Genomic DNA, 144179 nt, shown 5'->3' with positions numbered 1-144179 from the left:
ATATATATATATATATATATATATATATATATATATATATATATATATATATATATATATATATATATATATATATATATATCAATATTCAATATATTAATATATTGTCTCAAGGCTCCAAAGGCGCTAAACTTGGACATTCAAAAAAAACTCATTGAAACCCTTTAGGGACTTATTGATTGGGTGCCTTTGGGGAGTACATAAAAAGAGTCAAAGAAAAATTGACTCCTTTAAAGGAATCATTTTGAATATGTCGAAATGAGTAACAAGAAGGAGTCATTAATCATGACAACTTAAAAGGAGTCATTTGAGCACTTATTTTGTTTTTTTTTGTTTTATTTTGTTTTTTTTTTATCAGTGTAGCTAACAACAATGAAAAAGAATTGTGAAAATAAAAGTTCTAAATGATTCAAGAAATTTTTTTGCGGGAAGGAAAGAGTACGATATCCATATATATTTTTTGTTGTAAAGTAAAACATAATTCTATAAACAAATATTTAAAATCAAAACTCGTAATATGGCTAGCTAGCTATAAACATAACGAAATGAAAAGCTGTTTTTCATTTCTGAATAATATAATTTGCTACTAAATCTTCAAGTTGGGCAAAAGTTGTCCATAATTACCAATTTCGACAGCTGTCACTTAAGAAAATGAGAAAGAGTTAAAACGATTATATGGTACAACACATAGGCATAGTAAAATTCTTGTTTGCTTGCATAGCTAACTAATAAATTTTATTCACCGGGCGGATATTCGTGCCTTTTTTAAAAGAACAATTTTATACGAAGCCTCAGATTTTGCCAAAACATAAGAACAAAGTAAGAACGGCCTCAGCTTAAAACTGAGAATCAGAGAAAATCAGAGTACCAATTTTGCCCCAAAATAAGAAACATCTAGGATGCAATTTATCTTGCCATTATCTTTCACAATACGAAATAGTACATTTTCTTATTTGCTTATTAACAACAAAAACATCTATTTTCAACTAAACAAAAATTTAAGAGAAATTCGTTGAAAGAATTCTTAAATTGGAATAAAAAAGCTCGTTAAAGACGTAGAAATCACGCATTTCGGACGTAGCTAGTTAGATAGTTAGTTGGGAGTTGGAAAGCAATATATCCTCGCAAGCGAGATAGTAATTAGATTAGTAATTAGTATTTTCCTATTACTAAAAACAAAATAAGAATAAACAACACTGAAAGAAGCTTTTAAATGTAAGAACAACCAGCTTTAAGTCAGATTTTACTGGTTTTTACAAAGAATCATGCATAGCATAATGATATCATAATGGTAAAATATATAGCTATGCCTTAGTGACACCTTAAATTGAAAAGGATATGCTAAATGCTATCTTGACTTCCTAACCTATTTTAGACATGTCAAGTTTATGATACACACATTTTTTTCACCCAGAGTCTGAAGCTGCTAAAATGTAAAAAACTTTTAGCACTGGATTTTCAAGGCTTCATAAGATTAAGAATTTGATAAAAGAAATTTTCCATGAAACATCCTCTTCATAAACTCTTGATACATATGTTTGCGTGATTGAATAATGTACAGGCATCCTTCACCACACCTCCTAGGCAGAGTATCGAGTCGTTGAAACAACAAGCACCAAGTCATGAAACGGGAGAGGGTGCCACTCTCCCCCGATCAGAGTCGCACACTGCGCCAGGAGTTGATGCAACTCGGCACGATGACACCAAGGCTACCATTATCAAATACTCGTTATCATCTGGATGAATAAATAGATCTAATGTGTTGAACAACATACTAGACTCTCAGTGCGATTTACCCTTATTCCTCCTGTTACCTATATACGCAACAACAATATCCACGGCGGCAGCCATGACCATGTATAAATGCTTTCCCGCGAACTCGACGACTCTCGCTGCAACTCTGTAAAAGAACGATACAATACTACCAATTATCCCAGGCAAGGCTGAGCCAGCCATACCTGCTAGGTACTTCAAAAATCTCCCCAGTCTTTCAAGCTGTTTCCGTACAAAACCCTTGCCCCAGCACTTCCTCCAGCAGCTCCTCCGGCAGTGCTTCCAACTCTCGTAACTGGCAGGACGATGGTAGAGACCAGCAAGTCAACAGCGGAGACGATACTGGCTATAGTAATACCCTGCTCTTTGAACAGGATCCTCAGTTTTTCAGCCAAAGTTTTATCATCCTCTGCGATCTTGATCAGGGTGTCTTTGATTCTCCTGAGCTGAGTATGGATGCTGAATGATAGTATGCCATGTGCTTCTACTGTGGCATCTTTTTGACCTTGGAGTTCTAGCTCTTTCTTAGCCTCGGCTATATCCCTGTCCCAGATAGCTAGCTGTTCGTTAGATACTCCGGGTGTGTTAGCCTTCTTCCCCTCAAGCTCTTTGATATTCCTTTCTATTATCGTGATCTCATTCTCGTATGAAATCATCTTGCTTGTCAGGATTTTCAGGTTACCCCGGATCGTCTGAAGCTCAATGTCAAGCCCCCTTCTCTCGCGATCGCTGAAGCCATCAAACTCATGCATAAGGCTCTCCGTGGCATCGACGACGTTCCTGATCTCACCCAATGGTTGCATCGAAATATTTTCAGTTTTCTCAACCTTCTCGTACCTGTTAATGAGCCTCTTCATCCAGCCCTTTTTTGGCTTGGTATAATCTGTAAAGCCCAGGTTTTGTAGGCGGTGCACACCTAGATCCTTCTCTATCGCGGAAGCTTTCCTCAGTTCACCTTCCTTCGTCGTGACCAGCTCCACCCCAAGAGCTTCGTAAAGGCTATTAACTTTGATTTCAGTAGCTCTCCCCGTGACGTTAGCGTAGTGTCTAGTTCCGAGCCTACTAGCGTGGAGCTAGCGATGCCCGCGGAGCTGGGCCCTGAAATATCCTCGGGTCGAAGGATCTCACTCTGGATACTGAACTCCTCAGGCTCGTCTGGAATGCCTTCCTCTGGCGTGAAATCATCTCCTTCATATATCGGATTAATCGGCATTTATTCAACCGCAATTGCCTACTAATAAATGTACGGAACGAAGATAAATCCCAATAAGGAATTAAAAACAATGCTTGCCATGAAAGGCAAGAAACAGCGTGTCAAGGTGAGCCATGTCCCCTCAACAATCAACCAGAACGAAGATCTATACGTTGATGTACCAAACATGGGTCAGAATGATGTGTTTTCCCAGGTTCTCTCAAACTCCTCTTAGACTTGGAGCTTACTGGTACCAACACCAAACGCACCATCGTCAGCAACATTGGCAAGGCCCTGGTTCAAAACTTTTGCATAAGCCTGAATGGTAATAAAGTGCAGAACAACAGCGATTTCAATGTCCTCGCAGTGTATCAGGATCTGTGGATCCCAAAGTTTGATCGAGTGAACAACCTAATCTTGGAGGCATAAATCCCAACGATGGTACCATCAGGGCTCTGCAAGTAAAAGCTAGTGACCATGTAGGAAATGATGAAGAAAAAGCGATCGTGGCAGCTTACGACAATACATTTTGCATCTCAATCGGCAAAATGTTCGAACTTACGAGGGATCTGCCATTCTATCATGCAGGTTGCAGTTTGTAATACTTTGCACCTCACGACCAAGTCATCACATATGCTGGTACGGCGTCTGCTGGAAGCACGGCAGCTAAGCCCGCTGATAGTGGGTATAAGATCACCAACATCTGCTTCGAGTTTGACAAGGTTACCAATGAGGGTCTCGCGAGCGCTATGATGTCTCGATACAGCCGTCTTGCCCTACCCTATGAGTGTGAACTCCGCAGCAAGGTTATAACGATAAAAAAGGCTGATACCAGCTATAATGTCCAGATCGACACTCCTGCCAAGAGTTTGAAGTCTTACTACTATTCGTAGACCCCGGGAAAGTGAAATCTTTTTCTGGCGCTAACGAGGTCTTCTACAACCCCAAGATTGAGAAAATCGCAATCACAGTAGAAGGTGAGCATAACGAATTCTACTCGCATGCTATGCTCCCGAAAGATCATCTCGAGCAAATTGTTGAACTATTTGGTAGCCACGACTCGGAGGTGACCATCGGTCAGTTAATGACTGAGCGTTACGCGTTGTTCATAGATTTTCGAGCAATGGTTCTGGAAGGCCCCTGCAAAGGCTTAGCGATGGGATCACCTTGCATATGACCAAGAAGGCAGATGGGACCGGGGAGATCAAGTGCTACGTGTACTTGCTCCGAGATGCGCAGCTGAATGTTCTGGATGGGCGCTTCCACTCTGTGGAATATTAAGACGTGACCAAGGGTTGTGTCTGCTGAATGTAGACACAACAACAAAAAAAATGGAGGAGGTCAAATGTTGTTTAAACTGTAATCACTCTTTATCTTTAAACAATTTTAGGATCAACAAACGTAATGGTCAACTGACAAAAATGTGCATCAAATGCCTCGATAGTGCAAAGACGTAAAGGGAAAGAAACAAATGCCCCCATCAAAAACAGAAGAGTCAATGTAAGGACTGTAGTGGTTGCCCGCATGATTGTGGAGGTGGAAGTATATGCATCGAGCATGGTAGGCGAAAATCCGAGTGCAAAAACTGCAACCCTGCCGGCCATCTTGCTCATAATGTACGATGTCAGGTCCACACAGCCCTCAAGGGTAACAAGGAGCTTAGCTCCCGAGGGTATCTCGGTTGCGATATCGCGACGCTGCGTGCCCATATCGAGGACCAGTTTCAGAGGGTATGGCCTGGGACAATTACGGGGAGTGGCATGTTGATCACAAAATCCCACTTAAATATCGAGAAGACGGCGATGCTTCATCGCTTGCCGAGGTTGGTAGGAGATTTCACTACACCAATACGCAACCCATGTGGGCAAGCGAGAACTTTGCAAAAGGCAACCGCTTCGTCTCAAGATAAACATGGCGACCATGGCATTCATGGCAGCAGGGGCGTTGATTAACGCTCTAGCATTCTCGGGGAGTAACTATCTGTTCAGCAAGCTTGGTGGGCACGGGGAAGAAGAATGGAAGCGGCATGACAAAGCTATTGAACAATTACAAGAAGCTCAAGCAGCTTGGGTACGTGACAGACAGAGCAAAATCGATTGGTACAATCAGCAACGACAGCTTAAGCGTCAAGCTGGCGAAAGCTTGAAAGATCTTGATGAAGGCATAAGAGGGTACTATGCCGCGACGATCGAGAAGGCCCTAAGTTATCCGACTTCTACACACCCAGCAAACATCAACAAGACGGTGAGCTGACGTTCATTGTAGGGTCCCTAGCTCTGCTGGGTTTCGCGGTGTACAAATATATGTAAGGAACGTTTCTTGACATCTAATAAATGTCAAAAGCACATATAGTTACGGCTGAAGAAGCCAAGAAGCTAAGCCAAATCTATTACCAACCCGAACATCTCTTGACTGGACGCAAAGCCATTAAACTACTATCTGAGTAGAGTGGTCTCTCTAAGAAGCGTGTTACTCACTGGTTGACTCGGCGACTCCTGTGGCTCAGACATATCAAACGCCCCAAGCGCATCAATTATCCGCATTTCACAATCACAAAGCCTAATGAAATGCACCAATTCGACTTACTCTACATGCCACACGATAAAGTGTATGGAAACACGTACAAGTATATACTCACAGGCATCCACGTAGCTTCAAAGTATAAGATAGCGAGACCCTTGAGAACGAAAAAAGCTAGGGAAGTAGCTGACATGCTCAAGGACATACACAAAGCCGGACCCCTCAAATATTCGAGTATATTCCAGTGTAAAAACGACAGTGAGTTTAAGTTGGACGCGAGTAAGCTGCTAGAGACCAAGGGTGTTGAGATAAAACGTGCAACTACCAAGTACCACCATATTTTCACGGCGTTCGTGGAGTCCTATAACAAGGCGCTCGCGGAGAGACTGTTCAAACCCCAAGATGCGCAAGACCTTGCCTCTAACGAAACTAGTACCACATGGGTTAAACACGTGTACACTATCGTGAAAAGCATGAACAATAGTAAACCGGCTATCATCGACATGAAACCTTCAAAAGCCATCAAGCTGGATGAAGTCCCGCTTATGAAAAGTGAGAAGCGCTCTGATAAAAAGCCTCTACCCGATGACGGTCTATACTTGTACTTGCAGGAGAAGAGCATGGTGATGCTAAAAGACGCGCGACAGACGCACGGTGGAGCAAAAAAACGTATAGACTCGATCGTATCGTGACTGGTAACCGTCTCCTGTACTATTTAGCTGATAGACCTGATCGAAGCTTTGTGTCAGAGGAGTTGATGCTAATACCAGAGGATGTTAAAGTACCTCCAGAGCATGTAAAACAATGGTAATTTTCACGAGTCAGATGGTTATTTCACCGGTTCACCCGCAGCGGGCGAACCGCTCAGTTGATAAGTGTCGGTGCCACCGACACTTATCAATTTTGACCTTCCTTTGCCCGGCATATTATGCCGCCCTGACCACGTAACTCGTGGTTCCGTTAGTAAAACCGTGTCTTGATGAAGCAGGTCAATATTGACCTGCTTATGCAGAGCATTTGTAACGTCCTTATATCGTATTATATACCTGCTGGTGACATGCTTGAGAATGGTAAATCTCTCGAGTCCAAGGGCCATTTCATCAAGTTCCCCGCTACCGGGGATTTGCTCACTTGATACTTATAGACGTAGTTTTTGTGACTCATAATAGTCTACCGTATACCCAACGGCTCTAACAACATCGCATTTCCCTAGGCATAACCTCCTCTACTACCCACCCGCGGAATGGGTCTGCCTCAGGTCTGCCACACCTCAGGAGGAAGCAATAAAGGCCCGCTTCCGTTATTAACACCGTGTTTGGTTGGGTGTGGACTCTGGAGTCCACACCTTGAGGAGCAGTAATAGCGTCATCTATCCGCATTTTATACTTCCCGATATCATGGGGATTTCTAGTTTTGCCAAGGGATCGTTACTAACGTCCCCTATTTCATGACGTGAAATAGTCTTAATATATCACCATATGCTGGATGATGATAAGAGCCAGCGACGAGACGATTAAAGCGATCTGGTTGTTGTATTTACCTCTCAGATTCATCCTATACAGCTCCCAATTTCTTTCTTTGAGATCTGCTTCCAAGTCCTCAATTGTTTCCTCCAATTTCCGGATCTCTTCCGCTCGTAATGTTTCAATACAAGACATATTTATTTAGTTGAAAGTCAAGGCAAAAATGCTCCAAACTTCAGTTGTATCCGCTGAGTACAACTGACGTCCGCGTCACTCCAAAATGTTCCAGGTCCGAGGGTGCTCCAATCTCACATACAAGAACGCATACTTGGACGTTTTGAGTTGAGTCTTGATAGTCTCCCAGTCGTTGATCATGCTTGTCTCTTCATCCACCAGCTTTATATCGCTCCTCTCGTGGGGAGACCATGCAAAAATTTGTTTTTTCTGCCGACGGAGATTTTTAGGCAAAGCCGTGTATGACTGGGTTAACAACCATAAGCTATGATTTCGATGTCTCCCACTAATAGCCAGCTCGAGCAGAGGTTGACGCTTCTTGTCGAGAGTCTCGTCAGCGATCATATCGTGAACGATAAACAGAGTCTCCTCCCCTGCGAGGAGCTTTGATAGTTGCTGATCCAATCGAACAGTTGGTCTCGTGACTCGATTAGGAACACATAGTCCTCCTTCCACCGCGATGCTCTATCGAGGTAGGTCCTATTCCAGCAGATGGTGGGACAGAGGATGACAACGTTGAAGAAATGGTGCTTGTACTCGTTCTCCAGGAGATCGAGTACACGCTGTGTTTTCCCGCACGAGGTAGGTCCGGTAAAAATCGCTGTATGAAGTTGTAAGACAATATCCAGAGTCATGTTTATTCTGTCTGCCATAGGCAGATAGAACCTTGGATGTACTTACCGGGAGATATATCGATGGCCTTTTGCCATGTTTTCACCCGCCCACATAGGTTGCATGTTAGTGCAGTGGAGCCTCGCTAATTGTTCTTCATCGCTGGGATATTCTCCATTCTCCCTATATTTGAGTGGTACCTTGTGGTCAAATTGCCACTGCGCCCTGTTGTTCCAGGTCATCCCGTCTCTGAATTGATCTTGGTTGTGAACAATGAATGTGCAGATACCGCACCCCAGGTACTCGGTGGAAGCTATCTCCGTGTCATACCTTAGAGCATCGTGAATCCTAGTTAGAATAAGCTTATGCTGATAACCAGGGAAATCACATTCCTTGCAGTGTGATCTACGTTTTTGATGAGGGCACCTTGCATGCTCTGCCCACGCATTGTTAATATCGAGACATTTAATGCCCTTTTTCGTTTGTTCCCCGTTCTTCTGGATTCTAAAATTGTCTAGTGTAAAAGAGTGATTACATTTTGAACATTTCTTAACTTCTTCCATGTTAACCCGTGTTTGCCCCAGGAGGAGAAAACACGAGCGTGGTCAACTATTTATAGTTTGAGCATCATGGAACGCTTATACCAACCTTGTTTTGTCGCGTAATCATCGAATAATATCGCTCCGGTCATATAGCCGGCCAGCTTTAGGCCGTCCTCCAGATCCATCTTGGCCCCTGGTCTAGAAACCCCTAGCGCCTTTTTCGCACCCAGTGCCAAGACAATAGTATAGGATACTAGTCTGACAGATCACCACAAGGAATTGACGACTTTTTTCTGATACTCTTTGCTGCTCATTAATATTATGATTATCTCATCTTGAAAAAGTCGATATCGGGCTGGGCTGTGGGCTTTAAAGGCTGACGCTGCTCTGGTGCACGTGTTTCGGCAGGCTGTTGATCCGCTGCGGGCTGCTTACGCGTAAGGTAGTAGACACCTGCTGCCATGCAAGAAAATACGACAAGGCCTCCAACAATGTACACACTGCCTGACTGTATAGAAGTGCCTCCAGAAGAGGTTTTGACTGTAGATTCTACAGCACCCTCTTGTTGCTTCAGATCTTTCTTCCTCTTCTTCATCAGTGCCGCCAACTTGTGACCTTGCGGGACTCTCCCTGGGTGCTTTACTGACGTTGTTGTAACTCTCTCTCTTTTTGTGGTTGAACTTCGCTCATTTCTTATACGTTTAAAACGTATAGAATTATTTCTTTTTTACATCAAGATGGAGAGATAGACCCTGTTCCTCAAGGATCTCCATGGTCTCTTTTATCCCCTTGAGTATGGCCTCGGGAGTGTTCACATGTCTCTCGAAGTATCTCATTGAACTTCCTAAACGTTATGCGTTTTTTCTTTCGTGGAGCTATTCCAAGCTTCCCTTGTTGGTGGTTCCATTCGACAAGTCTCTTACCTGCCGCAACCCTTCCCGGGTGCTTTTTGTGTACTTCAACAATGTTTTCGACGGTCTCTGGTTGCTGTTGGTTGATAATAATACTACACGCGCTGCTCATCTTTTTGTTGCTTTTCATCAACCTTTTTTTCAACCACCTTGGACGTTGAGAGGTGGGTGTGATTAGTCGTGTACGCAGCAATTAGCAGAGGTGTTAAAAGCTTACCGAAAGCTGAGTACATGAGAATCCCCAAATCAGCCATACTATCCCTGATGATGGGGTCCTCATCGATATCTTGCCTCAAGCCTTCGGGGCTATCGAGGGTCACTACGTTACTTATAGCCATCGTGTACATGCTTATCGCATGGGTTGACAGTGCCTTGGCAGTCTTTGTATCCTTTTCCTGGATCTCACGCTGAATATATTCAGAGTACACTTTGTCGATAACTTTGTCTGATGCTTTGTCAATATAGGCTTCTGTACACATCTTTGGCAGAAGGTGTTGTTTACCTTGACGTATTGCATCCTTCAAAGCCTGACGCTTGTTTTCACGTTGCTCAAGCGCTTCTGCTGGGGTATCTACAACATCGAAAATTTTAACCAATTCAGACATATTTATTAATAGTCGTCTGTATCTTAAATAACCCAAGATGATCAAGACGTATGGGAGGAGTATAGCTATCAGTAACAGAGCTTCCATCATTTATTTGCCGCTAAACGATAATAACCCCTGGCGAGTGTTGTGATCTGGTCCGCTTGTACGATCCGCTTATCATCTGCCCTATTGAGTGCCAGCTTGTTCACATCCTGCGTGTAGATTTGATGCCCCTTATTCTGGATACAGACCCAGGTTTTGTATATGTCAACACTATCCTCTAAGCAGCGCTGGTAGTCCTCGAAGGTGATGGATTTCTTTGTGAAACACTTCTTCACACCCTTGGCCTTGCGATCACCACCCTCTTTAGTTAAGGCTTTGTATGCATAGGCCTTCGCTCTCAATGTTATAAATTCGGTCATGACCTTTCCGCTTAATTCATCCTTCATTAGACCTACCACCTTTTTGTTCTTGCCGATGGGGAGAGGTCTGATGTCATCTTTGCTATAGGCCCTCGTGTCAAAACGTGTTTCTACATCATCGGCAATATGACGGTAAAAATCTTCCGTTTTGATATGATAGACGAAGGAATCCGTGTCCATATAGCAGATCCGTAGCTTGCTGCCGTACTTGGTCTGCATGTAGTCGTAGTGGAACTTGTACATGACGGTTTTTGACTGATCTAAAATAGCTTGACCAATATACACGGGCTTGTTCATCTTGATTCCCGTCCTACCCATTTCAACACCCATGAGGTTTTTGCTAATGTAGTTCCCACCCCTGAAGTTTGGTTGCATGACGAGCTTCGTATAGGCAGCTTCATTCGTGACTAGCTTGATGTTCCGATGATTACGGATATTCTCTATGGTTTTATCAAACTCCGAAAGGTTCATTAGCTTATAGAAGTCCTTCTCAAAGTCGTTCTTGGCGGCAGTTCTCAGCCTTGTGTTATGGTCTATATAGTCCCGGAGCCAAGGCGTTTGGTTAAACTGGATAACTCTGTGCACTTTTTTTAGCTCGAGCCCGTGTTTCGGAGCTTGATGAAGAGCCCCGATGTGTACCATGTATTTCGCTTATGTTCGAGATTTGGAATTAGTTTTTCGACCCTGTGAACCACCTTGCGCTCCGGCAGGAATGGCAGCTCGTTGTGCTTGTCATGTAGGCTCTTTGGATAATCAATGTCAACCTCCAAGATGTATCCATGCTTGTTGTCAGCGACCAATTTCTCAATCCTCTTCTCTGTAAAGATCTCAACGCTCGACACCCATTTGAATCCGTGCGTTGGCAGATCTTGACGCATGACCCAGTCATACAAATTGTTGGCATCGAGATACTGCAAATATGATGACTCAATCTCTGGATCGCATTGGTCCCCCATATACTTGTTATTGCCTTTGGAATATCCGTGCACTGCTTGAGTTATACCTCCACGGATACCTCTTTCAAACATCAGGAGCATGTCAGGATCCGTAAGAAGCTCCAGCTTGATCTCGGTATACTTCAACGCTGATTTCCATGCCAGGCCTGGTGCGCTGTAGAAATGGGCAGTATCGAGCTTGTATTGATCTAAGCACACGTTTCGAAAGCTCTGGAAGATGTCAGTCAATAACAGGACGTCCGCGACGAGGTATATATCATGGTAGTCACCCATGTTGACCTCAGCACCCTTTGGATTGATGACATTCCAGACTTTTTGAGCGTGTTCGTAGTCTTCATCGCTAATCCCCTTCATGTTTAACTTGCTATAGAAGGTCTCTTTGGGAGGTAGCTCCGTCTTCTTGAATCGTTGCCAGCTATTATTATTATTTTCTGCGCATGAGTTTAAAGGTGTCATCCTCAGCGAAATACCAACGGAGATTTTTGCACTGTTCCTCATCGAGGTTGCTTGCCAATCTCTCCAAGCTTGATGTCATGAATCGACAGCTGTTGATGAAACTGATCTCGATCTATTTATATGTTTCACCATCACCATACCCCATGCCTGCAATGGGTACCTTGATTTTTACGTTGAAGGAGATATACTTTTCAGTGTTTTCAGCGATGCAACCAATGTCCTGGGTATCATACTTCTCCTCCAATTCTCGAATGAACAAGTGGGCGTCGTACCCCGAAAAATTGTGAAAGATCACGGGTACATGGCTGGGTATCTTGTAGTTGAAATTGCAGGCGTTGTGCGCGGCACCTCTGTATAGACCTGTGTAGTGACAGTGGTCTCGAACTTTGCGGTTCTTCAGGTCGTCGTCGAAGGGTTTCATGCAGATGTGACATGTCTTTGCCGCTTCATGCTCTCTTTGTAACACCTCCGTTAGAGGCAGCATGTCATGCTGTAGGAAGGTAGCGTAGAGCCGCTTTACCTCATCCTCCAGGTGTTGAACGAACATCTTCACACAGTCCTTACCACGGTATCTCTGCAAGGGATATAATATATCACCATAGGCGAAGTTACTATACGTGCACCAGCCACATGGCACGTACTTGTTCAGCTTTTTCATCTTGGTCTCCTTCGCATTCTCTTTCATTGGGATCAACAGGCTCTCGAAGTCTGGATAGATGGCGAAGGGTACCTTAAACTGCTGCTGACCATCAGTGTAGTATAGCCACTTTTCCTTTTCGCTTGGCATCGTGATCTTGACCGCTTCGTTGTCCCTGCAGTAGGTATAATGCTTGTCTCGTGATTCGATTGTTGGAAAGGTTTGCAGACAGTTCATACAGAAGTGCATCTTTCAATGATTCTTCGATGTCTCGCTACCTAGGAGCCGTAAGAGATTTTTGATGGCTATATAATGACTGTTTTTATCGTCCGTAAGAAGTAGCAGATTAACCTGTTTCACGCGTCCATTGTGTGTAGATCGACGCAGGATATTAATCGCCTTCCCCGTCACGTACAAGACGTTCACCGCAATGTCTGGGTTGTTCTTCCCGAATTTAGAGCTGTCCTTAATGCTTGTGGGAAACTCGATGCTCTGCCAGTTATAGACCTTTGCTTAGGGTCTCAGCTTGGTCACGCGTTCCGGATGATCACCGATATCATCATGATGTAGAGCGGCTATGATACTCCACCTGAAACACTCTTCATCGTTGTTCTGTGGATTAATGGTGGCTCTTTTGGTGGATAGCCACTTGGGTGCTTCGATATACGAGGAATCCCTCGTTAGCTTGAGCTTGTGAAAGTCCACGTCAAGATGTAGGATGCGGCCAATGCTAAAACCGCTATTGGGAAGTACTGGGTTCTCCACATGTGTTTTGACTTTGGCAAACATCGTATCCAGCACCTCGTCCACGACGCTACCCTGAAAGACTGGTGTCATGTTGCTGTGAAAAACCTTATTGATTTCGATAATCTTGCTGGTACCCTCCAATTCATTGGCTTCGATGAACTAGCTGGTATCATCCACTGGCTTCTTCCATAAAATCCAGAGGGAACACTGTCCCTTCGCAGATCCCATGACTTTTACCTGGTTCTTAATCAGTGTTTTCACATGTGATCGCACTATTCCCAGGTATCCATCGACGTCCGTACCGTCTATGCCAGGGATGCGGAAACTTCGGAAGGTCCTATGGTGAGCATGTTTGTGTTCCTGGGGCAAGACTTCTCGCTTCGGTTGCTGCTTATCTTCAGCATGATCCTCCTTTGCCTCTTCTTCAACTTCACCCATCAGAGTCTTTCTTGCCCCATCATAAAGAGCAAGAATGCGATTTTTTGCTGATGCATATATACCTTGCACCGACTTTCTAATACCCTCTGGTACATAGTTCACAAGCCAGTCAGACCACTCTCGTAGTTTACTCTTTACTACTGGACGTGTCTTTGTCATCTCTTGACGCTCGAAGACATTCTTGGCTTCGAGTGTGGGAAGTCAAGGTTCAATCTTGCTCTCAATTGGACGGGTTATATCCAAGTCATCTGGTGAAAATGCTCCTGGAGCAGGAACGGATTGTGGTGGTGCCTCCAAGAGTGCAACAAAGTCGGCTTTGCTTGGTTTGGAATAGCCCGTAATTCCACGGGTTCTCGCAATAGCGTGTAACTCTTTCACGGTGTGTATTGATTTATTATATATAGCCCTCAACTAAAAGATTCTAGGACAGTGGGAATTCCCCCTACTCAATTGCGCAATCTCTATTTTTGTTGATGTCAGCAATATTCCCGTTAGTGGCAATTACGCATGCGTTGGATTTTATCGGTATTTCCCGGAATTGTCGGATTTATCGGATTCGGGGTGATTTCGGATTTCGGGAATTTGGGGAATTTCCCTTGTCGTCGTCGTCGACTGTTCCAGAACGCACATTTTCCTATCTCTATATCTGCATTGCAACAAATTCTCTTTTTTTAAGTAAATATCTTTCTATCTGCGTTAGCTAGTGTCAGTCTTGAAAAAATAACCATGCTCTTAAATCTAAAAATAAGATCACAATCTTGTATGATCAGAATTTTAAAGAAATTTTGGAATTCGCTGATTTAAATCCTATAATACGTAAAAGCAACGCTGGTCCAATCAAATCCGTCCATCCAATCCAAATAAAATACAATTAAAGAAAATAAAAACAGTAAAGGCAAAAAATACATGGATGAAGTTTTTTTTGCAATTAAGTTGAACTTTTTGTTTTACGGAGCAGGCAACAGTGCAGCTAATTTTTGTGTGCTTTTATGTGCTTATACCTATCGGATGCATTCTTAAAAAAAATTTTAGTTTTGGTCACATGATAAATTGCTGACGTTTTTGAAAAAAATTGATTTTTAATGTTTTAGTATATAATATACAAATAACATTTATCTTTTGCTAATTTTCTTCATTATTATCGTTTTCCTAAACTTCCCCCTGGACACTGGAATTGTCACTTTCAGCATCACTTTTAGTAAGGGAAACTGATCATCATCAGTGACATTTTCCACAGGCTAATATATCACGTTCTGTTAGAGATTTTATTACTTGTTTACTTGCTGTCACCATAGCGGTAAAAGAAGAATGCTACTACTTTCATAGTTCGCAAATAACATATACAAAACACCTTTCCTTGTTCTATATTCCCATTAAATCATCAACATGTTACAGGTGTTTGAGATATAAAGTTGGAAGTGCCGATAACCAGGCAATTATCTCCATAATTACTTGTACTAGTCGTTAGCCCGTGGAACAATCCACGGGTTCGCCTGTCCTTTTTATACCGCATTGCGTGCGTCTCGCTACCAGCGCAGCTAAGCTACCATTTTGGGTGATAGACAGACAGATGGACAGACGTATACGGGTATTATAATATAGATTATAAGATAATTCCACTCTGATTACTTTCTCAATAAATATATTTCACATCAATTATCTCATGTAAGAAACAAGATCAAGAAGAAAAAGTAATAGATTGAATAAAAAGTTGATGACAATAACATTTGTAAAATATAAGAAAACAGTTTAGAGATTTTTACGCCCCATAAACGCCCACATTTAGAGAAATTACAACATGAATAAATACTAAGAAACACTACAAGTTATAGAATAAGAAAAAGTGGGAGAAATATAAAAAAGTGATTTACCACAAAATATTGGCATAAATTACGCTCACATGGCGCATAATAATATTTGAGGTCGTAATAAGGGCCTAAACACTACACAATAAAAAATAAATATAATATATTAATCACATATCGTAAAATGCGCTTAATATTCTAAAAAAAAAAATGTTTAATTTTTGCATAAGGATATGGGCGTAGCTTGCCATCTGCCCTCGCCCCCTCAACCTGAATAGGGTTAAAAATCTCTGTCCTATTTTCCTTTTCCTATTGTTTGAATGCAATGATACTGCTATGATGAACAGTTTAAGAATTACGACATTACTTTCGGTAATAATAGCTGTTGTCCGTTTATGTACCGCGAATTTTATAATAAATAAAATCAAAAAATGGTTTTTCATCGATAACCCGGTTCGTACCAAACCTTTTTTATGCAATCCAGTTTTAAAACAGAAATGGCGTCTTGTGACGATTTTTACCCCTAAGTCTTGCAACACTTTACCGGCTGGGATATGTGTTTCATTCAATCAACAGCTCGGAAACCGTGTCCTGCGTGTCGTTGTTGTTTCACAAATGAATTGTCGCAAGTACGTTTAAATGGTAATGGCGCCGAAGCTATTGTAAAACAGTGCAGTTGGATGTTGGATTTCTTACTTGTGTTCGCAATATTTGTTTTATTCTTTGTACTTTGCAGTATAAGAATAGTTGTATTCTAAAGTTTAAAATAAATATTTCGTCACATTTTATGTACTAATAAATTCGTATGTCAATGTTATAAAAAAAAACTAAATATCTTGATAAAAAAAAGTTTGTAATCATAATATATACTATTATAGTTTATAAAACAAAACTATATAGATCACAAAACAAACACTGTTAACAAAATAATGCCAGCTATAAAAATAAAGCCAAATACTACAGCAGAAAGAGAATATTGTAAAGCATCTTGGGACGCTCTATGGGCACGTGGAATATCATTTACTGCAAGAGCATTATTCACCTAAAGAAAACATTAAAGCATATAGAAAGTAAAAATATATTAAGTAATATTAATATTCTCCAGGGATTGGCATGATGCTCACCTTGATAGATTTAAAGACAGCTACAATACCAATTGGCCAACAACAAAGCAAACAAGCTAACCAAGAAAAGACAGCATGGTCTGCTATATAAACCGGTTGAACATAAGGTTGCTGGACTGTAAAAACTGTGAAAGGTTGCTAAATAAAAATAAGGCGAATAAGCATTTTTAATCTTTAATCTTTGATTACAGTTACGTTCCTACGGTATTCATTCAACTTGCCTTGTTACGTGGGATCTGCAATCTGTTTCCGTTATCCACATAATTTTATTATTGAGAAGAGTTAACAAGTTCATAATATTTTCGTTTACTGTTAGTGGTATAAAAAGTTAATATGTTTGTCTTTTATAGTGCTCAGGTTGAGGTAAGATTAGACAAGATCTTCAGTTTGTGCATAAACATGTCATATTCTATTTCCATCAAACACGTTAATAAAAATATGATATCCAATTATATTGTCTAAAACAGCTTTCCCAATGTATTTTCAGAAAACACTTTATTTAAAAATAAAAATGCACAAAGCTTTTCGTAACAGTGCTACATTATCAAGTGATCATTATCAAGCACTTGATAATGTAACACTGTTACGAAAAGCTTCGCACATTTTTATTTTTATATATAATGTTTCTTGAAAATACATATGGACTTTTGGCCGATTTTCTAATAAATAAAATTTTCCTAACACAATGGATTTTTCTATCTACACTTTCGTTTTCACTTCCTATTATAATTTGCTAACATTCAATTCCATAGAGGCATTAATGTAGAAAGAATAATAACGATACTAGTATGACGTTTTGAAGTCATATGAAAAAGGCATATAAAAAGGTTTTAATAATATCAATGAATCTAATTTAATTATACCTGTATTTGCACTTGCTGTGCTAGAAATGTTGGTTGATGTTGTTGTTGATTTTGTTGTTGTAGTTGCTGTTGTTGTCTTTGTTGTTGTAGTTGTACTTGTTGTTGTTGTTTTTGTTGTTGTTGTTGTTGTTGTTGTTGTTGTTGTTGTTGTTGTTGTTGTTGTTGTTGTTGTGGTTGTTGTTGTTGTTGTTGTTGTTGTCTTTGTTGTTGTAGTTGTTGTTGTTGTTGTTGTTGTTGTTGTAGTTGTTGTGGTTGTTGTTCATGTTGTGGTTGTTGTTCATGTTGTTGTTGTTGTTGTTGTTGTTGTTGTTGTGGTTGTTGTTGTTGTTGTTGTGGTTGTTGTTCATGTTGTTGTTGTTGTTGTTGTGGTTGTTGTTGTTGTTGAGAGTAAGAAGCGCCTGCGTAACTAGTTTGAATTTCAGCTTTTCCCTCCATTTTCTAAAAATCACGGTTTTACCACAAATAACATAATCTTTTTTGACGCACAACCGGATGGACTGTTGTTGTTGTATTATTCGCATATAAACACATTATTTTGGGCTTTTAAAAAATATTAATTATATACCGTACCACAGCCTAAAAAAGTTATGCTTTTTAAACCGTATGCATGTTTTTTATTGTTGCTTTTAATTCTATTTTTTAGATCAACTGAAATAAGACATAAAAATGCTTAATTGCTTCCAAATACAAACTGGTTGTTGTCACGTCAAACAATTTTCGTAGGAATTTAAAAACAACTGTATTGACATTACCAGGGTTATGCAATCAATCCATCAATTAGAGATGACAAAATATTAAGTCAATAAAAATTATACAGGCAGTACTGAAACAAAGTAGAAAGGAAAAAATTATTTGATTATATTTCATTATTAATAGCCGTATTCTGTCTGTGTGTTCACAAAAAAAGTGTCGTGCAACGGAAACTCGAAATGCGACATCTTAAGGACGGGCGAACTCGTGGATTTGTCCACGGGCTACTGGGTAACTTTTATACTGATGTCCGTTGTCTGTCTTGCTGAGAGCCAACTTAAAAACCGATTGTTTTGTAATCGAAAAGGCCATTATAATAGAAACTTTCTTCATAGTAAAACCCCCGTCCAAATTTGTCTTATAACTTCATGTTATCACGCAGGAATGGATGCACAAAATAGTACTTTGAGAAATGTTTCGCGTTATACCACTATTTGATGTAAGATAAATATACTACTTCAAAGAAGTCTTGATTTTAGATAAAATTTGTCCGGGGAAAACAACAAACAAAAGAAAGTTAATAAAATCGTTTTTGTTCTACTTAGAAAACTTTGAACTGTTTACATAATTGAAATTCAGATGAAGTTTGTGCCACTCCGCATGTGCATGTTTCCGATTCCCGCCAGTCGGGACAGAATCTTTAAAATGGCCTGAGAAACCAGAGATAACCATCCGAAGCGTAGATGCGCTGATGAATAGCGTATTCAGACTAGCGCAACAAAGGCTGATTTACACGGAAGTTGATCGGAAATTTCTCGCGACATCTGAAAGCAAAGAGGATAAATAAATCCGATAATTGATAATAACATTTTATCTAGCTCTTTGATGGAAGTATATCATCAAAATTTTAGTGCACAATATATTTCAAAATGAAACATTAAAATCTGCCGTGTAAACCAGATTTACAGTGTAACAGATCGCTTTCTATCAAGAAATTGGAATACGGAATTTCTGATTTTAAAATCATCTAACATGAGCAAAAACCCTCAGATAACTACGTACCTTTGCATTGGATCTGAAGTTGTAGCTGTGTCACTGATATATTGAAAATATAAACCGATAAACTGCTTTTGCGATTCTTTGCTTGTCGACGACATCAGGTATGTTGGTTTTAATAAGTGCTTATAGCGGGATCTCTGATGACAGCCTGAGTGTACTTTTGAGCGCCATATTATGCCACTTGAACTTAGGAGAGATTAATTAATTGTATGTTTATACTAGCTACATGGTACAGTTAGGGACAATAGCCTGTAATAAGAGCTAGACGGAACAGTTAAATTAGGCAGTACGTTTGTTGAAATAGAATGACCTGTTAATCTGGCTCATCCTAGTATTTTCTAGAATACATTAAGCTAGCATAGAAATGTGTGTTCGCATCCTGACACCCTGCAGTAAGATTTCTGCTGGAGATTTTATAAAAAAAGATGTCGGCCACATTATACAAGCACAGGGCTATATCATTTTACTATGTTAAATGTGATTCGACAGATGTAAAGATTATCACTGCATCTAAAATGTGTGAGAAAATTGCATTTGGATTGGAATTTCTTTCTGGGGTTTTTCTGACATGTGGATTTACTAACCCTAACCCTAACTCACTTATGAAACCTTGGGGTTGGAAGGTATGCCTAACTTGTGCTTTTAAAGTTTGTGATTTTGATCTTTTCCCTACACTTTGCAGCGTAAATTATTGTGACTACTCTCTTTTTTGTGCAGAACATATTTGATGTGTGCACCACAAACTGCAGCTTTACAGCTCAACATCTCCTTATGTATAGTTTTTTTGTTAGTGAAAATATTGATGTGATTATGGCTCTGGTCAGAGCCGAAAGCTTGTTTAAAAAAACTTGTTTTTACTTCTTTTTTTATGCGATTGATCCCTTAATATTTTACATGTCTAATCTTGGTTAGAGGAGACATCCTTACAAAACTTGCCATGGTTATTGGCTATATGCCTGAAGTATGCATTTTTGTATGTTAACCTTTCAGACGATAAGACGTAGCAGTTTTACATGAATAAAATTTAAATGTTGAAAGTACAATATGATGTTCCACATTTTCTTTTAAAACATCATTGTTAAGGTATTATGTATAGTGTGGTAAGTTTGGTAAGGACATCAATCACTGAACATTGTTTCCGTTTGGTAAACAGCATTGCCTTTTAAAGAGACAGTATTCGAATAACAACCTCTTTCATTTTTTAATAAAATTGTATTCTCATTTTCCAAATGTTCCCTTTTTCAGATTAACTGTTATCCGAACATCGACCATCGACATTTTCAAAATTTATTGAGCAAGTATATGTTTTGAACAAAATTGCTGAACTAATGAAGTATTTAAATATTCTACACCTTGTTCAGAAGTTTTTATATTCAATTCATCAATTTTATACATCTTTTTTATCATGGAATTTCCAGTATTTTCTAGAATAATATTTCTTAAAAGATTTTACTTTTTTAAGATATATTGTATGTACTATGTTTGAAATATGTAATTTTATTGCTTCATTTATGCAGTTGTATTGTCCATACACTTTTTTATAAGACCAGAAAATCTAGCTAAATGCAGCATGGAATTATACAGCATGTTACAAATTTTTGAGACTTGAAATCTCGAAGTATATATACCAGTTTCACAAAATCTTTATTGATTCTGTGAAAATTGTTACGTGAAAAGATATTTTCCAAGTTGTTTTTTAAAGAAAAAGAGAAAATCGATAAATTTTCATCCTTGCCGTTGTTCTTATTTTGTTTTTATTGTTCATCAATTATAAGGTTATTATTGTTCTTTTAAAATTGTTCTTATAGAGAAAAGAAGTTTAGGTAATTGAAGTAAGTTATGATTTACAGTTACAATAATTATCAAGAATTGAATATTAAAATTTTAGAATATTCGTTTGTTATTACTCAGATCACTTCAAAGTTCACTATTTTTTTAAATTATTGCTAATAGCGGAAATCTTTATACGGAAAATGGAATGAAAGAAAGAAAAAATGAAAAAATAACAGTAACCTAGCATACATAAATTCGCAATTTCTTTTTCTCCGTCAACTTGTTCAAGGTTTCTAGCAGTGATCAATATTCTTTTATATTATTGCTTCGAAAGTTTTCAGATTAAGTATTTTAATTGCGCACATACTGACGTTAAAATGGTATAATTAGCGTTCCTTATAATTAGTGCAACTTCATTTGAATAGACATGAAATTCCCTGTAATGACAAATGAATTGAGACGTGTTTTCTTATATGAAAAGATTCAATTTTTGAATAAGTAATTTTTTCAATAAACAATTTTTCAATATATAAGTAAAACTTTTGCCTTAAAATGTTACGCTGTGTTTCTACCTGACAAACCTACTTATAGGAATATGCATACAGAAAAAAGTTTTGTTTCTAACAGAAAAATGCATGTATATGATATGACCACCATATTTTCTACTTGAAAGGATTCTATTTCAATCTAATATCTTAACCAAAGTAATTACATAACAAAAAGTGCGAAATTATTTTTTACTGAGAAGTATTCAACTGCTATCATCTATCTGTCATCTAGGTGCAATTAGGTGTTATCTAACCACTATGTTAATTTCAGTAATTTCTTTGTTATCGCATCCTGCGCAAACAGGTTTGTTGATGGCGGAAACAAAGAAAAAAGAAATTTCCTGTAAATTGCTATTGACGCCAAAGAAAAGGTAATCTATCCTATGTTGTAATACGCTTGTGTGAGTGAATATGTAAGTTAACGGCACTAAAACGGTTCACTTTCTTGTGACTCATGCATTGTTTCCCCAAACCGTAGCGTTAGGCTAAAATTTACTAAGTTAAAAAAATTGCTACACGGGGGTTTATTTGTTGTTCATTTTAAAAGCTCTACGTGGTCGTTATGGTTAGAATAATTTAATTTAATCTATCGCATTGTAATATGAATGTAATTCGAAACTAAGATGTAAAAAACAAAACTGCTGTTGTCGAGACACAAGACAATTTTTTCAGGCGATTGTAACAAATTAATTTTGTTACCATTGGTAGAAAATTTTATTGTGTCGCCACATCCGTGCAAATGCAGCATTAATCAGCAAAAAACATTCTGCAAAATTGCTGCATTGTGATTGGTCGTACGTAAAAGTGTTGCATCAAAATTGTAGCGGCAACTGGCAAGACGGTGAATGTTCATACGCGTAACCTATCTTTTGTTGTTGGTAACGCTTTTTGTTACATACAACATATTTGTTGTTGCCAGTAACAAGATATATTTGCTGCAAATGCTGCTTGCTACTAACAGGTGAAAAACAGTGCTACGTTTGTTATCTCTCACTATCTGTATCTGTATATTAATACGCGAGTTCCGTCTGTCTGTCTGTGACTTTTGCAAAGTGGATTATTATCTTTGCTATTTTCTTTGTCTGTGAAACATCGCCCATAAAATTGTTCTGTAATTTACCAAGCTTTTAACGTCAAAATAATACTAGTCGATAAAGCCCGTGGAGAAATCCACTTAGGCAGAAGGACAATGGAAAAATAGGTTGTTTTAGATTTTTTGCTGACGTCAATAGTGCAGGTACAAAAAAAAATGGCCAAGTTTAGTTTATTCGTTGCCTATAACGTGTAAAGGTTAAAACGCTGATCACAATAATGTATAGGATCATATGTATTCGACAAAAGCCTAAGGAGATATAAGGTGTTAAAAATTTTGTTGACGTCAGCAATGGCCTGTCAAACCCAAAAATTTATTTTAAAGAAATTTGTGTACCTATTGCCTTCATCGTATAGGTCTTGAAACGCTGATCAAGAAAATGTATAGGATCGTGTACTTGAGACAAACGGATGCAGAGATATTAGGGTTTAAAGGTTTTTTTATGACGTCATTTACCCGTCCATTCCGAAACGGATTTGGTGACCCAGGTTTGGAAAACTTACCCAAATTGGTCCCAGGTAGTACTTAGAACTTATAAATTGGAAACTATCGATGAATTTTAAATGTTTACCCAACATGAATGCCATATATTTTTCCATGTTATTTGGTATAACATTAATATCCATTTCTTTCAATTCTCCATATTTGGTTTTATATGATTGTTTTTTCACAATTTCACCAATTTGCTGCATTATGAAATGGCTATCATATCCTCTCAAACTATGGAATATAACTGGAACTTTATCGGTTAATCTATAATTTAAATTACAATCAGTATGTGCTGATCCTCTATATTTTCCTGTTATATGGCAATGATCACGTACAATATTATTATCCGCATAATCTGTATCAATATATTCCTTATTACAGATGTGACATTTCTTGGCTTTTTTGTGGTCCACTTTATCCTGCTTAGTCATAATCATATCCTGTTTAAAATGTTTGTTCTGAATTCTTGTGCAATATCTAACTTCCTTCAACATCTCTTCCATACATTTGTAAATAGCATTTTTACCTCTATACATTTTTATTGGTTTGTTATATTTATTGTCATATCTACACACAACCTTATAACCATAACCACATTCAACATGCCTTTATAATTTGAAACGCTGATCAAAAGAACGTATAGGATTATATGTTTTCGACAAACGACTAAGGTGATATGAAGGTTTTAAAATTTTCGCTGACGTCAGCAAAGACCCGCCAAAACACAAGAAAATTATTTTTAGAAATGTGTATACCAGTTGCCTTCATCGTATAGATCTTGAAATGCTGATCAAGAAAATGTATAGGATCGTGTACTTGTGACAAACGGATGCAGAGATATTAGGGTTTAAAGATTTTTTATGACGTCATTAATCTGTCCATTCCAAAACGGATTCGGTGACCCAGGTTTGGAAAACTTACCCAAATTGGTCCCAGGTAGTCCCTAGTTACCCACGCAAGAGATGACGTCATTTATTTCCACCCGTTTCCAAGTTATTTAGCCTTATATTTAAAAGTGCAATGCAATGGCTTCACTAATCTTAATATACTTTCCTTTGACGTCAATATCGTTCTAACGTCAAAGTTTGCTAATTTACAGAACAAACTTATAGGCGATTTTTATAGACTTTATCAAAGAACGTTTGTCCACTTTGCAAAAGTCACAGACAGAACTGGCGTATTATTATATAGACTAGTCGATAAAGCCCGTGGAGAAATCCACTTAGGCAGAAGGACAATGGAAAAATAGGTTGTTTTAGATTCTTTGCTGACGTCAACAGTGTAGGTACAAAAAAATTGGCCAAGTTTAGTTTATTCGTTGCTTATAACGCGTAAAGGTTAAAACGCTGATCACAATAATGTATAGGATCATATGTATTCGACAAAAGCCTAAGAAGATATAAGGTGTTAAAAATTTTGTTGACGTCAGCAAGGGCCTGTAAAACCCAAAAATTTATTTTCAAGAAATTTGTGTACCTATTGCCTTCATCGTATAGATCTTGAAACGCTGATCAAGAAAATGTATAGGATCGTGTACTTGAGACAAACGGATGCAGAGATATTAGGGTTTAAAGGTTTTTTTATGACATCATTTACCCGTCCATTCCGAAACGGATTTGGTGACCCAGGTTTGGAAAACTTACCCAACTTGGTCCCAGGTAGTCCCTAGTTACCCACGCAGTTATTTCCACCCGTTTCCAAGTTATTAAGCCTTAATTTTAAAAGTGCAATGCATTGGCTTCACTAATCTTAATATACTTTCCTTTGACGTCAATATTGCTTTAACGTCAAAGTTTGCTAATTTACAGAACAAATTTATGGGCGATGTTTTATAGACTTTATCAAAGAAATTTTATCTACTTAGCAAAAGTCACAGACAGAAGCTCCGTATTATTATATAGACTAGTCGATAAAGCCCGTGGAAAAATCCACTGAGGCAGGATAAAATTGAAAAATAAGCGTCATATGAATTTTGATGACGTCAGAAACCCATCTGCAAAAAAATTAGAACCTTGTTTTTACGTTGCCTCTATGGTGCAGAGTTTAAAGCGCTGATCAAGAAAATGTATGTAATCACGTGCTTTTGATAAATGATTAATGAGATATAAAGGTTAAAAAAATTTGCTGACGTCAGCACTGACCCGTCTAGACCCCCCAATTTTTTTTTAAAAAATTTGCATACCTGTTGCCTTCATCGTATAGATCTTTAAAGGCTGATCAAGAAAATGTATAGGATCATGTACTTTTGACAAACGGTTGCGCAGAGATATTAGGGTTTGAAGGTTGTTTGATGACGTCATCAACCCGTGCATTCCGAAACGGATTCTGGGACATAGGTTTGGAAAAATCACCCAAATTTGTCCTAGGTGGTCCCTAGTTACCCACGCGGTGAAAAATTATTGACGTCACCACCTCGTTTCCAAGTTATTTGCCCTCAAAGTTTTAGGTGCACTGTAATGGCTTCATTAATTTAATATAGGATATTGACGTTAAAGTAGTGTTATTGACGTCGCGCCGTAATGTCAGAAAATTTAGCATAATAGACATGCATTTTTGGGCAACATCAATGAACACATCCACTTTGCCTGTCACAGACACACAGACAGACACACTTAGCGTATTATTATATAGACTAGTCGATAAGGCCCGTGGAAAAATCCACTTAGGCAGAAGGACAATGGAAAAGTAGGTTGTTTTAGATTTTTTGCTGACGTCAGCAGTGCAATTACAAAAATATTTGGCGAAATTTAGTTTATTCGTTGCCTGTACTATGCAGATGTTAAAACGCTGACCAAGAAAATGTATATGATCATATCTTTTTGATAAGCAGTTAATGAGACATAAGGGTTTTAACATTTTGCTGATGTCAGCAATGGCCAGTCAAACCCCCCCCCAATTTTTTTTTAGAAATTTGTATACCTGCTGCTTTCATTGTATAGGTCTTGAAACGCTTATCAAGAAAATGTATAGGATCGCGTATTTTTGACAAACGGTTGCAGAGATATTAGGATTTGAAGGTTTTTCGATGACGTCATCAACCCGTCCATTCCGAAACGGATTCGGGGACCCAGGTTTGGGAAAATTACGCAAATTGGTCCTAGTTGGTCCCTAGTTACCCACGCGGTGAAAAAATCATTGACGTCACCACCTCGTTTCCAAGTTATTTGGCCTCAAAGTTTTAGGTGCACTGTAATGGCTTCATTAATTTAATATAGGATATTGACGTTAAGTAGTGTTATTTTCGTCGCGTCGTAACGTCAGAAAATTTAACATATTAGACATGCATTTTTCGGCAACATCAAAGGAAAATGAAGACATCCACTTTGCCTGTCACAGACACACAGACAGACACACCTAGCATATCAAAGGAAAGTATATTAAGTTAATGAACCCATCACAGTGCACTTAAGGTGGTAGGGCTATAAAAAGCACTTTTTTTGGAAAGACCTATAAAAACATCATTTTGGTGTTTCGAAATGGTGGGGTAAATAATGCAGACAAATTTTCAGGAAAATTTTTTTTTATTATTTTAAAGGTATTCCATAATGGCGGAAAAAATGACCTAAATATGACAAAATAAATGAAATGTTTGTGACAACATAACTAAAGTTACCAACAATATTAATAAAAAACCTTTGGCAGTCTTACAAAACATTATATTATACTTCATTTAACAGATGGAATTTTTATATATTCAAATATTTAAAAAAATATTGTGATTTGTCCTGATTAAGTCAAATTACCAACTTTCAAGCACTAAACAACTTCACTCCTACAAATTTAATTTCAGTTAAAAAAAGTTGTACAAAAGATCTATCTGTCAAATGAAGTACATAAGCATTGCAGACACACCCTGAAAATTTGAAGTCAAAAGCTTAATGCAATCTCAATTAATCATGTTTTGAATTTTCGGATTTAGTTGAAAAACGCAATTGTTAGAATATCACAAAACAAAAATAAGTTTTATAAATATTACATGAAAAGTATATATTATGTTAATATGCACCAGCTTGATAAGAATCTATAGGCTCTTTTTCTTTCATATCATCTGTGTAACCTTTCTTCCTGGCTCTTAACCTCTTTCTTTGCTTTTTATCTTGGTCGATTGATCTCCTATTCATACGAGCTATGCGTGAATCATCTAACTTTTCTGCCATAATTTGGGAAATTGCGCCTTTTAAACCAAAATGACTCAAAACGTTCAGCAATCCTTTTTTACCATCATTGTAATGAATGACAGCAGAGTGAACACCCATTTCAATGGTTTCCCTGCCAACGAAAGTGGCTTTTGGTACACGAGACCATATAATACTGTTCAACGCCTCATTAGCATTTTGCGTTTTTCCATGCATGCATTTCTCTAATAATTCTTCGGACATAAGGGCTTTGAATATTGGTTGGAGCAAGTTTTTAATAAATACAGGTATAGTGTTGGAAGGTTTGTACCTTCTATCACCTTTTGACCAGTACTTACACCAGCTGCTATTATCACGGGGACAGAACTGGTGACATGTCGCAAAATCATCAAAATCTGTAAAATGAAAAAGTATGGCATAAACTGCTTTTTTCATTGCATACAAGTTTCCAATGTTATTTCTTATGGCCATGCCATAATAATTCTGCATTGAATCAATGCATTTATTTGTTAACTTTCCTTTACCAGATAAAGGAGTTTTGGTACCCTTGTAAGATTTCACAAGGTTACGTAAACGTGTTCCAAGGCGTTTCTGAACATGTCCAACACATTCCAGTTTAATTGGTGTAATGCCATGATTCTCATAGGGATTTGACTTAACCACATCATTAAATGATGAAGTATCTCCATCCCCTAAATATTCCTTGTAAATTAGATTACGTGTGGCAATCGAACGATTAAATATGTCAATAGCACCCGCAGACTCCATTGCGCCTGATGATTTATCATGGTTTATCTGACAATTATGTTCAAGCTTCCAAATTTCATACTCAGGGGTGTCTTTTTTATTCTCCCACATTTTACATCCAAAGCAATGTCTTGATTTCACTTCAATGTCTATACATTTGTCTCCAGAGATAGATGTTACAACCCCATGTAATGAGGAATGTCCTCTTTTTTGCCATGAGCCATCTATTGAAACGCGCGTACAAGATATGTCATTGACAAAATCAATTTTTGGATCTTCTTTTGCTGCAGCTTCCATACTGCTTTCTGCTGCACTTTTATATGCAATCATTGCTTTTTTATTCAGCTGTTTAAACAGAAATGATGACAAGCATTTGACTTCATGACTGATGAAAATGTCTTCATGGCTGAAAATCCACATCCTATTTCCCGAAATGCAATAACCGCTCTAGTGTTCACATCAAATGCTCTACGACCTTGAGTGTTTTTGTTTGTAGTGGTTTCAGGAGATGTATAAAATGACTTAATCCAGCCACACTGCAAGCAACTGATATTTAAGGAATGAGCAAAACCTCGTCGTTTTAATTTGTCATCAGAAATACTCACTTCACCAGCACAATTCGGACAGGCAAGTTCTCCACATATATTTTTGAGCACATTAAGATGAATGATAATAAATAAGTCATTATCAATATCTTCCAAAGACATATCAAAAGTTATTTTGTTACCATTATCACGTCTAGATGCTGAAGATAACTTTCTTTCACTGGAACTGGAGTTAGAAGTTGAGCTTGAAGGTGTATAAACAACACCAGCAACGATCACATTTGACACTTCAGAAGATGAAGTTTTTGGGACAAAACCGTTCCATTTTCTTTTTCTTTTTCGACTATAGTTCTGTTTATTGCTACTTTTTGCGAAGCAATTGAGCTTTGCGAGCGAAGCGAGCGAAGCGAAATTGTGGAGCACGTTTGCTACACGCGAGGTATACCAAGAGAATTATTGAGATTCTCAAAATTTCGATAGAAAAAAAATCATATAAAATCAGCGTAAAGAAATAGGACTGATATTTTTGCACATAAAGCTAGGGTATTTTTTTTTCTAATAAAACAAATAAGTTTGGACCGAGGGGTTAAAGTATAAGTTTAGTAAAAAATGCAATAAGTACGGCTCGTACCCCCCCACCCCCGGATTGTGACCACCCCCCCGTCTTTTGGTCCGGATTATACGTCCGCCGAACTTAAACACACAAAGAGGAATATGCCGTGAAGAAGAAACGGTAGTCGGCATTTTAGACACGTATATTTTACAGACCCAAAATATGCCTTATTTCTTTGTATTATAGCTAATTATGGTATAAATAATTAATTAATTACTTTACAATTTTGCTTCTAATACTATTATAGTTGTATTTTAATGGAATATAATAGTATTAAAACGGTTTTCTTCTTTTGAAGAAATTTATTGCTAGTCCTGTTTCTAATCGACTTTACTTGTGTATTTTAAGCTTTTTTGTTGCTGTGCTTTTTCTGGAGATTTTAGTTGGATTGGAAAGCTCCTGTGTGAGGTACCCTTTCCTAAAGAAAAATTGAAGTAATTTGTACAATTATAACGCGCCGAGCTGTGTTTTATTTTATTGTTTCTAAGAAGATGTAAGAATACAATATTATCAATTTTAATTGGTTTTATCCAAATCAAGGTAAGGCTTAATCACACGAAAGGTAGCTAGCTAGCTAGAGCTCAGTTTTGTATAAAAGAATTGAAAGTAATTTGTAGAATACATATGGAGAAGCTGTATTACTACCTAACTGATAGCCAGATATAGGAAAACCTGTAGCTAGGGCGCAGACAAAACAAATAGCTCTGGGCGCTAGAGTGAGCTGACCAACCGTTTTTTATCATTTTTTATTTATTATATAAGTAACCTGTTACAGTAATTAAAAAAATATCCACTTTTGCTATCAAACCAACAGCAATGTAATTGTCAATAGGAATTAGTTTTCCGTACACCCTCCCTGAGAACAAGGTTTAAAACGACATTAAAACATTAAAACTGTCATTAAACAGAACTTCAAGGATGCCCAAGCATCGGTCCTATTCTCGGTCCTATTCTTCCATGCAAATCTTTACTTTCCATATACTATAGTTTAGTTCAATCACATATCCAATATGGTGTTATCAACTGGGGATCACCAAACACTAAAAATATAAACACCATCAATAGATTAGTAAATAATTGTCACCAAATTCTAACAACCAATAATAATCAAACTATAAACGATATGAAACTTTTAACATTCAATCAGATATACATGGTTAATGCCTGCAGGTTGTTATTTCAGTTTCATAAAAATAACCTACCTCCTAATGTTTACAACATATTTAAAAAATCTGATAGTGTACATAATCATAACACCAGACAGTCTCAAAACATGGGTCTTCATATTCCTCACAGAAATAGATATCTTCCTTTACTATATCTTGGTCCTACTTACTGGAATCAATATTGTGTAAACTTGAAAAAAGATACTCTCATATCAACATTTATACATCACTTAAAAGAGAAATTATTAGTTCTATAGTATATCAAACATATTTTTTATGCGATACTATATAATATATTATTAGTATTTATAAACAACATCATTTGCTCAAAGTATTACCAATACTACTCAATAGTTTTTGTAATCTTTCAATACCTATTCCTTTAATTTTATAACTTATTTAAGTTCATTGTCAAAGAAAAACACTCCCCTTTTTGCTCTTTTCTCGGTTCCCCCACCCCCATAACATTTTTTTTTAAATGTATATAGTTTTTAAAAAAGAAAGTTTATATATTTATATGGTGTACACGGCTTAGAAAACCCTTGTGGTTGTATTTGTGTATACTTAGTTGTAACTTTATTCTTCAAACAGAATACATATTTACTTACTTTAAGCCGCACCACGTCCTCTAAACGGCGTGGGCATCTTCGAAACTGCTTGTAATTTTAGAACAAGGGTGCTGATAAGCTGCATACGCCGTATAACGTGCAGGCGTTTTTGGGCAAGTTTAGCGTTTTGCAAAAAAATTGAAGTATTCACCCGAAAAAACCTGCAAAGACCATAAAGTAAACTATGTGGTAGTAAAGTTCTTAAAAGAACTGTTTTTGATGGTTTTTGATAAAATTTACTTGATAAATAACTTTTAATTTTTATTAACTTCTTTCTCTTAAAGCATCTTTTTCCAACTATCGTCCACAAGGTATGTTACAAGGAATTGAATTTTGAAAATGCTCCAGGCAAGTTCGGGAAAGTGGGGGCGGTTTTGGAAGACAATCACTAATTTAATTGGAAAAGTTGCCCGAACTTGCCCTTATATATGTGGCTGTTTGCAGCTTATTGACACCCTCTTATTTTAGAATATTCTCAGGAATAATAGACCAAGAGAAATTACATCACAGCTTTTTTTCCACCGCCCATGTGTGTTTGAGAACAACCCACATAACAAAGTTCATTATTTTTTAAATTATTTGTGTAAAAATTACTATTTCATTCACGATAAACCATTTGTCAGTCATTTTATTCGCCCAACAAAGAATCCTATCCAAGGTGCTTTTCTATTAGTGCTGAATTTAATAATTGACATGGTTCAGCATAGTTTTTAAAAGGGTCTGATTGCAAAATATGATTGCCAAAGTTCAGCACTTGTAATATTTGTGTATTTGTGTACTCAGCTTCTAAAACACGCACAAGAGACATTATAATTTCCTCTGGGTGATTACATTAATGTTGGTTGAAAAAAAACTGAACGATGAGAAGCATATGTTTTTAAATGGGTCTAGGACAATAAACTTATTTAATTTCCCTTGGCCTTGCATCAATCAAATTCTGAAAAAATAAACACTTCTAAAATGATTTTGTCAGATTTGGAAACTGTTGGTATGGTTGGAACTTTGCGTATAAAATTAGTAAAGTTGCCAAATTGTTTAGTTTTTTTCTTTTATACTTTTCCGAATTAGCCTTAATTATTTATAAGATGAAAAACAGTGCTTTCAATTCCATTGACTTGACCATCCCTTAAAGGCACTGGAAGCTTCACTATATGAAAATGTTTTCTTTTTCTTTTAGATTGTGTACAATGGGAGTGAGTGATGTAATCTTCTAATGCGTGTGGTAAAAAGAAGGCGAATCCGTTATTGTTTTTCTGCCCAAATTTGAAGCTATTTAATAAATCTTGATAAAGTTAAAAAACTGTTTTGATTTGTTTGTTTTTGTTTTAATTGTTTCCCGTGAGTTTTCGAAATTCGTTCCAGCAGATTCTGTGGCTTCTACTGCCGGTATTTTTACGTGAAAAAAATACTGTTTTGTTGTGAGGTCATTTACGAAATCGTTACGTTAGGACCAACTTCTGCGGGTTGTACAACTCGATGTATCACATATCTTTCGGAATACTGCTAAAAGTGTAATTTTGTATTGCGCTCTTTACTTTTACCAATTTGTGGGAAAAGGCGGTACAAAATTTTAACACGCGTTATTCGTTTTTGTTAGTTTCGCGTAATCTAATTTTCTCGCACATTTTGAAAAGAATATCCCACGCACATCAAATACTCGCGCAGTCTATTCGCAAAAAAAACTGTTTTTGAGCAACGAATTGTTCCGCAGAGCGTTCATTTTCCTACCTCGTCCCCAGGGTTCTTCTATATGATATTCAATTTTGATGTATTTCGGAAGATGTTAGCGCCAAAGAAACAAGAAGCGCTAGGGACAAAGTATTGGATAGTTTAATTTTGCTTGCAACTTGCGAAATGCTTCGCAACCTTTTTTTTAATTTCTAGTAGTAATTTTGCTAGTATCCTGTTGGTTATCTGCATTATTTTTATCCATACTGACAACGTTATATAGTTAAAGTAGCTAGCTAGCTAACTTCACTTTAAATGGGATTTGTGATTTTAAAATGTGGGTTTTAGACCGGCAAAATAATCAGAAAGCAAAGTAGATATGTCAATATCTCTTCCAGATCAGTGTCTCTAAATTTGGGGCAATAAAGGGAGAGGTAAATTTGGGTAAAACTTCTTGATGTGGTAACTATGGGCGTTGCTAAGGAACTTTTTTGCTATAAACGAGTTTCTAAAGCCTCAAAAAGCACAAAATGTATCAGTTTATCATTATTATTGATTGGTAATGGAAAGTAGATATATTAAATACTCAGATTCCAAAAAAGAAAAAAAAATGTAATTTTTAGCGTTTTAAGGTATTTTTTATAGCCCTACCACCTTAAAACTTTGATGCCAAACAACTTGGAAACGAGGTGGTGACGTCAACCTTTTTTCACCACGTGGGAAAGTAGGGACCACCTGGGACCAATTTGTGTAAGTTTTCCAAACCTGTGTCTCCGTTTTGGAATGCACAGGTTTATGGCGTCATCAAAAAACCTTTAAACCACAATATTTCCGTAACCGTTTGTTAGAAGTACATGATTCAATACATTTTCTTGATCACCATTTCAAGATCTATACGATAAAGACAACGGATATACAAATTTCTAAAAAATTTTTTGTGCTTTGACTGGTCTTTGCTGAAGTCAGCAAAATTTTAAACCCCTTATATCCCATTATGCAACTTGTGGAAGATTTACACAATTCCTTTTTAAGCGATAAATATACCCTGGGTGTGTTTATTGACCTTTCAAAAGCTTTTGATACTGCTAATCATAAGATTTTACTAGAAAAACTACATGCATATGGTATAGACGGAATTACGTTAAAGTGGTTTGAAAGTTATTTATCTAATCGCACACAGTTTTTCAATGCTGGGAATGGCAAAAGAACTGATAATCTGGCGATAAAATGTGGGGTCCCTTAAGGCTCTATACTTGGGCCTCTCCTGTTTTTGATTTACATTAATGTTCTTCATTATTCCACTCAATTTCTAAATCCCATTATGTTTGCAGATGATACTAACCTTTTCTATTCTCATAAAGATCTCAATACACTCTACAGAACTGTACACAACGAACTTATAAAACTAACAGAGTGGTTTAGGCAAATAAATTATCTCTAAATGTTAAAAAGACCAAATATACATTATTCCACCGAGCGCATAAAAGAAAGAGACTACCAACAATATTACCGGAATTAAAAATCGGAGATTTCACAATCTCACGTGAAACAGAAACGGAGTTCCTGGGAATTTTACTAGATGAGAGTCTTACCTGGCGGAAACACATTGAAACTGTAAGTATAAAACTTTCAAACTCTATTGGTGTTCTTTATAAAGCTCGACACCTCCTAAATAAACATTGTCTAATAAATTTATATTTTTCATTCGTACATAGTTATATAAATTACGCAAATATAGTTTGGGGCAGCACTGATAAATCTAAACTTGAATCGATATATAAACGTCAAAAACACGCTGTAAGGACTATTCTTTTCCAAGACAAACTTACGCATAGCAAACCACTACTTCAGTCTATAAACGCTTTAAATATTTTCCAGATAAATATTTTTCAGAATGTATGCTTTATGTATAAAATGAAAAACAAATCTATACCCTCCATAATTTCTAACATGTTTCAAGTAAGAGAAAGTAAATATTCAACCAGGTCATCCGGCCAGTACTATCCACCATACAGAAAAACTAAGGCCAGTGAGTTTTCAACTCCATATCGTGGTCAGTATATCTGGAATAGCATACACAAAATTGTTAGATTTGTACTTGACAATGAGCGATCCTTTAAATGTTTTCAAAACAAAGTAAAAACATTTATATTACACAGATTGAACAATAAAGTCTTATACTTTTAGATCTTAATTTATCTTTTGCAGGCATTTGTTATTTAGCATTTTATACGTAGGTTATTTTAATTCTCTTTTTCATGCATATTTTTATATACAAGCGTCTTTATAGCAAGAGCATGATATGTTATTTCAACAGGTTCTCAATGATAAGACTAGTTATTTGTCTTCTGTGAGTTTCCTGGTTTACAAAGGTGTTTAATTAGATAGCATTATTACATATTTTTAATCTTGTAACAATTAAATTTACTGAATTTAATACTGCACTAACAATTTACTATATACCTTTGTTTAGGCGTTCGTCGCAAACATATGATTCTATACATTTTCTCGATCAACGCTTTAAGCTCTACACAACAGAAGCAACATGAAAACAAGTTTTAAATTATTTTTTGTGGATGGGTTGCTGACGTCATCAAAATTCAACTGACCCTTTTTTACTTTTAAATCTGCCTGAGTGGGTTTTTTCACGGGGCTTATCGACTAGTCTCTCAATAATTGAGAAACCTATCTGTCAACCTATCTGTCAATAAATATACGTTAAATAAACGTATTTTGTTAAATACTTCAAAGTACTATCTATATTATAATACCCATATATGTTTGTCTGTAACGGAAAATGGTACCGCAAGTAGCGAGGACGGCTGAATACGTGGATTTTTCCACAGGCCACCGACTAGTCTATACTAATTACACTAGCATGTATTATGTTTCCTGATATTTTTATGTAAAAATAAAAGTTTGAATACACGGAACAATTTTCCAGATCAATTTTTCGAAAATAATATTAACTCAAATTGACTTAAATTGTTGCGTATACATTCTATAAAAAAATCATGAATCTCTTAAATAATAGCCGTCGTCTGTCTGTCTGTCAGCGAAAGTCGCGTCCTGTTACCGAAACACGAAACGCGATATATAAAGGACGGGCAACCGCGTGGATTTTTTCACGGGTTAACGACTAGTCTATATAATAATACCTGTATGCGTCTGTTTGTCACGCAAAATGGTAACCACAGTAGCTAGATATACGAATTGCGGAGAATAAAGGACGGGTGAACTCGTAGATTTTTCCACAAGTCACTGACTAGTAATATTAAAAAAATAATACCAGTATGACATAAAAGTGCTCAAAAATTGATCTAATAAAATCAAACTGGTCTGCTCAAAAATTAATGTAATATGATCAAACTGATTCGATTTTATTACATCAATTCGTCTCATGGAACAATTTTATTTCAAAGAAACCCAGGTGTCAAAAGAAATTTGCCCGTATTTGCCTATTTTTACTATTTCCATCTTCATGAGAAGTTTACGGTGTGAAAAATCTTTCTCTTTGCAATATCTGAAAGCAGTGGCTTTGGAAGTTTCCATAAGTAAAGAATAGATTTTTGTACAGAATGAACTTAGAAATATGATACCTCAACTGATGACTTTGTGACACCAACAAAATGCAATTGATAACCACCTTACTGACTCAACTATTACGACCTTAATACAACTGCCAGGGGCGGATCTAGCAAATTTTCTTTGTAGGTCATGATGCGCAGCATCATGACCTACTAAGAAAATTTGAATATACAGCTGGGGGTCTTGGGGGGCGCTGTAAGCCCCCCAAGCGGGGTCAGGGGCGGAGCCCCAGAAGCTTTCGCTAAAACGGGCTTTGCGAACCCTGAAATAGGCTTAAACGGGGACAAAAAACAACCTCGTATGCAGACGTTTTAGACCTTGATAACAGAAACGAAACATTCTCATAAACGCCGCAGCTCAGCATAAACACTTCAAATAGAAAAAGAATGACAACTTAAATGTATTTCGTTAGCATAAATCATTTTTAGACTGTTTCGCCCAATGTCAGGGCTCGTCAGCATGCCTAGGACAAACGAAAAATAGAATGAAAATATAGTTCGTTAAGCCCGACATGGACAGTCATAATGCCGCTCCGGAAACCAGGTACTGTCGGCTGGAGTCAGGCCGAGCCCGGAATAAGGAAAATTTATTTATAGAAAGAAGTTATTGTTAAAGTGGAAGTAAAGAAATGGCTCTGTCAACTGCACGCACAGGAATTAATTATCATTGCAGCTAGCTGTTTTGTCACATCATCGTATGATGATTGTAAAATTTTCAGAGGGTTGAGTATTATCATTACAGCTTGCTGTTTTGTTACATCATCGTATGATGATTGTAAAATTTGCAGAGGGTTAAGTATTATCATTGCAGCTTGCTGTTTTGTCACATCATCGCAAAAACAAATGTACTGTATATAACTACTGTAAGAAGGTAAATGAAAAAAACTAAAAAGAAGGTAATTGGATTCATAACGTTATCATCACCTTCATCACCACCACGTAAAATTTAAGCATTCGAGAAAGCTTAGAAGGAAAAAAAAGACTTAGTTACTCCTTGACCCAGGTACTGTCAGCGGAGCCTACTGAGCCCGGGGACAATTTTGAATCAATCAGGTTTGTCATCACCAAAAATGGGGAGGGGGGGGGAGAGGAGAGAGAGAAATATATTGAGTATGAAACTTAGGCTGGTTTGAATATGTAAACCATTTTTTGATGTTTCATGTTGTTTAAAAAAGTTTTTGGCAGCTGGCCAATGTCGAAAAGGTTGAGAAAGCAATTTCTGTAACTTAGAAGTTTTGTTAGCAACCTTGTGACCAAAAAGGATACATGGCAAACAAAATGCTCCATCCAAAGTTGGTGAATATTTAAGCCATAAAAAGGTCTTTAGCCATTCATGCCGAAAGGAACGCCCACTTTTTTTAGGAAAAATAAAAGATTTATCGGGCACAAAAACATTGGTGATTAGGTTGTGTACACCTTTATCATTTAGACCTGAAACTTTAGAAAGGAAAGAGGCAACGTCATATTGATGTTCAAAATTTAAAACAGTAGCAAAGGAAATATCATTTAAAGCTTTGTCATTGTTATTAAAATCTTCAACAGATGTGCTATTATTGTTACTATCTTTATAATCTTCAGTTAGTTTATTGTTAAAGGAAGCTTTATTAGGAAAGAAATTAAACTGTTTATCTTTAATCACAGGTTTTACAAGAGATAATTTCCCTGTTGCCTGTGCATCCGGAAAAAACCTTGTTTGCCTTTTCACAGGAGGAGATAAAACTTTTGTGTCCGCAGCTGAACCTGACTTGCGTTTATGTATCTGCTTAAAAATAATTGGAACGAAATGATTAGGTGCAAAATTTTCTCTGGATGGAAGTAAGCCCTCATAGCAAAACAAAATGTGAATAGCAAAAGCAGAGCTTGGTTGTCTAGGCTCTATTAATTGGTTAAACAACATTTGAGCTTTTTTGCATCCATAATCTGGGTAATAAGAAAATATATTCCTGTTTGTGACAGATGACAGAGCAAGCATAGCAAGAAAGGAACAATATTTCCGATCTACTAAATTTAAAATGGCTACCTCCTTAACTAAGTCTTCTTGTTTTTTGTCTGTGTTAAATGCAGAATTGCAGACAGACATATTGAGAATATCTTCCATAGATTTAAAGAGACTTTCTGGAAGAGCAAGGATAGAAGAAAATAGAGGATGCTTACAGTAAAAGCTAGCATTCATCATTAGCTCCACTGACACAAGAATTCGTAAGTCGTCAACCATCACATTTTTCCCAAACAAACACAACGCCATAGAACTGTACAGGCAATTTCCATTGACCTGAGACCTGTAATAAAAATAGGTATTGCTAGCTATTCTAAAACTTTAACTACACATTTTGCCAAACTGCTGCCTATTAAAGGTTTGTTTATGAAATTCAACTTGCTCAATATATAAATAAACTAAGAATGCATCAACAAAAGAAACTGAACAAGCAAGACATATTTGAGATGACCTTTGCACATTTTAAAACAACAAAGATTATTCATAATCTTTTTTAAGACAATATTCAGCTGCATAGTTAGTGGTCATAGTAACAAAAACGCATAGCTATTATAGAAACAACAAAAGATAAACATAAACAACTCACTTCAACGTAATTGCGCAACCATCCTTCTTTGCTTTCACATAGGCAGGAAGGTAGTATTCTGCATGGCAATTTCTTTGGATAAAACCAAAAGTAAGTTGTTTTTGCAACACGTCAGTAGATGGCAAAACAGAATTACATTTAAACTTTTTATTTAATTCGGCGTAAATTTGAGGTAGCTCATCAAAATTTTCGTTTTCAAAAACTAACTCCACACGCTCTCTCAAGCTCTTGCAAGCCATGTTGAGAACGGAAAGAATCTTCCGCATGCCTTACTTATATTTATACCAACATGCTACAAATTTTGACAGGTTTGTTTAAAACTTTCTGACTAAAAATAGGTCAGGCCCACATAGGTTGATTCTAGTCAACGGTGAAAGCCTCACGGGATAACCTAGAGCCAAGACTGGCTGGCTTCAAAATTTCTGACTAAAAATAGGTCAGGCCAAGATAGGTTGACTCTAGTGTATGGTGAAAGCCTCACGGGATAACCTAGAGCCAAGACTGGCTGGCTTCAAAATTTCTGACTAAAAATAGGTCAGGCCAACATAGGTTTGATTCTTGTCGACGGTAAAAGCCTCGCGGGATAACCTAGAGCCAAGACTGGGCTGACTTCAAAATTTCTGACTCAAAATAGGTCGGGCCCACATAGGTTTGATTCTAGTCGACGGTAAAAGCCTCGCGGGATAACCTAGAGCCAAGACTGGCTAACACAGGTCAGGTCAACATAGGTTGATCCAATTCGCGTTATGAGAAAACAAGGAGAAATATTTCGATCTTCAGATTCCGGGTAAATTCGACAGAATTCGATTTTAATCCTCGGCATTTTTTTACTAGGTCGCGTGACAGGGTTGACCTAGTCTAAATCCGCGCCTGACTGCCACCTGCACTTATGGCTAAATTGTTTAGATTGAATTAAATACTTGACATGCTTGGTAGTGGGTAACCTGAGTAATCTCACACAGTCCTTGTGGTAAACAAATACAGCCATATCTTCAGTTCTCGTCGAGCTCTAAAACTTTTCAAATGAAAATTTAACGCACAAAGCGTCATTTCCACCTGCATTATAATAAAAACAGTTTTCTTTTAATAACTCCTTTTTTCAATGTTGAATGCCCATGATACTTATCTATTAGACACCTGCATGCTATATTTTTAGGTCCAATACCTTTTAGAACCTATGATATTGGCTATTATTTGAAACTACCACTAAAAATTTCTATGAAACTTGCAACACAAATTTGTTTCTTCAAGAAGAATTCTTGCATATTACACCTAATCTCTCAACATATATTTTGCTACATTGCATTTCTATCATTGTGCTCGTCAAAGCTGCGAGGATAGGTCTGCGATAATGATTAGTGTAAGTTATACAAGCCTTTCTCTTTTAGATTACCAGTTACACTCTTTTCGTACAGGAGAGTTCTTATGATGCAAAAGACACAACAGTTTATTGACGATTAATTGTGTCTCAAATATAAGCTGTTGAAGAGCTGTTTTTGATCCAATTTTAAATCTTGCTAACACTATTGCAAATTCATAAAATTAAGGCGCGACTAAAACCATCTTGAACTTCACCAAAATTGGGTAACGCAAATTTTTAACAGTATAGAGCATGTTGCAGCTAGTAAATATCAATATCAGATTATGAGTCACTAATTTACGATTTGTCAGACAAAAAGAAAAAATTGTGTGAATTCTTATACGTCATTGCTCTTTTATAACAAAACTTAAACATTATCCTGTAATTTGGACCTCTTCAAAAGCCGTTTTAATCAGAGCAAAGAAATGACGATCGTGTAAAAAGCCAGTAACTATTTGCTTGTTCTGTTGCATGTGCTTATGGTCGGCCTTTTGACATATAAATCATCTGCGTTGGAGTGCGCACTAATTACTTTTAATTTTTACTGCTGGGGTTTAACTAAGTCTTAGGTCAACTAGCTATATTCAGTTACAACCTGGGATTTAAACACAACATGCTTTATATACCTTTTTTGTACGTATTATTTCAAATTTGTAAAAAAGTTACTTTTTGGCCACAAGTTTAAATGTTTATTGTTCTGTTGCGGGTTTTATCCATATCACTCGGAACCTTTACTTGGTCTAAGCGCTAAAACATTGTTGTAACTAACTTGTCTTACTTTTAGATGCAAATATAAAAGCAAAATAACAAAACAAAGTTGAAACACAGTCATTGTATACAGCATTTCTTGCTGGATTGGATTACAATATAATTTTGTCAACCTTGGTCTTCTAATTTTATCTACCTTGGTCTTCTACCTGGAAAATTAATAAAAACAGAGAATACAAATTTCTACTAATCTACTATAATCAGAATGTTTGCTGCAAGTTCAGTTATTGTTGGAACTGCCGGTGGCCGGTTTGTTGATAAACTAGAAATTTGAAAATGTATGCGAATCTCTCTTTAATGTTGATATTACTTGGCAATCTCTTGTATGTTATATATCTTCATCTAGCATTTTAAATAATTGGACGATTGCTTGCAGGTGTTGGCGATTGATACATAAGTGTATGTGCTGGTGAACTGGTTTGCTTGCATAACCGAGAAGATGGCACGAAGGCAATCTTGTGTTCGATTCACAAGTGGTCCAGTTTTTGGAGTTATGTTTAAAGAAATCGATTTTAAAATAGGGTCATTTGTTGTGAACTATTTAGATTTCATTGGAATATTCATGTCTATCACGGCTTTAGTTATAGTTGTATCACACATACGTTTGCCTAAAAAAGCACTGGATTTAAAGTTTGTGGAAAAAGATAAGCCAAAGATTGATAAAAGTGAAAGAATCAGTGATACTGATAAAACAGATTATTGTAAGGATGACAGAGCTATAGAGAAAGGAAAAGATAATTTTGACGAGAGTTTATCGATGAAACTTGTTTTTTCTCTTCTGCTAGCCAATAAAACGTTTTTACTTTTATGTGTTGTAACTATTGTTTCAACGTACAGTTGTTTCAGTATAGACATCTTGTTGCATTTGATAGTTTATGATTTACTAAATTGGAATCGTTTGCTTTAAGTGTGATATTTGCTTTGTGTACAATTCTGTATGTTGTGTCGCTCTTTTCGTTTTCCAAATTATACTGCAGTGATAAACAGGCGTTTTATATATCTATATTTGTTGTATGTTGTTTAATAGTCTATTTAGCCATTATTTTTGAATTTAAAGTCTTGATGCGCAATTTACCAAGAGATGTATTACAGATGATTGCATTCGTCATCAATTACATGAACATCTAGCTTCCTGGGCAAGTTCTATTTAAAAGCACAATAGCCAAATTGATTCATGCGAATCATCCAAGTTTTGCACAAGTCTTAGTATCTGCGGTGGCCCGGCTTCCTATGACGATTCCTGCATTTACAGTACCACAGATGCCATAAGTTCACATATGGGCGTTTTGTTAATTGTTGTATTGACTGGAAATGTAGTAAAATTGTTTGTTGGAAGAAAAGCCTTTTGCAACATCACCGTTGTTTCATGAACTGATTCTTCATAATGTGGTTTGGGTAAGGGCTTGGCTGACTATTTTAGCAACAATTTCACAGACAATCATTTGAAAATTAGCATGTCATTTAATCATTTGATTTTGGACTGTAATCCATTCCATTCGAATTGAGAACGGTGACAGTAAAATAGAATAATAAAATGGAAAGTGAACATTGATTGGGTTAGATTACAAATGATTTTATAACTGCTGTACAGATGTGGAACACTTTTTTAAATGTGTTAAATATATCATATTTTGCATATTTGTGCAGACGTGTAAAAGTATCCAGACGCACACAATGCGGTATAAAAAGGACGGGCGAACCCGTGGATTATTCCACATGTCACCGACTATTAGGTCCAATGAGCTGATTTATCCTTCTAATGAGCTGATTTATACTTCTAAAATTTATACTTATGGTGAAACTAAGGTACTGTTAAAGTTATCAAAGAAGAACGTTAATTTAAGATAAACTGTTTAAAGTGGTTGTCTTATTTTCTTATTAAATCAATTTCGAGGAAGTTAAATTTGGCAATTTCGCAAATTTTGAGCTTTTGAGAGCCACTGTTGCCATTCGTCAAAATATGTTCCTATTTTCATATGATTTTTTTTTTAATAGCGACACAAAATTCTCCGCCTACGCCATGTTAAGAACAGAAATAATTTTTATAAGAGACTGTTGGGACAATTCTTTCTCAGAATGGTAAAGCACTGGTTTCAGTAAAGAAAGGGTAAAGACAATTTTGCAAATGAAATTTTTCACTGCATCAGAAAATACACAAATCAAGTAAAACGAAATCTGATGTTGTGAGTTGCATATGGTTTCTGGACAGTTTAGTGTAGATTGATCGTGGATTGCGTGTCTTCTTGTTTCCGTATCACTGCGTCTGATTTCATTTTTTTGTGATTCGAGGTTGGATTTCTTTCAACGGGCAGCTTTCCATTTTTTCTTGCACATTTAGAGAGCAACCGCACCAAGTAGTTTATCGTACAAATCATTAGGATTACCTTTTAGAAAGGTATGGCTTGTATTAGACAAGTTATACCTCTCATTGTAGCTTTCTGATCGTTATTTTAACAAGGATAACCTAGTCCCCTTCTTCTCATCGACAAGATCCATTCACAAAATTAATTTCTCGCAAGATCTATAGGAATGCAAAGCTCTGATTCGCAAAATCGCGAAATTTAAAGGAGAGGCGCACTGCTGCTGAATAAAAGTTCATAATGAGAGCGCTGATTTTAAAGACAAGATTGACTACCTTGGTCTACTTTATTTTAAATTAATTTACATGTTACAGCTATCATAACAAAAAGATCTAAATAAAAAGACTTAGAAGGCTTTAATATTGAAGAAATTCGAAGATGTTTTGATGTTTTTCGCATAAAAAACGGTACGGTGTCGTTCTGCAAAGTTTCTTACCTAAAACGTTGCAGAACGACAACACACTAGACCTAAAATATAAAACATTCCGGTAAGAATACCAATTTTGTTTACATCTTTTTGAGTGCTGAATTATTTATAATTGAGTATTTTTACACATTTGCTAAACGGGTGAATAAATAGAAAACAATGGAATATATTTCTCCATAAGGCCAGGATATACTTGTATAATATCATTAAATATATTCTATAATACAGTTATAATATTTCTACAATATACTTATATTTTGTTATAATGTTTGTTTAAATTTCATTTAATTTCAAAAACATCGTTGCCACAACAACGCTAGCAGATAATAGATGTATTGTGACACAATTAAAAGACATTCGAAACCAAATCACCCACATTATTATTAAAGTCAAACTTGTTTGATTTTATTCAAATATTATAGCCATGCAGCAAATTATGAGGTTATGATACACATGCCAGGTGTTGAAATTATTCAGTATCCCACAAGCTCAAGCTATTTCACACTTTTGTGGAAGTCAACACGACAAGCCAGTAAAAATATTTGGGTTCGATTCTGGATTCAAAACTATCTATGCAGGTATATTTTGACCCAGCCTACAAGAAAGCTTCAACAAGGCTTCGTCTCCTATCAGCATTGAGATGGCAAATTGATGACAACACTGCTACTATTAAATTTACAAATACATAACAGAAAAGTCTTGTGTCTCTGGACAACAGAGCGAGAAATGTCTTGAAAAATGCAAACGTTACATCAATCAAAAGTATGATAATAAGAAACGTGTGTTGCGTAGTTCGAAAATGTATTGATGAAGAGAGTTGTAACAGCTTCAACAGTTACTTCGAGTTGATGAATCACGAAAGGGTTACACGGAATAAGCAGTTATCATTACGCTTGCCAAAAGTTAAATTAGAAGTTTCAAAAAGTGGTTTTTATTGCATGGGTGCTGATACATACAACAGTTGCCATTTGATATTAGAAAAGAAAAATGTTATGTAACATTTAAAAAGAAATTGAAGCAATACTATGTTATACAGAATTCGCTATGGGGAGTATGCAGAATTTGCTATAAGGAGTATGCCATACGGAGTATATCCTATACGGAGTATGCCATACGGAGTATTCTATACGGAGTATGCCATACGGACTGTGACATGCTTCATATACGAAATATGCTATACAGAGTGTGACATGCTTACTATACTGAGTGTGACAGGCTTAGTATATGGAATGTGAGATTCTTAGTATACGGTGTGTGACATGCTTAGTATACGGAGTATGACATGCTTAATATACGAAGTATGCTATACGGAGTGTGACATGTTTGGTAGAAACAGAATTCGATGTATTGTTAATGAGTTAAGGTTTGCAATGGCTGGTATAACAGTACACAATTTTAAAGTTACATAATAAAAAGTCATTGATTGTATGGTTAGTTTTATTGCATACAGAAACATACAAAACAAAGTTATAAAGCTTAGAATGAATATAATGGAAGCTATAAAAATAAACTTTATACAAAACGCGAATAGTAAACTACATCATACAGTTGAACTGCCAGTAACTCGAACACCGGTTAACTCGAACTTTTATTAGCTGGAACTGTTATCTACGGTAATTGGTACTCTGCATGCTTGTCCCATATTTTAGACGTTTTTCTTCTTACACAAATTATTTGCTTGTTATAGGCACAATTTTCTAAACTGGAATAGGCCAGAGTAAATTATTAATAAGAATTCTTAGTTTAGACTTCGACGCTTATGCTGCATTCGCTAATGTCTAGCCAAACCAGTCTCGGCATTATACTCTCAAAGCTGTCTGCGCCGCTCGCGGCTTTGAGATATTTAAATATTTCCGTCTATACGGAGTAAACATGTCGCTATACGAAGTTATACTCCGTATACGCATGCCTATACGGAGCAGTACTCCGTATAGCTGCACACTCCGAATGAAACAAAAGTACTTATCTACGAAGATTTTAGGACTTAGAAATCAATTTTTTTTGTCTCGCTTAAAATATATTTTCTGCATGCCACAAAATAACTTTTTGTTCGCCTCTCCTTTAATACTCGCGAAAATTATTTGTCGCAAAAATTTATTGCATTAATGTAGATAAAAATAAAAACCTTACCCCAGGATCTAATTTTTACAATTCTACTCAAAATATTCTTCAAGCAATCTTATATTTGACACACGCACTTTCAACTTGTCTTTGGTAATTTTTTACATCCTAAAACTTGAACAATACTGGCTTTTGCTGATACTAGACAGATTTATCATTGTTTACGCGCCCTAATAACACAGTCGATCGACTGTGGACTATTTGTAAGCCGATATTGTTTAAAATCTACTGAGATAGCTACTATAATAACAAATAACAACTATAATTCACAACTAAGTCACCATATATCTTCCTGACAGCGTTTTTACAGAATTTTCATGGCTGTATTTTACGTAATATAGTAGTAACAACATTTTATAACCTTCGTTTAAACTTCTTTGAACTAAAGACATATCTGTCATGACCAACAACAGCATTGCTTTAATGTTTTAAATTCACTTTCCACACCATGCTATCAACTTCGAACGATAAAGTTTGTTATGATGAGATGGCGCCAAATATGAATAAATATATAGACCGGAAACATTCAATTACAATTCGAACGGAAATGGTGGTTTCATCTTTATTCCTTAAATCTTTACTTTCTTCATCTTTACTCGCAAATTTCTTCACATGTTGTTCAACATTTTCGTTATTTTGATCATCAACTTCTTCTTATTACTTTGTACACATTGGCCCGTGACCATCACAATAAAGATAATTATATCTCCCATTGTTTTTTAATTTAGCCTTCGTTTGGCACATGTGTAAAAATACTTAATCATAAATAATTAAAAAGAACCATTTGACTTGCTTTGAACTTACATACAAGCATGAATTTTAAGGAAATTGTGAAGATTCCTTGGTTTAGAAAGAAGAAAAAAAAACTTAGAGACGTATTGTGTATTGTATAACTATACTTCTGTTTTACTTAATACTATTTTTCTAATAAACGCCTCTTGTCTACTTTTCGCTTTCATCGTAAATTCTGACTCCCCCTAAAAATTTCTTTACTCTGCAGATTTAATGACCAGCCTGGAAACTTTATACATAAGGTTCTCACCAATTATGTCAAAGTTTTTGCACGTGCTCAAGTCTTCTTTCCTTTGTCAGAAATAAGGTCGGTTAGAAATATGAAATTTTTGGCATATTTGAAAATTTTACTGTGAAAATAAATGTGGAAGAGGGTTTGAAAGTATGAGTACGATTCTTTTCTGGTACAATTTTAATAAGTAAATGAGTAAATATTAGTTGACTAGCTGAATATACAAAACAGTTAAAAAAAACCTTTATGTTCATCGGGATAGAATTTTTCCCACACAAATCTATCGTTTGTAAACCACATGAATTTGTTTGGAAAATAAATTGTGATTACAATGCTTCGTGGGAAGAACTAGCGCCATTTTCTTCTTTAGCAAAAATTTATGCAACAAGTGGAGAAGTTCATAAGAGGGAAGAGGGGAAAGCTACAAATGGTTTTTTATCCATGTATATGGCAGACATATTTAATTGAATACAAGTGAATTAGGCCTTGATAAATGTTACAAGTTTCCAGCAATAGCAAGATATAATACGTAATATTTAACATATTGCAGTTCTTATTTCAAATCATAATACCCACGAAAACAGCCATATACGAACTATACGGGCATATACGGTAGATAGTGGTAATGTTATAGCGTAGAAACCTACGTGCTGCAATGCCTGAGTGGTAAAGGCGTTTGACTCGAAACATCGTGCACAGTTTGCAGCGCACTAAAAATAGTCACTGCAATGTCACACTGTTACTTAAAGCCAGCTGTATCCCCAAAAATGCTAGTGTCAAGACCCAATAATTGACAAATTCGCAAGTAATAAAGTAGTTTAAATGGTTTTGAGAAAATCTGAACGAAAAATGTGTTTCCTCCACAATTGTCTTCACGTGATGTCTAGTTATCGCAGCATGTGTTTTATAAGCTACTTTAGTATCCTTCTTAAAAGTGCTTAGCTACTTTAGTATAATTGATATACCATTGCATATAAACAACCAATCATTTCTCGTTTTCTAGTTTTGGCAAGTGTTCTTTTCGTCTCTAAGGCGCTGAATAAGGGAGACAATAAATATGAATAAATTTCTTAAAAACAAAATTAATTTAAAAATTATTTACCAAACATACAAAACATTGAAAGAAGTCGATAGCAAATCTCAACAAGTGCGACATTATAAACCCACTAAAGAGTCCCAGTTGGAGGTTTAGTCATGGAAATGCTATTATAATTGTACCTCTCATCATAGTTATAGCCTTCCACCTAATTAAATTTCATTACTTCAAGCTAACAGGCGGGTAAGAATGCATACAATATGTACACGGCTATGTAATTAAAAAAAATTTATGTAATCTCAGCGAATAAAAGTATACCTCGTAGTTTACTAACTCAAGAAATGTAAGAGAAATATGCGTGTCTTGCTTGTTGTTTCTTCGTACTAAATCTAACATATTTTTTATAAACACAATTCCTGAACTAACAATAAGAATATAAATATAATAAGATATAAAAAACAATGATAAGATGACATTTTTTTTACATTTTAGTTATATCACATTGTGTTGTTCTGTCTAAGCTTTTCTAAACAATATTTTAGCTTAATTAAATTAGCCAAATTCGTGCAGTGAGAATGGCATTTCTTATTGAATACTTGAATACGTCTTCTTGTAAGTGGCTTAACTTTGGGCGAAACTATTTTGTTCCAAACCAGTCTCTAATTTCCTGTATCAATACACTTGCTGCCAATCGTATACTGCGGCTACGAAAGGTCACGAATAATAATTTTTTTTAAAAAACTGTTAAGTTTGTACCACATTGGCTGTGCACGATATCCATGACTTTTCAAGATTAAATTTAAACCTAGAATGTTGAGGGATATACTTAGGCTAAAATATTTTTGTTCTAAGAATGTTCTTATTACAATTAACCCTATTCGGTTCAGGGCTTTTCGAACCCTGAACCGTTCATTAATAACCTTATATTAGCAACTAAATTAAATCAAACTTGGCACACCTATAGTACTTCATGAAAGGAACAAAGCAACAAATTTTGGCTTATGTCAGCATCTTCATCGAAAGCTTGAAATACTTTGGAAACTTTCACATTTGGTTAAAGTTTCGGAGAGACAAATAAATGTTATTTAACATATTTTGCCGTAAAAAGTTTAAAATTTACAGGAGAATTCCCCCTTGGTGAAACAAAATATGTGTTATAAGTTTTATGTTCTAAGGATAGTCCTAACGAATGTTATTATATTTTCCGGTTCATAAGCATTTCATAAAGATTTTTAAGGGTGGTTTCCAGTAATAGCCAATATACATCCGTTAGAATATTACTGGAAAACTATGCTAAAACCTCGTTTTGTTTGATGTCAAATTCTTACGTAGTATCCAGAGTTAATATTTGTTTGGTTGAAAAATAGGAATGAGATTATGTATCAAAAAGTTATGTATACTCGCGTTGAATAGGATATTCAAGGAAAAATTTGTTCCACTTAGCGAATGTCCCACTTTTTTAAATTGGCTAACGGACAGACAGACACTAATATTATAATATAGGTATAGAATGTTGTTTTAATTAGTTGTTCCACTTCTTCTTCTGAAGTTGTTCAAAACGATTTTTGTTTGCAGCAAAATGTGTTACAGCTAGTAAGGAGAGTGAACAAATGTGCTCCACCAGTGTGTTTATATCAGATTTTTTGTTTTTTTTTGTTTTAAAATCCCCGTTGGTCGTTATAGATAGAATATTCTAATTTTACCCCCGGTTTTTATGTGCGCTCCGTATCTCACGGAAACAAGTTGTTTATCAACTGAAAAGGGAAACCGAAGCGAAAGTTGTCTCTTTTTAAAGTAATCCTGAAAAAAGTTCTTTTAAACAAGGCATGCCAATGCTTACTGATTATGAGGTTAGATTAAACCTTATTTGTTCTTCTATATTTTCTATCTTTGTGTTCTGGACGAGGTTGCTTCCTTTCATAGAAAATCTAACGGATTCAAATATAAGTGTAATTCAAATCTGAAATGCAAAAAAAAACAAAAAAAAACTGTTGTTGTCGAACAAAGTTGGTTTTGTTAGTTAGAAATATTTCTAACGTACGATGATACAACATCACAAAGAGAACTGATTGCAAATGTATCAGGGAATTGTAGCTATATATTTAAAATTCATTCTCTTTCGGACGAAGCAAGGTTTACTATTCGAAGTAAAAAACTGATTGGAGTTTATTATTTCTTTATTAACAATATATTTCGGATAAATTTATCCATCATCAGGTCTAAAAGCAAATTAAAACGGTTAAAAAACGGTATAAAATATTCACGCTAATATGCATACAGTATCGCGGACGAGTCTCAGAGAAATTCAAACAGTCCTTGAGAAAACTGGATGTCCCGTGCAAAGTGCATCTACACTTCGAGAAAGTTGAAAACGTGTTTGCCTTCGTTGAAGCCGCAAGTCCAAAAATGTTTCAAAAGTCGTGTGGTCTACAATGTCCACGATGTGAATCGTCCTATGTTGGACAAACGAGCCGACATTTGGCCATGCGACTAAAGGAACACAATCGAGTTGGTCCTGTGGGAAAACATTTTAAAGAATGTAATTCTATGTTATCAATGGAACATTATGTCGATCTTTTGCTTAACAACACGCTTGAGGCGTTAATGATCAATTATATAAAACCTTGAATACACAAAATGCCGAGCGTTAGTAATCAAAATTTAATTTAGCTTTCATCATAACGTTGAATGTAGTTATGATATGTTGTATGAAATATGATATTTAGATATTTATGATAGCTAGACCTGATGATGGATAATTATCCGAAATATTATATTGTTAATTAAGAAATAATAATCATTGTTGGTTTAATTCTTAAATAATAAATGTGATGCCACAATGTGATTGGAGTTTTTTCATCTACTGAAAAGAGAAAGAGAAGCAGGTGTGTTGTTTAAATTATTTAGTAGAGAAATGAATTTGCCTTTTCAACGATTTTTTAGCAGTTTCTTTCAGAGCTAAATTTTCCCTTAAATATCAAGTTTCTTGTTGTGTCTTGAGCCAGAAAATATTTTCTTTAAGCACTTATTTTATAAGAATATACTCTGAAAAATGAGTCAGAAGTTTAGAATATCTAAACGTATACGTCCGTCCGTCCGTCCGTCCGTCTGTCTGTCTGTCACCCAAAATGGTTGCTTAGCTGCGCATGTAGCGAGACGCACGCAATGCGGTATAAAAAGGACGGGCGAACCCGTGGATTTTTCCACGGGCTAACCATAGTATCCTAAGAATATGTCTAAGCTTCATTGTTTGTTTTAAATATGAACATTTGTGATATCGCATATCAAACGAACTTAACTTTTTCTGTCCAAGCAATGGGCCGTTACATGTAGTAGAAATTGTCATTAGGTAGCTATAGTAACTTATAGCAGGATTTATTTTTTTATATATATATTTATATATATTTTCAGGCCACAGTCAAGCTAAGAACATGTTGAGAATAATGAGGATAGCATTTGTCAAAAAAGTTAAGAACATCGAGGTTGAAACGAAAACACATTATTCTTATAAAAACAGTGTGTATATCCTAGAGAAGATTTATATAAACTGCGAAAAATAATTTTTCCGTTGTTTCAGTTTTTTACCGATACAAGTTGGGTGATTCAGTGTTGATGTCTATTATAAACATAACAAAATGTAAACAAACTTTAATAATGTTAGCATCTGTTATGTTACGATCGTTTAAAATATGTTCGATTCTTACATTCGAAAATACGGAATTGTTATCTTGCACAAAACGTTTCAAAATAATTAATTTTCTTGATTATAAGTTTGGGTTTGTAAGGCAAATTGCTCCTTTATAATATTGGGTTATAATATTGCGGTAGATATACAATATATATTGTATAGGGCTTTTTTCACGTTTTGCTGTACCGTTATAAAAAAGAGACAAAGAGCAGAGGCTGGATTGTGAGTTTTAAAAATTCAAATTACTAATATTGTATGAATTTGTTTGGCCTCCCTTACATACAAATTCAGTGGATTCTTCCACGGGAATTTGGCTAGTCTTACATAATAATACAAAGTGTGTGTGACGGTCATAGTGGATGTGTCCATGTTCTTTTAATGTAGCCGAAAAGTGATGTCTCCAATATTAAATTTTCTGACGTTACGGCGCGACGTCAATAACAGTACTTTAACGTCAATATCTTATATTAAATTAATGAAGCCATTACACTGCACTTAAATATTTAAGACCAAGTAACTCGGAAACGAGGTGATGACTTTAGTCATTTTTTACCGCGTGGATAAATAGGGACCACCTGGGACCAATTTGGGAATTTTTATAAACCTAGGTACGGAATGAATAGGTTGATGACGTCATCAAAAAACATTAAACCCCAACATCTCTCTATCTGTTCATCAAAAGCACATGATTCTATGCATTTTCTTGATCAGCGTGTCAAGATCTATATGATGATGTCAATAGGTATACAAAGTTCTAAAAAAAGGGTTTTGCAGGTCTTGGCTGACGTCACCAAATTTTTAAACCCTTATATCTCAATAACTGTTCATCAAAAGCTTATGGTCATATACCTTTTCTTGATCAGCGCTTTAAGCTCTACACAATAGAGGCAACGTGAAGACAAGGTACTTATTATTTTTGTGGATGGGTTGGTGACCTTTTTTTCATATTCGTGGATTTCTCCACGGGCCTTATCGACTACAATCCCCGGACAAAATATATATGTTTTTACCCTGCTCACACCCCCTTCCCCCTATTTCAATGTTGCAGGGTGCCTTATGACCAGTCTGCAGGCGGCGACATTGAAATGGGGAAAAGGGGTCCCAGAAAAGAAATTTCCGCAGAAGTTCCAAATATTTGGTCCCGGATTGTAGCTTGCCATGGTCACCAATATCTTGTTTCTTACTCCTCCAAAAAGTTTGGATTTTACACTGTAAGATCTTATACGTGTGCCTAGTTCAGTGAAACAGACAATTTTCAATCTTTTTATAAGCACGTTAAAGACTAAATAACAATTTTTAATCAATTTATTTTATATTATTTTCTTGATTAAATGTACTTTTCAAATTTCTTGTATGCATAAAAAAATTTTCTAATATACTTACAACGTGGCTCTTCCAATTATGCGGTATTAGCGTATTACTGGATTTTTCTCTTCGTTTTGGTAATACTTCCCCCATTTTTCATTGAGCACGAGCCTCAAACACTATAGCAATACGGCAGAATCGATCAAAATCATCGAGGACATCATTGTTCTTTATACTAAATTCCAGGGAATGAAATTCAACTTATTTTCTGATGCTCGAAGCTTTACTGATCATGGGCTTGTTCCGTGGCCAAATGATAATCAAAAGTAATGGATCTGCATATTGGTGTCGTGCGTACCCAGCAATACGACTCATCCTTTCCAACCGTTTGATTTAAGTGTAAACTTGTGGGCCAAGAATTACACGAAAGAAAAATTTGCATCACGATATGCTTAGAAAATAAGAGAAAGCTTTGACAGTTGATTAAAACTTCTCACAGTCATAAAACCGTTGCATTCAAAGTGGCTGAGTGATTTATACAATACACTAACTTCTGCAACAAACTTTAAGGGTTTTTACTGAAACATACCAAGAGAGTTTTGGTGTTTGAAGTCAAGCTCCAGTGGTAACATGGATCGACTGTCGCACGAGCGAGGGAAGGGAGGGAGAGTGATTTCCGAATTACATGCGTTTTATAGTTTTGACATTTTCATGATCACGATGGTGAAATGACAAAACAGCAAACTGCAATGATGATACTTGTTAATGACAGCTGGTTACGCAATAGGTTGAGATTAGAATCCTCTGGAGTTTTTGCAAGGATTCCCATAAAAACAATTACCAAAACAGACAGAAAAAACAACAACGGAGTTAAAAAAACACACGCGAATTTGGTTTTTCAAATTCGAGAAAAAATGTCAAATATTTGTCTTGTATTTACCTTTTTAGGATATCCAATTTTTATTCATATGGTTTGCTTGCAGGTTTAACAATTCAGCTTTTGAAAAAGTACACTCTTTTTATAAGAGCTCTTTGAAAAGAAGAATGAGGCGACGCTGCATTAACTTTCTAGCAACATATATATCCGCGTGCACTTTTTCAATACAGGAAGAAGATAATTTTATTAGCTACTTGCATATACTTGATTAAGCAACTTATATCGAGTCCTTAAGACATGTTTTTAACACACGTGAGTACCGATGATGGTAACTGAGTTTAATATAAAATCATATAGAACGCTATTTTGGTAATATCTTAGAAACTGAGATGTCTCTCAAAACTGTTAACAGAAGCTAAAGACTGCAAACATATTGTCATGTTTGACAAAATCATTTTGGAGTCACAAGTCGTCTGCGTGGGTGGCAAATAAAACATTTTTATACATCGGCTGCTTTGAAAAAATGTCTTTGTTGATAAGGATTGCAAAAAAATCATAGAAAAGTACTTTTCCAAAGATGGTCACATATAGCAATCATTGTTAACTATAGTATGTTCTCCTATAATCCTATTTTTTAATAGCGTTGATTATCATGTACACCCATGGTGTATATACGTTGAAACCCAAACGCAATTCTGACCCAAGTAGGTCAATTGCAATCTGAGTAGATAGAGTGCTAAAATGTTAACTCAAGTGGATTTTGATTGGGTGTCCCAAATCTCCAATGGAGTATTCGCTGTATCGTATGTAGAGAAATAATGTTGTGTGGGTAAAGGGGTGACCTAGGGAACTAGGGCATCCTCAGACGCACAGACTTGTTTCGTATACCGCTTTCTGTTTGAAATTGATCTATGATAGAACGAAATCTACCTGTATTGTCTTTGAGCCTTCTCATAAATAATGATGACAAAACAGCAGGCTGTATTGATAAAACTTGTCTTAACCCTATTCGTTCCGAGGGAGGCGGGCGGATTCCGCCCTCCCTGATTGTTTTTTTAATAACTCCTTATGGCTATGATACTTACTGAGTTTCAATATTTATCAATTAGACACCTGCATGCCAATTTTTAGGTTCCATGCCTTTTAGAGGCTTTGATATTGGCTATTACTAGAAACTACCTCTAAAAATCTCTTTGAAATTCTTATAATAGGGAAAATATAATAACTCTTGTTAGGATTATCCTTAAAACTTAAAACTTACAACACAAATTTGCTTCATGAAGAAGAAGGACTTTCCATGTTTTGGACACATGGTTATTCCGATTTCCCAATTTTTTCAAATTTTACCTGAACATTGGAAAAAACGAATTTTCGAGTAATTTTAAGAAACTTTTCATGCGATCTATGTAAAAACCGGAAATTATGTTTAATAACCTTTATGTTCAAACACAATGTAAGAATTCGCTCTAGAATTAAAGTAATTGAATTTTGGGCAAATAGTCGCATTTTGAACAAATTTCAAGCTTTTGATGACGTCATAAAAAATGTGCTGACGCCAGCAAAATGTTTTTGCCGCTGTTTTGCTCCTTTTATGACGTACTATAAGTGTACTAAGGTTGATATAATTTAAACCAGCCTATAAAAGTTATTAGGCGGGGGACAGAATCCGCCCCAACCCTCCCCCTCCCGGTCATGATATGTTTGAAAAAAACGTGGACCGAATAGGGTTAAGACTTCAGTGACGGCTACGTAAAGATTTGACTCTCCAAAAACTTTGCTGTGATACAAAATTGTCCTTGGTACAAGAAATGGGCAAAATATACATAGACCTCTTGAACTAAAGGCCCGAATTTATAAATGTTGTGTATATGCTATTAAAAAATAGTAGAACGATAATACTCAAATGATGGAAAAACACAAATCAATATTCAAAAATTGATGTGATAAAATCAAACTGGTTTGATTTTATTACATCAATTTTTTAACAGAACAATATTATTTCCAAGAAAAGAGCCATCTGCTCATTTCATTTCGAAACTCACGCTCGAATTTTCATTCATTTTGAATGTTTTTATGCACGTAAAAGAGAGTTTTATTAGTAGTGAAGAGAAACGCGACTGAAAATTATGTCGGTTAATTTTTTATTACCAAGTACGTTTAGATCGTATCAAAATACGCCAATTTTAATTCGTTCAGAATTGTATTATATGCTTCCCTTTCATTTTTGTGAGGGAGCCAATACTTCACCAATACAGTTCTTTTTTTTAACTTTTTTTTGCTTTTACTAAAAGTAGGAACGAGCAGTAACCAACAGAACCAACAGGAACCAGCAATATTATGAAGTAATTACCAGAGAACCACCTGCATTTTGTAGTAAGCAACGGAGAACCAGCAGTTTTTTTAAAGTGACCACAAGAGAACGACCAGTTAAATAGAAAAAACGAAATAATCGCAATTACCGCTTCGAATGTAAAACATTTTATAATGCACACAACAGTTTATGACCCATTTTCTGAAATGTTTATGTCTGATGTGACTCGGGCTTTATGCAACAGTTAAGACAGAAGGCTTTTAAAACCACACTGGAGAATTAAGAAAAACAAAATTAATATTTTAAATAACTAACTAATGTCTGAATAGTAAACCAAATATATTGAAAAACACTATAGGGAGAAGAGTTCCGAACGAGACATTGTTTTCTTGTGGTAGAAGTTGAAGTTCGAATGAATTAAATGAATTAATAAACTGTACAGTTTGAAGTCAACGAGCGTAAGAGATACCTCTACTGCCAGTGTATCCACTTTTGAGGAATCCATATCAAATATTGGTTTATTTTACGCAGCGATTACACACTTCCTTTAATGCTTTCTAAAAATAATTATTCCGCTTAATCAGATTATGTGTTTGATGGAAAGATTTTTATTTTGCAATTCGTGTATTGTAAACCAATATAATGCTATACGCTTTACGGAGGAGGGTCCAGAACGATATATTTTTTTCTTTTGGTAGACAAAGTAAAGTTTGAATGAATTAATGTTGTGGAGAAACATCGTTGCATCCGGCAGAAAGTATACGTTTGTTTTTCTCACGTGGTTTGTGTTCAAGTAAAAAAAAAAATATGCTTTCTTACTTAAAACAACAGCTGGTTCTCTGGTGGTTACTTCATAATACTGGTGGTTTTCTGGTGGTTATTTCGAAATACTGCTGGTTACTGTTGGTTACTGTTGGTTCCTACTTTTAGTATCTACGCCCAAATAGACGGAACAATTTTGTAGATTAATTTTCAAAAAAATTTATTTGTCGGAATGTTGTTGAAAAAAAATACACGCAAAAATTTTGATCAATAATTAAACAATTCTTAAATTGATTTAATATTTGTGTATACATACAGAGAAACCAGCTGTTTTTTTAAGTAACCACAAGAGAACCAGCAGTTATTATTAATTTACTCCAGATAAGGCAGCAACCGCGGCGCAAAGGTGTTGGGATTTTTATGCACAACACTTCATGACCTTAAACTACCAAATATAAATAAAAGGGCACCTAGTTCCCAGGGCTTTCTTTATACTTTGCTCTTGCTAACCAGCTACTTTTATGTTGTTTTCGCGAGGTTCAATAAATGGATTACGCGAAGATTAATTTTCGAAAATATAAATAAAATTCGCAGAATTAACCAACCCGGTCCGTTTAATAAAAGTTGTGTCAAAATTGGGCTTTTTGGCACAACTTTTATTCCTACTTCAATTGACTCAAAATAACTCAAGAACAAAAAGGAACTAGATGCATTGTGCGCACGATAAGTAGGTGTGCCGTGACACAAAACTGTGCTTGGGTGATTTTCGCTGCTTTGATGGCCCGTAACATGACCAACAATCTCGGACTTAGCAATATTTGCGGAGAGATTTTTGGAATAAATTATTGATTTTGTAGGGCCGAAATTTCACAACAAAGCGCTCTTAGACTCCGACTTTCTTTTCAAAGGGCAGTGTTTTGGTCTTACTACCAGATCTGAGCAAAACCAGTTTGTTGAAATTGCTTGTGACGTAGCTGGGCGGGCCTGTAAAACGCCCGTGGCTATCCCGTATATATACGGGATCCGCACCACAAGAGTTAAGTATTTATTTATGTAATTCGCCTAAAGCCAATAATGGAAACAAGAAGAACAGAACGAAAATAGTTTTTTCAGGATTAAAGTTCATCCTTTGAAATAAAATGTAACACGTTTCAACGAAAAAACGGTTATATCGAACGCATAATTTTTTTACTTGAACAGAAAACCTAGCCAGGAGACCCATCGTAACTTTTCTTACCACCGGGAAATCGGAGTAGTTAAGGTGGGAAAAATTACGCTATTCGAACTTTACTTTGTCTACCAAAAGAAAAAAATGTCTCCTTTTTAGCGTTTTATTTGCTTTACAATACACGAATTGCAAAATGAAAATCCTTCAAATACATAATCAGATTAAGCGGAATGTTTTAGGAAGCGTTGAAGGAAGTGTGTAACCGCTGCGAAAAAATAAACTAAAATTTGATATGGATTCTTCAACAGTGGATGCAATGGCAGTAGAGGCATCTCTCACACTCGATGACTTTAAAATGTGCAGTTTATTAATTCATTCAATTCATTCGAACTTTGATCTCTACCACAAGTAAACAACGTCTCGATTTGGACTCTCCCCCGTATAGTGTTTTTCGTTATATTTTGTTTACAATTCAGATATTAGTTCGTTATTTAAAATATTAATTTTGTTTTTGTTAATTCTCGGGTGTGGTTTTGAAAGCCTTCTTTCTCAACTGTTGCATAAAGCCCTAGTCACACCAGACATAAACATTTCATTTTATCTATTTAACTGAGCGTTCTCTTGTGGTTACTTAAAAAAACTGCTGGTTCTCCGTTGGTTACTTCAAAATACTGGTGATTCTCTGGTGGTTACTTCGAAATACTGGTGGTTCTGTGGTGGTTACTTCAAAATACTGCTGGTTACTGCTGGTTCCTACTTTTAGTAAAAGCACTATTTGGGCCTTAACAGAAGGTGCAAAAGATCATAGCAAAACAAAAAATATCGAAAAGACGATAAACAACAAAATAATTAAACTTGTCTTCATTTATTCTTGTGTAATTAAAAATGATTTAAACAAGAACAAATGAAATAATTAAATCCTAATATAATCTTTAATATATTAAAACGATAGGTTTCAATGCCATTCCAACGAATGTTGTGAAAAAGTGAAAAAAAAGGCGTGCTAGCACAACAACCGCTCAACTAGAAAACTGCCTAACATTTTAACCCTATTCTCATGCTGAACGTTAAGCAGAAGGGATTGATTCACATTTTTATAGTCTCTGGCATGACTCAGTCGGGGTTTAAACCCAAGACCTTCCGCACTGGAGGCAAATGCTCTACCAGGAGACCAGCAGTCTTTAAAATGTCGTAATGGTTGATAGTGGCAACTAAATTGAAACTGTTGTTGAAACACCCATCATTGGTAGGATATTATATCTCATGTAATTAATGAAGTAAAATCTCTGCGAGTTATTTTTTAGGTACATTTGTAACAGACACTACAAAGTTTATACATACTTCTGTTTAAGTTAAAAAAATCTCAATATTTTCGTAATTTATTTAAATTCCAACTTATTAAATTTTCTCGGTCTATCAGGGGTTTGAGGTATCTGACTTACTGTACTCGATCTTGTACATTGTTGTAACAACAAGAGGTAAATCAAAACAGATCTTGAAAGCCGAAACCTCACAGTCACAGGAGATATAAGAAAGCCGAGGCTTAATACATCATATAAATGTAGATATGCCCACATCCGCAGAAGATATAACAAAACCAAGTCTTAGTACATCATATAATCTTTCAAAATGTATTTCTGCTTATTCAGGCGATGTAACTTTGACCTAGAAGGAAAAGGTTTGGCTTTGTGAGCAACTATTAACTACAAGCAAATATCCGCTCTGTTTAGTATACAACTAAGACCAATATCTCTTTGGTTGTGCGACTTAATGACATATTTTGGAATATTTGCAAGCATTGTTATATGCCTCAAATCGGTTAGAGATAATTACTTCCCCTAACAGTAATTAATGATCAATTGAAAACGCAGGATAACACTTTAGGTAACAGAAGTGTCACCTTTGTTCAAGGTTTGTTTTCATTTTAAATAGCTTGTTTTTCCCATACTGCATTGCAAGTTCATAAATTTAAACGTAGCACTATCAGTATAAAGGTCTATTGGAAATTAGGTACGTGACACGTAAAGAACTACGTCATGTTTATTTACATAAAAACTTACTTTAAAAAATAGCAGCGGAGGAGTGCTAGCTCACGTCAGTAATACTACACTAACTGATATTTATAATCATTTTCTTATTCACTATGTTTAACCGAAAATGAGAGCCTTATTGGCTACGTATTGATGAAGTGGTAGCGCATTCGACTTGTAATTATAAGGTTTCAGGTTCGAGTCTCCACTCCGGACTTCAATTGCAGTGTTGTCAGCCCATTTAGTGCCATCTACAACCGGCTTGTGTGGCAGGCAAGTAAGTTAGAGCAATGCTATATGTATATATGGCGGTAATGTAACATAGTTACAGTCGGAGGAGAGGAAGAGCCAACCGTTAGGATGGAATCCCCAAGGACGGTAAAACTTCCCGTTACTTACTTACTTACTTGCTTACGTGAGCTTTTCGAGATTTATAATAAATAAGATTTAGTAAGTGGAGTCATCTTCGGTATTCGTACGTATTTACAATTCCTAGTATACCCAATATTATATAATTACAACACAACTCAGGTTATAATAACAACAATTTTCTTAAGGACTTTCCGTCTATACTTCTTAATGAAAACATAATTTTCAAAAAAAAAAAATCTTCTTATTTTAAGACTTTTTCCCTTGCTGAGATTACACATTTGAGTCTTCTACTGATCGCAGGATAAAAACCTGTTATTCCGAGCCAGAGGGGATTGACTTCGTCTTTTTTCCAGAAGAAACCGTATAGATAGGTAGCTAATATGTAAACAAAGTTGGAGGAAAAAGAATTTTGCCTGTTGTTAACGTTTTTCTCGTGTTTTTGTGTTATTTTTAGTTCTATTTGAGATCATGTGAATATATACAAAGATATCGGTTTCAGTATCAAAATTGTCATAAATGTGGATACAATTAATTTCCTTGTTGCTGCATTGAATTTGGAAACCGAAACATTCAAGCCGTACATAAAACCAAACGACACTATTCCATACATAAACACAAATTCAAACCATCCACCTAACATTCTGAAACAGCTCCCCCAATCGATATCAGTTGGACTATCTCAATATTCATCCAACGAAACAATCTTTAACGAGGCGGAAACATTCGAACGAAGCCGTTACTGTTGACAAGCACTTCCCAAAGGGAAACAAACTTCACAAAATCCTAAACCACAACATAGTAGAAGTAAGCTATGGTTGCACCAGTAACGTGACAAAAATAGTAAAAGATCATAATTCAAAAGTTACGCACACAGACGAAACCAGTGACGTATCCGAGCAGTTGCAGAGACAAAAGGAACTGTCCCATGGCAGGGAGATGTAACGCGAAGAGTGTTGTTTACCGTTGTGACGTCATTCTCGAAAAGTAAAGAAACAAAGACATACATTGGAACAGCGAAAGGAAGTTGAAAAGTAAAATACAGAAACCACTCCATGTTATTGAAACATGTAAAATACGCGAATAAAACTGCACTTTCCAAGTATCTATGCGAATTGAAAAAAGTTATTTTAACACCAGAGACACATTGGTCAATCAATAAACACGTACCACCGTATACCAAAATCACGAAACGATGCATTTTATGTTTAATGGCAAAATTGATTATACCTACGAATACTTTGAACAACTAGTTAAACAAAAGAAATGAACTGACGTTAAAATGCCGCACGAGAACAAATTCCTTCTAAGCAATTGGAAAAGTAACGATTAGTGTTTAGGGATTTATATAGAAAATTGTAATCACTATATAAGAAGTAAGTTGTATTGACATTGTAGTCGTACACCTGATGATCGTGAAGACGTGAAACGTATAGTTGCATGCGTAGTTGTTTTGTTAAATAAAATAATATATATTGATTTTTTTCCAAGAAGGACCCTAATTAATAGCAGTAAAGAATATATTTTTATATATTATACTGAATAGGCCATCCTGTAAAAACATTATTTAAAACAATAATAAAAAAAATTATAAGAAACAGAAATATAAGAATCAAGAGTAACGTCTCCTGGGTATTGTCAGAAGTTTTCGTCTTTATTATATGTACTAAAATTAAGGTGTAAATATTCCATACGTTTCCACTAAAGCCCTGGGGGTACTGTGCGATTTTTTTTGCGCATGCAATGCAAATTTTGTTCCTTTACACGCGCGAGCATTATTGCACTGTAGCACTGCGATTTTTCGCTCTCTTTTCTTTCATGCCATGCAGCATAATTGACCATGCAGTAGAAATCTTAAAATGCGGCACCGTGGCGCATAGGCTGAAGTATTTTTTTCTTGCTGTACGAAAAATATATAATCTGTAATCTAAGTGTTTGAATAAATTACTTCACACATTTCTCCTCCATGTATTCACGGGTTGATATGATAAAAATCATTTTTTTTTCGCTCATAAGGCATTATACACTATGGTATGCACCGTAAAATAAACATTATTTGACCATGATTAGACATCTACTTTGACAGGCATATCAAAAGAGCCATGTAATAATCTCTCTTTACATAGATTTAATTATACTTGCATACAGGAGGCGCGACAGCAGTGTGTTTTATGCAACATCATGCTAGAGACGACTGCAACAATTTATGTTCGTGAGAACCAGGCTTAACCGATGGAATGGATTAAAGTAATAAAAAGCCATATAAAGAAGTCTTGGTATCTTTAAGTGTTTTAACGATGTTTTATAATTGTTTTAATTAGGATCATATTTTCTTTTATTATCAGGTAAATTTAAATTGGTGAGGCTAGTAAGTTATAATAAAGACGAAGAAAGTTCTTTTTATCATTCAGAAATGTCATTTTACAAAATAAATATGGAAGAAACAGCGCACGAGAAATGGCGAAGACAACGTAAACACACCGTCATTGTTTGCGTCATTATAATATTTCTTGCAGGACTGGATTACAGTATCATTATGTCCACTATGGTTCCCTATCTTAAGGATTTGGTGCAAGTGGACAATCCAAATATGTATTATTCTGCAACACTTGGAGCATTCTCTTTAAGTTCAATTCTCGTTGGAACTTTTTCTGGTCGCTTTGTTGATCGAACAAGAAATTTGAAAATGTATGTCATTCTGGTTTTATTGTTAATGCTAATTGGCAACCTCCTCTATACCATATATCTCCATCCAGCGTTTTTAATAGTTGGAAGATTTCTCGCTGGTATTGGGGATTCATTTATGGGTGTTTCTGCTGGCGAGTTGGTTCGTTTACATAACCGAAAAGATGGTACGAAAGCAATTTGGATTATTTCTGCAGCGTTTAGCATAGGATTTACCAGCGGTCCGGTTTTTGGAGTATTGTTTAAAGGAATTAATATCACAATAGGATATTTTGTTGTCAATTACTTGAATTTTATTGGCATATTTGTCTCTGTTTTATCGTTCATTGCAATGGTAATTTCAATGCTCTTACTGCCAAACAAACCGCTTGACTTACAGTTTGTTGAAAAAAACATGCCAGGAGAGAAAGTAAATGAAAAAAAAACTAATGCCGAGGAAGCATTTTTATACAAGGATGACAAAACCTTTGAGGATGAAAACAATCAATCTGATTTTGCGGTAGATTTAACAGCAACGCAAGTTTTCTATCTTTTATTAACAAATAAAGATACTTTGTTGATATATGTTACGTCCTTCATATCTTTATACAGCAATTATAGCTTGGATATCCTTTTGCCATTGATAATTTATGATTTATTACAATGGAGTCAACTTGCACTAACCATTACGATTGTTTTGACTGCTGTCCCGTTTTTTGTGTTTCTGTATACATTTTCAAAGCTCTGCACAACAGATAAAAGGGAATATTATGCTTGCTTGTTTAGCATATTTTGCACTTTGATCTGCTTTTGTATTATATTTGAACTTAAGGTGTTAGTGCGGAACTACACGAGAGATATGTGGTTGATGGCTGTTTTTGTTATCGGGTTTACGTTCATTTGGTTTCCAAACGAAGTATTCCTGACAAGTATGTTAGCAAAGAAAGTACCTCCCAGTATTCAAAGTTTCGCACATGGATTCAGGTCTTCGCTAGGGATGATTGCCACGGTAATTCCTGCTTTTACGACACCGCTACTGATGCCTTGGGTTCATATTTTATCTTTCACGTTAGTTATTGTCGTTACCTTTAATTTGGTCTATTTTCTGATGAGAAGGAAGTCAATGACGAATATCAAAGTTATTTGGCAACAAGACAAACTGTTTTGTAACGAACCGAACAACAAAATTTGATACAAAAGTCTATTAATATGACGGGTTTTTGAAGTAGATCGAATTTTATTTATTAGCAATTTATGATATATATTCCTGATGTATTTTAGCCTAGTTTTATTTATCTATCTAAACAAATATACGCTTTATTTTTTGTAACGTACAAAGAAAGGAAAGAAGGTTTACATATATAGGATTTTTTTCTGTCTGTGGTAATCCAATACGCATTAGGACTGCGCATTAGATTATCTACCACGCCAACTCTTAAAATTTTAAAACCCAAATATTCTGTAGTGATGAGGACGTCATAATCTCGACAGATCTGATTTATCATGTTAAATTACATGGCATAGTGCTAAAATATTATTTACTTTGTATTTTATTATAATTAGTGAGGCCAAGGCTGTATAAGTACCGAAAATCACGGGTTTGTTTTTGTTGTAGCAACGTAAACAAAAGGGTTCCTAATTCGAAAAATTTTCAGAATTCTTATACTGTAACAAAATTCAAGGGAAAACTAAAGTTTTTTACCCAGTAAAGTATGTATATTTTAAAAAGCTACAGGATTCGTCTGTCCGCTGCAAAAAAATAATTATTCCGCTTACATTTTTTACTAAAAGTTTTTAAGCATTTTTTACGGTAGGGGGGCGGGGGGGGGGGACAAATTTATGTACTAAAGTAGCAGGTCATTAGGAGTGGCCATAAATGGTAGGAAAGAACAAAAAATGTAGCAAACCTTAGAAAGATATAGCAAATTGATATTAGTACCCACACAATTGCGTTATCTTCAATTCAATGGCACATGGGTTGATTTTTACCGAAGAACACAAACCATGGATTTGGCTGTAGTAACAACATGTTTTAGAACAATTCAAGGCAAGTGGCGGTTTCAGGATTATATTTAACTCGCTGTTATTTAAACTGTAAAAAACAAAGACCAAATAAGCCTTATGGATGCTTTGAACAATGAATACAGCCATTTCCCTCTAAATTAACTAATGTTAAAAAATTGTTAAATGTCATATTTCCAACTCATGAAGAAATGTCTCACACAAAGATTAAAATAATCTAAGTTACAATAAAATTTGTTTATTTCATTTAGCAAACAAAAAATGATAAACTGTAAATTAACATAATCATTTGAATAAGTCTTCCAATCAGAACCATATTATATGCATAGTTGTGTTTGTAACAGAAAATATCCCAAACGATTGAAACCATAAAAGGAGTAATCCAACACTTTAACAGGTTGTTGACGCCACAAAGGAACTAAAAAAATATGTCAGTGGATTTTTAATATTTACATTCAGGTACAAAACATATTACCTTAACAGGATAAATTTTTAAATAAAAATATTTTGCCTGGAATTTTTTTAGTTATTTCATAGACATAATTTCATGAATGACTGGAATTTTAAGCTGAATTTAATGTAAACTGAATTAGCTGTCAGAAGTTATGAGAAAAAAACAAGCAATTCTACAAGATTATGTTTGTAGTAAAAAGGAAAGTGTTTGTTGAGAAGTACTGCATTGTCAAAATTTTTGCAGGAAGAAAAATTTCAAAAGTTTTTGGATAAGTTTACGTGCGCAGACTTGATATTTAGAATTGTCTAATAGATCTCGTAAAGAATTTATGTTCGCAGATGACCAAGGCTAAATTTTGACTAAAAGGGGAAAAAAATATACACCTTCTTTTTATAAGAATTTTTTTATAAGAAATTAAGCCTCAAAAACCTCAAAATCTTTAAAGAAAACGCTCCAGCGTGTTAAGAACCAATTTCTAGAGACCTTGATTTTTACATTCACTAAATCAGTATAATTTTCCTTTTTTTCAAATCAAATATACACCCTGGCAAAGCTTCATTCTAAAAATAACAGGTCTTTTTTCATTAGAAAAATTTCCGCCTATAATTCAGTCATTTTGATAAGAAAATTGAGATCGAAGTCAAAAAGCATTTATACATATTTTTCCGCAAAATCCCTGACAATAAGTATTTTTCATGCTTACATTTGAATTTTTAAGTTCTCGTTCAAGCGGTTTTGGCAAACAGCAAATTAATTTGCTAAAAAGTTCTATAATGCAGGAATAATTTCTGTAAAAATCATTGTTTTGTAAAAAATATAAGAAACGTGTTCTGCTTATTATGGAAAAGAAAGCATTTTTTGCCACAAAAGCCTACAGGGGCAATAGGTTCCACAAAAATCCTTTCTTTTCCACTATTAGCGTCTTCTCGACACTCAAGGAAAGGGGGAAGGGTTTTCATCAATTCTTAGGAATCGTGAATCCGAAATGTAGGTAAGAATGGAATAATACGAAAAGGTCCAAATTGGTGATAAACAATTGTAACTTTCTTATACAACATAGTGTACAGATACACCCCTTATTGACTATTTTACTTTTAGGCTACCATGTTTATGCTCAAACTGCACAGAGCATTTTTACTTCTAATAACAATGGGATGCTAGGAGAGCAGAGGGATAGCATTAAAAAGATGCAAAGCGTGGAAGAATCAAATTGTGCTTCTAGCTAGCTCTATCTACATCCAGTTGAAAAAAACAACAAAATAAAGTTTTAAAATGTAAGCACCAAGAGGTTGATATCTTCTGGTGATTGAAATTAATAAAAACATCTATGAATAGTCTTTGGAAAACTTAAGAATGTTAGCTTTGGCATTTTATATGCTCGTTTTGCCTTTGTCAGAAAAAACACGTTCTTGACAATGAGATTGTTCTACTTTCGTTTTCTTGCTTTTGGCCATAGCCACCAACAACTTCTTTGTCTTTGCTAACATGTTATTAAACATTATAAAATTAAAACAGACGCTTTGTAGTCATGAAAGTCAGCTTTTGTTTAAAATCAGTAGAGCATGCAATTTATGAAACAATGTTTGTAGGGCATGCGATGACGTCTACCATCTTGTAAAAATTACAAAATATTTTGCGAATTTTGCGCACGCGCATTCTAACTTTTACATCTTGAATGAACATTAATGTAGTAAAATCATTGTAAATGTTGTGATTATATCTACACTGATAAACTCTGGTACACTTTCTCTTGCAATAACAGTAAGTAGTAGAACTTTTCTTTCTTTCATAAGGAAGCCTGGACCTCACTCAACTTCTGGACTTGTCATGCAACATTACTGTTGTAACACAGTGAAAAAGGCTGTATAGGGCATGTAAAACACAAAACAGATCTATTCTAACGCAGACACAATTCTAAAGCGTCGAAAAAGTTTTTTGTTTCGCAAAGTTCAAAGTTAGGGTGGTTCAACTGGACATCCACAAACAAAGAAATTGGCCGTTATTTTTGCATGATAATATCTTAGCATATCAATTGCTTCTTGAAAATAATATTACAAACACCAAACACAAATACCTTCAGATGCAATAAAAAATACAATGGAAAAGAGTATTTTTGTTTAAATGGATGTTAAAGCATCCGTTCGGACCTTTTACTGGTAAAATACCAAATTAACTGCATAGCAACTTATTTTACTACTTTGAAGTGGCGTTTCAACTACTTTCCCTGATTTTAACTCATTGCAATCCATTTGGGACGCTCTTAACATCTGAATGTGTGCAAAGTGTAGAGTTAACAACGTGCCATGAAAAGGTAAACTCGCCAGCTCTGCAGCCTTAAGTCATGGCAAGTATATAAAACAAGGCAGCTAATCCCATATTTCGCTGCCACAAATGATTACCCAGACGATTTCTATATTAAATTTGCGTATCTTATACATTTTTTAATGTTTGCATATCCATACTCTTGAAATGTGCTTAATGAATTTATTAAAGACATATAACCGGGTGTTGGAAGATACAGTTAAAGTACACTTTGCTTTGTCACGTGACCAAGAAAATAAAAGGGCCGGATAAGCGAAAAATATCACACACCGTTAGTTAGTTCTACAGTCGGTAATGGTCGAACAACAAACTACAAATTCCGAAGCTCAAACTGACAAAGAACAACAAACTTGAAAAGAGGACCAAAGCTCACAGATGTATGCCTTGCGTGTGGACAATGGGAACACTGGATTGGCCAGCCACCAACAACCAGCCAAGAAGCGTACTTAACATCTGTACTATCTGTTAAAGAAAGAGTTTAAAATAGTATTAAATTTTAGAAAGCGTTAAATATAGGTAAAACTCCCAATTTTGAAATATATATAGTATAGCAATAGGGGTAATAACACCCGCTAGATCTTGAATATCTCCTTGGGACTCCTTATTTAGCGAGAAATGAAAACTGTAGAGCTTGGGCTAGAGTCGTTTAGAGAACAACTTCAGTACAGGTCTGTGGTATAGTTTACTGATAATTATACAGCTTCTAAGATAATTTCATCTGGGAGTAGTAAAACTAAATTACAAAGTATTTCATTAAAGATATTCGAACTGTCAAGAGTTTATGATATTAATCTTATAACCAACTGGATACCCAGATCCCTTAATACTAACGCTTGAAAAACATAGATTACGATGAGTGGGAGACTAGTTCATAATGTGTCTAGGGAGTCAATGGAGATCTTTTACTAGTGCTTGTTTCGGTAGTTTTCAAAATAAGAAATATGATAGATTCGAAATTTCTGTGTCCAGGAACTTGCGCAGTTGCATTTTGTTATTTTTTAAGTGCTTGAATACAACTACCTAGTGCCTCCTGTAAATTGCATTTCTAAAACAATTCACAAAATTAAAGAAAAACTTAAAAGTTTGCTAGTTATTCCACTGCGGAAATCAGCCAATTTTGGGCATGCCTCGGAACGAGAAATAAATTTAAACCATTTATCAAAGACAATTTAATTTTCTATAACAATGCTTTCAACTGGCTTAGACAAGGTGTTTCAGGCTGTGACAGTTATAAAGAAAATTTAATCTCTTTAAAAATTTAATTCTACGCAGTACAAGTTACCAGACATCACACAATAAACACAATGTACCATTGATAAAGAAAAGCAAAAGGGCGATATCGGAAGTTATAATATAAATTAGAAGATGACTAATAAAGCACAGGGTGCCAGAAGTTAAACAAGGCACAGGATTTATCTTGAAAATTATTGATTTTTTCTAGCTAGTAGTGGAAAATCGTTCAATATTGCGTTTATCTCGCAAAAATATTTACGTATGCTTAATATGTAGCGCTGATGTATAACAAGTTAAAGTTAAACTAACAACTAAATACAAAACTCTTCAACGCGCTATAGATATAACCTCACTAACCTAAAGTCACAGTTAAACTAAAAACCTCTACGGTGGAGAGCACTGGCACTTTTCTTTTAATGAGTATGTCGAAACAAAAGAATAATTGAACTGTGAATATTTATTTATGATTGTTAGTTTGTTTCGTAAAAATAGGAGGAGAAAATTATGAAACAAATTTACCGACAAGTTCTCGTTTTTCAAGAAAAAAAATAACTTTACTCAGCGAGTTATTAACCGATCAGGAATATAATATCAGCTTTTTGCATGCTATTATTTGCGGTAATAGAAGCATTAAAAGATTTTCCAGTTGTGTTAAAAAATTTCCAAGTTTCTCTTTTATAGTCTTATCGTCATTTGCCACATACATTTTTCTGTCGGTGACATTTGAGGTAAATTTATCAAAATATTCATTGGCACTTTCAATGAACTTTGTCTAGTTTTCTCATGTTTATATACATCGCAACATACGGGAAATAAATAAATATTTTGTGTTTTTAACATCAAATCTTATCATGAAATACACTGTTGGGTCTTCACAGCAAATAGCCCAAAAATTGTGATGCCAACCAAAACGGGCGTCGCTAATATTCAGTTTCAATAACAAGTCTTCTATTTGCCGGGGTATAGTTTCTGGAATGTTTCCTGGCATTGAAAAATCCTGGTTGTGGTGAATAGGTTACAGCTTTGTGGGTATTCTTAAAAATCATAATTATTTTAAAGGTAACATTTTGGGTCATTTAAACTACAATCGCTACTGTATAAAAAATACTTAGATATCCACATTTTCTTGGTTTGGGACGTGACCACTAAAATAAGCCTACACAGTGTTCATATTCATTCTGACGAATAAAAAACATTCTGTCTAAATCATAAGATTCTTTATGCAAGCAACAAAACGGTGAAGCATTGATACAAATGCGGAAAGTAGGTCACAATGGATTATCTTCTTCTTTTCCACACAGTCCCCTTCCTCTTGTAGCATTTCAATCCGATTCCAAATTGTACTATTTTTAGACGTTAAATTGTAACTTAAAGTCGGCAGTGTCATTGGTGTAAAAACGGGCGCATGAGACTTTATAAAAAGTCAATTGTACGTGCTTAGCAAAAGAGTCACAACAGAGAATAATAATACAATGAGTAGTCCCGATACTGCTCTGATCAATTCCATTGTGTCATCTTTAAAAATTCAAAATAATGACACTGGTAGAAAATACATCAAAGATAAGTTCATCTAAAGATTGCTGTTGTTAAGATGGCTTCTACTTTTTTGGTGCGCAATTGATATCATAGTTTGATAAGACAGTCTTTGATTAGAACAATTATAATGTAGTATTAATTGGAAACTATTTTATTTTATCAAAAAGCCTTAACAACAGGCTTTATACAGCAGGTTATTAACTGATTGCTATTATCAACCGGTTTATACGGGAAATTCAAAGCGCTGAGAGAAAGCCTTAAAAACGGACTTTATACAACACGGTATAAATTTTAACCTTAAAACAACAAAGATAGCTATAACTTTAAACAAATAACATTGCCGGAGAATCGTTAAAGATTGCTACATGCATGCAAAATCTCAGAAAATCAGGTTGCAGTAAATTCAAAATATCGAATCACTCTGCCAGAAAAGCAGCCATTTTAACTCTTTTCAACAACAACGTCCATCTAGTTCGCGTATCTCAATTGAGTGGTCACAAAAACATCGAAAGTTTAAAACCATACCACACCGCTTCAAGTAATTTTGATAATTTTAAATCCATGTTCGACGGTGCACGCATAAGTAAATGCGTTTTTAATATAAACATTCATCAGTACAATGAGCAACAAGCAATACGGCGCCGGTTTTGTGTGATAGACTCTTCTTCTGACGCAGAATACACTTTGTTGTAGAAAACGTTCAAAAAATTCTACATGTGGTTATTAGAATGTATTTTTTTGAAACAATAAAATTCAAATCGAATGCTTTCTCTTTTTAACAAAATCTGTTATTTACAACCTTGTCACTAGTAAATCTTTAGAACATAATCTTGATTTCCCAAACAAAATAGCTATCAGTTAATAAATACAATATAAACTGTTTTCCTTATCTCTGGTGCAAAATATTACCCTCAATCAGCGTATCGATTTATACTTTTGATATCGGGTAATAGTCCTAGGTATAAATAAATAAAACAGTTTATATTGCATTATTGTTAACTGATAGCTACTTTCAATCGGTTAATACGGGAAATCCGTTGCGCTGATTGGATAAGAAGCCTTAACGACCGGCTTTATACAGCACGGTATAAATTTTAACCTCTTAGAAACCATAATGGTAGCTATAAATGTAAACAAATAACATTGCCAGAGAATCGTGATAACATAGCTACATACAAGTTTGAAATTTTACTTTAATAACTATACTTTTACAAAACAGCTTTTTTTAAAGCTACAAAAAACAACAACATGATCGATTCAAGTATCATTGAAGAACTGGAAAGTAATTTCGATTATGGAATTGATTTTATGCCATCCCAATCCTTAACGTCAGTTTCTACAATCGACGATGAAAACACTACATCCATCTCATCATCAAGAAATGTTGATCATTTTAAATCCATGTTCGATGGTGCACACCTAAATAACTGCGTTTTTAATATAAACATTCACCAGCACAATGAGCAACAAGCAAAAAGACGTCGAATTTGTGTGATAGACTCTTCTTCTGACGAAGAATAAACTTTGGTTCAAAAAACGTTTAAAAAAGTTCTCTATATAGTTATTTGAATGTTTTGTTTTCTCTTTGTACATGTATTTGAAAAATTGAAACAATGAAATTCTAATCGAACGTTTTCTTTTTTTAACAAAACCTGGTTTTTACAACCTTGTCACAAGTAAATATTTAGAAAATAGTCCTGGTTTCTACAAACATTTGGAAATAGCATCAGTTAATAAATACAATATAAACTGTTTTTGTCTATCTATTCCGAGAAATATTACCCTCGGCCAGTGTATCGACCTTACAAGCGCGGTCTATACTTTTGACGTCGGGTAATTTTTTTCGGTATAGATAGACAAAACAGTTTATATTGTATTAGTGTAACATCCAAATTCGTAGCAACCATAATAATAGCTATAGATGTAAACAAGAAGAGTAGAAGGAGAGAAGAAGACTAAACGACTTTAAAGCGCATCGAATCAACTCCATTCTTTGTTGTTTTCAATATGAATAAACGCATGAAACGCCCCAGGATTTTTTCGTGCTAAATTGATAAGATTTCACTTTCTCCTAAGAAGGGCTTACAAAATAATTTCAGGTTTTATCTCAATACAACACTTTGTTTAGCTTCTTTTTAGTTTGAGAACATTCTGAATGTTGGTATGTAAACAAAACTTACGAAGTCGTGAAGCTGCTCACGAAAAACAACAGAGGAAAATGGCCATTTTAGAACTGAACGTAGACATACTTGCACTATGGCTGTTTCTTTGTAGCACTTTTTAGGTCAGAAATTTTGGTTCAGCTTCACGTATTATATTTCAGCATTTTCTTATATTCAGATTCAGCATACATTCACGTTCAGCATTGTTTTTTCATTATCTAGTGAATCATTATTTTCATTTTTTAATGACGATCATTAAAGTCCAACAACGCCGTATTCGGGAAATTCTATCCGACATCGATACAGAAAATTTCAGACAACAATGGGCAATGGTCATACCTCGTCGTACTTATTCAGTAGCTTCTCCCAACAGTCTCTGTCACATAGATGGACACCACTGTTTGATTCAGTGGGGTTTTGTCATGCATGGCGGTATCGATGCATTTTTGCGATTAATAGTATTTTTACGGCGTGCAAAAAATAACAGAGCAACCACCGTGCTGGAGGTTTTTGATGTTACGGCTGGACGCTATGGGTGCCGTCACGGGTCAGGACTGATATGGTTGGGGAAAACGTACTTGTATGGCAGTTCATGGAAGAAGTACGAGGTGATAGTCGCAGTAGTGCCCTGAACAGGGGCTTGTATCCAGAATCAGCGCGTGGAAAGATTCTGGAGAGATGTTTATTGGTCTATTTCCTTCTGCGTTTGCGCAAAAACCGTACATATTGACGACTAGCATCTAAATTCGCTGACTGATTTTCCGCGCCATGTAGGACTGAGTATCAAGCCTGAATAGCTCTGAATAGCTCTGTTAAAAAGTTTAACTTTCAATGAGTTATGAGGTTTTATTTCTTGTTGATAATCGTTGATTCTTTTGCATAGTCGTTTTGCCCTAATTTCGCATAATTAGAATGATATAAACGTGGCAGTGGCAAACATGGCTTATGTGAGAGTGCTCTCTCTGTTATGGCGTTAGTGTATAGGAAGACAGTCCCATATATTGTGTGATAGATTTGAGACTAGTGTGTCATATCAAGTTTGTGGGAAGTACCGCCTAATTTTCAGCGTAAACTACATCTTGTCAACTATGTTATACAACGAAAAAAATTCAGATTTACGCAGTATAAGCAGAGACAAGGAAAAAATATTTTGTGTATAACAAAGTTTTTACAAAATATTAAAGCAAATATTATTCACCTCCTTTAAGATTTGCAGTTGATGTTGTTGTAGTTATGATCTTGATTTCAGAATATGTAATGAATCTGTTGCTCGGATTCATTTATATAGTTATTTAAGCAATTATTCTGAGAAATTCAGGAGTCAGATGTTGAAAGCAGGGGAAAACTTTTCTAATTAGTAAACCCTTCAGTAGTTGAAACGTAAAGCCCACTTTCGTCTTAACGTTATTGTGTCAACATAGTGGTATTGAAATGTACGTTTCGAATGTTTATTAGCTTTAACGTAACGTTTGTAATAGATGGAGAACTTCCGTGTTTGCACAAGCAACCATTGCCATAGAGTTACCATGAACACTTGCGTAAAAAGTTAAAGTAATAACCTCTCCTCTAAGAAATTCCTTGTAAAAGTTTTAATTTTTATGCGTACATTAGAACTATTTCTTTCTTACGTTGTTTTTGCTGCTACAATTTATGATCAAGTTCTTTCTTGTTTTTTGTGTGTTTCTTTTAGCGACGAGAGGAAGAATATTTCAACTTTGCAAATTAAGAAATGCAATCTATGGTCGTGTGATATCTTGACCCTTTTTTAAAAGAGCTATTCTCCCTCTTTTTGAAACCTTTCAGGACAAAGTATAATAACATTAATACTTTAGCCCGGCATCGTTCCTATTTTTGATCCAACTGCTTGTAAACTGTGTTTTTCATTTTGGCTAAAGTAGCGGTAAAGTTATGTTTTGAAAAATATATTGCACCTAAAATACTAAATGCTGCGTTGGCCGCACTCGATTTAGGACATACTGCATTTAGTACAGGTGTACTAAATCGCTAGACTTGAATGTGTGGCACAGTGAACAAGCGAACAAAATGCGTGAAATAAAGATGGGGGAAATATGTACGACGGAACCCTGTCTGAAAAATTCATCACTCTTAAGGACTAGTCTCTATATTAAAAGCCGTATTTTGTCTATATCCGCGCACAATGGTACTACAGTAGCGAGACACAAGAAAGACGGTATAAAAAGGACAGGTAAACCAGTGGATTTGTCCACGGGCCACCGATTTGGTATTAACGCAGATCCTCGAATAACAAGGATCTGCGTTAATACCAAATTGTTCTTTAAACGAAGAACTGAATTAGGTTAAAATTTAAAATCAGAATACGCTTAACATGACTCGCTCTTAGTTGAAATGCCTTTATTTTTGTGAGGAGGAAATCAACATTCCAATGACATAATCTTATATATGTTTTGTTTCAGAATTCAAGTGCATTTGTATATTCCACAATGAGTTTTACAGACACAATGACAACCGGTTTTATCATATTTACTATACAAACACTACGACCAGCATATAAATCAAATGCATTCTCACCCAGGTAAATATCATACGTTTTAGCATGTTTCTTGATAAATTACGTGTCTTTTTCAGTCAAGATTTTCGAAGATTACGTTTGTACTATTCTATGGATTAAAACCATTCTTAAAATAAATAAAAACAGTGTAGTCGAAATATTAATAAGCGGTGTAATTCGGACTAATTTTGTGATAATGTACAGAAAATAGTGGTTTTCCTTTAACTCAACCGTAAAAAGTGTTGCGAACCTAAATGCAGGATTTGTTTGCTGTTTTTTAACAACACGTGCAATGATTGCGAGTTATATTAAACAATAATTCAAACGTCGGTATCCGGTGTGTTTGCATTCGTTGGCTTGTTGATTGTTGTATTTTTGTTTCCGTCAGACTTCAAATGCATCCACAAAAGTAAGAGATTATCTGCAAGTTAATAATTATTTTCTTATAAACCGTACATGATCAACTTTAAGCTTGCTGGTCAGGGGATATACTGAAACCACAAAATGACTTCCTAACTTTGTCATTTGAAGGGAATGCGCGGGAAAGATTTTGCAGAAGGGGTACCAAAACTTAATGTTAAAGAAGAAAAAGCATGTTGCGTCAGAAATAGCAACAGACAGTGGACTGACTTTTACGTTTGATGATGAATTGTGTGCAGATGACATTAGCAATGTTAATGAAGTAGACACACTTTCTATGGGGTCATATGTCAATATCGACGCGTGCACTTATTTTGGCATGGCAATCTCGTTTCCAGATCTTCATGCACCTTCCTAGAAAAATATGAGTTTGATAAACATGTGAATATACCGTTTTTGTAAATACAATTATCAAATGGAGAAACGCAACGCAAATAAATATGAATTTGGACAAATACCACTTGCTATTTCTGACTGCACATGAGTTATCACCATGCTCCACTTTCGCGCTTTAGGCTGTAAGGTCTTTTGTTACTATTCAAAGACATATGACTTGTTTTGCTTAAACGTTTTAGAGAAAGAGGAAAATATGTTTGGTTTTTCGCTACCACGGCTAATCATGGAAAGGCGATAATGAAAAAGGCTTACCGAAAAAAATTTAATCATACTAAAATCCGGAAAAATCAGTAAGCCGAGTTGGGGCTGTCATATTGGAAACATTCAGCCTAGCTTGGCTGGATCTTGTTAAAAAAGGGGGCTAGCTAGCTGGCTAGGTTCCAGTATGACCGGTTGTTGACTTTTTTAAACATTGGTTAAGACAGCCGATATCTCGAGCGGACTGATTTCTGATTAATAGAACGAGTGTATAAAAGTAACTTTAAAAAGGAAAAATACCCGATAGTGTTTGTTTACAGTTTGAATGTGCTTAGTTGCCCCTATACCTTCCTATTGGTACATCTCGATCTGATTTTACAACGATGACGCAAAGATGGTAGATATTCAAGGTAAAAACGTTGACGTCGGCATTATGACGAGGGTGCTTTTTTGGTTCACCGTACTAATTTTTATAAAAAGTGAAGTAATTTTATTTGCAGTCTAATTAAGACCGAAATTTTTACAAGTCAGGCTATTTGAATTTCGTCATTACTGTCTCAAAACAATTGTTTCAAATTATTAGCTGCAAAATTCATTGATACGCCTACGTAGTAGCAGTAGCAGCAAAAAGTAAGAAAAGGAGATTTTACCCTTATTATGCGATAAAATCTAATGTCAAACTATTGACCTTACAGGGAAAGGCCCTCTTCGATCGCTGTGCACCACGTGCTAACATTGAGCAGTTGTTTGTTCGAACAGCACATTTTCACTGGAAACTGAAATGCGCGGAAAAACTCAAGATGGCAACCAGAAAATGCATTAAGACATGAATTACGCCAATACATACCGCAGCGTTTTTAGCGCTCATACAAATTTCACAATAAATTTCCCTTTTGACAAAATCACCCCCTGTAAAAGTACTCTTTTACAATATTGAGCACCTTCATGCATGCGCCTTGAACCTACGGTATTTGAATGAACCTGTACGAGGCCTTTACGAGGTTACAGTTGTACAATTTCGCGGTTAAGTGACTAATTACAGCCTTCAAGAAACACTCTAAAAAAATCTTACCAATGATGCAATCTCGCAATTCAAGTGTAGGACAATCGGTATCTATAAAAGGGACAAGTTGTTGGGAGGTTGCCAAATAATACAGAATACTAAGAGGCTGTAAATTTTAAACTGCTTTCTCAAGATAGAGAAGGAAGTATTAAGTATACCATAATTTGTATAACACGGTGTAACCAATAGTGAGTATCGGAAAAGTAGAATCAATAACAACGTCATAATCATCAATGCGCTCTTCTTTAATACTTTCAATGCAGCCAAAAAATGGCATGAACTTACTGTAAAAAAGGAAGCTACAATCTCAAAGTTTATTTATTCGTTTTTTCATTTTTTTTATTGCTTTACTTATTAATTCCTAAAATTCTACACTGTGTTTCAAGAAACGAAAGACATTTTAAACTTAGGTTCGACTGTCACCACAATGGCAACTTGGATGAATGAACTCATTACATAAAGACTTTACTACCATCGGAAATTCTACATATTGCCCTCGTTTTACAAAGAATTTACGAACCTAAGTTCTTCACCGTTTTCTTTTTGCCTTTCCATACTTCTTTTATACGCTTCATGAAAATCCATATTGAAATGTTTTCCTCGATGTTATTAGACATATTTCATCTAAAAAATGAATTAAATCAGCTTTAATCGAGCTAAATACTCAATAAATTTAAACTCTCAATATCTTTTTGGTCGTTAGGGGATGGATTGGACAACACGATAAAAAACGCTTCTAAAATATTTCGTTTTCTATTATATGTAGGGGCTCTGCATAAAATTCTATAATCAATAGATAGCTATAGGTTCATTATTGGTTTTTAGTTTTTCTATCTCTCGAGAGAAGTTTTATTCTTGTAACGAAAAGCTTCGTTAAGATTAAAATATTTTTATGATATACGTGTTTTATACTATTAGTTCACCATCAATTTATCCGCATTCATATATCTATCTTTATCTCATTTTATGAACTTTAAATACGTTTAAATTCAAAATGGCTAAACTTAAAAATTTAAAATTAAATTAAGTATGCCAGTAGCATAGACGGCGCAAAAAACACTGACATTTGCGATGTAATGTGTAGATAAAAATCTTACGTTAAGTGAGCATAGAGTGCACATCACCTTTTTATGTGCGGAGGCCTCAAAAGATATTGTCTCCTTCGTGAAAGTGTTTGACGTCTTATGTCCCCCTTATTTGAATAGAAATTACGTCAAAGAAGTATTAAACTAACTGGCTAAAATAATTTTACATAAAGAATAGAGAAAAATAATAATGCATTTTACTCAATAGAGACATACTGAAGAAAAAATGTCGACTCTTGCAATAGATAACAGCTGTTACACATTTCCGGAGGATTTGCTGCACTCGTTTTATAAATTAATTGTGAGAAGATACGTTCTTGTGAAACAATGTCTTATCGATCGTTATCCATAGCTACCAAAGGGTTTAGCATTGCAGTCTCCTGCAGTGGCAAACAAATATATCCGCGAACTTTTCTATAAAAGGCGATTGTTTTCAGATTTCAGTAACTGCTTTTGGATTGTCAGCTTGAATTTTTTCATAAAGTTATCATTGTTGCAGAAATAAAAATGAGGTTAATCATACTGTTTACACTAATTTCAGTGATAGCAGCCTTTGAGGGTGAGTTTTCAACTTAACTTCCTTTTTTTCGCTGTACTCTTCTAAGCAGTACTTATTTCTTATAAACATTTCCTTTGCTATTGATACTTTCAAAGAACTATTGTAGCCAAGGCTCTGTCAGGTAGTCAAATATATTTCCTATTATATTTCTGAGACGGTAGAAGGATATACTTTGCTATTAATTAATATCAAGCCGGGTGAATCATTTTAAAAATGACTGTGAGTAGTCGTAGCACGTATGATAATCATTTTAGAATATAGACATTTGTTGTGTAGGAAGTAAGCACATACCAAAACCCTCGAATGTAGCTGAAGAATTATCTTGTGGTCCAGATAGGGACAGTTACCGAAGTGACAGTAACAAGAAGAAGGAGTATATTTTAAATTGTTCTAACCGGCAGGAAAAAACAGTATCATATTTGACTATGCAAACGATAAACCATAAAACTTAAAGCATCGTGATAACATAAAATCATCACGGTGGCTACCTGAAAAAAATTAAATAATATTCATTTTTTACGTTTTACCCTTTTAACCAATTAATAAAAATGTGAGGTTGATTGTTTTACTGCCATCTCTTGTGTAGAGTCTAAGAAACTTCAAAAAATCAAGTAAAAATATGAATTCAATCCTTTTTCAAGGCATGAATAAAATCAAATGTTTGGAAAATGATAATGAGATCTTAATTTTTTTTTCTTGTTTATCATTTAGATTCATTTGAGTTTCAAGAAAATGATGGAGGACGTGGAGTAAGAGATGGTAATAACCTGAGTTTTAATTATATGACTGATTAAAAAATTTAAGTAAAAAAGGGGACAATTAGATCATCACCTTCTAACCACTCTGCTATGCTGGATTTGAAAAATGTGAATAAAACACTTAAGTGGCAGCCAGGTATCCAATGATGCGCTTTTGAGCAAATGCATTCCACAGAAATAAATCTTCATTACCGTTATGGCCTCATAGGTATTGAATTAACAAATGGAGGTCGGCAAAAAATATTGGTCACTTAGTAAAAATTTGGTCACCTTTTACCTACTTTTATTTACTGATAAGATGCTGATTAAATTGCTATGAGGAAGCCAGTGCTCTCCACTACTAAGAATTTTTAGTTTACCTGTGAGTTCGAGAGATTTAAAACACGTTGAAGAAGGCTTGCGTTTAATTCGATTATTCAAAAATAAGAAAACACTTTAACTGATTTTGTATGTTTATGTTAATAAACTTTTAGATTTTTTTATCCATAGCTACCATCCTCTATCCCAGGATGCTTTTCCCACTCACTCTAGATCTTAAGAGGAAAATGGGTCTGAGAGCAGGGATGGTTTTTACCCACTAACCTTTTAAGTTTTACTTTATACTTTTATACTTTTATGTTCACAGGACTAGCATTGATAACAGTAGTAAATTTTATATAAAATTTTACGTAGCTGACGCTTTGTATCCTGTTTTAATATTCCGATTATAATAAAATAATAATAGTTATCGCACGTTTTCTTTAAAAATATCGTCATACTTTTTTTCGTTTTTTAGTTCTCGTATACCTCACTCTGACAAGAAGGTGGGGAATATGTAAACGAGAGGAAAAAAAAATCAAAATATATCAAAACATATCTATATTTCAGAAATTTCTATCGAGAGGAAATAAAATGATGGTTATTTTTGTTTTAGCTTTCAACAATCCATCTTCAAAGTGTGAAGATAGAAATCCGACATGCGCCAAGTATTTGAAGTATTTACAATGCCACGGGAGACTAAAACTCTTTATGAGAGTTGGTTGTAGAAAGAGTTGTAAATTTTGTTAAGATTTACATTGTATTTGATAAAGGTCATTGGAAACAAAACTGCAACCTTAAGCTTGACTTCGTCTTTAATCACTGTTAAAAATAATTTTATTGATTGATTTCCTGTGTCATATTGTTGATTATTTGAAGCGATTCTGTGTAATTGTATCGTTGTAACCAGTGTGTCCATTGTATATTGAACCCGAAATGTAATTTTTCTGTGATTCTCACTACTTATTTTTACGAGGGAATAAAAAGCCCTGGGTATGAAACCCAGCCAATATGTCAGAGAGCATTGTAGGTCGAATTAATTTTTCTAGTAGTATGTAGAAATGTTGAATTGGTAGTTTGGTTGGACATCAGTAAAGGAATTTAAGGACGCTGCGCTGGCCTCTGACAGATGTTCTAAATGATGTTCGCAAAAAGTAAAGGCATTAAACCTCTGGCTCCTTAATAGTAACTCGGGCAGCAGGGTTTTTATTTCTGAAGAACAAGTGAGCAAACTTGTCCTCCACACTGGACTTGGTAACAAGTGGGATGGTCTACCCCAAATTTATTGACACGGTAAACTGACCATTCACTGGTAAGCTGGAGTAAGTTACAACTCCCCCAATTTAGGTCGTTGTACAAAAGAATGCTAAAATCTTTCAAAGAAAAGTATATGAGCTGAGCGATTGTTCATTTGCGATGGCACGTTTCAGCGATCACACTTGAGCCAGGTGTTATTTTTTTCCTTAATATGCGTCCGGAAATGACCCGCCTTTAAAATGCCGTAATGGTTGATAGTGGCAACTAAATTGAAAGTGTTGTTGAAACACACATTATCGGTAGGATATTTTATCTCATGATAATTGATGAAATAAAATCTGTGCAAGTTATTTTTCAGGTACATTTATAATAGACACTACAAAGATTATACACACTTCTGTTTATTTTCGTAATTTATTTAAATTCCAACTTATCAAATTTTCTCGGTCTATCAGGGGTTTGAGGTATCTGAATTACTGTACTTGATCTTGTGCATTGTCGTAACAACGGGAGGTAAATCAAAACAGATCTTGAAAGCCGAAACCTCACACCCACAGGAGATATAAGAAAACCCAATCATACTGGCTCAATATTCTCTTAAAATCCAACCACTAGTGTATCTTGCTAGGTATAAAATAACAAATGAAGCACCACATGAACACTTTAGAATTATTTTGAGTGTATTTTTCTTTTTGATTTATTTATTTGTGTGGTGGGGAGGTTTGAGTATACAAAATAACACAAGACAAAGTAGTAGCCACAAACTCATTTTGTTGAAAAAATATAGCACCAGAAGTTTCATACAGAACAGGATCAGTGAAAAAACTTAGTGTACACACATTCTCAACTACTATAGTGAATAATAAATAAGTATCTCATTCACTATATATAGATATTTTTGCAGAGAGAAACCTTTTAAAATAATCTTCTCAAGCCAAAAAAAAATCTGATATTCTAGCTTAGGGAATAAACTATACCATAGTCATAAGAAAAACAGGTAGTCTGGTGACAAACAATAGTGCATTGTTCTCACTTATTACTAGACGGCCACGCTAGCGCCCAAACTTCCAATAGGGCACAGAAAAGTTCAAAATGGCCGGAGAGAGCATGTGTATTACTGTATTTTGATTTTGTTTTTTAATATATATATATAAAATGATATGCCTGGTGCAAACTGCTCAATACTTTACTTTCCAACGTCCCGTAGACACAAAGATATAAGTATATTTAAAGTCCCTCTTCCAAAAAACGAAGTGAATAAGAAGTGGAGAGGTGAATTGATAAATATCATTACAAAAGATCGTGTAATATTGGCGATGTATTAAAGAAATGGAATAGTGACACCCGATCCATCTAAAGAAAATAACTTTCAAAAACATGTCGTCCCCAAAAAATTTGATATCACTGAATATCACCAAATGCCTTATAAGTCGAAATTGCATCAAGATCAATATTATCGCTCTAACTCGTGTAAACTTCTCATTACCAATCCAAGTCCTTGTTCACCTTGTCATAGTCATGAATTTAAATTTTTATACGAGGAAAATAGGAAGAAAGTAAACTTACTTGAACCTGCAAAACTGCATGCACCTCTTAAAAACACATCTCAACAAAAGTTAGCCTTGCATTACAACAAAAGCGTTTATATTGTAAACTATTAAAGTCAGAACTGAATGACATGAAAGTTGCCATAGAAATGCAAAGCAAAGAAGTTACTCCAGAACTGGGTAAAGATTTTGTGTCTTTGTTCAATGGCTGCGATAAACAAAAAGTCCCTCATTTCATGAAGCTTTTTTGGGAGGAACAACAGAAATATACCAATTCTTCATGTGCAAATAGTGTTCGCTACCATCCTATAATAACAAAATACTGCCTATCTCTAGCTGCTAAATCATCATCTACTTATTCTAATCTTCGCTATGACATCAAAACTGGTTTTGGCATATTATTCCTCCCAAGTTTAAGAACGTTGAGAGATTACCAAAACTATATACAACCACAAAGAGGATTTAATCATGAAATTGTAAAGGAACTAGGAAAAAAAACGGAATTATTTTCTTCTCCAGAACGTTATGTAACAATTATTTGATGGAATGAAGGTGCAGGACGATCTCGTATGGGATAAGCACACTGGGGAGCTAATTGGATATGTAGATTTAGGAGATGTAAGTGTTAACCATGCTACATTGAGTGATGTTAAAGAACTTGCTACACATGTTTTGGTTTTTCTTGTAAAAAGTGTTGTGAATCCTCTTTCCTTCAGTCTTGCAACTTTTGCTACAACAGGTGCAACATCATTTCAAATTTTCCCCATATTTTGGAAAGCTGTCAACATTCTTGAAAATATCAATTTGAAAGTAATAGCAGCTACTGCTGATTGTGCCTCACCCAACAGAAAATTCTTTAGAATGCACAAAAATCTTGATTGTAATGGTGGAAAAAACGTTGTGTATTGTACAAAAAATCTTTTTGCTCGTGATGGTCGATTCATTTACTTTTTTGCTGATGTACCACATTTGATCAAAACCACACGGAATTGTCTTTCAAACTCTGGTGCTGGTCGTGCAACACGGTACATGTGGAATAGTGGTTTTTTCATCCTATGGTCACATATATCTCAATTTTACTATCAAAATTTAGACTGTGGTCTAAAGATGCTTCCAAAGTTAACCAATGATCACATTAATTTAACCCCCTACTCTGTGATGAGGGTGCGGTTAGCGGGGCAAGTGCTTAGCGAAACAGTGGGAAAGGTGATTGGTGAGTTTGGGCCGCAGGAAGCTTCAGGTACCTCAAAATTTTGTATTATGATGAACAAGTTTTTTGATTGTCTCAATGTAAAAAACACAGTGGATAATATTGTTAAACGGAACTTTTTTAAAGCCATACCAATCAGTTGAAGATGAAAGATTTGCCTGGTTGGACGAGTTCTTATCATACTTTGAACTGTGGAAAAAGTCAATAGAGGAACGTCCTGGTAATTTCACTCGAAATGCCAAGGCCAACATGTTCATTTTCGTGGCAAACGTATGAAGGACTTCAGATAACTGTCCACTCATATAAATAAGTTACAAAATATTTGCTTCAAAATGGTGTCACATATGTATTGTCAGAGCGTTTTTGTCAAGATGACCTCAAAAACTATTTTGGGAGGCAGAGAGCAATTGGCCGTCGTCGTGATAATCCATCCGTGAGAGATGTAGGATACAACGACAACACTATCAGAATGCAATATTCTGTACGCCCGATTGCTGGAAATGTTTAAGGTACAGCCAGCAAGTTTAATATAATTGACGACACTCCTTTGCCAAAGCGTAAAAAGTTGTAACATGTACTTTTTATGACCAGATTTGTGTAAAAAAAAAAAAAAACTTTGAAGGAAAAAAATTCTGTTCCATAGTCAGTTTTTTATTAAAAAATAATTCTTTGTAAAGAGATAGTCCTTCAAAGTTTTCAATTTTATTAAAAGTTTATATAGTGTACAGTGTCATTAGCTCTAAAATTTTAATAGTCTGTTGAGTCAGTCAGAATTTTCGATGTCTTAAACCTTTTGTAGAACTTTTTGGATGCAAGTGTGTGTATATGTTTGTATGAGATTGGTCATGAAAGTTACTGTTGTATATAGTGTATTTTTGTATTTATGCCTGTACGCCCTGTTGGTCTAATGGTTATGACACAAATAAGAGATCTAGGTTCGAATCCTAGACAGGGCTAAAACTTTTTTTTACAATCAAACACAGTTTATACTTCAAACAAGATTTATTTTATGTGTAATCAAGTTTGAAGAAAATAGTCTCAGCTAGGAATTGCACCTAGTTTACCATAAATAGCATTCTCTAATAGAACTGAGACGTGGTAATGTGGCTCTAAAAACGCTGTTTTATTGTTTTTGAAAATACCTTATCTGATTCAGATTTTTAACTTAGTTCGTAGTAGTGATCTCACGAATGTCCTTTGCTAAGAAAACATACAAATTCTAACGAGTGAACTCTTCTACCCCACAACACTGTACAATCATTTTTAGCTATATTGGATGAATAATAATAGTTTATCCACTTTAGATACAACCAAATCTTTTTCAGTTTCCTTCTTTTTTGGTGTAGCTAGCTAGCATATGCTTGGTGTTGACATGTCTTGTAAGTCAACGTTGTGGAGCACTTATTACATTTGCATAACACTTTTTTTCCATCATTGCTTGTTACTTTGGATACCAACATATCCAATTCCACATTAAATTCTATATCATCATCAAGAAATTCCCCTTCTAACGTCCCATAAGATCCTGGATATCATCTTTAACAAAAGGATCGCCCTTCGCAGCGGCCATATTTAAATATCTGTGCCCCATGGGGCCGTCGAATTCAAAAGTTGCAGTGCCGATTCAATAACAATACAAACGGCCCGGCATTCTAGACTATCTGTTTTTCTTATGACTATGACTATACATACTACTACACACTGGGTACTTGAAATTTATAAGAAATAGTAAAAAATACATCCAGAAACCTAAAAGTATTACACTACCTCTACCGTCCATCTTTGGTTGATTGGTTATAAACACGAACAAAGTGGACTGTTTGCATTTATTTTGTTACGGTTGAGAAATTCTGTCTACCTTGCCTTTTTTTGCTTATTTCCTTATATGCGATAGCAAAGTAGTTTTTCATCTCCGCATTCTCTCCATGCGAAAAAGTAAATATATCAACTTTGACACGCTTATTTGCTTATTCTTTAATAAGCGAGAAAGCAAAGTTGCTTTTCGTTTCGCTTGCTCAGAGCAGTTTTTATCTACTTTGTTTGGGAAAGTGAATAAGCGCAATAAGCAAAAACACAACTTCCTTACCAGACTTCCTAAAAAATACAACGAAAACTACACACACGAGACGCGTGCGGGCTTTTTCTCTACGTTTTTGAAAGTAAGCGCGCTCTTATCTTGCTTATACCTCCATCCGACCGTGACTTTTTACTTGTTCTCCTGACATACCTTTTTTAATGCTAGTCAGCCTCCGCAATATCAAACATTCGTGGTCAGCAATTACAAATATGCTCCTAGTTTTTAGATGGACAATTTAGTTTATCACCTTAAAACAATATAACAAAACCAACATTGTAAAAAAATGTTGAGTTTTAAAGTTAACTTCTTGCTGTTAAGGACAACTCAGCTTGGCAAAAGCTTGAAAAATAACTTAGTGTTGGGTATGGTTTTTTTATGAAAAAATCCCTCCAAAAGAACTCTGCTGCTTCAGGCGTAAAAAATTTGAAATGTATTTAGCAGACTTCGACTAAAAACTGTTGATAAAATTCGCGCCAATTTTTTTCTAGTGCCAAAAAATAAATTTCTTGATAAAAATTTTGTGTACTTCGCCCAAAATGTCGCTAACACCGAATATTCTCTTTTTGAAAATTTTGTCTGTGGATTTTTTTTTGCCCAAGAAGAAATAAACTTGCATGTTCGTTCTTCCATTCTTTAAAGTAAGTTCGTGCCATTTTTTTCTTTATTTGCTGAATTTAATTTCGCCATTTTTCTTCTGCTAATTTCTAATAGAATAGAAAAGTTGTTAGCGCGTTGCACAAAGCATAACAAAATTTGTATATTTGTAAAAACATATTTAAGCAACGAATACTATATACTATAACAATATACTAAATAAAAAGTATGTGTTTGTTTTACATGCATGAAAATGACTGGCTTAGTTTGCAGAATCGTAAAGCGTGTATTTGCTTGACCAAGCCTCCAAAATGCTAAAAATAATCGCAGAAAACTGAAACTGCTAGCATAGAGTAATAGGCCTGACCAGCGTGCCAACCATTACCATACAAAAGTTATCATTTTAACCCTACTCGGTCCGTGGTTTTTCAAACATATTATGATCGGGGAGGGGGAGCGAATTCCCCTCGATAATTTTTCAGAGGCAAATTGAGTCGAACTTGGCGCACTTACAGTACGTCATTAAGGGAACAAAATAGCAACAATATGTTTTTGCTTATGCCAGCACTTTTTGTGACGTCATCGAAGGCTTGAAATTAGTTCAAAATACCACTAACTATTTAAAATTTAATAACTTAAGTTCTATAGCGAATATTCACATTCTTTTTGAATTTTCTGAAAGCCTTGTAAACGTTTTTTGACATATATTCCAGTTTTTACATATTTTTTCTAAAAAATTGCCAAAAATTGCCCAAAAATCCAGTTTACCCGATTCTCGGTTAAGATCCAAAAAATATTGGGAAATCGAATTATTTACGTGTCCACAGAACACAGAAGAATTCTAATTGATGAAACAAAGTTGTGTTGTAAGTTTCAAGCTCTAAGGATAAACAAGAGTTAGTCCTAACAATAATCCTACCAAGAGCCATTATATAAGCCTCCGAAAGTTATGGCACAAACAATTTGGCACGTAGGTGTGTAACAGATACACATTGATTCATAATAAGTATAATAGCCATACAGCACAGCCTCAAGGAGTTATTAAAGAAAAACCGTCAGGAATCCGCCCCCCTTTTGAACCGAATAGGGTTAAAGAACTTTTTTTCACTAAACTGCAGTTTCTACTACTACAATATATCGATACAACATTGTACAATTAATCATTATATACAAGAAGGATATAAATAGTTCACACTTTTGTTTCGATAATCCTTAAGACGCAGAAAACAAAAGACATGTTTAATTCTTTTGGGATTATTTCAATAAGAACCTGCTACTGGTTTTTTCAAATAAAACTGATTGGATTAAAAAAAAACTTGTTGCCTTTGAAGTCGCAATATACTTTACATTGTGGTTACATTTGTATAATATCTTGTACAATGTATATAATTTAAATTATAATGTACTATAGTATGTATATAATGTATACAAGGTATAATATATTGTACGTCGTGGTTACATCTGTACAATATCTTGTAAAAGAATATAAAATTTTGTACAAATAATTGTAGCAATGTAAATTACCCTTATTAATAACGTCTTAATATTTTTTCTTAGTTTAAGAATTTTTCTTTTTTAATCCTTGGCGCAGAAAAGTGACTTTTAGCCGAATGTGTTTCACATACTGTTGAATAGCTTGACACTTCTAAAAAAGGAAATTTAATTCTCTTTCATTTGCAGCTACATTTTGGCATCTCAAGTTCAGTAATTATCAGTTATGACTAATAGATAGCATATTTGGGCCTTGTTGTTCAGCGTATATGGAAGTTTAAGGGTTAATGAAATCTCCAACTACAAAATTTTATCACATATGTGATTGGCTGCATTATAATCTACTACAACATGCTGACTAAGCCCTTTTTTTACAATTACCGTAAAAACCTGCTGGTTTAAATTAGCTTTAACTATCTAAGATTAAATATTATATACAATATGACACGTGTGTATCTAAATGTGTATGTAATGTAAAAAAAATTAGCAAAGGCGCTATTCTCGTGGTAATCCCTTACATGTTTCCGTTTTTTGAACATGTGACTTTGTGGTTATCATATGTTCGGTTTTTTGTTAATAATCCAATGACATTGGTGATATTGGTGTTAAGTTGTAGATACTAGCTAAATTGCGAGATCGTCAGTTGATTACTACCGTCATCAGAATTTTCAGCAATATGTGACGAAAGTAAATAACTTTAGATATGACATATATAGTGTTTCTAAGCTGACATCATTGCAGAAAAAAATCTATTCTGTAATTGTGATGGTAAAGTGCGCTGCATTGAAAAATTGTTAAAAAAATTGTTTGTTCTTGTTTTTACTAAAGATGGTGCAAGTTCCTTAATTGCCACGTCGTCTAAAGAGAGTATTGCCGAATTTTATGTACTCTGATATTTCAAAAAATAAAGTACATGTTATTTTTGACCATCTTGTGCAATTTCAGGAGCAAAAAGCAATAAAGATGTAATTCACACGCTTAATCAGGGAGATTTTAAAGGTTAATAAGTTTTATTAAATGAAAAAGCTGTGAATCATCAACCTGCATATTTCGTAACAATATATAAAACAAATAGCCATACCTCGAAGTGCCAAGTTTAATTTCCACAAAATGTTTTAGACAGTTGTTTGTACAAAATTGTATATTCTGGTACTTAGTATTGTATAGATGTAACCACGGCGTACGTATATTGTGACTTCAAAGGTCTTTTTTAAACGAATTAATTTGAAGTTTTTATTGAATCAATTTCAAATTACCTCTTTTGTTTTCATCGCATTTAATCGTTATTTCTTAGTGTGCCAAACGTGGGATTACATTTGGGTTGTCATTTTTATCTTGTTATAACATGAGTAATATTTGTTTAATTATTCATACGCTGTCTTTTTACTTTCCAGCGACAAAATTGTTTTAGAGCAAACAAGACACGGAATATGAGTAAAGCAGTACCGCTGCATTTACCAACGTTTTTTCACGAAATATCTAGCTTCTACGTCCTTTATCTGTTATTCGGTTAATAGAGAATAAGGATTATATAGGAATAAATCTTTTCAGAAATAAATACCATCCTATCTATAAAATGTGAACAACCTAATTTAGTGATATCATAGCTTGATTGTACATGTTAGAAATAACCTTGTACGTGCAACCATTTAAACAAAAAGCCACATTAAAATGTTTTTCAAAACAAGGCTTTTTTTAAAATAAATAATTTAGTAAAAATTTATCCCTCTTTGTTTTAGAAACAACTATGTATTTCTAGCAACTTTCTAACGCCTTACATGTTCAAAAGTTTATCTTTGCATTTTATCATTCTTTGCAACCTCGTCCCCAGGGGATTTTGCCTTTTGGACAACGAGACCGGCGGCAAAAAAAACCCTGGTACAGGTTGCTAAGTTCTGTAATGCGATTGGTTTGCATCCAACATATAAAAATCATTCACGCATCATAGTATATGCAACGTTTTACTATAAAGATGCCGGAATTTGTTACAAAAAATTGAAACATAAGAGGATTCCTGACTATGAGAAATTTTTACGAATATTGACCAAAAAAGGGTGAGCCAAGCAGTAAATATTTTACAGTAAGAAACATGACTTTTTGCAATTTAGATGGGTGGGAAAAGATTAGCTAGCTAGGTAGTTATCTTGCTAACATAGGCAGGTGTATAAGCCAATACTGAATAAAAATAAATCATGTCTTTTATTAATTTTTCTTCTTAAAAAACCTAGGGCTCTTCCCAAAGTGTAGTTTTATTCAGACCAGCTAAATGCATGATCCAATTTTCAATAACTGATCCCACTACTTCACAACAAGTGTAAAAACTTAACAAACAAACTGTTATTGTATAGCTAGCTAGCAGACACATTACACCTTTTTCAAAAAACGATTTGAAGCAAAAAAGGATTTACAGCTGAAATGAAACGTACTAACCAAAGAAATGTTTATGTAATTAGCTATATAACACATTTAAGTTATAAACAAGTAGATTAATGTATAATCTCCTGGGTCAGACATTAGATGGTAAGGCCCGTTTTGATTACAAGTTTCTTAGGTGGTTGTTTTTAGAATCTACAAATATTTTGCCAATACAGTTCTGGAAATATGAACTAGCCTCGACCTTATAAGCACATTATATTGCTGTTTAGACGCAGTATATATTGCTTCTGGAACATTTTTTGCCATGATCAACTGGCAAAGTTGCTAGCTAAGGGAAGGGAAGGGATCGTAGCGTATAATATATAAAGACGGAACTTTGCTGAGCAAGATGCCTAATTTTTGACTCAATTTTAAAGCTAGTCTTATGAACTGGGTTACGTATAAAAAATTATTCAGCCAGTATATTTATACCTAGCTAGCTAGCTAGCTTCAGTTTTATTTCCTTATTTAACTAACCTTAACTAGCTAGATGCCACATATAAGACTTTTTTTCCAAAAAAAAACAACTTTTGAAAGTCAAGCGTTGAGAAACATAAACAACCAAACGACATCGTGCTCGCCATGTGTATGTGAAAAACGAGGACTCGATCAAGTTGCTTTACTAGCTGCAGAAATTATAATAGCGAGACAAATCATTAATTATTTATAGTAACCAATACACTTGTTAAAAAAAGCAGCCTCTACCAGGGTCCTGTTTAGCCGTTAATTCAGCGCTAGCGGCTTTGATATAGGCAACAAACCCTGGGGACGAGGATGTCATCTTTTGCTAACTTTCTAAAGTTTTTTATATTTAACATCATCATAGAAACAATTTTTTGACTTACAAAATGCACTCCCACTTGTGTACTCCCACTTGTGTACAACATCTAATTACACAGTTAATTAACAGAGGATTAATGCCTTAGAAACAGTCTCAGTCAAAAGTGATTTGATACTAGAAAACAAAAAGTGCAATATAATAATTAGAAACCAAATAAGGGAAGTTCTAGTTCTTGTTTTGGTTGTCAGTTAAGTATAAAAGAGGGTAGGTCTAAGTCAATTGCAACAAATTTAAAGATATTGGCAGTTAGAATACTTCAAAGGTTTAGGTAAGTAGCTACTGTTTGCGATACTTTATTGTGGAACTTAATTTATTCATTCAAACGATGTTTAATCGGTCTCTCTGATGAGAATATCTATAGTTTCTTTTATATCTATAGTTATTTTCACTTTAAGATCATTCGATACCAAAGATGCAGCTTGTACTTGTTATTTTCGCTTCAGCAACAATAGCAACGTGTTTTCCAGCGCAAAGCGTCACGAATGAGAAAAATGACGGTGAAAATCAAGCTAGTGCAACCAGACACATTGGGTCGATTAAAAGTGCAGTAATCGATCTTGGACTTATCAAGCAGCGCTTGCAAAGAAAGAAACTTCCAGCTTTATTAGGTATAAAGAGAAGATTGTTTTATCGATTGAGAAAGATTATTTCTATTAAAACACAACACCTCAAAAAGAAACATTTAGAAGACCCAAACAGCAGAACATTCAACACCTTGCCATCATTTTGTAATCGTGATGGAACAAGAACTTTTACAAGTGTGATTCGTTTTGCAGGAACATGTTATCGATTTTCTCATCATGTTAAAGTTCAAGAATGCATACCAAGTTAGATTTTTATATATTCACATATTGCTGGAAACTTTATCTCTGTGTTTTGTTACGATAACACATGGAATCAATGTGTATACTTCTTATGTGTCAAATCAAGGAGGTCTTTAAACCTTCTTGGTTAAATATTACGTTTAAATTGTACTAGTGACACCTTGAGCCCAACTCTTAATTAATACATTAAAACTATTACTTCCATGCTTCACAAGACGCTTCACCTATCGTTCTTAATTGAAACACATTTTACTTGCGTTCGTTCATTAGCCAGCCTGGTCTTTCGTTGTATGAAGCCACAAATCTTACTTTGTTTTAGTGTTTCGCTTCAAAATCATATGATTTTCTTGTTAGTTCTTAAGTTATACAATTTATACGTTTTTTGTTCACCTTGAAAAAAATTGGCCGTAACCATTGTGTGTTTTGATTTTTCCACTCCTTAAATGAGACCCATGTTGTTGCTAAGAGAATATATTTGGGTGGTTGCATAGGCTCAACAAATATATTCTTATCGGAATAAAGAGGATAAAACTATCATAGTAAACACTTTATGTTTCTGTTATTCTTACCTATGTTATAAACAGCAAGAATAATCGGTTTTAACCTTTATATCTGGCAACGAAACTTTGATTACTACTTACAACCCCCAAGACGCTACTGTGTGTCGAAAGCTTAGCGAGTTTCTGATTAAGGGAAAACACCGTTTTTAGCTTTTTTGTCACTGGTTTTGCGTTACAAACAGACAAAATACGGCTATTATATTCTTTACGTGGTAGAAATAAGGAAAACTGAAAATTGATAGACACGGTGGAATGTAAGTAAAATCTAACACCACATTATCACAATATTTCCTAGTATACTAAACCAAAAAGATTTTAAACCTCCTTGAAACTTATGTAATTACTTTAAGAAACAGTGTAGTCAGTCATAATATCATTCATAACTTCAGCCATAATATTTCTACGAAAATTTTAAGAATTATGCTTACGTAACGCTTTGATTAGTTTCCGAAGATCTAGCCGTTCATAATAAACAATGTTTTAGTGGCAATTTTAGTTAAAATATATTTACAGAATCACTATACTGTTTATCATGCACCGGTCCTTTGTCTGCTGTCACAAAATAGGCTGTAATTCGAATTTGTTTTTCCGGATATGCTTATTGTTGTCATAACGGTCTATATCATGTTTCTTTCCATTGATACATGTGTTTGAAAGATATTTATCTGACATTCCAAGGTATTTCAGATGTCGTTTGCATCATCACTTTTTGCTTATATCGACAAAAAAGAAGTTATACCTTATAGCTTTTATACTTCACCTACTTACAATGCATTTCTTAAAAAATCATTTCAATGAATGAATGAATATTTAGAATTTACCTAGGTTTTTATTGATGTATAATTTGCGATTATTTATTTACAGGCAAAATATTGGAAATCAGTAAGTCTGATTGGACAGGAGCGAGTTATTAAGGAGAAGAATCTCCTTAATAATAATCTTCCCAACAAAACAATTCCCTATATTTTAATAAAGATTGAATTGTGGGTATCCACCCATGTGATAAAATGACACCCATAAAAATATACAATAGATTACGGTAAACACATATCTAACGATACAGATTTCAGTACAAGTGCAGATAGGTACAAACTTGTTGACTCAGTGATTTGTGAAAAAGTTCACATTGCGACTTCAGTTCTTTTCCATTTTTATATCTCATAGTTTTGAAATCATATTTTAAGCAGATCCAATTAAACTACGGGTACTTTTAGCGAAACTAGTTGACGACTAGTTAAAGAAACTGCGCAATATTATCAGTGTTGCATGGTAATGTTGCGTGTGGTAAGGGCAAACATCATAGTTTACTAAGAATTCCAATTACGAGATATCAAACCTTGCATCAAATCGTCATATATTTACACTTACCCATAAAATTTAAAATGAATTGTTTAAAAGAAACACTTCATTGTTGATATTATTTCACGATAACATTAAATTCGCGTTATAATCGAAGTACAAATAGTGTGGGAGAGCTACATATAGTGTGAGAAAGTTTACATGCAAAGTATTTGTTTCGCTTACATTTTTTGCTACAATGATTGCAACACTTCCGCAACGTAAAACTGTCTGACGAAAAGAAACTGCCTTGCTTTCAGTACTTGATGGGACTTTTCCAGTAAATTCAAACATGCTATAAAGCCTAGAGAAATGAATGTCAGAGAACAAAATATAGTTAGCACAAAGAACATTCGCTATTAAAGATAAAAGTTTTTAAAAAAATTGATTTTGTCAACTTTTAGAAGGTAAGAATCTTAGATTAATTTTCCATTAACTGCTTAGTTTGTTTATAACCTTTGTATCTTCAACAGGCGATTCTTATAATTTCAATTAGACCTTATATTATTTTCTTTCAGAAAACAACAATGCTACTATTGTTTTACTTTCTCCCAATCATACTTGCAGTACAATCATCTTGGACTATTCCAGTTCTTGACGACTTTCCAATAGCATTGCTACGACAGGATGTGACCAATGAAACACAAGGCATTATGAACTTTACCGGTGTTATTAAAGATCTACAAAAGTATCGACAGCTGTCTTTTCGAAAGAATAAACCATTTGCTGCTAAAACTGAACCATGCCCGTCAGAATCTTACAATAAAATCCAGTCTAATGGTACTTATCAAGTAATATTTGATCCATTTAATTCATCAAAGATAATTGGCTTCATTCCAGCAAATGTTATTCGAGTTGTAAAATGTCAACAGAAAGTAGAAAACACATCATGTTGCAATCAGAGTGCGAGAAAATGTAAAATACACACAGAAAAACGAATGTTTGCAATTTTGAGTTTTAACAAAGGAGTGGCATCATTAGTTCGAAAACCAACCACACAACATGTGGGAATTTATTGTAAATGTGTTAAGTAATTGGAGTATTATTTATTATAATGATATTTATAGAAGAAACTTATTTGTTTACACTAAAACATGTTGTTTTTGTACACACATTAATATAAAAATAAAGTTTGATCGATAAATTAGTATTATATTCGCATTGGATCCTCTCGTCTCCTTTATAATTTCTGATACAACACCGTGTCATAAGTAACAGAATAGCAATAGAAATAAGGCGATATAGATAGCATTTGATATTTTTTTGCAATTTATTTTCTTTCTTTTCTCCTGTTGAAATAATTTTTCAGTGGTGGCACATTTTAAACAAATGAAACATAAATATTGGTATGGAAAAAGCTTGTCTAAAACTGTTTTTTTTAAAGCTGCAACTGATATAGATTTTGTCCGTCACGAATTATAAAGTATTTTCGCGTTGAAATTATCTGTCTGGTTCTATACGCGAAAGAGCAGCACTGATTTACAAGACACACTCAGAAGATACAGTAGCAATTTGCTACATAAAGAATCTCTAATTAACGTACACGCTAAAATAGCTACCTTCCAATTGGCGGACAGGTTTTACCTGATAAAGGCAAGTCAAACACTTATAATCGACTTTCCAAATAGTGGACGGGCACTTAGTGGACTCGTTTTTTCATTTCTAAAAATTATGATTTTGCCTTATTTTTGAGACATGCCACATGGATTTGCAAACGTAATCCTGCTTATTTCTTTATATTTTCCCGCTAATCTGCAGTGAAGTTTCCGTTTTGAATGCTCCAAGAAATTGTATACACATTTGAATATATCCTATAAAATCATTTCTATTTATTGATTAAGCGGTGAAAATGAAGCCATTGACCTGATACAAATGAAGGTTAATGGTAGAAAATACGTGTTGAAAACACTTGGGTTTTTTGTGTGAAAAAAACTAAAAAAACATCTACCAATGTCAGCTTTGCGACGTTAAATTTCAGCGGAAATATTTAACCAGAGACGTAAAAGTTGATAAAACTATGGAGTGTTCCTGTGGTAGAGGTGTCAGCTTTGCGACTTTAAATATCAGCTGAGATATTTAACCAGAGACGTAAAAGTTGAAAAAATTATGGAGTGTTCCTGTGGTAGAGGTGTCAGCTTTGCGACTTTAAATATCAGCTGAGATATTTAACCAGAGACGTAAAAGTTGATAAAATTATGGAGTGTTCCTGTGGTAGAGGTGTCAGCTTTGCGACGTTAAATTCCAGCTGAGATATTTAACCAGGGACGTAAAAGATGATAAAATTATGGAGTGTTCCTGTGGTAGAGGTGTCAGCTTTGCGACGTTAAATATCAGCTGAGATATTTAACCAGGGACGTAAAAGTTGATAAAATTATGTCCCTAAAATTGTGTCTTTGCTAAAATTGTCCGCTTTTGCGAGGCTGAGCTGTGAGATTATTTTTTAAAGTTTTTATGAACGCAAAAATTTCACCTAATTTTCGCTTCACCTTTACACAATCGTATAGTTCGTTAAAGAGGCTACGAAACGGTTAAAATGCTCACATTCCGTATATCCTGTGCGCATATTAAAAATCCGGCAAACGTATTTTGCGCAATGAGAAGACCAGCGCACTTTGCTTTCTGGTTCAATGTTCTTTTCGAAAAATATATTACAAAGGAATATTTCAGCAAGACTCATTCTGGATGAAAACATGATTAAGGCTGAAAAAGATAAAAATTCTAGATATATGTTCGAGTCTGTAAATTACATGCATGCCGGAGTAGTAGCCATTTTTGTTTTTCGCCACCACCAGCTGGATTTTCGTGTAAGTCACTAAAATTGAAAACCAACAGCCGTTCCGTAGCTTCTTTAAGCTTAAATTTTTATTAGGCACCTCTTTTAATTGTTCATGTTTAATATTTCTAAACCTCCGGTATGTCTTTTGACAATATTTAATTTCGAACGTCGATCAATTACGTTTAAAATAAGAGAAATCTATTGCCTGCGCTTATTCTGGTCAAATTTTTTATTTTTCTATTTTGATTGGGAGAAATTACTTTAAAAATATTACACTACATGGTTCGATTTCTTAAATTGTGTCTTTAACCAGTGTCTTAAACTGAATCCTTCTGAAAGGAAATGGGTAAGTTATGTATATTGGACATGCACAGTAATAGTTCTTTGAAGTACTGGAACATATCGTAAATTAGAACAAATCAATTATTTGATATTGTTAAGAAAAACACCATTGGGTAAAAAAAAAGTATCGTCGCGCACGTCACGCCCGACCCTTTTCTATTATTCCAATCTCCCTTGCCTGCTCTCCGATTTATACATTTAACGCTACGTACTTAAGACACTATTATTGACAGTTTCGCTTCGATTGAAATTGCAAAAGTGAACCATATATGGACGCATGAACATATTATTACTCTCAAACGATCACTGTATATAAAACGTTCAATACAGCATGGTATAATTACACGCATTTGCAATAGATTCCAATGTTTTTGGTAGTTGGTTTTCCAACTAGTGATGCCAAGCCTCCGTTAAAACTCAAAACTGCAAACATTCGTGTTTCCGTGTGTGTTTTACATTTTCTTCTGCTATGATTGCAACATAATGTGTTTTCTACTTTCTGTTGACACTCTACGACTCGGATAACATTTGCTGGAACAAAGCCAATTATTTTCGATAAATTGGATGGATCGAATATTACTTGATAGGTGCCGTCCAATTGTAAGCTAGCGTATGACCTGGATGGACATGGTTCTGTGTTTGTAGAAAACTTAAGATTTTTGCTACGGTTAGAATGTATTGATTGATACTTTGCCAGATCTCGCAATAACTTCGTAAATTCTATAATACCGTGAGTATGGTTTACTGAACTGTTATTCAAAAGTACAACAGGCCGAGAAGACTTCACTTGATAGCTGGAAGACAATACCATGGCTATCAACAGAAGAACATGCTTCATCTTTCTACAAAAGGCAAAGTAAGGATATTGTTTTGGATAAAAAACAAACTGTAAGTTAAATAAACAAAACAAAAACAAACAAACAAAAGCAATAAAGTAAAGTCAATTTATCAGATTGATAGCAAGATAGGTGTACACCGAAATTTATAAGTCATCCAGGTCAATAGAAAATCATATGAAAATAAGAATACCTGCTCGTGCTTTTTATTGTTTGAACAATCTCCTTTTGTATAAACAACAAGTTTGAATTTGTTCCAACCCACATTTTAGTCCAGTTTTTATACTAGCGCTAGCGACTATTGGAATTTACCTTTTAAATGCTGAAAGCAGAGAAAACTACATGAATCATCGCTTTTAGATTCTTAAACTGATGAAGAAAAGTTTGCGGCTGACACACATCTAAATCAAACTCTAGGGCACTCCTTCGATTTTTCTTCCTATACCTTATAATTTAGTTAACCGTAGAACAGTATTTATCTGCGAGGATGTTGATTTGGGAGAATAGGTTTTTTCATTGAAATAGCATTGTGCAAAACGGGAGATATACCTACGTAAACAATTTTGATGTGAAAACATTCCATAGAAACCGTTATGTTGATACTCACGTCAAGTATTGTATCAAGTATTTGCGTAAAAGATATGCAGATGGTGTGTGCTATCTACTATACGATAAAATTTTCACAAGGATAAAATAATTTAATAGATAAAAATTTTGCGAAGCATAAAAGTTTTTAAGCAGAACAAAAGAGGAAGGGTGTAACAAGTCATCGTAGGGTGACTTATCATCGCCTTACGGAAACTAGAATGCATGTGTTTTTGTATCTGCGGTTACAAAACGTCTGCTATCAACTGCAGTGGGGAGAAGTACACTCAACGAAATCATAACAGATAAGTCATCGACTATCTATTGTTTACAAATGTCTACTTGAAAAAGAAAATAAAACAAAATAGTTACATCATCTTCAGTAAGATATCTGCATGCTGTTTGCACAGAAAAGTAAAGTTTAGTAATTTGATAATTTTTCGGGCAAATGGTGCTACAGATTTGTGGTAATTGAGCATGGAATCTATAAAAGAGGCAAATGTTTTGTAACTTGTTTGTAGCACGTTATGAATTACATGTCTGCTATCAGTTGCAGTTGATAACGGATACACAACGTTAAAATAACAAATAAGTCATCGTTTATCTAGTGTTTACAAAGTGCTGCTTGAGAAAGAAAACAAAAACAAATTGTCACATCATTTTTAGTAAGCTATGTTTTACAAACATGGAAGTGGTGTTTAGCTGAAAACTTTTCGGTATCGAATAAGCTGAATATAAATAAATAAAATGAACCAAATACCATTTTTTTAAATAATTTTTCGAGGGATCAATGCTTTTAACAGGCATGCTCTCGGTGGAAATTCCATGTTGTTAAAATGTGTGTGGTGGTTTTGTTTTTTTTGTGCTTTGCCTGCCTTCTTTGGAAACTTTAACTTTCATACTTTATCCGGGATAGGTAGAAAAATTTATGGTCAGACAAATTTTTTTTTTAGATTTATTGATTGGTAATTTAAGTGAAGAGGTGTATGGGATCTTTAAATGCGTAAGTATTTCACAATCCAATTTGTAATTTCAATATAAAAACGTACTTAGAAAACATAAATTACTTTGTAGGGATAAACGGCGAGTAATGATAAAGGAGTACATCCATTTTTAGCACTTATACAGCCTATATTACTATCCAACAATCATCCACCAATATGATTAGCTCAAACTATACGGATGCAGGAAATGTATACTACAGGAAATTCTAGTCTCTTTTATTAATACCCGTAGTTTGTGTGTTTTAAATGGCTGCGCGCACCTGTTTAATTACTTCGCGCTACTAGGTGGCAAAAATGCACGAAATGCTGATGTTGGAAGTATACGTATAATGGGCAAATCTCTGAAGACCGGCGGATCGGTGGATTGTTTTACAGTCTAAGATTAGTCTCTATAATAATAAATAATTTACGTATTCTGTTTAACCTGGTGTAAAAAAAGCAATGCCTAGATATGCATGACGGGTGATGCGTCGCATTTTTATCAATTTTTTAACGACTCTTTTTTATATATTTCTTGAAATGAAATTTTTACAAAATATGGTTAATTATAGAAGGTTGAGAAATTTTGAGGATTTAAACTCAAAGCTGTAAATCTTTTATTCACAATTAAAGAAAGATTGTACACCTATATGGATTTTATTCATCATAACTATCTGTTGACCATCAAACGTACATCCAAGGTCATATTGTATTAAGCCTTCATTTTATCTTTCAATTTTTCGAGAGAAAAAAATTATAAAATTGATAAACTTTAACTGTTTTGCAAGCAAATTTTCAGACAACACAGATGTTGTCATATCAATATTTGTTTTTGTTTTGCAAGAATTTGTAAAAAATAGAACTTTAACAAAAGACCCTAAACACTATATCTGCATGCAAAAATCAATGGGAAACATTTAGGGTCTTTGAAACATGATAAAAAAAATTTATTCTTCTCCCTACATTGTCCGTTTTTGACCGCTTTGCTCCCTGACTATAATAATAGAGCTCCGGGTAAAATCTTGCGCTATATTTCGACATCTTTAGACATATATTTCCACTAATTGTAACAGATTTTGAATCTCGGCCAGAGAGAAGAAAACTAATCTTTTGTACAATAAAAATGACTAGGGTTTTATTGTAAGTTGCTTTTGTGTTCATGTCAACTATTGTAATCAAAAAAATATGTGCTAGAATTTGCACTTGTGAGAATAAATACAATACCATCAGGTTTATTGCTAAAGCAAACAAAGCGCAAAAGACAATGAATACATATGAGAAATTTGAGAATCATCAAAATATTGCTTACCAAACCCATACAAAATTCGTTCATTCGAAACCCTCTCTGTTATGGTTACACCCACAAAAAATTTATTTATAGATAACTTTTGCAGAATTTCATTGTTTTGGAGCATCCTTATATGGAAGTAAAACATTCTGCTAATTCACCCCATTCTATTTCCAGAATTATCCGTAGGGAATTTCCTTCCTCAGGTACTGAAAACATCCCTTTCGATACGGCATTAACGGGAATCAAGTTATAGAATTAGCAGGAAAGTTTAAACTCTAAGACAGGAGTGTATAACTTTTTGAAGCTTTTCATGATTCCCTTAACTGGTAAAACTTTTTGTGGGAAAACAGTCAAAGTAAAATTGCTTGCAGTCGCTTTTGCTTGCATTGCAGTAAGCATTTGTGTGTCTACTCCGCTTGTGAACTTGTTAAAAACAAGTCTTTTATTTACTTTTGATCCTTCTCTGAGAAAGATTCTTCTTCACGCGGCAAGTAAAGGACCATGCTCTTCCGTTGTTTCCGTTGTTTTGTTAGCAAATGAGACATATGAAGTTAATTTTGATGAAAATTACGCTTCAAAAACTATACCTACTAGCAACTAATGTACAAATTAAAGAATGTAATGTCGAAGATAAACCATGTTTCAATAATAGTGCAACAGAATGTGAAAAAGAATTAAAGAGCACACGTTTTGTAGTTGTTAGTTGTTCATGTAGCCACACTGTGACATTTTTGACATTTTTTGTAAATGTTGTTAATTATTAACTGTTTAGTTTTTCAAGTTTATAAAAGTTGTCTTTCCCCATAAAATCTCTTTAATAGTAGCCGTAGTCCGTCTGTCTGTTCGTGCGTCTGTTTTTCTTTTTGTTACGGAAACACACAAGGCGATATATATAGGACCAGTGACCCCGTCTGTCTGTCTGTCTCTGTGCGGACCCCCGCCTGAGTCAGAAAATGATGTTACGGAAACAAGAAAATCAAATGCGATGTATTTTTATCCACTTTGTTGCGGCGGGTATATATAAAGGATGGGCAAACCTGATTTTTCCACAGGCCACCGACTAGTATATGTGTATTTTGTTGCCTATTAAAACTTTCCTCTACGAATAACGCGAATTTGTTGCTACTAAAAGATAAAACAAGCTCAAAAAGACACAAACGACAAATGAATAACTTTCTGTGATCTCGAAAAAAAATGAATGTTTTTAAGGCATTGCGTTTACATCTTCTTCTCCAACGAAGGACAGTAAGATTGAAACCATCTATCAAATATTGCAGACATTACAATGATCAGTGATAATGATTTAAATTTTAAAAGCAAAAATTAAAATTTTTTTCAAGGATAAAGTTAGTATATGAAGCTGTGTCTATATAGTGTTGGCAGGGCTCATCACGTGATGACAGGAAAAGGCTGATGTAAGCCTTTTATATGGCGTTGAAACGGCTGGCAAAGAAAGAACTCGGAGAGGAAACTCTGGGGTGTAAGCTGAAAATTGTTTTGACCATTTCTCCAATAAAAAGAAAATATAAACGCAACATATTCCTCAATGCAAGCTTTGACTGACGCTCTTCTCCAATTACCTTCGTCCAAGTAAATAGCAGGAAGTGTGCGCGTTTTATTATCGAAAGTTGAGTATTCTTCAGCTGTTATGTCTTTAAATAGGTCAAAGAATTCTTCATCTAGCTCATGGTCACTTTCAGCCAGTTGCAATTTCTTCCTTCGACTTCTTTCTTTTTCTGCTCACTGGATTGCTTGCACAATGTCTACTCCATTCGGAATCTCTGATGCAAAACTGTCATCCGTGATTCGGAGCAACACGTAACGCATAAGGTTCTTGTTTATCTTACCTTAAAGCTTCAAATTATGTTAGCATCCAATACTTGCAGGTATGAGGTAGTATTCTTGGGAAGGAATACAATTTTGATTCTACGATGGTTTCTAACACGTTGATAGACTCCCCAAATATTTCTTTCCTGCGAATGATGAGTGAATTTTTATTTGTCAAGCCAACCATCCGATGCTTTAAAATCTGTTAGCCCTGGTTGGCATAGGAAGGACCTGATGTACAAAGCTTCTTCTTTCAGTAGAGGTCCAGTAACATAAAATCGCATATCTTGTACCAAGCATAGAGTATTTCGTTGATCGCCTTACATCTCTAGTGGTTTTCTCGTTAGAGGTGCTTAAAACCTTTCCCTTGAAAGTTTTCATAATCGGCTCTTAAACGAATCTAGATTGGCTGCTTGATTTTTGCCAATTTTAAATTCGTCGGCAATTTTCTTGCGTTACTACGGTTGTCTGCAGCTGATCATTTGATTGACGGCTAATAAAACTAAAAAAAAATATTACCCTGGGATTTACAACATGTTTTTCCTACAAGATAGAACAGCACCTTAAAAAAATAAAATATTAAGATACAGGTGAATTTTAATGTCTTGAAAGAGATGTAGGATATGTTTATTATGTTAATGACTATTTCTTCAAAACATTTTGTACGAGTCCAACTGAACGTTCAAAACAATTAGAATCTTATTGTAAATGTATTTCTTGATCTGCTTTCTTCTTCTCTTTTTCCATTTTTTTCTTTTCGTTCTTTGCGATCGTTCTAACGCTGGACATCTTAAATTGTTATTGTTTAAAACCATTGTTTCTCCTGGGCAAAATATTGAAGTTGTACCTCACCCTATTATCCTATATTGACTATAACGTGTCAACAATTTGATCAAATTGCATGAAACTTTCACTGCTTTGTTATGCATGATTTTCTACCAAGAAAATGAAAAATAAATTTTATAAAATATGACTGGCGGCATCATGGGGGAGAAAGATTCGAGCAAAATAACCTTTTTTAAATATAACTCTCAAATGAATTATGTAAATATAACTCATACACTCTGTGATTTAATAAAGTTTGATAAAAGAAATATAGAAATTAAACAAAACAATCTGATAAGAAGTTTTGTCTAGCTTAGGAGATACCGCAGAAAGCGACGAGAATATGAGACAGCAAAACATTTAAATCTTTTTTTGTTCATTAAACCTCAGTTTAACCTTACTTTAGATACTATCTATTTAACTGAAAATTTACTAAAAAAAGTCGAAATTTTATGTCTAATGCTCGAAATTTAATTAATTTTTCGCTTCAGAATTGGTTAAGCTATCCGCCAACAGGACAAGGGTGTTGGTCAGCATTTTGCATTGATTCGAAAAAATAAAACATGTAAGTCTTGTTTGCGGTGTTCAGCAACATGTTAGACAACAACTATGATCTCAAGACCTTTAGCGTTTTTTATCAGATCTCAAACAACAAACGCTACAGGCCTTGGGATCGAGGATGGATGGACCAACATTTTTCAAAATAATGTTTTTAATTAAATGTTGTTGAGAGAGTCACACAATGTATCAACATGTTTGCGGCTAGCTTTATCCTTGTGAGTTCTGATTTACTAAAACTTTTGGAGTCTGTTTCAAACAAATTTACGTACTCTATAAGATAATTGGTAAATAAATTTCAAAGTTTCATCAATATCTCTATTGCCTAACTTTTAAATGCGATATCTCTAGAAGTCATTCTTCAAAACATCTCATGTTATTTTTCTCCAAGCGTGTCTTGCAGGGTAGGTAAGAGGGAAAATTAGAGGTTTTTTATCATCTGCAAACTACTTTACAGGTATGGAGAAGGTTAACGCCAGCAGTTTAAAAAAACTCAAGAGCACGTTGGATGGATTCCGGACGGCTTATGCACTCTAATAGGTTGGTGAAGAACTAACTAAGTACTTTGTATCTTTCCTAATATCCAGGATGGCGACGATGTCAGAAAACATACAAGATCCCTGGGGACGAGGTTGGTAAACAACTTCCAATGTTTCAGATTTTCCACATCAGGTTTACGGAGAATCTGCAATCTTTCGCCATTTTTGCAAGATAACTAGTTTAAAAATTTTAACTTGTACGCTTGCTTGTTCAATTAATTTAAAAATATTACCACTTAACAGCGTGTTTTTCGCGCCCAGCCACTCAGTTTTACAAATAAAGACCTCCGTAAACGGAAAAATGTAATCTAATCCAACAAAATGGCAGATCTATCTTGTCTTCATGGCTTACTTTTACCCACTTAACATTTTTCACAAACTATCCATTCTCGTCCCCAGAGCTCTTTTCAATCTTAAAAAGCTCTGGGAACAAGAATGCAAACTATTCTGTCTTTGTTATTTATGCGTCAACACAAGCAATGATTTTTTGTCTTAAATTTATGTTAATTGGATTAGGATGTGTGCTTTTACTTTTAATTGAGAACAGATCAGTCAATAAACGATTTTCCGATTACGGATGTGATTCCGTAATCTTTAATGAAACCTCAAAATTTGAATTATGACGACTTTAGAGTCCTTGTTTGATGTGAAGTAAATTTCATCAATCGTGATTTAAACTCCAACTGAAATTCGGTTATAGCCGTGATTAGTAATTTTGGATAAACAAGACACAAGTGCACTAATTAAAGTTCTTCTAAAAAAATTTACTAAGCACGTGTGACCAGTATACCTTTGTTTTCATATTTGTCGTAAAAATCCAGCGACGGTAGGAATTTCTAAGAAAGACCGTCAAACCTAGAAACTCTGATACAATGTAAACTCGGAAAACTTTTTTTTAAATAACGTGTGACCATTCTCGTCTCCAGAGTGCTTTGTATAAAACCTTATCCCAAAGAGCTGTGGGGACGAAAATGTAGCTGCGTCATTTTTTATATATATAAGAAGGTCTATTACTTTTAGGTACTGTTAAATGTACATATTTTTGCATTTTTTCTGCCTCGGATGTTTTTATTTCCGTTATTTCAAAATAAAAGTCAATGTTATGCTTAGATTTATGATGATATGTGATAAATATTTTTTGGACTAAAAGAAACATAAGATGTTAAAGTAAAGGTAATATGAAATAGCTGATCTAAAAAACGTTCCTTACTTAGTATCTTCTTAATTTCAAGGCTCTTTGGAAAGAAACAACAACGCGTATTTTAATTATGGGCAATCCGCAGTTCTAGTTTCGATGCAGAAGTTCTTTCCTTGTCTGTGTGTGCGACGGACCGAAACAATAGGTAAAGAGGCTGGGACGAGAATACGACGGAAAATAATCCTAATCCTAATGATGCTGAATCATTATGAATCCGCATCCTTAAAAGCTTTTAAAGTGAATGTTGTTAGTTCCGCTGTCTGGGCATAGAAAAAGGGGGCAGTGCAGTCTAATAGTATAGATCGAAGGTAAGTCGTCGCAGCGCGCGTTGGATCAAGATAGCAGACTGGATTGTTTTTTGTTTTTTGCAGATAGAGTCTAATCTAAATTCTAACCGTGATTCTTTAAATATTAGGGTTTTTTTCAGTTCAGTGTAGCTAACGATAATTCGGGAAAACTAACACTCCATCGCAGCTTATTTAGCGATCGGGGGAGGTAAACATCACACTTTTGTAAGAGTTTATTAATGAGAAAACACGTTTTTTCGTGGTGTGTGAAAATCATTGTGTTATTATTAACGTTTCCTGAAATTTGAAAGCAATTGATACGACGGATGTTAAAAAACTGGAGAAAACACGCTTTCGTCTCTTAGAAACTCTCATAAAAAACACGATTTTTACCTCCTTTTTTCCAATGGTGTAACAGGAGGGTTGCTGTTTTGGACTTAAATGCGACATAGCTATTAGCTATAGCTAGCATAGCTATCCATATTCGCGGATCCGGGTTAACATTATCAAATTTTAAAAAGAAAAACAAGGAACTTTTGAGAAAAATGAGTGGCATATTTGGATTTATCAACAAAAATTATATAACGTAGGACATTTAGAATACTAAAAGATTATTAGAACAGGATTTATTGTAATTTAAAGTTTTTAAATTTTACAAGAGTTTGACCATAATATCTAACTGCAGTGAAAAATTTCACTGCAGTTAATTTGTGTGGTCATTTCTTCATAAAAAATCAAAAGTTTGGCTACTAATAGAGGCAGTTGTACGTAGTGTATAACTTAAAAATTTGCATGTTTTCATAACTTTTGATGCTGAATTTAAATATGTTGGTCATTTTTGTTAAAAATGATCAGAAAATTTCAAGCAAGTAACCCTGGACCCGAGAATATGCATTAAATTATTTTAAGTAGCGTATACCGACCACGTTAAACTTTGACCACAGACACAGTTTATATAGTGACAAATTTTGCCATGACAAATTTTTGTGACCTGATATTGAAGTTCAAGTTTCGCAAAATTGTAACAATCTGTGAAAAATATTTTCCGGGTAATACTAAACTGTGCAATGACCCCCAACTAGACCCAGTCAACCTCAACCCCTTATACAGCATTTGCACCTAGTTGACGCCCTGCTACCCTCGTTGGGATAAAACAAGAGGTCACCCAACCCATTTCTGAGTTTTTTTGGCCTCGACTTTGTAGGCACAGTACAATGACTCCATCTTTTAAGAAATATTGATGTCAGTCTTCCGTATGGATATGATTGCGTGTTATAATGTTTACTTTGCCATTTTGGAAACATTATTATATTTCAAAGACTAGATCACTGCCCTGCAAAATTAATACATATACCATTATATAAAAGGTTTTTTTTGTTTTTAACCCAACCCATGTGTTACTCAATTAGTATTTAAGACTATATATATAGCAACATTTTCACATATTTTTCCATTGCATAGATAATGCTGAGATCTTCTCCTATCAAGAAATACTAACTTAGTAGGAGTATATAAAAATTGATAAAAAGTGGCAAGACAAAAAAATTATGATACAAATGCTCACCGTGTTCTTGATCCCATCTACCTATGAGAAACATATGGAGGAAAATGCTGTTTAAAGGGACTTTGACTAGTATTAAATTCAATGTTGCTGTAAAATAAAGTAACAAGCAGTATCAACTAATGATAAAACTGTCACGAAAAGCAGAATTATTCATTATTTAGATATTAGAAATGCCAGTGAAAGAGAAAAATAGCTGAGGTCATGTATATTCGTGATAATAGTCTTACGATTAATGTACAGGAATTATCTGTTCCATTAAAATTGTTTTAAGATAAATATTATTTATAGTCAACAAGGGCAGAAGTGCATTTGTGCTCCACTCAGTGGATGTTAGCCTTAATCAACGGTGTATGTTTTGTTAAGTATTGTTTTATATGTCCTCTGTGTAATGTGTAGTCATCATCATCGTTCTCAGCTTAACGTCCGTTTTCCATGCTAGCATGGGTTGGATGGGGTATATTAATGACCCTCTTCCAATCTGATCTAGACTGTGTTAGATAGTTGTTGAAAGTTATATTTAAAAAACTTGTGAGATAATTGTAACAATTTATGTTGATAATGTTTTGTAGTAACAAGACGATATATATATCTGTTAAAATAAAATAAAAAATCATTAATCAAACTTCTCAGGTTTTTTTTATTGTGAAGTTATATGCTTGAATAATATATATATTTACAGGTTTTAATACAAGAAATTGTTCCTTTGGGAGGTTTAAATATTCAATGATAGTGACATGTATAAGTATAACAACATTTCGATTGTTAAAACAAATTCTAAATGGTTTGTTTGAAGCAAGTCTTGATTAAAACAATGTATGCATGTCAAAGGTTGTTTGTTCACACAGGTTTTAATAATGTATATTATTGCAAGGTATTCACAGATTCTAGGTTTGTGTATGTCATTAAAAGATGTTATGTACAATTAATATGTAAAAAATATATACAGAGATGTACAAACCAATTTGCCACCAAGTTGAGTGTGCAGAATTATTTTTTATTAACAAGATTGATGTATCGACCTCTAGGCTAGAAGTTATCTTTGAGTGAATCTTTTTTATTTGTGAAAAGTTGATCATGGTTGTAAACCCTTATATATAAATAAGATAAATCATTAGAAATTTAGTAGTTGCTTCTATTGTGTAAGTCTTAAAGATGCTGATTATAATGATGCATGTAATGGGATCATGCCTTTTTAACAGGTGGTTAAGGAGATATTTATTCTTTAGTCTTCCAAAATGGAGAGATTGACCAAGCTTTGAGGAATGGGACTTTATGTTTAGTATAAGGGGGCTTCTTTACCCATTTCAGAAAGCAAGTTTTGTTTATTAACCTTAGTATATTATTAAATGAATAAAGAAGTTACGATATCCTCTATAAACATGACTGTAATAACAGATTGTCTGATCTTTTAATTTACAGACAACATATATGATCTGTATTTCATAGTTATTTATCAATAATGGCTGAAAGAACAAAGTCTGCAAATCAAATTAAAGATTTTGCTGCACAGAATCAGGTTAACATTTAAATATATATATATATTATATTTAGATGGAATAAAAGTGTAGATTGTGCTCCTATTTTTTTGTTATATTTTAGGCTCAAAATCTCACCACAGAGTATGGAGCACCCATGGAAACTAAAACAGCCACCATGACGGTTGGTCCTCGGGGTCCTATTTTAATACAGGACAACAACTTCATCGAGGACATGGCTCATTTCGATCGCGAAAGAATTCCAGAAAGAGTTGTCCATGCCAAGGGGGCAGGTGCATTTGGTTATTTTGAGACTACACATGATGTTACAAAATACACAAGGCTTTCACCATTTTCAAAAATTGGAAAACGAACACCAGTTGGAGTTAGATTTTCTACTGTTGGTAAGTGCAATAAGCATTTTTTTTTAACCATTAAAACACAATTATTCAAATTTAGGTACTTTTAATACCTATTTTGCATGCATATATCTTTAAAATTATAGTTTGAAATTTTAATTGGTTTTACTTTTGATGGCATAAGTAGCAAGATATATATATATTTTTATTTTGTATTTGTACTTCAATGGCTTTTAGATTGGATAAATAAAATTGCATCATAAGTTTATTAAAAATATCTGATTTGATGGTTATGTAAATTTAACAAATATTGCGCAATGTGCTTTTGTTGAATCAGAAAATTAGTATCAGAAAAATTATGCTAAAACACTTTTAATCTGTTCTTTTTCACATTTTGTGGTAAATAATTAGCAGATAAATTGTAAAAAATACAGGACAGATATAATTTGATGGTCAATAAAATAAAAGACTGGCAGAAGAACTCCAATGCTAAACATATTTAACTATTTTAGCTCTTTCAAGGCATTTATTTCATTTTCTTAAATTTTTTAAACTTCCCCTTTTAAATTGTTATATGTTATACAAAAAAATACTGCATGCAAATAAAAGATTTTTACATCTTCAAATGTCACAATTATTTTGCAATATGATTAACATATATGATGAGCGTTAACAAAACGTTTTACATCACAGTGTTTTGTCATTAAAAACTTATTTTTAATAATTTTCAGGATATTTATAGTCGATAAGGCCCAAGGAAAAATCCCCTTGGGCAAGATGACAATGAAAAAATAGGTTGTTTTAGATGTTTTGCTGACGTCAGCAGTGCAGATAAAAAATAATTGCCGAAATTAACTTTATTCTGTGCCTGTATTGTGACGCTGATCAAAATGATGTATAGGATCATCCGTTTTCAACGAACACCTTTTTTAAAAAAAATTGTTTACTTGTTGCCTTCATCGCATAGATCTTGAATTAATGATTAAGGAAATGTATAGGTTATGTACTTTTGACTAACGGTTGCAGAGATGTATTAGGGTTTGAAGGATTTTTGATCACATCATCAACCTGTCTATTCCAAACAGATCTGAGGACCCAGGTTTGGGAAAATTACCCCAATTGGTCCTAACTGGTCCCTGGTTACCCATGCAGTGAAAAAATTATTGACGTCACCACTTTGTTTCCAAGTTATTTGGCCTCAAAGATTTAGGTGTAGGTGCACTGTAATGGCTTCATTAATTTAATATAAGATATTGACGTTAAAGTAGTGTTATTGACATCGCACCGTAACGTCAGAAGTTTTAGCAATTGAGATATAAATTTTTTCGCGATATCAAAGAAAAACACATACACTTTGCCTGTTACAAACAGGCAGACAGAAAAGACTCTGAAATTATATGTATTATATTTTTTAGGTGGAGAGTCTGGAAGTGCTGATACAGCAAGAGATCCACGTGGTTTTGCAGTCAAATTTTACACAGAGGAAGGAATATGGGATTTAGTGGGAAATAATACACCTATATTTTTTATCCGTGATCCAATTTTGTTTCCAAGTTTTATTCACACACAAAAGCGTAACCCACAAACCCATTTAAAGGTATGTAATAAGCCATTTACAAGTGATTCTTCCTTCATACCAAATCACTGCGTTTGCACAGTTATATGTCTGAACAATTTATCTGAGAAACAAGATTTCATATTAAGCTACCTTTAATGTTTTCATGGGATAAATAAAACAGAAAATGTTATCGCCTGTGTAAAAAGTTCTATTTACAACATTTTTGAAGCACATTTTAATTCCAGCACAAAAAGTTACCATGAACGAAGTTTCACATGTCATAGCATATTCCTGTGTAGATTATGATATTTCCTATTTGGTTGAACAACATTGGTTTATGTCAGTCTGTAATGCTATTCTAGAGTGCATATATAAGAAACTATTAAATTTATTATATTGCACCTTTTTGCTATCGATAGTTTCATTTTTTCGCAGAATTGTGCCATTTCAACACAATTCTTGTAAGATAAAATGACAATATTTTGTTGTTAGACCAACTGAATTCACAACTGAGATTGTTTTTTCAGGCACTTCTACAAATGTCATGTTGAAGTGATTGACCCAATCTCTATCCTGTTAAAAATTTTATTAACAATATTAAAGTAAAAATTTCTTAATTTCATTAAAGGGGATGTGAAGGGCATGTTAACAGATTTTTGTCTTCAAGGATGGTTATTGCCATTCGTTTGGGCGGCAATAACCATAGACTTTTTAATTTAAACTGTATTCCCATTCTGTATGTTGTATTATCATGCACAAATGTATTGTCCATTATTATTCATTATTAGGATCCAGATATGTTTTGGGACTTCATATCATTACGACCTGAAACTACACACCAAGTCATGTTTTTGTTCAGCAATCGTGGAACTCCTAATGGTTACCGCCATATGAATGGTTATGGCAGTCATACCTTTAAACTGGTAAACGACAAAGGAGAGGCTTGCTACTGCAAATTTCATTTCAAGGTAACTTCTAATTTTTGTAACAAATTCATCTCCAGTTTTTTTTTATGTTTTGTCACTGCATTTTGCTCTCACTTCTATAATTTAGACAGATCAAGGAATTAAAAATTTGTCTGCAGATGAGGCAACTGACATATCTGGAAAAAATGCTGACTATGCTATCCAAGACTTGTATGATGCTATTGCTGATGGAAAATTTGTAAGTTTCGTGTATACTACAGAGAGAATTTGACAGAATAATACGTTACTACTAGATATTTTTGCTTACTATTGCCACAGCTTTTGCCAATAATTTTACTCTGTGATTACTTGACTTCAACTAAGGGTGTATTCTGGCTAATATGTTTGTATTGTTTTGTACTTTTTAGCCGTCTTGGTCTGTACAACTTCAAGTAATGACATTGGAGGAAGCAGCTAATTACTCAAGCAATCCATTTGATGTGACAAAAGTATGTCAAGTTTTCAAACCCCTTTTTTAAATCAGGCGCAGCATTCGATAATTTTACTAACATTTTCGGATTTTGACTTGGTCTATGATGCTTTTAGGTATGGCCTCACAGCGAGTTTCCATTGATTCCAGTTGGAAAAATGGTTCTTGATCGCAACCCAAAGAACTATTTTGCAGAAGTTGAACAAATCGCTTTTTCGCCTGCTCATATGCCGCCTGGTGTTGAAGCATCACCCGATAAGATGTTACAGGTATTCTTGAAAGATTGCTTGTTTATTTTCTATCTCATTCTATCTATATGGTTTGATCAATAAAGGGATATGGAAACATCTTGTGATGAGTAACAATGGATTGTAATGAACGTTTTTTGCTCTACTAGGGTCGATTATTCTCCTATGGTGACACCCATCGCCACCGATTGGGTGCAAACTATCAACAGTTGCCTGTTAACCGACCAACTGTGCCTGTTCGAAATTACCAGAGAGATGGTCCACAAGCAATTGACAACCAAGACAATGCACCTAATTATTTCCCAAATAGTTTTAGCGGGCCTGCGGAGCAAAGTTTTGCTTCAGATCATGTGGAACAGGTAAATATACTGACCTTTCGGACCAAGTTAAACCAGTCCGTTCAAAGATGTTTCACATCGATGTGACATCTGGTAAATAACGAATTGTTATTGATTTCTTTTTTTTTTTTTTTTTTTTTTTCAGTGTACTGGTGAAACACGCAGGTACCAAACTTCAGATGAAGACAACTTTAGCCAACCTCGCTTATTTTGGCTCAATGTGTTGGACGAGAAAGAGAAGAGTGATCTTGTGTCTAATCTTGCTGGTCACCTGAAAGATGCCCAGGAATTTATAAGAAACAGAACGGTAATTTCCATAATTTAGTTTAAGTGCTTGTGTTTGACATTAGGTTGTTTTCGTGTGTGTCTTTTAAACTATATTGTTTTGTTTTTCAACTATTTTGACTTTCCATATTTTGTGTCAAAGGTTACTGTTTATTTTTGGACACTTTTGAGACTACCGAATGAGGTTTATTGCGAAAAAATAAAGCAAAGTGGTGTTTTTATTCGAATGTTTCTAACTATTTCAGGTCAAAAATTTTACTCAAGTTCACGAAGATTTTGGCAAAAGATTACAAGATGCCCTGGACGAACATGTTAAGGTAATAATATTTTAGTATCAATAAGGTGCTAAACAAATTTGAAGGAAACAGATGAATTGAATCGTTTTAATTAATCAGTATTGATTCCTTACTTCTCTAATGAATCTACTTATTAACTCCGTCAATCAAACAAAATATAGGTGAGTTGCTTAAAGGTTACGTTAGGCAGTAAGTGATATCCAGTTTTATATTGATGTACCGCCGCGAACGTTTTAAGATTGGCAACTTTACCTCCGGGGTACTTTTAGGTTCATACGAATCTGCCCACCATAGTTTCAAATTATGTCCTTACAATAAGAGGGCATAGTGTGTCTAGATGCATTTTCTTCAAAGGAGTAAGTGATGAAGCATGGACAAAATTAATGAAACAAAGAACAGTTTTTTTCGTCATTTTGTAAACGTGGTCTTATGATCTAATAGTCAATACTCTGCAGTTCAGAGACTGCAAAGTCGTGTCTATTGTACACGGGCAGGCAAGGTAGAGAGCGTTAAAAACATTTTTCGTAGAGCGCCCGCACAACAAAAGAACTCACGTGCACACAAAGATCGCGAAATTCGTGAAATGGGGTCATGTTTCTAATATAGTAGAAGCATCCAGTGGTAGCAAAATTTGAAATTATCTGTCCAGTTTCATTATATTTTGTCTGCGATTGTGATTTTATATTCTGAAAAACCTAAAAAGTTGAATCTTTCATTATGGTAGTTAGCTATCACTAAATTGTTTATTTCTCCTCATTTTAGGCCGCCTTGACGAAATCCAATTTGTAGGCGAAGCAAAAACAAACACAGGATAATTTGCGATATGAGGCGCGAAGTGATTATTTTTAATTATTATTCTTTTTAGGTACGCTTTCTTTTACGTTTTTATCTTTCGTTTTTAAAACAATGACACGCCATTGGATAACCACCAAACATCGAAGACTTAAAATGTACTTTTTTACAATTCCGTGACAATGCAATCTTGCAGTTTTTGCGGCCTAAGGGAAATAGTTAGATAGTTAATAATTTCGCACAACTTTTTAAATCTTTAATTGTAGTTATATATTGTTAAGCACAAAATACATGAATAATGGAGAAAACTGACTTTTTTGATTATCCAAGATTACTTTATTGTCAGAAAATTTTGCTAAAATAATTTTTTCTGCCTGCCTCTTTTTTCAGTTTTTTCGCGACTTGTGGTTTAAATTTTAGAATTTCGCAGCATTTAGACGAATTTTTTTCTGGTGCAGTATTTTGACAATGAAGTGTAGGTATCCGTATCCATCGTCCTTTGCGTGTGTGCTGTTTAAATCTTGTAAATTTAACCAACTTCAGAGCACTTCTAAAATTAAAATGTTCTAATCCAGTCGAGTTAATTTTGCGAAATGCGTTTTTAGACCTCGCGAAAAAAAATACTTAGTTGTCATCTTAATGAACTTATGTACTTGCCTTAAATATGCAGAAATGTTAGGGCGATTCTTATTGTATCTCTGACGGGTAACATACAATAGACTAGTTGGAAAAATCCTGATCTAAATTAGACTGTGAAAAATTCATGGAAATTGGTCCGTTTTGCATACGTTGCTTATGCTATTTTATGCATAAATATTTCGTGTGTCCAGCGCGACAATTTTCTGACAGACAGATAGACAGGCAGCCGCTTTAAGTGGAGGAACTTCTAGAGAAATTAAACTTAACGGTATAATGCAAGGGACAACCATTTGTTGACTCATGAAATTTCTTTGGATTTTACTTTCAGAAATATGTTTACTCATCTGTAGGTGTCTATTGTGTCAGTGATAATACCAGCATTTTCTTCAGGGAGGTGCAGATATTTAAGTTAAAAGGGTTAATCATAACTACTCTGAATTTTTAAAATACTGACAAGGATTGTATTTTAAAACTATTCTAAAAAAACTTAAGATGATCTAATACAGGCAGTATATGTAGGAGAATATCATCTTAAGTTCTATTAAAAAGATTGAATAAAATCACGCCTTCAGGGTAACGCAAGCTTGATATCCCATACCGTCCCATGTAGCTATGAAAAAAGGAGAATAAATTGACTTCAGAAGACTTCGAAAATAATGCGAATAAGCATAAATTATTAAAATTGCGGAATTTTACACTGTCTAAAACGGACAGCAGTATAAGACGGACAGTGGTACTTGGAGTAAAGAGATTTTAGAGTAAACTGTTATAAAAAAAAAGTCTATAAAGCGGGCCCTAAATAAGACGGACAATTATTGCACTAAGTGGAATTTCTCACCATAAACGTTCCCTGTAGAGTGGGCATTATAAAAATAGAATGATGACAAAAAATATTATTTTTGCATTCTTCTCATTTCAGACATCTTGTTTTTTGTTAATAAGTATAAAAAAGATTGAAAAACCGTTTTTCGATTAAAATTCTGCCCAAAATTATATCTTTGACATAATCTCTATAAAACAGAGGGACGGTTTTTTTGTGCCGACTAGATAGTTTTTCATTCATATATACTAAGAATTATTCAGTCAGTTTCATTAATGGAGAGTTGTTTTTTTTTTTTTTTGCAAGATTGGGAAAAGCTAGCTAATACATTTATTTATATTTTATTCTTAGTGGACACCTTGAAAAAAGAATGGAACAACGTAAGAGATAATTATCGAAAAACTTTGTCAAAAAGGGAGAAGGCAATAAGATCTGGTTCTGCTAAAAAAACATTACCAACTTGCTACTTTTTTGAGGAGCTATCATTTTTAAGAGATAGCCTCACCAATAAAACACAAATTTCAAACATACCATCATCAATATTAAGCGAAAGTATTGATGAAGAAAATAATTCCACTTCCTCTAATTATAATGTGTCATCCCATGAAAGTGAGATAAGCGATCCACCTGCTGAAACAACACCTGTCAATCATAGAAAAAGAAGTTATGTTTCGAGTCAAGAAAATGATACTGATTTCTTGTTAATGAGAATGCTTGATAGGCATTTAAATGAATCAGACAAACAACAACCATTACAAATAGAAGAGCCAGTGGAAAACGGAAATAAATTATTTTGTTTAAGTTTACTGGACACGCTGAGAGGTTTAGACGAGAGAAAAAATACGTTGGCACGAATTAAAATCCAACAAGTGTTGTTTGACATAAAATTTGAAAAGTAAAAACAATTTATATAATATATACTGCAACTCGTTTTCTTTAAAATTTTGTTGATATTACGTATAGACTTGTTTGTTATATTACAAAGACAAAGTTTCGTAAACACATCATCTGAGTAGGATACCACTCAAATCTTACAAAAGAAAAGCCATTTTCTTTTTTTGAACAAAACAAAGGAACAAAATCAGAAGAGCATTGTTTAGTAATAAAATATTAAAAGATTTAGGAATTATTGATGACTGTGCTCTATGAGAAAGATGTTTTATGCTACTTTGCATTTTCTAGTATTTACTTATGATTCAAATATGTCTGCAGTGGAGTTCACTGCATTTTGTTGCCAGGAAACACATCCAATGTCAGTCATAACTTCCTTAGCCTCCAATGTAAAATTGTTAGAAGACACTCTTTTAATGTCTAATAAAATTCTCTTCATCTCTCCAACTACCCTCTTTCAGCATACCATTTGTAACACAATCACTAAATCCAGACCGGCAATACATTTTCCTATCATCCATTAAAAAAATATGCAAGGCTACTGCTGCTTTTGTTATTTCTGTAACGTGTTTTACAGTGCCAATTATGGACCTGCAAAAGATTCAAAATCTGGATGCGCATATGCCAAATGTATTTTCTATTACTCGCCTAACTCTTGATAGCCTGTAGTTAAATATGCGCCTTCCATCATTTAATAAATTACGAGGATAAGGTTTAACCAAGTTGATTTTTAAAGGAAATGCTTCATCTCCAACGAAAACATGGGAAATTCACCTGCGTCACTTTGGCGGCCACTATCACCAATATCAACTAATAAAAACTTGTAGTCTGCATCGCATACTGCCATTAGCACTATGCTGTGGGTCTTTTTATAATTAAAAAAAGATGAACCTCCACGTGCTGGGGCTTGCATTATCACATGCTTTCCATCAATTGTCCCAATACAGTTAGGGAACTGCCAAAGTTTCTCAAAATTTGCAGCTATTTTTTTCCATTCTGCTTGCGTTGATGGACATTTTAACTGTCCTGCTCCCAACAACTTTTCCCATTTCGCATTGCATGTTTCGCTTATAATTCTACCAACTGTTGTAGGTCCCACGCGATAGCTGCTTGCTATGGTAGATTTTGCATCTCCAGTCACTAGATATCTTAAAGTTAAGCACAAACGTTGATCAGCAGATACACTCATTATTTTTTATAAGCATAAAGCTTATAAGCATACTTAAGCTCACATGCTTAAAAAATAAGCATATACTAAGCATATTTCCCAGCCTCGGATTTTTTTTCCCTCACTTCCATTTCTGTCCAAATCAAGTGTAAAAAATAGTATCACACAAAGGACGAGGTTAAGTGATAGGAAACAGCATTTTTGCATGAAATAATCTTTTGAACTAAACTATGTACAAATAAATGGAACAAAATGTTTAACTCAGTCCAGGAGCTAGCAGGACAGGTAAAACCTGAAAATCATTCAAGTATCAGACCATGAAATGAGTTTTGAAATTAAGCATTCGTTGAGCATAATTTCAGGCTCAAATTGGGAAAATCTTAAGCAAATTGAGCTTGAGCCCAATTTACCCGTATTCTTATAAAAAATAATGAGTGTATGCTTTCACGTTTTAGATTCGATTTAGAAATCAATGGTGCCACATAAGTTTTTCGTATTTTTCAGGTAACATGCGAAATTGTTTAAAAAAATACTCGTGATCAAAGAGATTAGATCTTTTATTAATAGATCTCCTTTCTGTTTTCTTTCTTGGAAAATTTTTCTTACACACCATCTTTTTTTGTATTTATTCCTTAACTTTCTTCTTTGAATGCGTCTCTTTAAAACTATCAAAAGTAGCAAAGTTCTAATGTTTATTGCAGCCATATTTGTTTACAATTTTTTTGAAAGAAAATTCGCGCTCTTTTAGAAGTGGAAATCTTCACTTGGATCTGGATCGGATTGTAATTTGATCCCATCCTGGTCTGATCCGGTCCGATCCAGACAAGTGGAAACTAGCCTTAAGGTATTTCACTGTATTATCAACCATGAGGTATTATTATCCTACAGAATTTAGATAATAAGTGGCATGACCAATAAATGTAGAAGATTACACCGATGTATAAGTTAAAAATTGTGTTTATTTGAAGCGTGTTTTATTTACAATTCTGGAACAATATAAAAGCAAATGATGTGTGTTTCTAGCGGGTTACATTATAGGAGAAAATTATTCTAATAATTTATTTTTGTTTTGCGTTTGCAATTAATTGACTCATACACCACATGGTGAAAACAATAACACAAGATATTAAACTTCAGAACTTCTTCTCTTTCGTTTCAGGAGAGTAAAAGAATTGCTTGGTGTAAGCGCAACATTTTTTGTAGCTTTCTCAGTTGTTCCTTTTTTCGCGCGAAGCATTTTCTGTCGTGCGAACTTCGTATATACATCCCACCAGTTTTGTCTAAGAGCTGTCTGTTGCGCCCTTGGTACAATTGTCTTTTTAGTTAAGGGTACTCTAACAGTAAACCGTACAAGTTTTGGATGATCAGCGCAATAATTTCTTACATATAAAGCTTCCGAATCATCAAGCTCCCAGTTATACATTATAAATTCATCTATGTAACCCTTTAACGTCGCGTCGCCAATGCTGGCGTCGTTGTCCCAATTTGTCGGCAAATATTCCCGTTTATATTCCGGTACATTGTCTTTGAATTTTAATAAACCATTAGCATATATTTTAATCAAGCCATTTTCATTGTTATAACTAACAATAATATGGGTCCATAATGCTTCAGGGATAACAACACTGGTAGTCATGTTATCAAACAGGACAGGCACAGTATCTGTCCCAATAGCCCATCTTATTCTTCCATTCACTACCTGTAAGCGGTAGCCTATGTTACCTTCACTGCTTTCCGTCGTAAATATGTTATGAACACCCCTTGTAGAGTTTAAGCTTATCCAAGCGGTAATGGAGAGCTTGATCTTGGGTAGATTTTTCTCAGAAACTTGTTGGATTCTCATGGTTGGATCTGGTCCTTCTGTTAAGTCCAGACATGCTCCACAACGATCACAGTTTGACTTTTGCGTAGCTCCTAAGATAATGAAATGAAAAAATAACAACTGCTTTTAACTGCTTAAATTTTGCTCTTAAAACGTTTTTGGCCTTTAAAATTCAAATATTTTCTTACAGTATGTAGTACTCCGCGCTTGCTTTCAAGGGTTCTACCTTGGAGACGCAGTAAGTATTCCTTACATAAACGAAAACAAAATTTTCACTTTTTTTCATAAGACGCTCACCTCCGATTAGAATACCGTTATTTTCAAGACCAGATTGATCATTGATATTTGTCTTGTTTCCTTTTTGAAATCCAAAATGCAGGACCATTCTGTTAAACATGCATCTGTTAAAAAGCATTCGGACCTCACTATTTGTTAGTGCGCGATCATATATCATTACTTCGTCAACATAATGCAAGCTGTCGTCTCCAAATGTACTTCCGATACCATTAACTAACCAGTTCTTAGCTAGCTTGGCTCCTTTACGTTGTTGTAACTCTTCTTCTAAATCTCCATTGATGTAAATTCTAGCTAAACCTACAAAAGCATTGTAAAAATACAAAAGAAAGAAGAGCAGTTGTACACTTTAATGCTCGAAAAAATGCGCAAAAGCATCGATTCACGAAAGTTGTTCACAAATCTTTCAGAGGCCAGACTCATTGGCAAAATTTTATATGTTCGATGAATGCAAGAATTTCAAAACATTTTCCATTCACAAAAGTTACTGCAATTGCTCAATTTAAATATGCAAAAGACAAACCATTTGTTTAAAATCTCATTCAAATACGTGGCATTTGAAATAGCTGCAGATGAACCCATTCACCTTGAAACTTTATTTTGAACTTAGAGATATTCCGTTGCAATTTATATTGCCAAATAAGATCTTACATTCGGTAAATTGAAATAGAGTTCCTAACCTGTATTCGAATCAAAGGTTCCAGCAACATGTGTCCAAACCTTTGCTGGTACAGCCGTTCCTTTTGATTTAGCATAGAATGTTTTATCGCCTTTTTTTCCATTAGCAAACCAATTGATTACACCACTTTTTTTAACTTTTACCCACATGGCAATAGAAATTGCAGAATCTGGCTTGCGTTTGAAAGTGTCACCACTCCAGGATACACTACCTTCATTTAATTCAATGGCTTTCCCACAAGTACCTAGAACAGGTAAAATTAAAATCACTGCCATAAGAACAATTAGAAAAACCACAACGTTGACGGCAGTGCCACATTGACGGCAATGTCGGCAGAGATGACTAAAAATACTACTAGAATGAAAAACAACACAGACTACGAAGACGAAGACGAGAACGGAGACTATGATTACAGTAATAACAGAAGCAAAATGCAATAACAATACAAACTAAAAGACAGCAAGCAAGTAAAAAACTAAGCTACCTTCCACAACTTAGATCTAAATATATAAGGGTTAAAAAAGTTCCTTACCTAAAATCCTAGGTGACATTGCAGCACCTTTCTCTAACAGTGCCTTGTTATTGTTTCCAGAGTTATCATTTACAACTCCATCGGCTGTGACATTATCAAAAGATAGATACATAACAGGATCTACAGGAACTAAAATGAAAAAGTGTTCATCTGTTAACAACGCCTCAAAAAATTATTTTTGTCTATCTAAACAAAGTATTTCGAAATTTTTTCCAAAGAGTATCGTATTGGAAATATTGTCGGGCACGATAATGCCACTATTTGACTGGATTAGATTTTCTTACTTTTTGGAGTTTTTAAATCAATTTTTCTTTGAACAGTTACTGTTGGCGTGTGAGATTTAGCAACACCTTTGATGTTTGCCAAAAAATCAGCTGCAGTTGAAAATTTTATACTTGCTCCTTTCTTTAAAATGTAGTCGTATAGCTTCGCTGCGGTTACACCTTTTACTGAAACAAGAAATGCAAATTTTGGAGTTAAAGTGTTACAACTTAGAAATTTCGTTATGCATAAAATTCCAAACTTACAATTATCTTCAGGGCAATCATTACATGTTTTAGTGCAAGTTCCCTTCATGAATGTTCTCATAAATGGACACACTCCTCCAGCTTTAAACTGGGCACAGTCATGTCGAGTATCCATACATGTACCATTCCATGCTCGGGGTATTTCTGCTCTTGTTTGTGCACGAATTTCACCTAAATAGAGGTACGATCGAATTGTAATGAACAAAACTTTGCAAGAATTTCTCAGAACAAAAACACTTTCAATTTCAATGTATCTACGTCGATTCTATCCAAATGTCATATCCGCTGATTCTTAATTAAACAATTTTATTTTGAAATAAATAGTCTTTTATTTTTATTTTTGAAATTATTTACCCATGATGACCTCTTCAGTTCCTATTGGTACTGAACGAGGGCCCTGCGAAGATGGTCCTAGTTCATTTAAAGCTTTAATTTGAGCTTTTCGCTCAACTTACAACCGCCTAAGATATCAATTCTATTTTCATGCTAATCGCTAAGCAAATAGGATAGATTCACACTTTTATAGTCTCTGGTATGACTCGACTGGGGTTTAAACACAAGACCTCCCGCAGTAGAAGCATACTCTCTACCATCAAGCTACAATTCAGTTAATTCCCATGATAATAAAAAAAACAGTCGCAGGTTTTTATAGCAGATAAAAAAATTAACATACAATATAACTTAAAATTCTTTTTCCGTACATAAAAAATACAGTTAATTTAGATTTTCCTTCATTTTTTTCGGACGAATTCTTTTGTAATATCTCTGAATCATTTTGTGCTGGCGTTGGATGCGTTAGTGACTTTTCATCATTTTTACTCAGTTTTATGACAGTTAATAAACAATTTTATATTATGTCAGGTCTTTTCTCATGATCACTCATTAGTTAACAGGTGGTCAGGAAAAAATCAATTTCTTTTTAAATCCAGTAAAATCGTAATCTCTTAAAAATATTCCGATAAATTTTACAAGCCAAAAAGATTTCTCTTAACGTAAAGGAAAATCAAAATTCAAAAAGATGTTATTACAGAAAATATTTTACACTAAGGTGTAAGTAATTTTACACTGGGGTGTGAGTAACTTACTTTACACTGGGGTGTGAGTAATTTACATACCTCTAGTTTTGTTTTTATATCTTTGATCAAGTAAACGATTGAGTTTCCTTTCAATTTCAGCTCTTTGAATTAATGATATGTTTCCTTCTTTTACAGCATTGTTTAATACAAAATTCGCTGCTTTTTTTAAATTGATGGAGAAGTCACCTACATTAGAAAAACAAAATTAATTTTGTGTTGTAATTGAATTTTAAGCTTCGAAATGATTTGTTTTAAAATAAAACTCACGTTCATCATCTGTAACGTTACTGCTTGTTCGTTTGATGCCATCATGAGTAAGTTCTAAAAATTTATTCGTTAGCTATGTGTTTCAAAAGTTATTGCCTGTAAAATCGTAGAATGGAATATTGTTTTCATATGCGTACACAAACTTGATAGAAAGAAAAAGCAGGAGAGATCAAATCGCGCTGACGTCCGTTGTTCGTAACGCTCTTAGAAAATCTCTTAAACGGGACGCTTAATTTTGACTACATAATAAAAAATGATAAATATTCTCCTGACCTTTATGCTTCACAATTTCTTTTCTTCCATTTCTATTTTCGTCACTATTTTCATTGTCAGTGTTTGTTGGTGTTGTAACCATCAACATCACGATCCCTTGTTGGCCTGCAATATTATTTCTGACTTGATCTTGACCCATCTGGTTAAAACTCATTGTCGCTGGTGTCCCCATGTTCGTCATAACAGCTGCTTGTTGTGGTGAAGGAATGGGTTGTTGTCCCATATTAACCATTGATCCACCCTGTATTGCAGACTGAATTTGTTGTGGGGCAAACTGGTTAAATAAAGGTGCAGTTCTGCTTCTAGGAACGGTTATACCTTGAATTGGGTTGCCGTTTGTTCGGGGTGGAAAAAATGCCGAAGCTGGGCGAATTGGCACGTATCCATCACTATTTTGGAAGCTATTCATTCTGTTTACAGGTAAATTTACATTAGGAAACATAGCGTTTTGATAAGGTGTGGTTTCAATGTTATTACGAACATTGTCTTCAGGTGGAATTCGGTTTTGATGTGCATACATTTTTAAAAATTCCTTTACTATATTATTACGCATGATCCCATTATTCGGGACTTGATCCCGTGGCATAATTTCATCCTGAAAGTTTTCTTCATATGTTGGTGGAAATAGATTTCGTCGTTTGAGCACATCATCTTCCTCCTCCTGTCTGTATATCTCCTTCTCTTCACCAAATGGTTTATCATATCCATCTCGTTGTTGCATATCCCGATGAAAATTTCTATAATATGGATTTTCATCATGAAAGTTGTGATACTCATTGTTTCTTCTCTGAAAATCACTATCCGGATCTCTTAGTTGCTCTGGATATGGATAAGGGACACCCTCAATGGCATGACCATCTGTATCCGGTATATAATTATGATATCTTTCCTGCTCAGCGTGTTCAGATATTTCTGACAATTTTTCTGGATACGCTTCACTCTCCTTCTCAGGGTAGGGCATAGCACTTCTAAACTCAGCTTCTTGGTCAGGTAGATTCTCATGGTAAGTTTGTTCTTCTTGGTATTGGTTATCAGGGAATCTTTCATGTTGAGGTCCAAGAGATCTAGCTTCTACATTGTTTTGGGGAGTCATATGACTAATGATTTTTTTGTACAAATTTGCAATTTGCTTTGTTTGTAGATCGTACGTATTTAACAAACTTTGAATTTGTTTATCTCTATCTTTGCGTTCCATTTCTGCAAAACCAGACGTAGGTATTGCGCCCCTGGTATCTAAATTTTCTGGACTAAATTCAGTTGAATAAGGAAAGGTCCCTTCGACGTTTTTTTCATTTGCCTTTTTAATAACGTCAAGGAAAGGCTCGATATTGGGCTGAGTGTTGGTAGGTGCACTCTCACTTAGATGTTGTTCCAGTATATTCTGCAAAGAGTTATCATGATAGACTCCCGCCATAGAGGGCGTGCCTATTGGTACATGTGGAGTGTCAATACCATCATTTGGATATGTTGTCCCCACTTTGGGGATTGTGTTTCGATCTAAATTGCTTATTTCTTGCTTCAGCATCTTGTCATAATCATCAATAGCGCCTGTATAGTATTGTTGAGAAAGGTCATAACGCGGTACATTTTTGTCCCATGTGTCACTATGTTGGGCTATTACTTGCTTCGGATTGCGTGTCAAGTCATATAACTTTGTAATGAGTGGTTGATGTTGGGCAAAATCAAAGGGCTTTTGAACTTCATCATCGTAGGTGTCAGGGTGAGAGCTTAAATAGTTGTATGTGTGATCATGAGGTGTGCCAATGATATCAAAATTATAAGTAGCCCGTTTCGGTCGCTTCTTTTTATGTTTCGATCCTTTCTTTCCTAAGGTAGTGTGATATAAAGTCATACATTAACCTTTTTTGCTAAAACAAGCACCATCACATGCTTGAAGCTAATGATACACGAATTGATTAGTTGCTTTCAAATAGTCGGGCTGACATTGCGTACATACAAAAGTTACTTGTTGAATAGGCGATGCACAAAGCAACGAAATGTTCAGACAGCGGATATGAAGTAATAATGGCTGCGGTTACCATTTTAAGGTTTAAAAGAAGAAAGAAAACAGAGCGGAAAATTTAAAAGAATCTATGTGTGGTAAAACCAAAAAAATTCGAGTTGGTAAAAATAAACTACTTTAATTTTTTTCCACCATTTTTTGTCATGTTTTTTTTTGCCATGTTTGTTTTTCTTTTTCATAAAAGTTTTGAAAAGGTTTCAAAACTACTACACTCTAACATTGATTTAGAATTTGCTGCATTGAAATAAAGCATATCTATTAACTGGAAGAAAGCAAGCCGTTGCTGAAATTCTGACATATTGAAAAAAATTTGTTAAAAACAACTAGTCGAAAGCAGGAAAAAAGCGGCGACTTTAATGTGATGCACCAGTCGAGTTGTAGTATCGGAAGGAACAAATCGATTCGTGTATCAATAACTGAAGACTCTGTTTTGTATTCCCATTTCTTTAAATGTAAGGGAAAGATGACACTCCCAAGTAGGTGTGAAGAGAGCGAACAAGCTAACGTGTTACATCAAGCTCTTCTAAAAGATGAATATCCTTACCTACTGGATCAGTGTTGTATGATCCCTCCAAATCTTTCGTTTTTCTATCTTGTGGTCCATTTCCATTAGGGTGATCGGGTAAATCATCTAATGGACCCACTAATATTCCATGGTCGTCCTTGCTTTCCGCTTTGTCTAGGTAAAAACAAGCATGGTATAGTGTTACGCTAACTACAACTTTTCTTTGTTTGTATCAAAATTTTGACTGTCGACGTGTGCCTGTTTCTATGAAGCAAATCAGATTTGTTGTTTTTCTTAAAAAATAGCCACGGTTCCATGTCACATTTGCTAAATTAATACTTTAATTCTTTTGCATGTTTGCAAAAAACCTTAGTTTTTTTTCCACAAGCCATGCTGTTATTAGAGTCAATAATGTTAACATCAAATATTTGTGTCTTTCAAAGTTAAGTTAGCTTTCTATTAAGGCTGGAGCTGCCGAGATTTTGGATATGGGCAAGTGAAATCGAATTTTTTTATTTGCAACATCCGCATTTTGACAGCTTTGAGAATTAACATAAATCAATTTTTAGGTGTTTGCAGATGAACAACTTACAACAACCAATAAAAATTCAGAAAACACTGCCATATTTTATAAATTGAACAGATGGGTGATGAGACAACGTCTCAATAGGAAGCAGCTTTAGCCATCTGTATGGTATACAGTTGAATTGGACAAAAACTTATGTAAATAGATGATGAAGGCTTTAAACTCATCGGCGACAGTGCGGTAAAATCAGGTGTAAAATTAAGACTAATAAGCCATTTAATCATCGCTACAAGAACCTACCTTCTTTTCGCATAGTATGGATCTTGTCAGCTAACCAAAGTAGATATATGTTTGTCGCGTGAGATGGTAACATCAACTGTGCTCGTTTACTGGTATTCAGTTGTTCTTGTTTAACCAAGTTCTTATCAGTAAAATCAAGTCCTGATTGGTTAGTCAGTTGTGTAATATTTTCTTTGTTGTTAAGTAGTCCGTCCAAAGAAGCATTGTTCGTCAAGACGGTCATCTGAGAGTTATTTTCTCTATTATTAAGTACCTCTTTACTTGTAGTATTGTTTGTTGGACTGGTTAATCGAGTTGAATTATAAAATGTAGCGTATAAATTAAAGGTCGGTAAGATGACGTTCTGTTTGGATAACGATGGCATAGTGATATTAAAGCCATTGTTGTCAGTGTTATTGGTTAATATTATATCGTTCGTTAGGTTTCTGTTAAACTGTGATTCAAATTGATGGGGAAAAGTTTTATATTCAGTATTATTGCTAACTGGCATTGTTTGTGAAGAAGAATCAGTTGCATTAAAAAGTGCTTTATTTCCAGTATTATTGCTAACGAAGTTTGACAGTACAAAAGATCCAGTCTGATTAAATATCTTGTTTTTAGTATTATTGCTAACTGGTATAGACAATGTAGGAACATAATTGGTTTTGTTAGTTACCATTGCTTCAATGGTAAGGTTATTAAAGGAATTGTTTATCCTGTTAAATGCAGGCTCTTTCAAAAAGGAATTTTCTATCTCCTTAGTTGTCATGTTGTTTCCTGTAGGAGCTGATACGTTTATAGTTTTAATAGAAGGCATAGTCTTATTTAGAGGTTTGACGACATTAGCAGTGTTTGGCTTCAAATCTGACATGTCGCGAATGATATGTATGGTTTTATTGTGTAATACTGTTGCTTTGTTGTTGTCCAATGCTCCAGCAACCGAAGAGTTATATGCAGACTCTGTGACATTAAATGGTGAGTTTACTTTTTTTAACTTTCTATCAAATTTAGCTTGTCGTATAAGCGAATCAGCGCAGTTTTGATACGTAGAATTACATATAAGAGTTGTTTCATTTTTTATATCTTTTTTGCCCGATCCAGCTAAAGCACCTCCTTGTACTACAGCAACTGGTATAGCTTGTCTTAAACTCTTCAAGTTAGCTAGTGTGCAAAAAACAAGCAGTTAAATACAATAAAAGCTTGTCTTTCAGATATGCGGTATTCATTTTTACTAATAGCCCCGTGACTGCTGTGTAAACGGAGTAAAAGTTGAATGCAAAAATAGAAACATTAAACTTACTGTCTGTATAGACAACACCAAAACATAGCAAGCAGATCGTGAAACCAAGCAAACGCTTCCACATTCTATAATCGAAGACATGGACATACTAATCAATAATGTCTTGTCTGAAAAATGTTGCTGAGTTTCTTATATGCAAGAAAATATATATTTTCCCAATGAATTTTATGCAAAGGAGAAATCAAACATTTAGTTTCATGAAGATTTCAATAACACATTTGCATTTTTGTTAATTCAAACTTCTTTCTGTATGGCAAAAGCTTGGAACTGTATATTGAAATGCAAATGATATTGTAGTTAAGCAGTGCATTGGACTAAATGCACTGTTAAGTCTTCTTACTGTGCTGTTGTTTTTGATGTTAATTAGATCCTGCTTTCTTAAGAAAGTTAGACTTCCTAATCCAATCTGACATCAATTTGTTTTCGAACGAAAACAAGTAGTTCTCTTTGAATATATCTTTACCATTGCATCGCTATGCATGCATCAGTTCGAATGTGTAAAAGGTTTATCAAAATGCGAATCATCACGATACACGATATATTGGAAATTTAAAATGTAATCGGAAAAGTTTAGCAACAAAATCCTTAAAGAGGCTACAATGATTAATTCTGCATACTTGTAATTAGACTTACCTCAAGCAAAAATAATATATCCTGTAAGTAAAGTAGGAAACATTTTATTACTAGATTATCTCTTCTCAGTAGCTAAAAGTCCATTATATCGTCACTGACTTGTTATCCATGCATATTCTATTAATATATTCCACAATACAATTATAATAAATCAAACAAAAAATCACAGTTTTTGCTCACTTTCTTCGTACTTTTTTTCGTTCGAACAGAACTCATGCTCAGCTTGTTTACTACTGCGCCTATTGACCCAATGGTTCCACTTGAATGCACAATTTTTTAAATTTATTGCAAACGTTTTAAGAACATGTTCACGTGAAACGTTAAAGATACTATCCAAAAGATGTATCGGGATGAATTGATATATTTTAAGTATAAAATGCAGGTTAAGTTTATCTGAATAAATAAAGGGTCATGTTTTTATCTACCCAAAGTATTATAACACCCAGAAATCATGCCGATTTTTTTCCTTGTTTTAAAATAGTAAAAAAAGGTGTACAAATATTTACTTGCATTCGAGCAAATCATACTGAACATAGTAACTAGATAGTTTAAATTAATGTTATTTTATGGAATTTTAATTTTTTCTTTGAAAAAAAGGATTACACAATGTTACAGATCAAAAACGAGTGAGACGAAATTTCTATCAGTTGTTAGGTTGCGTATGTAAAAAGCGGTGACTTTAGAATGGTGGTTTCTTTCTTTTTTTTACCCTATTCTCTCTTTTATGCCGATAAGTAAAATTAACTGTGGTTCATACTGGAGACTGTCATTTACCAATGATTTCCCTGAAAAGAAATTTGGTCTTATTTTCTTAATTTTGACTTTTTATAAAAAATAGATAACAAAAATCTTTAGGAAATACACCTTTCCCGAATTTCATAAATTATAATAATTATGACGTCATCTAAAATTTTATAACGTTTCATTTTATCATGAGAAAAATGAAGTTTTTTAGAGATTTTGTGATGTACATTATCTCATTTACATCTACGAATTTTTAAAAATGGTTTGATCCGTTGTCAAGTATGCGCTGAAGAGTATTTATGTATGTACAGGGAAAGAGAAGAGGGAATATTTCAAATCACTGACGGAGGTTAAGAATATAAAAGAGTGTATGGTTACCGTATTCTCTAAAGAACGCCGCCCTCTAAAGAACGCCGCCCTCCAAAGAACGCCGCACTTCTATATGAAAATTTGTAATAAACGCCGCCCTCTAAAGAACGCCGCCCTCCAAAGAACGCCGCACCTTAGATGCGGCGTTTATTAGAAAAAAACCATTTTAATAGGGAAAGTAAAAAAAGTTGGTATTTATATGAATTTGATCTGTTTTCTTTCACAAAATTCTTCTACATCTAACGACAAATACGAATATTTAGTTTTACGCTTTAACAGCTCACCGTGAAGAATTTTAGCATAACTTTTGCTAGATGTAAAACAAATGAACTTTGCAGGTACACTCAAACCAATCTCTCGTTTTCGTTTCCCAGTAACTGTCGCATTTACATGATTATCTCCAATTTCAATAAAAAACGATATCAGCTTTGACAACTCTATTGGCAAATGTCCCACTAAGGTTTCGTTGCCGTCCATGAGTTTGTACGTTCCAATTGCATTCTTGTCCAGTTCTTGAGCCTCTACTCTCTTGTCTTCTTTGCAAACCAAAGATTCTCCTATAATGGGTGTCCATATGTTTTTATAAACATGATGTCCGCGAATATTTGTAGAGAATTTAATGATGAAATACATTTCAAATGTTTTAGGAATCACTCGAGCCATGTTCTTCTCAAATCTCTGACTTCCACGTGTAGCTATCATATATTTCGTATGAGCGTGCAATCAACGATTGATTAAAATAGAACTTTTTCTTATAGAGAAAAAATTCTATTCAAAATCATTTTCCGCGCTTTTGATCTCGTCGAAAATAACACTCCCTTGGATTGTTAATAGTGTTTAAAGAAAAAGTTGACACCAGTAAACAATACTACAAGATAATTGCTCCCAATCTGTATATATCAACCTTACACACTTTTATGTTTGTAAGTGAAAGTTCATTAGAAAAATGTCGCACAACGAGGAGAAGCAGTTAATATCCCATAAAGGGGAAAAAAGAAGAAGCTTTATCTTTGAATTTAAGACAACAGTTGTTGATCACGCAATTAGTACATCAAATCGCGAAGCAGGAAGAAAGTACGGTGTCGATGAAAAAAGAGTAAGAGAATGGAGAGCTAATGTGGAGAAGTTGAAACAAGGAGCAGCGAAAAGATTCAAACTAGAAGGAGGAGGTTGCAAAATCAAGAATCTTGATTTAGAAGAAGATCTGCTCGAATGGATACATGATAGGAGAGCTAATTCTTTGCGTGTTTCGAGAAAACTGATAATGAGAAAAGCAAAAGCAATGCACGATGAAAAAGCTGGAGAGGACACTGTTGCAAAAAATAGTTTCCAGGCTAGTCGAGGTTGGTTGGAAAAGTTCATGAAACGAAATTGTCTTTCATTACGTCGTAGAACGACAACAGTTCAAAAGGATCCAGCGTATCTTGTGGACAGGTTGGTGCAGTATGTAGTACATGTCCGCCGAATGTCAAAGAAATACCAATTCAACGCCGGTTCGATTCTTGCAATGGACGAGACTGCTGTTTGGGCGGATATGACAGCACCTACAACGGTGTCACAGCGTGGCGAACGAGAAATTATGCTTAAATCGACTGGTCATGAAAAGGTCAGAATTTCTGTATGCTTGACAGCAAAGGCAGACGGAAGTAAATTTAAACCATTTATTGTTTTTGGTGGTGCAAAACGCGAATGCAAAGAACTAAATACTGAATTCAAAAATAAATGCGTAGTTGTGTCCTCAAAAAATGCATGGATGAACGAGGAACTCACCTTACACTATGTGCAAACAGTTTTAGGAAAGTTTTCCTTTAATCGACGCTTGTTAGCTTGGGATTCATTTGAATGCCACATGATGGATTCCGTGAAACAAGAATTGTCAAAAGGCAGAATTAAGAATGTCATAATTCCCGGTGGCTGCACTAAATATATACAGGCACCAGATGTCTCATGGAATAAACCATTTAAGAGTCGGATGATCGATCTTTATAACGAATGGATGGTTGAAGGTGTTCAACAGTTCACAAAAGGAGGAAACCAGAAACCTTCATCGCGACGAAAGCTAGTGCAATGGGTTTTAGACGCATGGAATGGCTTGAGCACGGAAATGATTATCAAATCTTTCAAGTCGTGTGGTTTAAATTTAGCTCTTGATGGATCAGAGGATGGAAAAATCCATTGTTTTAAAGAAGGATCGTCCTGTTCATCTGGTGCTACCTTAATGAAAAAAGCAACTGAGGCATTGGAAGAAGACCAATCTTCTGACAACCCATTTGAAATTTACGATTGTGATGTAAATGAAAGCTATGAGTCCTTTCATGTTATCGACGAAGACGCGGACGGAGATAGCGACATTGACATTGACATTGTTTAATAGACTTTTCATAGTTTAATTCTTTTGTTATCTATATTTAATCTTAAAGAAAATACTTAACGTCAACTTCTGCTTTTTGTCTCACTCATGGTTTTGTAATAAACGCCGCCCTCCAAAGAACGCCGCCCTCTAAAGAACGCCGCACCTAAAAATTGCATTTTGTAAAGAACACCCGCGGCGTTCTTTAGAGGAAATACGGTAATATAAACAGAGATAAACGTACACCTAATTACAAATTTCGATCTAACAGGTCGTGTAACAATACGCAGTCAACTCTTTAGTTAATGGAAACTACAAAAAGTGACACCCCTAATTAACGGACAAGAGAAATAGCACTAACAAAACCACGGTCAATCTATATAGAAGACTTACTATATAGCAACCAGCAATTAGCGGACACTCGGATTTGGGGACAGTTTCTCGTTACACGAAATGAAATTTACTATCGGAAATTCTCAAGTATTAGCAGGCAGCAAAGAAAATACAAATGTTTCGCTTCAAACATTTGTTTAACTGACTTGTTGCATCGAAATCTTATTTAACTAGTTATTCCATCTCTTCATGTGCTTTCTGTTGTAAAAATATATGTTTACAGGTAAGAAGTTCCAAAATCTTACGATTCATTATAAACAGCAAAGTTGTGTTATTTTTTTTTTTTAAAAGAAGAACAGTTCATGTAAGTTTGAACATCCTCTCCCTCCAAACAAAAGCCAAATCGACCTTGTGCTAACTAGTTCGTGTTCTAAAACTTCTAAAAATGCTTTTCCTGCTGAATGGAAGCGGGAGAATAAGACTTTTCATACAGCAGAAAAAAGTGATTACACCAAAGAGAGTAGACTTTAACGAAAACTGCATGGTTTTTTAACAAATGATTTTTTGTTATTTCAAACATGAATTTAAAAGTTTCTGTACATTTCTATTTGTTAAGGTAAACATGCAACATAAATAGCAAAAATCTGTTCATATTTGTCTTCCACATTTAGAATACACGTGGGATTGCAAATTTTGAAATGATAATGGGATCTAGCTTCCGCATTTGTGGGCAAATGAGACATCGAAGGTATAGAAAATAAAAGGTTAAGTGCGATCTAATGTAACTTTTGTCACGGTTAAAGAGGCATTACTAGATAGAAAAAACCTAGGTATATTATACCTTTTACCGTATCATCTTACTCTAAAGTAGAGATTACTGTATCTATTGCGAAATGTTTCTGATAGAAACTTTTCGCCTACGTTTCAGCTTTCCTCCAAGGTTTCTAGAAACCCATTCATCATTTTGCCCGTTAGAACTTCCTTGTTTACAAGTGAAATCGCAAACAAAGCATTTTACATTAATTTTCGTTATAAAATATTTCCACCTGATATATGCATTACACATTTCCCTTAGCTATTATTTTTTCTTCTTCCAGAGGATCCATCTAAAAACTCTTTTCCTGTGTTTGCTTATGTCTTCTAAGATATAAAAACTGAAAAGTCGAGCACCAGAGTAAGTCAAAAATAAAATAAAAGTCAAGGGACTCAAAACAGAAAAAAACAATGGCTAACCTAAGTAGGAATATCGAGGTAAGGTTATGGTCAACTTTTTATTTTCTAAGTTTCTCCTTATATTTCATAAACAAATTTTTTACATATTTTTCAAAATGCTTCGGTACAGATTTCGAAGAAATTAGAAGATACAAGAAACTTAAAAACGTGCCAACTATGTAAGGGAAAAAGTTATGTACAGGATCGGTTTGACGCAATTTAAAAACAGAATCAGTAGAGTTATTAAGTGTTAAGAACCCGAACTCTAGTTTCGTTGTTTGCACTTTCGTTGTAAGCAAACGCTCACGCGATGGTTAAATTGACGTTACAGCTGATTCATTTGCTGAAATGTATTCCAACGTTACCATTTTGCATTTACTGATTTTTTTTCACATTCTTGTATTAAAGTTAGCTAGTTTCGATGAGTGTTTTATTTCGTGGAAGATCTTCTTTTTTAAAAGAAGATCTTCCACGTCTGATTATGAACCATGAACGGTAGCTGGATTTTTTTTTATATTTCTCTGAAATTATTTTATCGCTATTGTGATTATCATATATGCTTTGCTAAAATTAGTTTAGTTGTCTAACACAAGCAGGTAAAAGAGAGAAATGATACAGATAATTAAAACATAGCTTAAGAAGATTTTCAATAAATGTGGAGAATTTTCGGCGCGCCATTTTATTGTCAAAGGGAAAGTTTAAAATTTTACATGGATTCCTTGTACAAACACTTGTTCGCCTTTGATGGTGCAGGTATAATGTTACTCGACATCTGTTCATGCTTGATAAGGTAATGAGCGCTGTGCAAAATTCGTCCATAGTTATTTTTTGAGTACAGGTTTTTTGTAACAGAAGATAGATTAAAAAATGTCACGATTTTCAATTTTCAATTTTTTTTTGTTATTGTTTGTATTACAACCTATGGTAGGCTCAAATATACATTTCCAGAAGAAAAGGTTTCACAAAAATTTGCACATGAATTTCGAAATCTCACACAATGAGCAAACAAAGAACCTGCAACAGTATTTTTGTGCCTATTGATGTCTGTTTGGAAATGAGGCTTAATTGCTACAACTCGAAAGATTAAAAGGTTTTGAGCGATACAATAATGCCAGCAGAACGCATTTCGTACCCAGAGAAAGGTTGCAACAAAATAGTATTCAAAGTTAAAAAATTTACACACAATTATAATTAAAATTATTAAACTAATTTTCGATAAAATGTAATAAAAGTTAATTTTCAGCTAAACTGTTGAAATTAAAACTTAAATTGAAAATAATATTGCTATAAATTCTTCTTCTATATTGGTAAAACTAGTTATGTATGATAAGGAGATGCTTTTTAATGATTTTCCTAAATACATGTCTATATCATATAACTTTCAGTTTTATTTAAAAAAAATTTCAGTGCTTCTTTGCTACCATTTTGAATTTTGTGTTATTGAACTGACGTGTAGGGCGTTGAAAATTTCTTTCTGTGACTCGCAAAGATGGCGAACGCTGTAAGAATTTTGTTGATTATTTTGATGTTGTATTCTTATCTGAAAAGCTATGATTGTAGCTATTATTATCATGCTGATATGAAGCCCTGTTTTTAGTGTAACATTGTTAAAAAAATTGTTGTTTAGATCCTTTTTCAAGTCGTTTTGATGACAACATTTGGATTCTGCATGGCATCAACTACTCTCATAAGAGGATTGAGTGATAAAGAAATGGATTCTCTTCTTAAAACAGAAACACATGTTATCATAAAACCATCTATGTCGTTTGATACACGTCGTTTCTTCTCTGGTATCTCAACTGGAAAGCATGGTATCTCAGTTATAAACCCAACCCAACTGATTGTCATCAATTCTCGTGGATTATCTCGACTTTTTAACAAGCTAAGTAAATACCCACCTCCGCAATACCTGGACACAACTCTTGACCAATCCAAACCTGCATGCCCAGCCACAAGATATACTCGGACCAATAAAAATGGAGCCTATGAAATAGAACTTGATTCTGTTGATAAAAAAAAAATCATATGTTACAAACCAGCAAATAAGGTTTTTATTGAAAAATGCAAGTCTGAAGGTGCTTCTTGCTGCAAGAAGAAATTGACAAAATGCAAAACAGTTACGACCAAGAAAACGTATGCCGTGCTCAAATTTGACCGAAACAATAACCCTATCCTGGCTGATAAACCATACCATTGGGATATTGGGATAGGTTGTCAATGTATGTGAAAGAAGAAAGACATTTACTAATAAACAATTTTGAGAATTTATCAAGTTTTCATAACAAAGTTGTAGAATTTTTCTAAAATTTATTAATATATATATTAAATATAAAATTTATGTATTAGGCACAATTTTACCAAATAATTAGCTTTCAGAAGTGCTCAATTCTTAAAAGTTGTCTATTACTTGAAACACAATGCAATGTTTTATACCATCGCACTTTTTAAGACCTTTCGGTCCCAATGCACTAAAAATAAAAAAAAGGTCAAAATTGCTGAAATCTGCAAAAACTCAGTAAATATGGTTCGTCATAAAAAAAATTTACTGAGAAAAAATATACTCACATTTTATCAACTTTTGAGCCAGATTTGAAACTCACTTAATGTAAACAGACCAAAGTAAAATTTAAGTGTAGTGAATGCTAGTGCACATGCGCAGTTATTGTATGGTCAGCGCATCGGTTGGCTACAGCCCGAAACTTTACTCCAATTTGGGCGAACAACATTTTACGCTGGTTTGAGTTTTCACTTGACATCATCTGCATAGATTTTAAGCCACAGCAAAAGTTCTACCAAAAGCAGCAAAAATAATAGCGTCATTTTATGCCTCGTACCTTAATCTCACTTATTACATTAGAAATAAAAAGCGATGGAAAAAAGTATGAAAAGGTCCTTCTATCAATGTGTTTCGGACACTTGCAAAGTACATTTTATTGATGAAGTTCACTGTTAAATTGCAGACAATGGCAGAGAAATTATGTGATAATTTATGGTGATAAATAAATTTTTTTTCTTCGTTTGTTGTACCAGTTGCTCTTGAACTTTTAAAAAACATTCAAAATTCATTTAAATTTGGGACGAAGAAGACGGTTGGTGAAAAATGTTTTCGTGACAAAATGCTACGAAAAAATTTTTTAAATCACTCATGGCTCATGTTAGTGTATTATCCAGATTTCAAAATTTAATGACAGTACTTTTGGTCTTAGAATTGAATCAATGTACGGGAAAAGTCACGGAAAATGAAAAAATCTTCATTGGTTCTCGATATATTTGTCTTTGTTTTGTTATTATTGAGCATACTACAGTACCTAAATATTGAAATTTATGTAAAATGTTCAGAGCGTTAACTGAACGGCCAAAAAACATTTTAAACCGCATCTGTCAAAAAAAGTTAAATACAACAGCAACCCCAGAGTTAGTTCATGATGTCATGCATAATTAGTGAAACTTGTAAGTTTAATTTCTTAAGAACCAATAAAGAATTTTTAAAAAAATTAGAAATTTCTAGACAGTTTTTAAAACTATTTTATGTGAAATTAGTTAGTCTTTTCGCGGGAGGTTAACTTGAAAAAAATATTTATCCATGTAGATTCTGCCGAGGGTTGGGATAACTAGTGTTTACATTGGTGGCGAATATAAACTAAGCGAAAGTGATTCATGGTTTATCCGCAAATTGAAGTATATTTCCTTCAATTTACGTCATTTCCCTTCACCGAACGAGTTATCTGATTTTTCAAACTTCAACGACAATTTATTAGAAAAAAATAGATAAACAATGAATTCGTAAACTTACTTTCTATATTACTTCTGCTCGTAAAACGTGGGTGTATCTGAAACAATTTGAAATACTGAACGTATAGTTGCTGATGATTTTATCTTTTTAACAACGTTAATACTTTTTAATATTTTTACATTGTGAAAAGAAAAATGATAGAAAGCTAAAGAACATTTCATTTCGGAAGTGAGTTATTGCAGGCGTTTTTGTGAGTGTGATTATCAATTTTTGTCCATTTTGCAAAATTGGGAGTTCCTTTACTCTGCATTTTTCCACTATTCTCATCAAACACTTTACTGTCATCGTATTTGCCGAACTTTCTTTTACGTAGCTCTTTGTAAACCATTCATAGTATAGTAAATTTTGAATTAATTAACATAATTATTACATGCTTCTACGTGTTGGTCTATTGTGCAAAAACACAACTTGTCATGTCTAAATCTTCGCAAGTTTTCAGTCATACTACGAAAGAAAGTGTTAGTTTGGGCAGCTCAAATTTTGCCTTACTATTTTTTACTTGTATTGATTAGTCAATGCAAGATTTTAAAGATTAAATGTAAGGTGCTCAACGCATATTCACAAAAAAATAGAATGGTATTAGAGGTAGACGTAACTTGGATTAAAAACAAAAACAAATATTTCACAAACTCGTAAACCAGTCGTGTTTGTGTTATGAATATGCAGCAAGTATGGAAGAAGTTATCCAATGAATTTCTAGGTCAAAGCCCCACGTGATGGATGGATATCCAAAATATATGTAGAGAACTTTTTTGTCATTTTTGTAGCCCCTTTAAACAGAAAAAGAAGAAAACTATGAAAGTTAAGGCGGTCACATTTCTTTTCCTTTGCAACACAAAATACACACCAAAAACTACTTTTATTGTGTATTAAAAAGTTATATCCCACAAAATTATCTTAATATCTCATATATTGCTTAAACTCAATGAAATTAAACTTTTTTCTGTAGGTATAAACAAGTGGATACGTTGCTACCACAAATTTCGAAAGAGCGTTTATTTGGCGCGACAGTCTAAATCAGATAATAAGTAATAATAAATATAAAGGAGAATTAAAAAAAAAATGTAATTAATTTAATGTTTAGCAAAACAAAACGCTCACTAGAAATGTTAATCCCTTAACAGAAATTTCCAAGCAACAACAACATATGTAGACAAGAACAATTCTCCCCCGTACGGTTCTTAATGGCAAGGTGAATTTAAATTGCAGCCAGTGGCAAGCCAAACATCAGAAGTTTTTTTATTATGTTTATCGTTTATATTTTGTTCACTGTTCAAAGTTTTATCGAAAATAAAACAGTTTTAATTTTTAGACTTTTGGACAAATTGTTTATATGTATATGATAAAAGAAGGTATTTAGGTGGATAATAGTGTCAAGATTTTAATATCTCTATCATATTTAATATACTGTGCAGAATTTTCTGAAAAGAAAGCAGTTTAGCTTTTGGACCAAACATGCGTTTTTGTTTACTGTACCAAACTCCGGCCTAAGACCAAAGCGAGCCCCATTCACAACCTTTACTCAGGACGCACGAAACAACGTGCAAATGAAGCATATTATTGTGAAGCAAAAAAAGTTTATGAAAAAAATACTTTCACTCAATTTGGTGTCCTAGAAAAGTCCATTTTTCCCACTTTCCATACTTTGTTCTGCTACCTGATATATTCAGTGGATTCTTTTTTCCAATATCCACTGTTTTCTCAAAGAAGCAAGCTTCGGTGTATTTAAAGCAGTTTGTGTGTTTCGGAAGCCGCCAAATACGTCATACGTCGAATACACAAGCTTTTTAAATAGATCCGGATGTGCCATTTGGCCCGGTCTTATATCTGTCTAACATTGATATTGTTAATAAATACCGATAATTTTTTAGGTTTGTTTATCCCTATAATGTTTTTTGTTGTTGTAACTTTATTTGATCAGTTGAATGACATGGAATTCTTCTAACTAATTTATAATACTTTGCAGCCCCACTTTATAAATAAACTTTGGAATTTTCATTACAATTATTATTATTATTATTGAAATTATTTACCCAGGATAGTCTCTTCAGCTCATATTGGTACTGTTATCAACGAGGGTCCTGTGAAGGGCTCCTAGCGCATTTAAACCTTCTATTTAAGCCAGGAAATTTGTGCTAGCACAGCAATCGCTCACCTAGACAACCGCCTAAGATGTCAATCGTATTCTCTTGCTGAGCGTTAAGCTGAAAGGATAGATTCACACTTTTGTAGTCTCTGGCATGACTCGGCCGGGGTTTGAGCCCAGGACCTCCCGCACTGGAAGCGAACGCTCTACCACAAGGCTATCAGTCGGTAAGCGAGTGACTGAGTAAGCGATCGAGGGCATGAGTTGGTTGAAAGACAAAACAAAAGTTATTGTGTATATATGGCGTTAGCTTTCCACGTTTGTTACAAAAGTAATACGTACCCATGCCGCATAACCACCCCTACAATTGTTACAGATTGGCACCCATATGGGACTTGCATGTATTCTTATACGAGATAGAAGAGGTAAGTGGTGATACGTAGGTTTAGTTGCTAACTTACGAAAAATTAAGAAAATTAAAAATTGTAAGTTAATAAATATCTCTCATTACATCGCTCTTATTGAAGCATTTTAAAATCATAAAATACGATTCGAACTCTTTAATTTTCATAAACACTCCTTAAGAGTTATAAAAACACCTAGGCTAACCCGGAAAGTTAGCAGTAAAGCATCCAGGCTAACCCGGAAAGTAAGTTTCTTACAAAAAGGTGCTTTTGCTCCTTTACTATGTGTGACAACATCAATTTTAGCCTTATATGTTGTGGGTTGAATGGACCGTCGTAGTACCCAGGGTCATCGATACTAGAGGGTTCAGGTGGGGGCTCCAATCTTTTTTCCAGTAATTTTTTATCACTGTTTACTCTGAATGGTGTAAAGTTAATAGTGTATAGCCCATATGATGTAAACCTCTATCCCAAACGCGCAGCATCATTGAGTGGCAAATAACCCTGAAGAAGCGAGGTTACACATGATATGTGTTAAAAATTATCACATTTTTTTTCAGTACAATTTCGACTCGGGTATCCATTCCGACATTTCTTATTAATTGCAAGAATGTCGTAATTTGAAAAAATTAATCATATCCACGTCAATTTTTGTTACAAAGTATGCTTCAGAAATACTTTATGCAATCAGGGGCCTTCGATAATAACGCGCAACTTCAAATATGCCACTGCATTGGTTTAATGAAACAAAAAGACCCCAGCCTGATCGATAAATATTTTTCTAATAGGTTTTGTTAAAAATGACCCAAAAAGTATAAAGATACGCACAACGTTTCCGGTGTTTTGTTGGAATGCGACGAAAAAGAGTAAAACTATGTGTCCATCAATAATTACTGACTGAATAATTTTTATCTTTTAAGATGTTTTTTTAAGCGTGAATTTTAATTTCGATCATCTTCGACCAGTGGCGGTTACATAAGTACTGTTGATTGGAAAACAACGTGTAGGAATGAATCGTTAGTTAAACATATCCTACGAAACTTGTCATGTAAGGTGAACTTTCTTTCCCACGTGTTTCACATTTGTAATCATACCTTCCTTAATAATTAAATTAAGTATGATATTACTATTCGCGGTTGAAATAATTGAAATACTAACAACTCCTCCTTTTGGAAGCGAAAATATGTTGGTGAGATGATCCATTCTTTTTACTTCTTTCATTTGTCGAATGAATTAAATGAAATTAGCGTGGGGTGATTGTTAAGAATGGATTAATGAAATTTTTCTTGTCGACTGAAAGAAGAAAAAAATAACAAGAGAGCGTTGCTGTGAGTAACCAAAAGAAACAACAACTTTGATTTTTTCTTTCTTTTTCTTTATTAACCTTCTTAATGGCAGCGATGTACTTCCAGCGTTTTCGTTATAATGGAGGAAGCAATAAATTAATTTTGGCTAGTTGTATGCCCACAAAAAAATTCACTGACATTCTGGGTTACTGACATTAGTCAATAACCCATGGATAAATCCACTGGAGCACCCGCCCTTTTTTAACGCTTACCGTTTTTTTCGTAGCAAGATTTTTTTTCCTCGCGTACAAATCGATAGAATGCGATAATTTATAAAGAGACAAATCTGTAACTCATGGATAAATCCACGGGTTGGTCCTTTTGTTAAATATCACATTTCGTGTGTCCATATCATGGATACAAAAGCGTGTCAAGACAGGCAGCGGGTGTTATAAGTAGAGATTGACAAGTTAATCCAGACAAGAATGTCTGGCTTTATTGTTGTTTATTTTCATTTTATTGAGTAGGAGGTAACTACAGAATCTCTGTAATTACAAGAGTAATTAGACTGCTTATTGTCTTCTTAAGTTGTTATATTACTTAGCTAGCTTATAAGAACAAGTGCAAAAGAGGTTTTTAGGTAAAGTAGCCCATTTCTACAGCCATTGTATATCAGTGCTGGGGATAGTCAACGAAATGTTTTGGTTCTTTGACGTTGTCTTAATTTTTTTTCCTGGCTAGCTGCTTTTGTTAATTTCAAATTATTATTTAAGTCTGTACGATCCAATCAAAATTAACAAAAAGCCAACTTTCATTACATACTGGACAGAAATTAAGATGACTTTAATTTTCTTGACTGTTTCTCTGTCAAAATCCTGGTCCTTTAAAGCTTTGAATTTGCCTCGCTTATTTCAAACCTACACATCCATCTTATTTTGCCAGGGTCAACGTACAAGTATTTCCGGCCGTGGATTTTGACTCTTACCTCGTGGACCTATTGTGGCAAGAATTAAGCAATTAATTATTAGACCCACTCGTAGCTGAATTCCTTTATCATTATAAATTTATTGTAGCTATACCAGCTACACATATTTCAAGTCCTTGTGCATAATATTGAAAATTTAATAGCACCAAATATATCCACCATGCTATTTTAAAAGGTTCTACATATATATCCGACTTTCAGTAAACAGTTTTGTTCAACCAAAAATCATATACAATATAACAAAATTCCTTATACTAACCCGACGTCCCAAACTTTCTTGAGCATACGTCATCACTATATACATTTTGTTTTCACACTTAAAGGCGTTAAGACGAACAAAGGGCTTCATTGTCTTCTATCCAAAACAGAGAAAAATAAAAATCTTGTTTGTACTGCATTATTTCTAGTTAGACATTTGAATACCTGACTAAATTCATACACCTTAACCTTAACAACACTCTCGAAGTCGACAAGCATGTGCTAATCCGAAAGCCGTGTAGGTGGGACATTTGTTTTAAATATTTCGAAAATTAACATCAATTGGTGCGTGTTCACAAGTAATTTCGTGGTGACTCCTGCTTGTCAAAAACTTAATGAGGCAAGAGAACATTTTAATCCGGAGAAAAGTAGGAAATTTAAACGACATGTTTTATAAGGGTGTTTGTTTGTCTTGAGCAATCCAATTGGCGCGCCACATGTCAACAAGATCTTGTCTAGAATTCTTGTTTATTTTAGTTTCCTTTACAATTAGATTCAGCTATGATCAGCTATGAGATCGCCTTAAAACTCAAGCTGGAAATAAAAGCACTATTTTCTTTCTTCTTTGATTAACTTCTCGACAAAACTTGTTCGTTTTTGTATCTCGTTTAATTTCGCGTTACCTAAGTTATCAATTCAAGGTTACACCTATGAAGGGCATACTTGAATCACATTCATTGAAGCTTACAAAAAGTAATAGGACAATTTTATTGCATTTGCGGCATTTCTGTACTTATATTCTCACACACCTAATGAATTTCTCATGCACCTAATAGCTTTGTGGTACTATCTAGACTGATTTTCTTTAAATACACATATAATTAGTATGGAATGGCAATTTTGCAACTATTGCCACAACAGACGCTATAATTATTATATTTCTTGCCTAAAGAAATTGTCGTTAAAAGTTTACTGAGATGAGAATTAATAAACACATTTGGAGAGCAAATAATGTTAGTACTTGTGACCATTCAAAGTCTATATTAAAACTCTTGCAAATTTAAGGAAGGCAGCTTTCCTTTTCACAACAACAGTGTTTTTCAGCTTCCATAAAACCATTGCGTAAGTACTTTCACAACTCTCACGTTTTTTCTTACTTAGTTCCGTCCAAGTTTTAAAAACTGTGACGCTACAGATACTTCATAATGAAGAGATTATAGTGGTTTTGAACAATCAATTCTTCTTATTGGCGATGCGTGCATTCTAATTACAAGCAGAACTGATTAATCATTATTTTTTTCCATACCGGAAAGAACGTATACAATTTGCCTAATTTAGTAATTTTTGCCACAAATAACGCACAAATATTACACATATATCAGACATTGGTAAGCAGATTTTGGACAACTTTGTTACTTACGGCCAGACAGGATCATATCACTTATGATTGGAAAACAGAGCTTTCTGCAAGATCTGTTTGAAAGGTAGACGCAAAGTAGCAACCAAAGTATACAATTTTTACAACAAAGTTTACTATGTGGATAATTTGAAGTTTTTATGGCAAGTAGACGTGATAGCACCGTTTTATCAACCCTTTTTTGTATATGAAACAGGACTTCAAAATATATGTGCCGAATAAAAAGAAAGCAGCTAATCAGCCACGTAACCTGCATCCGAAAATAACACCATAAGATTTCCTTAAGGATATCAATGAGTTTATTGCAATGAGAATGCTTATTTTGTGGAAGCATGAAATCCCTTGT

General features: G+C 34.6%; 5 protein-coding genes and 1 long non-coding RNA gene across 8 annotated transcripts; 2 read left to right on the top strand and 4 right to left on the bottom strand.

Annotated features, from left to right (window-relative positions):
* Window positions 1-14641: 14641 nt before the first annotated feature.
* On the bottom strand, window positions 14642-19238 carry LOC130645599 (UPF0746 protein DDB_G0281095-like). Its single transcript, XM_057451639.1, has 4 exons — window positions 19035-19238; window positions 17283-17720; window positions 16420-16557; window positions 14642-16337 (listed from the first exon to the last, which is right to left on the bottom strand). Exons 2-4 carry the CDS (start codon window positions 17715-17717, stop codon window positions 16197-16199), a joined length of 714 nt encoding a protein of 237 aa, XP_057307622.1. The 5' UTR covers window positions 17718-17720; window positions 19035-19238; the 3' UTR covers window positions 14642-16196.
* Window positions 19239-29118: 9880 nt separating this feature from the next.
* Window positions 29119-32157, top strand: LOC130645598 (uncharacterized). The gene is made up of 2 exons (XR_008982715.1): window positions 29119-29515; window positions 31927-32157. It is a non-coding gene; the product is annotated as an uncharacterized LOC130645598 (long non-coding RNA).
* A 265-nt stretch (window positions 32158-32422) lies between these two features.
* On the bottom strand, window positions 32423-39127 carry LOC130645597 (uncharacterized). The gene is made up of 2 exons (XM_057451637.1): window positions 38587-39127; window positions 32423-38283 (listed from the first exon to the last, which is right to left on the bottom strand). Exons 1-2 carry the CDS (start codon window positions 38850-38852, stop codon window positions 37050-37052), a joined length of 1500 nt encoding a protein of 499 aa, XP_057307620.1. The 5' UTR covers window positions 38853-39127; the 3' UTR covers window positions 32423-37049.
* Window positions 39128-53890: 14763 nt separating this feature from the next.
* LOC130645595 (catalase-like) lies at window positions 53891-114710 on the top strand. 3 transcript variants are annotated; one of them, XM_057451636.1, is made up of 12 exons: window positions 53891-53894; window positions 109102-109172; window positions 109256-109535; window positions 110906-111087; window positions 111837-112016; window positions 112102-112212; window positions 112382-112462; window positions 112560-112712; window positions 112841-113050; window positions 113175-113336; window positions 113560-113631; window positions 114373-114710. In XM_057451636.1, the coding sequence occupies exons 2-12, from the start codon at window positions 109116-109118 to the stop codon at window positions 114397-114399; spliced, it is 1515 nt and encodes a 504-aa protein (XP_057307619.1). In that variant the 5' UTR covers window positions 53891-53894; window positions 109102-109115; the 3' UTR covers window positions 114400-114710. The 3 variants fall into 3 exon arrangements, with proteins under 3 accessions (XP_057307619.1, XP_057307618.1, XP_057307617.1); XM_057451635.1 differs by lacking the exon at window positions 53891-53894 and adding an exon at window positions 106033-106113 and having other exon boundaries at window positions 109103-109172; XM_057451634.1 differs by lacking the exon at window positions 53891-53894 and having other exon boundaries at window positions 109032-109172.
* Window positions 114711-117482: 2772 nt separating this feature from the next.
* On the bottom strand, window positions 117483-117941 carry LOC130646078 (uncharacterized). Its single transcript, XM_057452215.1, has one exon. It carries the CDS (start codon window positions 117939-117941, stop codon window positions 117483-117485), a length of 459 nt encoding a protein of 152 aa, XP_057308198.1.
* A 953-nt stretch (window positions 117942-118894) lies between these two features.
* LOC130645594 (uncharacterized) lies at window positions 118895-127900 on the bottom strand. Its single transcript, XM_057451633.1, has 11 exons — window positions 126745-127900; window positions 125958-126092; window positions 123391-125217; window positions 123118-123171; window positions 122890-123036; window positions 121775-121945; window positions 121532-121696; window positions 121248-121376; window positions 120717-120959; window positions 120040-120336; window positions 118895-119834 (listed from the first exon to the last, which is right to left on the bottom strand). Exons 1-11 carry the CDS (start codon window positions 127592-127594, stop codon window positions 119047-119049), a joined length of 4806 nt encoding a protein of 1601 aa, XP_057307616.1. The 5' UTR covers window positions 127595-127900; the 3' UTR covers window positions 118895-119046.
* Between the last annotated feature and the right edge of the window lie 16279 nt (window positions 127901-144179).

Source organism: Hydractinia symbiolongicarpus, chromosome 5, assembly GCF_029227915.1.
Source record: "Hydractinia symbiolongicarpus strain clone_291-10 chromosome 5, HSymV2.1, whole genome shotgun sequence".
Classification (NCBI taxonomy): Eukaryota; Metazoa; Cnidaria; class Hydrozoa; order Anthoathecata; family Hydractiniidae; genus Hydractinia; species Hydractinia symbiolongicarpus.
Note: the sequence above shows the minus strand (reverse complement) of the source record. Positions and strands in the feature narration are given on the sequence as shown.

Coding starts and splice junctions, on each gene's coding strand:
- LOC130645599 (XM_057451639.1), bottom strand. CDS start 17,717: ATGGAGGGAAAAGCTGAAATTCAAACTAGTTACGCAGGCGCTTCTTAC. Junction 16,558..17,282: donor CACAGCAAGTGCAAATACAG/GTATAATTAAAT, acceptor ATTTTTATTTAG/CAACCTTTCACAGTTTTTAC. Junction 16,338..16,419: donor CTGTCTTTAAATCTATCAAG/GTGAGCATCATG, acceptor TGTTTTCTTTAG/GTGAATAATGCTCTTGCAGT.
- LOC130645597 (XM_057451637.1), bottom strand. CDS start 38,852: ATGCGGAAGATTCTTTCCGTTCTCAACATGGCTTGCAAGAGCTTGAGA. Junction 38,284..38,586: donor GGTTGCGCAATTACGTTGAA/GTGAGTTGTTTA, acceptor TTTTTATTACAG/GTCTCAGGTCAATGGAAATT.
- LOC130645595 (XM_057451636.1), top strand. CDS start 109,116: ATGGCTGAAAGAACAAAGTCTGCAAATCAAATTAAAGATTTTGCTGCA. Junction 112,463..112,559: donor ATCCATTTGATGTGACAAAA/GTATGTCAAGTT, acceptor TGATGCTTTTAG/GTATGGCCTCACAGCGAGTT. Junction 113,632..114,372: donor CCCTGGACGAACATGTTAAG/GTAATAATATTT, acceptor TCCTCATTTTAG/GCCGCCTTGACGAAATCCAA.
- LOC130646078 (XM_057452215.1), bottom strand. CDS start 117,941: ATGAGTGTATCTGCTGATCAACGTTTGTGCTTAACTTTAAGATATCTA.
- LOC130645594 (XM_057451633.1), bottom strand. CDS start 127,594: ATGTCAGATTTGAAGCCAAACACTGCTAATGTCGTCAAACCTCTAAAT. Junction 121,946..122,889: donor ATATAAAAACAAAACTAGAG/GTATGTAAATTA, acceptor ACCTCTATTTAG/GTGAAATTCGTGCACAAACA. Junction 119,835..120,039: donor TAACGGTATTCTAATCGGAG/GTGAGCGTCTTA, acceptor TCATTATCTTAG/GAGCTACGCAAAAGTCAAAC.